Source organism: Petaurus breviceps, unplaced genomic scaffold (genome assembly GCF_028583685.1).
Source record: "Petaurus breviceps papuanus isolate PSGF00001 unplaced genomic scaffold, PetGlider_PUasm1.0 90417, whole genome shotgun sequence".
NCBI classification, from domain to species: domain Eukaryota; kingdom Metazoa; phylum Chordata; class Mammalia; order Diprotodontia; family Petauridae; genus Petaurus; species Petaurus breviceps.
Window position 1 is genome coordinate 3103150 of NW_027187245.1, and position 144179 is coordinate 3247328.

The following is a 144179-nucleotide window of genomic DNA, read 5'->3' on the forward strand; positions in this document are numbered from 1 at the left end:
ATAGTGATCAAATATTTTAAAATATTTAAGTTTCTCAAGTAGGTTAAACACACGCCCTCTGCAATCTTACTTATGTTATGAATTTGCTTAACATGCCCTTTCCTCAAAAAGACTACAAACACAAAGTATAGCACAGCCCAGACTGAATTATTTTTTAATTAGTACATTACATTTGGGAACTGGGTTTGCCCCCCCCCCAATTACTTTGTTTAAAAAGAAAACCTAATCCAATTATGTGTCAAGACTACTCTTCCAAGCATATCATCAGACTAAGAATATGCAACAGGTAACCTTTGGTTATTTTCCATTTGCATTTCAAACATCTCCTTTCAAGTTAATATTTCATTACATTGATCACTGTATTTTGGATGCTACCCTGCTTGGATGTCACCTCAGCAAGGATAAACAGGGAATGAATATGATTAGATGCACAGTAAGGCCTCATTCTGTCTAAATTTAGGCACATCACCAGTTGTCAAACTGAATTGACTACCAGGTCCATGTCAAAATTCTTTTTGATGCCAGATATCAAACAGTCACCTTAGAAGTTGAAGGAAGCCCCCCCTTTACCCTACTTCCTGCTGAGACTTGAGTAAATCTGATTTTTTCTTACTATCTATCAGACATAGAAATCATTGTTTTCTTGTTTAAAATCTCATATTATTGTTTTTGGTAGGGAAGTGGAAGGTTGAAAATGATATTTTGTAATACCTTTTAAATGATCTGGAAGTAATAAGCCTTTTTCCGATTTGTGTTTTATACTTTTAAGGAATTTGAATCAAATATTAACAAAAGACAAAGAACCGTGAACTTATAAATTTTGGAAGTCAAGATGTTCACAGTGGTGATAAGATTGGGGAAAGAAGATTCATAGGTTCACATCTAGTAGACCCAGTGTGAGGAATGCCTGGGAAGACCAAATATGCAAGGACTTCCAAAGGGTTGTTTCTGTCCCAGACCATGGGATCCCACAACCAGTGTTTTGGAGTATATGAGCACATTCCAGAAGGTCAAGATGCCTCATACCTTCAACGGTGATATAACACCAACTAAAACATTATTTGATTTTGGCTTTTTATGCTCTATACCTAACGCTGTGTCTGGCACTTAGTAAGCCATTTATACATGTCAGATAATTGAATGAATGAGATAAAATACTGCCCAAGCATCCCCTATGTTGTTGGAGGGCCAACATAGAGAAAGAGTTCTGCTCTCCTGGTGGTCTGTTTATTTCTCATCTATCAAAGAGTAATAGGCCCTTTCTGAAAGTGTTGCTCATAGACCCAGAAATTAACCCTACCCTGCTGAAAAGCAACATATTTATTTATAGTATTAGTGAATAAGCTTATAAATAGCACAAACACAGAATATGTGTGTCTGTATGCATATATGTATATATAGATATATAGATATGCCCATGTATATCTTTATTCAAGGTATCTCAAAGATATAACCTCTCAAAGGCATAAACCTCTCCCCCACCCTACCCCTATGATGAAAGCTACTCAAATCATTATGGGACATCTTGTTTACTATGCCAAATGAAACATTACAGAAGAATTTGTTCTTTAGAAATGACTCCACAATTAGAAACCTGCCTTTCCATGGATCAGTTTAGAATAAGTATTAATCTTTTAGAAAATAGATATAGATATTGAAACCTTTATTTTATATTATAATTATTTCCAGATTTGCCCACCTCCACCCCCATTGTAAGCAAATCCAGATGCCATAGCTACAGTGTCTGACAGTAAATGCAATATTCTGCCCCCATAATCTCCCACCTCTCTAAGGAAAGGAAGTAGATGAATTCCCTCATCTGATCTCAAATCAATATTATTCCTTTCCATTCTTATTTTGAAACATTTAGCATAAAAATTCCTATTGGTCAGTGCTCTCTCCCTGCACAAATGATATGGTGTAGCTAGAAAGGACCTCTTGCCCCAGGACAGGGAGACAAAGTTCCATCTAAATTTGTCCCTTTGATACTTCTACCTATAGTTAATGTTTCTATTCTCAACTTAAAACCATATTTACTGAGTGTACCACCGGTGATCATTACATTATTAAGACACTCAAGTCAAATGAGCTTAAATTGAAGCAACAGAGTGATATTCTCTGTTTCTTGAGATCTGGAATTGGGCCAACCCATCAGTGTTGACTTGGATAACACAACGTGATTAAAAATTTCCTTTTTTGATTGCTAGCTGTATTAGCAAGCACCCTAGCACACCCAGGATGGCCAGTTAACATAAGTTCTTTAGTCTGCTTTTAAAGGAAAGACTGCTCAAAAAGTGGTTAACAATTCTACTTTTAGTGATATTCACTAGTTCAGGAGAAAGGTTAATACCCTGAACATGGAGAAAATGCAAGCAGAGAAATTACCCCAAAGACCAACAGACAGGTCTCCAGCTGTCTGAACTTAGCAATATTGCTATACGATTTTCATACATCACTGGATTGAGGGAGCACAGACATCTAAGCAGTCAGGGAACTCTGAACATATGGCTACTCAGAGTCTTGACCAGGAAATCAAAAGATCTTTTTCATGAGCAAACCCCCAAAGAAAAATACTCAGCTACCAGAATATATAACAAAGACTTGGCATCTGATTGGCTGAGTGCCAAGGAACTTAAAAATCTTCCTGTCTCAGCACTTAATTGGAAATTCCCTGTAGCCCAGAGCCTGATTAGCTCTGAGTCAGCGATCTATGTACCTATTAATGGGCAGGGAAATCTTCAAAGTCTCTTAACATTACACTAGCTAAGGGTGAAATCATCCCAGTAACTCATAGGGCCTCAAGAGGAATCTCCATTCTTGAATTATATTGGCCAAGTTCTGATTGAAGACATGAGACTGTAATGGATTCCCATTTATTTCAATTAAAGTATTTATTAAGTGCCTACTGTATAGTAGACCCTTGGGATACAAAGTTGTTGCTGTATTTGTCCCTCTTCTCAAAGGAGCTTCCATTCTACTAAGGCAAATATGACATGTATAGAAATAAGACTGACAAGGTTGGTTGTGATAGAGGCAAGACAGATGTTGGGAAAAAATGTTGTGGGAAAATGTGAGGAGGGTGGAAACATTTCTCGATTACTCCCCTTCACTTGTTTCCTCTTTCAGCTACAGAGTGGGATACAAATAGAGAATGCTTCATAAGAGAGGTGACAACCAGCTTTGTCTTAAAAGATTTTACCAGGTTGGAGTAAGGGGCCCTGCCATGGGATTTGACCTGAGTCAATGCACAAAGGAGATAAATGACAGGAAAAGATCAGGCAACATCCTGATAATCCAGTTTGACTGTGATGTAGACTGTATAACAGGGCATAATATGAAATAAACCTTGAAAGAGTAAGCTGAAGCCAATTATAGGGGGCCTTAAATGTCAGATTATACTTTCTATTTAATACAAGAGGCAACAGGGATCTCCTAAAGGTTTTTGAGTCAGGGGAGTGAAAGGGGATTTTAGTATCTGTGGGAAGGATGTATTTAAAAGGAAAGGGACTCTAGGGAGGGAAATAAATTGGGAGACTTTTAAAATAGTCCATGACAAACATGATGAGAACTTAAAATAATGTGGTGACAGTTGAAGAAGAAAGAAGGAGGTGGATTAAGTAATAGCAAGTGATATTTGTATAGCACAATAAAGCTTGGGATGTGTTTTATATGTTGTTTTTTTTTTTTATCATTTTACAATGTTACTAGTCCCTGGGGATTACAAGCAAATAAAAGAGTCCTGCCCTCAAGGAGCTCATGTTTTAATAGGGGAAGACAACAGATAAAGAGGAACTAGAAGGGGGATGGTAGGATATGCATGATCCAGCATAGTTTGGAAATGTTCAAGGAAGTGGCATGATGGCCTAGTTTCAAGCAAGATAACATGCTATGTTAACTTTCAGAAAGCATGTTCCTAGAGCAAAATCAAGTTCCAGTAAGGAGAGGAAGAGGGTGGTCACAGTATAGGTGATGTAGTTTGGAAATGTCTGGGAAGAGGAATTGTAAAGACAGAATTGATAACTTTTAGTAAATGAATGAATGAAGAGTCAGAAGAAGAGTCAGAAATGAGCCCCAAATGTCAAGCCTGGGAGACTAAGATTTTGATATCCATTTTTCTGACTTTGTTTTAAAGTCTTAGCATAGGTAATAGATCATAAAACACTTTCCTGGGGGGGGGGGCGGAGCCAAGATGGTGGAGTAGAAGCACGACCTTCCCATAGCTCCGGCTTCTACCCCCCCCCCCAAATCCATGTAAAAAGGGGACTCTAAACGAACTTTGGAGCTGCAGAACCCACAAAATGACACAGAGAAGCTAACCTCCCACCGAGGACACCCCGGCAGGCCGGCAGAAATCCAGTGCAGCGCTCTGGGAGCCAAGCCCAGCCCCACGCTGAGGCTTTAGCCCTAGGGAGGGCCTGACCAGCCGCTGGCCAGAGGGGACCCCAGATCAGCAGCAGCTGTGGCCATTTCCAGAATTATCAACACAAAAATCTGAAGGACAAAGTGAGAGCCCAGTGCAGTCTGGACTTTGGGACCAGTAAGTGGGAGTACATGGCTTTTACCCCCAGGGCAAAAAGCCGCTGAGACACTGGCACAGCCGGCCAGCACCACGTGGCGGCTTCAGCTCTTGGCTTGCAGAGTGTAGGGGGACCAAGCACCAGTCTGAGGGGTAATCGCTCTTGCTTTAACCTGCTTGGATCTGGATTGCAGTCTAGGGTGGAGGTTTTGGGGTGTGTGTCCAGCTTGCTAGAGTGTGTGGAGACCTCAGAGAAGGCACCCATCTAACACCTCCGGCAGCTGAGAAAACCCCAGCATTTGGGATGAAAGCTCCCCTGTCTGGTGGCAGAGTCCTACTGTGGCAAAAAGCTCATAAGTCAAGTAATTGAGTGGCAAAATGAGCAGGCAAAGGAAACAAAGCAGACAGAAGATTCCAACAATACACTCCTATTTTGGGGACAAAAAGGAGCAAAGCATGGAACAGGAGGAAAACAGTGAAGTCAGAACTCCTGCACCAAAAGCTTCAAAGGATAATACAAGCTGGTTACAGGCCATAGAGGACCTTAAGAAGCAGATAAGAGAAGTAGAGGAAAAATTGGGAAGAGAAATGAGAACAATGCAAGAAAATTATGAAATGAGAGTCAACACCTGACTGAGGAAAATAATACCTTAAAAAATAGACTGACTCAAATGGCAAAGGAGGCTCAAAAAGGCAATGAGGAGAAGAATGCCTTAAAAAGCTGAATTTGCCATATGGAAAAAGAATCTCAAAAGCTCAATGAGGAGAATCATTGCTTCAGAATTAGATTGGAGCAAATGGAAGCTAATGACTTTATGAGAAATCAAGATGCTGTTAACCAGATCCAAACAAATGAAAGAATAGAAGGCAATGTGAAATATCTCATGGGAAAAACCACTGACCTGGAAAATAGATCCAGGAGAGATAATTTAAAAATTATTGGACTGCCTGAAAGCCATGACCAAAGTAAGAACCTAGAAATCATCCTCCAGGAAGTTCTCAAAGAAAACTGCCCTGATGTTTTAGTACCAGAGGGCAAAATGGAGGTTGAAAGAATCCATAGATCACCTGCTGAAAAAGATCCCCAAAAGAAAACTCCTAGGAATATTATAGCCAGGTTCCGGAATTCCCAGATTAAGGAGAGAATATTACAAGCAGCCAGGAAGAAACAATTTCAATATTGTGGAAACACAATCAGGATAACTGAAGATCTGGCAGCTTCTACACTGAAGGGATCGAAGGGCTTGGAATATGATATTCCGGAGGTCAAAGGAGCTGGGATTAAAACCAAGAGTCACCTACCCAGCAAAACTGAGTATCATGTTTTAGGGGAAAATATGGTCATTCAGTGGAATAGAGGACTTTCAAGCATTCTTGCTGAAAAAACCAGAGTTGAATAGAAAATTTGTCATTCAGATACAAGAAGCAAGAGAAGCATGAGAAGGTAAACAGGGAAAAGGAATTATAAGGAACTTATCAAAGTTGAACTATTAACATTCCTACATGGACAAACAATAATTGTAACTTATGAAACGTTTCTCAGTAGTTGAAGGGATTAGAAAAAAAATATATATATATATATTAGTCTATATATGACGGTATATGGGCATATGAATACATAAGTGAATGTGTGTATATATGTTTACAGGTATACATAGGTAGAGGGCACAGGGACAATTTAATAGGAAGGGATGATACTTAAAAGGTGAAATTAAGAGGTGAGAGAGGAATATAATGAGAGGAGATGGGGAGATACAGATTGGGGTAAACTATGTCATACAGAAGAGGCAAGGGAAAATGGTTACAATGGAGGGGAAGAATAGGAAGGCAAAAGGGAATGGGTCAACCTTATTCCCATTGAATTTGGCTTGAGGAGGGAGTGAAATACACACTAAATAGGGTATCACCCTCCAGGAGAATGGGGGGGAAGGGGATGAGAGGGGGGATGATAGAAGGGAGGGCAGGCTGGGGGGGAGGGAGGTTGGAAGCACTCACCTTTGAAAATAGATGGGATCAAAGTGAAGAGTAGAGCGAGTGGGAGGTGGGATGGTGTAATGTAATGCCAAAAGAAAGGCAACTTCCCAAGGCATAGGTGCTCTCTATTTTATTCAGTAACAAACCCAGAACAGAGAAGATCAAAACATGACATCATTCAAAATACAGCATTTACTAAGTGTGATTAAATAATCTCCAAGTACTACCCCACCCCAGGACCTTCCAATCATTCAATCAATTACAAAGTCCCTGTTCTAAATACTTCTCCACCCCAGGCTATACCTTAATTAAGTCCACCACAAAGCCCCTCTTCTCAAATGGAGATTAGTTTCCAAACATAAGTAAACTACATTCATTTGTTCAACCACAGAACACAAAAAGGTCAAAAGTTCCCCACCCCTGGATCACAATTGAATCTACCCCAGAGTTACATCAAGTTTAAACACAGCACTTAATACCCAAATGGAGCTCTTTTCTTCATCTTGACAGGAGGCAAGTTCTCAGCAATCTTAGTTCCTGGGGAGACAAGGCTTAGCAAGGCCACAAGATACATTGCCAGTCCCTTCATGAATTCATCCTCTGTCTGTAGAACAGTCCTAGAACCCCTGAACACATTAGCAAAGCCCTCTCCCAGGATTTCTGCAAACATACAACAAGAAAATCCTTCTTCAGGGCTTCTGAAGCAACAGAAAGGTTCCCAGACCCTTGCAACAACAGCACTGTCCTTCACCAGTGGACAGTATTCACTCTGTCTGCAGGACAGTCTCCAGACCCCTGCAACAACAGCACTGTCCTTCACCAGTGGACAGTATTCACTCTCTGTCTGCAGGACAGTCTCAGGGCTTCTTAGCGAACAGCCATGTTCCAGGACTTCTTCAACAAAAGGACTGTCTTTCACCAGTGGACAAATCTGGCAAAAGAACATCAAAACAGACAGACAAAGTACCAGCAAAACAGCCATGTCTCCTCAGTCCTTGGCAGCTCAGGGGGCAGGTCTCAAAAGTCCAGGGTAATTCAAAGCGGCCACCAGAAATTCTCTTAGTCTCTCTCTCTCCACGAGGTGCTGCTTCCAAAAAAGATCTTCCGCCTCTCTCTTGTCTCTCCAAATCTACGTCACCAGCTCCTCCCAGTTCAGGACTTTCTTTTCACATCAACAAGTCCATCCCACAGGTGGGATTAACAAACTCTGGGTTTTAACACAATCAATTTGAAAACCAAGCCAATACAGGGGAATCTTTAATTGCCATTACTATCACAGATGGGAGGGAGGGAAATATAGTCAGTCTTTTAAAATATATCTATTATTGTTTTGCATTAGCCACACATGTACAACCTATACTGAACTGCATATCTTCCCAGTAAGGGTGTGTGACAAGGAAGGAAGGGAATGAATCTGGAATTGAGAGTTTTGAAATCAAATATTCAAATATGTATATATATATATATATATATGTGTGTGTGTGTGTATGTATATATATATGTATATATACTATTATTAATACCATCTTAAATGTAATTGGGAAATGAGATGTGCAGGCACTGAGGCATAAAGATCCACTGGAAAAGTGGAAAGGGGTATGGGGGAAAATGTGGGAGAGAGTAGATTGGAGGAGGGGATATCCTGTGGGACTGCTATCTTGGGGCGGTGGGTGGAGGAGAAATGGGGAGAAAATTTGTAAATCAAAATCTGGCGCAAACGGATGATGTAAATCAGAAGTTAATAAAGCATTAAAAAAAAACCCCACTATCCTGGAAGAAGCTCTGGAAATAGTCATAACCTTACAGAAGAGGAAATTGAGGCTTATATAGGTCCACTGTCCAAGATTACCTAGAGGCAGGTTGGAAGTCCTATTTCTCAGATGTGTATTTGAAATCTGTTACTCAAAGGGACTATATTTATCACTGAAAGGAGAGCCCCACACAGCCAGTCCTGAAAAATTTTAACATTTCATTGTGGTAGTTGAATTTAGGCAGTTCTAGGAATGGCATGAGGCAGCTTTTTATTTCCACAATTCAGATGGGGAAGTAGAAGAAATTCCCAAATATGGCAGCATGAATGGGTTCTCTCCAACGTATCTAAAGAGACATGGTATCAATTTTTCCCAAAGGGAACTATTGGTTATCTCTTCTTGTAATGGAGAGAAATACAGTCTACTTCTGCTACTAACCAGCCCACTGACTAGGGTTCATGTGTCATAACTTATTGCCTTAGTGCTCCTGAAAACTTTGGGGATATGAATGACTGAAACCCTTACCAAAGTCCTTTGCAGGATGCAGTTGTCCAAGTAAAACTAGCTGTCAAAGAACTTGCCTGCTATTTCCAAAAGGGCCTTTTCAGGGAGTACAAAAACCTTGCTTCATTTTAAGAATATTTCACTGATCAATCCTGAAATATCCTTTATGGATTCAGACCTTTAAAGTGAGCATTGTTTTCAATTAAATTGTCCAATCAAAAGAATCATGTTGTTGCTGTTGCTTTCAAAGGTAATCTTTGAGATGCCATCCTTTGATCTATTACTTTTTTGTCATTGTAAACTTGGGTGTTACAGGATTTCCATTTTGCATTCCAAATGTTATGCACAAACCGGATTAGAACATATTAGAGAAGATGGCTTTGGAAATATCACAGCAGGCTGCTGGAGGAAGCTTAGCTATTAGAAAAACTGTCATTGGAAAGGGAAATGAAGAACATTGTATTATATTATGAAATAAAAATCCACAATTGCATTTAACTTGTACATCTGGAACAAGTTATATAATCCTATTCCCTTTTTTATACCCCAAACCCCAGATATTTAAGTCTACAGGGGCTAACATTTGATTTCATAATTTGGGGTGAGTTTTACATATAAATTGTGTTAATGTTGGGGAAATTCTGAGGACTGCTAAAATTTTGTTGTTGTTGAGTCGTTTTTTCAATCATGTCCAAGTATCTGTGACCCCATTTGGGGTTTTCTTGGCAAAGACACTAGAGTAGCTTGCCATTTCCTTCTGCAGCTCATTTTACAGATGAAGAAACTGAGGCAAATTGGGTGAAGTTACTTGCACAGGGTCACACAGCTAGTAAGCACCTGAGCCTAGGTTTGAACCCAGGAAAAGGAGTCTTCCTGACTCTAGGTCTGGCACTCTACTGTGTAACTAGCTGCCCCCTTGATGTTAAAAAAAATGAGATGAAAATGAGTAGTAGCATCATTACTTTGGATTCTTTCCGTCCAAGATCAAAGATCCCTAACTCTACTACAGAAATTTCACTATTGAAGTTCTTTGAGACATTGTACATACTGACAAGGGTCTCAGATTTGGAAGCAGAGGCCCTGAGTTTGCATGGCAGTTTATGGAAGGCTGCATATGGATACTTCAGGTAGGTTACTTTCTTAGATCCCCTGTTTGCTTCTATAAAAATGGGAATGATATTGACTTCCTTACCTCAAACTGTTGTTGTGAAGAACAATAAGCAATCAATATTAATATATCATGACCCCCAAGCAAGCCCAATGTGGAAGTTTTAGAGTGTTTCAGCGTTAAGACAATATGGTTCTCCCAAACAGTTACTTTCTGATTGATTTCATTCAAGATTGACAGCTCTCCTTGAGTATGGGGTTCCCAGTACAGATATATTTTTTATAGTGTAGAACAATGCTGTGGGTAAAATGCACCACACTGAAAGTAGTGATGTCTTTTTTTTCAGTAATAACAATAACAGTGTGAAGCATTGATATTTTAAGTCCATTTTTTTGCCTGATATAATAATTGCTTCAACCCCCTGCATGGCTTCAGCTGCAGGAAGATGTAGGTGCTTTGTACAGGAGCTCAGCCAGAAGGGACTTGCCAGGGCTTACGGGAAGTTGGAAGCTGCCAATGTGGTGATTGGAGAGGTGTTGAAAGCCCCCTTTCATCCTAAAATAGCTCCCCCACCAGCTTCCCATCTGCCTAACATTCCCACTATTACTCATTCCCTTAGTTTAAGACATTGAAGGCTCCTGCTCAAACAATTCTGAGACATAGTGGTAAGAATGCTGGACTGGAAATCAGAAAGCTGTGCCTTCCAGTACTGCCCCTGCCACTCATTAGATGTGTAAGCATGAACAAGTTGTTTACCTTCTCTAAATCTGTTTGCCCATCTGTAAAATGGAGATGATTATAGCACCTACCTCATAGGGTAGAAACAATTGTAGTGATATATGTAAAGAAGAAATGCAAACTATTAGCAACTAATGAATAAATTCAAAAGCATTTATTAAACCCTTATTGTGTGCCAGGGATTATGCTAAATGCTATAGATACATAGAAAAAGAAACATAGTCCTTGACCTCAGGGAGCTTCTATGCTAATAACGAGGGAGAACACATACAGGGGGAATGGTAGCTATGGAGGGGTACTATGGATTGGGAAGTCATAGCATGGCAAGTGGAGTCACAGAGCAATTAAGTGACCTGTCCTTTATGGGAAAGTAGTGTTGAATTGTTTATTATTCCACACCAGTTGTGGATTGTGAAGGATATGGAGACAGTGCAGCTTGCGAGGAAGACTGCCATGAGGCAGTGGCTAGCATGAGGAATGTGCTTTGGACTAGTTATGGGAAACTCTCACCATTCAGGAACAGCAGGCCCCCAAATGTAAAGATGTTGCCTTTAGCATTCTTTAACCCCTGAGGAAGAATTATGTGCTCTGATTAACTAGCATAGAGCAGGACCCTCAAGGAATGGGAACTAGTACAGGAAAATTTTGACTAGATATGGACAAAGGATGTACTAGAGATTAGGTCTGCCTGGGGAGGACAAAGGAAGAAAGTACATGAGATATCCTAGACTGGGGGGAGGGGAGTACACCATGAGAGTGCTGAGTACTTCAGGAGGGGTAAAAAAGTCTATCAAAGGAAGATAGAGGGCCCAGAGGACAGACTTCTGCTATTTACTATTTCCCTGACCTGTATCATGGTCAGGATGATGAATCATTTTAGTAGGTCCCTTTTCTTTCCCAGGATTCTATGCCTTGCACTGCCTTACTGCCCTTCTGCCTGTGTTAGGTTTGTAGCTGAGCCTACTTGGCTTACCCCTTCCCCTCTTTGGTTGGTTTTCTTCCTGCCTATTTATCCATATAGGTGAGAGGACAGAGTTTTCTCTTTACTTGGAAGATTCTTTGCAAAGGAACTTTTTTGTTGGATTGTAGAAAGAACCAAGATACTATATCACGTTAGTAAGAAATTTAGCTAGAAAATGACCAGAAACATCAAAGGAAATAAAATGATAAATTAAGGTGTCTGAATGCTAGTCATGGAATTGGTTTTCTGGTGTATACTCTGCCTACCTACAGCATCAGGAATAGTTGACGGAGATGGCAAAAGTCCCTGTGATGGAGGAGGGGATCCCAATAGGTTCAGCAGGAATTCTGATCTTATCTAAGACCAGAAAACCTGCAATATCGTCTGGAAAGAATTCAAGGTCTCAGGCTTAATTGGACTGAGAGTTGTAGAAGTTTATTGTTATGCTTCCATGAGAAGCAGGCAAGAGTCCTTTAGGGGACCTGCGAGTGAGAGGGGTACATGCTTTTACCTTTAAAGGGTAGGGCTGCCATTGTCAGGGCTGACCAGACTGGAGGGGCCTCAGTGCATAGACAAAGGTCAGAGCTGACCAAGAGGAGCATGTGAATAGATAGTTTCAATAAGATTTGGGCCAGGTCAAGGAGACAAAAGGCAAGGATAAAGGAGGGTGTGGGCCAGGGAGAAGAAATGAAGAGATTAAGTAAGAACAAAGGGGTCACGGGGTGTTTCCTAGGTGGAGTGTGGGATAGGGAGAAGGGGCAGAGCTCAAGGATGGGAAAGGACAAATTGCACTTACAACTGAACAGACTGGTTTTACAAGTTGGTTTCACAAATTGATCTAGACCCCAGGTACCCCATCACCTGGCCTGAAAAGGAAAAAAAAAACATCATTCATATTTTGTTAGGGTACTTGAATAAAATAAGAAGATAAATAAAATCACCAAGAAATAGTTCATTCAGTATTTCCATGGAGAGTATCTGCCCTGTGTTCACTCATAGCTCTAAAAAAATTCTCAAGTCTAACATTTTTTCCCAGTCACCTTTTCTTCGTGTTAATCTCAGGATAGATGAGGAAGAAATGTATATCTTTGCATAATTGAGTTTTTAAACCATCTAATGCTTCCTCCAAAGAGTAGAAACATGCTTTTAGGGAGATCATTTAGTTTGATTAATGAGAGAAAGAGAGAGAGAGAGAGAGAGAGAGAGAGAGAGAGAGAGAGAGAGAGAGAGAGAGAGATCTTCAGATTTCTTCTAAGGACAATAGTAGAAAAGCCCAAGGGAATTTCACTGAAAACTCATGACTCTTTCATTTTCACTAGAGATTGTGAACAGTTCTACAAACTCCCTTTCAATTATATACAAATATTCTTAGAAATCCATATAGCATCATTTTATCATATTGACTGTCTTGATTTATAATAAATATGAAAATGGTGTGGGCTACCATCTCTACCTGAACTGCATATTCTCACCGACCTTCTCTATTTTCATTGGTTTCGGAGTACATATTTTTTAAAACTAAGGATGGAAAGAAAAGGAGGCATCTGACAAGAGAAGAGGTTTTATTGAATGAAAATAATACTAGATCTGAAGTCCACGGAGGACTTGGTCCAGTTACTTCTAATAATCCTATTTTCCTTATATGTAAGCAAAAGAAGTCAGACTAGATAATATCTAAGGTCCCTTTCAAGTCTATCTCTATGATCCAATGAAGGGGACAGAATGAGTGACTATATATCTAAACCCAGATGCCATATTTTCTTAATCACCTAAGAGCCAAAAAACACCAAAAACAAAAAAAAATTAAAAAGTAGGAAAAACAACAACATTGCAACAAAGTAATGGAAAGGAAAGTATTCCTCAGATAGAAAGGTCCAGAAGGGAAAAAGAAACACAGAAAAACTAAAAAAATGAGTAGATTAAACAAAAACATTCTAATATAACGAAGAAATACTATTGGGTAAAAGAAAGCAGAGGATCTCCAGAAGATGAGAACATCAGGCTAATAATTAAAACCAGTCTTCAAGAACAAGAAGTAATCACAATGACTCTTAGACTAGTTGAAAGGCTTAATAAATATTGTTAAATGATGTAAAAACTCTTTAAAGAAGGAGTCAAGACAAATCAGACAATTGATGGTTTGAAACAGAAGAGGGGAATAAAGCTTTGCAACTCTGGGAAAGATAATGTAACAAAATATTGTCATGCAAAAATTAATAGAACAAATTCACCATAATTGAAAGGACAACTGAAATATTTATTAAGAAAAGCAACCTATCTCAAAAATAGAGCTCAAAAAGACAATCCATAATGAAGCAAGAATCCAGAGTTCCATAATTCAGGGAAATATTATATTAAAAATTTGCAGACATCTTGGAATTAAAGGACAAAGTACTTATTGAAAGGATTCATAGGGAGCTGGCAGAAAAAAAAAACACAAGTTTGTGTCAGACAGAAATTTAGTCTCCATACTTCACAGCTTTGGGGTCAAAACAAGTTTTTCAAGTTTCCAGGAAGAAGACAGGAATGCCAGCATGAGTCATGAAAGACTATTTATCAATGACAAGAAATTAATTAGAAAGGCTGGAATATACTTTTTAAAAGTTAATTAACTTATACCCAAGCTTATCTTGTAAGGTTGAGAATATTCCTACTGAGAAAAAAGGTGGAATTACAGCAGAATTAATGATTTCTGATCATTCCTATTGAGAGGACTAGAGATGGGCAACAATTTCAAAATGCAAACAGTGAACAAAAGAAATTTAATAAAGGTAATCAAGTCTATGTAGTAACTCCTTGTTCACATGCTGTGAGTAGGAGGTAAAATTATTGTTTTATAGGAGTCATATCATATCTCAAATTAATTGAGGGTAAAAGAGAGAAGAGCTGTAAATTTGGATGATTTGATAATCTAGTCCAACCCACACCGGAACAAAAATCACATTTACAACATACTCAGTGAGTTGTCATCCAGCTTTGAAATTCCTCTAGTTAAGAAATCTTACTGAGTCCTGAGGAGATTCATTTTACTTTTAAATAGCTTTAATTATTATGAAGATTTCTTTTTCTTGTGTTGAATCTAACTAAACTTACTTCTTTCAACTCTCACCCATTATTCCTGACTCTGCCCTCTGGAGACAAAAGACCAGATCCAATTCTTCTTCTACAAGTTAGATATCTAAATACTTGAAATTAGATGTCTCCACTCAAGTCCAAAATTCATTCAGGCTAAATAGCAAGAGTTTTTCGACTGGTTTTTACATCAAATGACCTCAAAACCCTTTATTATCTTGCTTGCCTTCCTCTAGATGCTTCCTACAATATGGTTGCCCAAATTAAATTTATAGTTGGACCAATGTGCAGAATGTAACATAGTTTTAACTGACCTGGCCATACACTCTGTGTTTCTCTGAAAGTAAAATAGTTTTGGCTGCCATCTCACTTAGCAGTAAGAGTAAAAGAAGGTTTTGGGAAAATAGAGCATGTCTTTACAATTCAGGATGGAGAAAAACATGAAAGAACCATCCTTTAATGTGATCAAAGGTATTTATGTAGGCCCCAAAGCTAGCATTATTTGTAAAGAAAACACAAAGTTAACTTTCATATAAGATCAGGATGGAGACATCAGAGCCACCATTATTTAGAATAGTCAGAGAGAAACTAGCGATAGCAATAAGAAAAAAAAGTGAAATTAAGGAAACATGCAGAGACGAAGGGAAGGTAAGCTGATCATTATCTGTTGACAGTAAGACAGTTTACTTAAAGAACCTTAGAACATTAGACCAAAAATTAATTGAAGCAATAAATAGCTTCAGTAAAATTGAATACAAAATATATGCACAAAATCCTCACCATTCCTATTTATTCTTTAAAAAAGTTATTATTTTATTTTCCCCAATTACATACAAAAACAATTTTAACACTCATTTTGTTTTACATTTTGAGTTCCAACTTCTCTCCTCCCTTTATTCTCTCCTTATCAGTCATGTTGTGAAAGAAAATAAAGACCCTCCCCCCCAAAAAAAGAAAAAGAAAATTCTTGAAAGGGTGCTTCGATCTTTATTCAGACTCCATAGGTTCTTTCTTTGGAGATGGATAGGATTTTTCATTACAAATTATTGGGAGTTGTCTTAGATCACTGTATTGATGCAGCTAATTAAATCATTCACACCTGATCATTGTACAATAATGCTATTACTATATATAATGTTCTGCTCATTTCACTTTTTATCAGTTCATGCAAGTCTTTCCAGGTTTTTCTCAGAGCATCCTACTCATCATTTCTTATAGCACAGAAGAATTCCATCACAATCCTATACCATAACTTGTTCAGTCATTCAGGCATCCCCTAATTTTCCAATTCTTTGTCACCATTAAAAGAGCTGTTATAAATATCTTTGTATGTATAAGGCCTTTTTCTGTTTGCTTTTTATCTCTTTGTGATACAGACATAATAGTGGTACTGCTGAGTCAAAGGCTATGCATGGTTGTATAGCCCCTTGGGCATAGTTCTGAATCAGTTCATAATTCTACCAATAGTGCATTAGTGTCTCAATTTTCCCATATACCCTCCAATATTGGTAAAAAAAAAATTAAAAAGTCAGGGTGGCTAGGTGACACAGTGAATAGAGCATTCGCCCTGGAGTCAGGAGGACCTGGGTACAGATCTGGCCTCAGACACTTAACACAAAAACTAGCTATGTGACCTTGGGCAAGTCACTTAACCCCAATTGCCCTCCCCAAAAAAGTTTTTGTTTTGGAAAATTATGGTTTGATCTCCATTCAGACTCCATAGGTTCTTTCTCTGGAAATGAATAAGATTTTTCATCATAAATCCTTTGGAATTGTCTTAGATCACTGTATTGATGTGGCTATTTAAATCATTTAGAGATCATTCAACTCATACCTATGTCCTACGTAAATTTTGCTATTATTTTTGTCTGGTTGTATAAATTATCCCACAGGTAATTTAATAAGTATAGCATAAAATCTAAAGCATTAAGAGTATTATAGATGCTATTTTTCCCTATATTGGCACAATTTAGCAAAGACAATAAATAAATAAATATTGTCTTTTCCTATTTTCTGTTAAAAATGTTTTGTCCCATTGATGTCTGGATAGGTTTACTCCCAGAATTGAATTTTAAGGTATTATTTTATTATTTACAAGGTAATATCTCTTTCTAAAACTTTCCTTTAAAAAAAAAAGAATAAACAGAGGCCTGAGTGCTCCCAAATTCCCCCCAAAACAATGTTGCGTAAAGCCTCACAATGAATGTTTGATTCAGTAAGAATTGATGTGAAAATTAGGATGCAGTTAAGAAGAAGTTGGTTTAGACTCATATTTAATACTGTATACCACAATGAATTCCAAATGAGCAAAGGATCATGGGAAAACCCAAATAATAAAACATTTAGAGGAGAATGAAAAGCTTTGTTTTTTACAACTATGAATATGAGAAGAATTATGTTATATGAGAATGCAAAAGAAAATACATAATTTAAATGATTAAGTTGAAAGGTTTTATGCAAATGGCATTACTGTATATTGAATTAGAAGAAAAGATACAATTGGGGAAAGACTTGTGTTAAATATCTCCAATAGAGGTCTTTATCCAGAATAAATTAAGAATTGGCATGAATATATATGGAGTTATAAAAACATTCTGCAATAGATAAGTAGTAGAAAAGATATAAGGAAAAAAATTTTGAAGAAATAAATCGAATGGAAAAAGGTATAAATTATTGAAAATCATTATTAAAGACAGAACTACATAATAAATAAATACCATATTATGGCACTGAAATTGGAAAACTGAGAAAAAGTCAGAAATTCAATGTTGAAGGGGCTGTTAGGGAAAAAGGCATTGAGGATACTGTCAAAGATGGTGACAAAAGAGGAAGTACTTCCTTCCAGAGACATGGTAAATTTAAGGTGCAAAATGAGACAGATTTTTTTTTCGGATATGAATACTGTTGTTCTGTCAGTCTATAAGCATTTAATAAGCACAAACAATGTGAGCATTCATTTCGCTTGTTTTTGTATATACATTATAGGGATTTTCTTTTTATTTTATTTTCATTTTTCAAATGCTTTATTAATTTATGATTTATATCATTCATTTCCACCAGATTTTGAGTAACAAATTTGGTCCCTGGTTTTCCCCTACCCACCACCCCAAAATAGCAGACCCACAGGATATCCCCTCCTCCAATCTGCTCTCTCCCATATCAACTTCTCCAGTAGGGAATGGTGGATCTCTATGCCCCAGTGCCTGTATATCTTATTTCCCAATTACATGTAAAATAGTATTAATAATAGTGTATATATATATATATATATATATATATTTGAATATTTGATTTTAAAAGTTTGAATCCCAGATTTATTCCCTTCTTCCCTTGTCACGTAGCCTTACTGCGAAGATAAGCAGTTCAGTATAGGTTGTACATGTGTGGCTAATGCAAAACAATAACATAGTAGATATGTTGTAAAAGACTGACTATATTTCCCTCCCTCCTATCCCACCTCCCACTTGCTCTATTCTCTATTTTGATCCCGTCCCTTTTCAAAAGTGGGTGCTTCCAACTTCCCTCCCCCCAGCCTGCCCTCCCTTCCTTCATCCCCCCTCTCATCCCCTTCCCCCCTACTCTCCTGTAGGGTGAGACACCCTATTTAGTGTGTATTTCATTCCCTCCCTGGGCCAAATTCAATGAGAATAACGTTGACCCATTACCTTTTGCCCTCCTGTTCTTCCCCTCCATTGTAACCATTTTCCCTTGCCTCTTCTGTATGAGATACTTTACCCCAATCGGTCTCTCCCCATCTCCTCTCATTATATTGCTCTCTCACCTCTTAATTTCATGTAAGTATCATCCCTTCCTATTAAATTGTCCCTGTGCCCTCTACCTATGTATACCTGTAAACACATTCACATATGTATTCATATGCTTGTATACCCTCCTATATAGACATATATGTATACATATATATGTGTATGTGTGTATATATATATATATATATTCCCTTCAACTATTTTCATACTGAGAAAAGTTTCATCAATTACAATTATTGTTTTTCCATGTAGGAATGTTAATAGTTCAACTTTGATAAGTTCCTTATGATTTCTTTTCCCTGTTTACCTCCTCATGCTTCTCTTGCTTCTTGTATCTGAATGTCAAATTTTCTATTCAACTCGGTTTTTTTCATCAAGAATGCTTGAAAGTCCTCTATTCCACTGAATGACCATATTTTCCTCTGAAACATGATACTCAGTTTTGCTGAGTAGGTGATTCTTGATTTTAATCCCAGCTCCTTTGACCTCCAGAATATCACATTCCAAGCCCTTCAATCCCTCAGTGTAGAAGCTGCCAGATCCTGGGTTATCCTGATTGTGTTTCCACAATATTGAAATTGTTTCTTCCTGGCTGCTTGTAATATTCTCTCCTTGATCTGGGAATCTCAGAACCTGGCTATAATATTTCTAGAAGTTTTCTTTTTGGGATATTTTTCAGGAGGTGATTGGTGGATTCTGTCCACCTCTATTTTGCCCTCTGGTTCTAAAACATCAGGGCAGTTTACCTTGAGGATTTCTTGGATGATGATTTCTAGGTCCTTTTTTTGATTATGGCTTTCAGGTGGTCTAATAAATTTTAAATTATCTCTCCTGGATCTATTTTCCAGGTCAGTGTTTTTTCCCATGATATATTTCACATTGCCTTCTATTCTTTCATTTTTTTGGATCTGTTTAACAGCATCTTAATTTCTCATAAATTCATTAGCTTCCATTTGCTCCAATCTCATTCTTAAGCAATGATTCTCCTCAGTGAGCACTTGAGATTCTTTTTCCATCTGGCAAATTCAACTTTTTAAGGCATTCTTCTCCTCATTGCCTTTTTTAGCCTCTTTTTTCCATTTGGGTTAGTCTATTTTTTAAGGTAGTATTTTCCTCAGGCTGTTGTACAATCTTCTACTGCTCCACAACGTATATGGAAATGTTCATTTTGTTAAATTCAGAAAAAAAAAGAAAGGGAAAGAAACAGGAGCACTAATTCATTCCTGGTGGAACTGTGAATTACTCCAACCATTCTGGAAAAAAAGTATGAAATTATACAGCAAAAGATGAGTAAATTACTCATATTATTTGACCCTACTAGTTTTATACCCTAAGGATGATAATGACATCATGGAAAGATATATGTACAAAGATATTCATAGCATGATTATTTGTAATAACAAAAAGCTGGAAGAAAAAGATTCATTATAAGACTAGAGAATGGGTGACCAAACTGGCATGTGTGAATGTGATATGCTAGAAGTTATGAATATGAAGAATTCACAGAAATATGCACAGACATATCAAATCTCTTTAAATCATGTTGTAAGCTGGGTTTGCATTTCTATTCCTGGTGGTAAAGGAGTATCTATTGAGTGTTTTTTGAGAAGTTGCTACTGCATGTAAACAAAAGGTACCAATCAATACTGGTAATTGGCTTCTCTGTAGGACTTTAAAGTTTGCAAAATGTTTTTTTTATCTCTAACTTTAAATCATACAATAATCTTCTGTGTTAGGTTTCCTCATTTTACAGATGGAGAAGAAAATTTGGAGAGTTTGTGAGTTGCCATGACCACACATCTAGGAAGGATTAATTAATTAACTAATTAATAAATATACATGTATTCAGTCCCTACTATGTGCCAACAACTACGCCAGGTATCAGGGATAGAAAGAAAAAAATAGTCGCTGCCACTGAGGATTTTACATTCATTTAGAAGCAAAATCTGAGCCCATGACTTCCTGACAGAACATCTAGTATACTACCCAAGTGCCATTCTGTGACCCAGAGAAAAAAATCACAATATTCAAAATTCTTAAAATAGAAAAACAAAAAACCACAACATAAATTGTAAAGATTTACAACTAAAAATCTTTATTTTTAAGTCTAGTCAAACTTTTCTTGGAGGGGGAAGGCTAAGTAATTGGGGTTAAGTGACTTGCCCAAGGTCACATAGCTAGTAAGTGTTAAGTGTCTGAGGCCAGATTTGAACTCAGGTTCTCCTGACTCCAGGGCCAGTGTTCTATTCACTGAGCCACCTAGCTGCCCCTAAATATATATTAATTAAAACATTAAGTATAGCAATGGATTTTTAATACCAGTGAGTTGCTATATCTCCCAAGTGCTGACATTTTTTAATTAAATGTTTTATTTTACAACTGAAATTCATAAGGATGGACAATGGGCAACTTCCTCTTGAATTTTTTGGAGGAGAGTTAAAGTTCTTCAAACAAATGCAAATGATGTGTCTTGGATATTATATTTATGGATATGCATATTTGTGTGTATTTATATATATATATATACACATACACATACATACATGTATATATGGGCATGGATGACAAAACTTTTCATTTTCCTCTAAATGTTTTATTTGTATTTTTTTTCATGATCCTTTGCTTATTTGAAATTAATTGTAGAGGGGCGGCCTGGTAGCACAGCGAGTAAGAGCACTGGCTCCAGTGTTGAGAAGACCTGGAGATCGAATCCTGGGCTCAGACACTTAGCACCCACCCAGAAACACCTGGCCGTGTAACCTTGAGCAAGTTACTTAACTCCAATTGCTTAGGGGCGGTGTAGCAGCAAGCACCCCAAGCATTCTCAGGGTTTGCTTCCACCACAGGTTCCTGGATCTACTTTGACAAAGGAAAGCAACTCAAAATGGGTTAACAAGCTTACTTTAATCAGTCAGACATATATCGTTTACCTCGTTCAGGGGAAAAAGTTCAGAACCCTGAACTTCAAAGTATACAGGCAGAATTATCAAGACAGAAACAGATCAAGTAGACAGATTTCCAAACTGTCCAACCATTACATCCATACCAAACAACATCTGGCTTTCAAAGGCGGGGGGCTCTGGACAACGGCTTTCCAGAGTTTCATCTTATCAAATCACAGAACATTTCTCAAAGTGAGCCCCAAAACAAAGCTTCACATCAGGGCTTATATAGCCTTCTCCTGGCTCAGAGAATGTAACAACCTTTTGGACCCACTGGCCAATCAAAAAGTATCTACTGAAAAACAAGCCTCCCACCCCAGGCTCCAGGTGCACTTTAGCCTAGGGGCGGGGAAGATCTTTAGAATTTACATTCTCATTACAGGTGGCCAGGTGGCTCAGTGAGTAAGAGCACCAGGCTCCAGTGTCAGGATGACCTGGATCAAATCCGGGCTCAGATACTCAGCACCACACTCAGAAATAACTGGCTGTGTAACCTTGAGCAAGTTACTTAACCCCAACTGCTTTAAAAAGAAAAAAGAAATTAATTGTGGTATATTGTTGTAAATGTGGGTCTAAACCATCTTCCTCTTATCTGTATTATAGTTTTTCCATCAATTCTTATTGAATCAAACATCCCTTGCTTGATAGTTTGTGTTCTTCAGTTTACCAAATACTAGATTGTTATACACATTTGTTTCTCGTCTTGCATGTTAACTCAATCATAATGTAGTTTTCTATTTCTATGTAGTACCAGATAGTTAGAGTAATTACTGTTTTTTAACTTCTTTGTGATAAACAGTATAGCATAGTGGAAAGAGCATTGGGTTTGGAATTGAGGAAGATCCAGAACTTTTTCAAAATTAGTTGTTTTGAATTGCTTCCGTTGTATCTGACATTTCGTCACCCAATTTGGGGTTTTCTTGGCAAAGTTACTTGACTGGCTTACATTTTCCTTCTCCAGCTCATTTTACACAAGAGAAAACTGAGGCAAACAGGGTTAAGTGACTTGCCTAGGATCACACAGCTAGGAGGTGTCTGAGATCGGATTTGAACTCAGGAAGATCAGTCTTCCTTACTCTAGGCCTAGAACTTTATCCACTGCAGCACCACCTAGCTGCTAGAAAGATAGTCACCCCCCCCCCAATTTCATTACATGGTCTTCTATTACTTGGACTAAGTTGGACTTGATGACCTATAAGATCACTTTCTTTTACTTGAACTCATACCAGCTAAAGGGGAGACAGGAGCGAGATCCCTAATACTCCTCACTCCACTGCTGTTTGGGCCCTCGGGACAGAACTAGGATTAGTGAGAGGAACTTGTAGGACAGATAAATTCAAATGATGACCTAAAGTGGTTTCATGTTAATGGCCAAAGGTAGTGTTGTTGCTTTTTAAGCCACAAAGATTTATTTAGCCTCCATTTACATACATAAGTCTCTGTGAGCTGTTGGAGATATGGATAGCTACATATCCACACCCATATACACATACTCAAATATCCCCAGCCATCAAGAATAGGAGTCCTGGGGGCAGAGCCAAGATGGTGGAGTAAAAGCAGGATCTTACTTGAGCCAGTCCACAATTACCTCAAATACATATAAAAATGACTCTAAAAAAATTTAGAGCTACAGAACGCACAAAATGACAGAATGAAATACTTCTCCAGCTGAGGACAGCTTGGCAGGCCAACAGGAAGGGTTTATGGCAACAGGCTGGGAGCAGAGCACAGTCCCACATGGGCCACACCAGCACAGACCAGCAGCACAGAGTGACAGTGGCAGACCTCAGGGGATAAAATCACTGGCAGCTGTGGCAGTTTCCAGACTTCTCAACCCACAAACTCCAAAAAGAAAGTAAAAGGTCAGTGGGGAAACTGTTGGAACTAGGTGAGAGGGAAGCCTGGTTCAGTGCCTGCCCCCTGGGCAGTGGAGGTGTTGGCTGTCTGAAGCTGCTGCCACGACAGCTGTTTCCAGAGCCCCAGGCCCACAGATGGTAGGGGGACCAAGCAAATGACAAGAGGGCGATTGCAGGAATATTTCTGCTGGTGGTGAGGCAGGATTATCTTGATTTGCTCTGCTTGGATCTGGGTCATCTTGGATAGCTGCCATGTTATAAGGAGCCCTGACATGGTAGAGCTTGTTGACGCTGTGGAGAGGCAGTCCTCCACACAGATCTGAGGCAGGTGCCTAGAAGATCTCACAACATCTGCACAAACCCCACAAATTTGGGACACAGCACTGTCCATTCTGCAAGCAGAGTTCTACCATGGCAAAGAGCTCAAAAGTCAAGTATTTGGTTGGCAAGATAAGAAAACAGAGGAAGAGAATCAGACTACAGAATCTTTTTTGGTGACCAACAGGATCAAAACATAGAATCAGAATAAGACAGCAAAGTTAAAACTCCTGCATCACATCCTCCAAGAAAAATATGAATTGGTTGTAGGTCATGGAGGAGCTCAAGAAGAATTTTGAAAATCAAGTAAGAGAAGTAGAGGAAAAATTGGGAAGAGAAATAAGAATGTTGCAAGAAAATCATGAAAAAAGTGAACAGCTTGTTAAAGGAGATCCAAAAAAATATTGAAGAAAATAACACCTTAAAAAGAAGATTAACTCAAATGGCAAAAGAGGTCCAAAAAGCCAGTGAGGAGAAGAATGATTTAGAAAGTAGAATTGACCCAATGGAAAAGGAACTTTAAAAGCTCACTGAAAAAAATAATTCCTTCAAAATTAGATTGGAGCAAATAGAAGCTAATGGCTTTATGAGAAATCAAGATACCATAAAACAGATACAAAAGAATGAAAAAATGGAAGGCAATGTGAAATATCTCATTGAAGAAACCACTGACCTGGAAAAATAGATCCAGGAGAGATCATTTAAAAATTATTGAACTAACTCAAAGTTATGATTTTAAAAAAGAGCCTAGACATAATCTTTCAAGAAATTATCAAGGAAAACTACCATGATATTCTAGAACCAGAGGATAAAATAGAAACTGAAAGAATCCACCAATTGACTCTTGAACGAAATCCCAAAAGAAAAACTCCTAGTAATATATTAGTCAAATTCCAGAGTCCCCAGGTCAAGGAGAAAATATTACAAGCAGCCAGAAAGAAACAATTTGAGTATTACAGAAATACAAACAGGATAACACAAGACCTAGCAGCTTCTACATCAAGGGATCAAAGGGCTTGGAATATTCCATTCCAGAGGTCAGAGGAGCTGGGATTAAAACCAAGAATCATCTACCCAGCAAAACTGAATATAATATTTCAGGAAATATATGGATGGATATTCAATGAAATAGAAGACTTTCAAGCATTCTTGATGAAAAGACCAGAGCTGAACAGCAAATTTGACTTTCAAATACAAGAAACAAGAAAAGTACAAAAAGGTAAACAGGAAAGAGAAATCATAAGGAACTTATTAAAGTTGAACTGTTTTTATCCTACATGGAAAGATGACATTTGTAACTTATGAGACTTTTATCAGGATAAGGATAGTTGAAGGTGAAGAGAATATATATATATGTGTGTGTGTGTGTGTGTGTGTATGTGTGTGTATGTATGTGTGTGTGTTTGTGTGTGTGTACTGGGTATATATGTGTGTATGTATATATTATATAAATGTATATTTGTATGTGTGTTCATGTATGCATAGACAGAGGTCACAGGGTCAGTTGAATATGAAGAGATGATATTTAAAAAATAAAATTGAGAGGTGAGAGAGGAATATATTGGGAGAAGGAGAAAGGGAGAGATAGAATAGGGTAAATTATCTCATATAAAAGAGGCAAGAGAAAGCAAATATAATGGAGGGGAAAAGCAGGGAGGTGAAAGGGAAGGAGTCAAACTTAGTCTCATTGGATTTGGCTTAAGGAGGGAATAACATACACACATAATTTGGTGTCTTACCCTACAGGAAAGTAGGAAGGAAGGGAATAAAGTGGGGGAGGGGGGAGATAGAGGGGAGGGCGGATTGGGGGAAGGGGTAATCAGAAGCAAACACTTTTGAACAGGGACAGGGTCAGAGGAGAAAATAGAATAAATGGGGGGTAGGATAGGATGGAGGGAAATATAGTTAGTCTTTCACAACATGAGTACTATGGAAATGTTTTGCATAACTGCACATGTATAACCTATATTGAATTACTTGTCTTCCCAGTGGGGGTAGATTAGGAGGGCAGAAGGGAGAGAATGTGGAACTCAAAGTTTTAAAAACAAATGTTAAAAAATTGTTGTTACATGCAACCAGGAAATAAGATATACAGCAATGGGGTATAGAAATCCATCTTGCCCTACAAGAAAGTAAGGGAGAAGATAGTAAGGAGGGGATTGAGGGGACATATGAACAGGCGGACTGGGTGATGGAGTAATCAGTATTCTTGCCATCTTGGGGTGGGGGTAGGGGAGAGATGGGAAAAATTTTGGAACTTAAAATGTTGTGGAAATGAATGTTGAAAATAAAAAATAAATAAATAAATTCTGGAAAAAAGAATAGGGTTCCTGGTCAAGAACAATTAGGCTTTTGGGGCTGGCATGTAGTGTGTGTGTGTGTGTGTGTGTGTGTGTGTGTGTGTGTGTGTGTGTGAGAGAGAGAGAGAGAGACAGAGAGACAGAGAGACAGAGAGACAGAGAGAGAGACAGAGAGAGACAGAGAGAGAGACAGAGACAGAGAGAGAGAGAGAGAGACAGAGACAGAGACAGAGACAGAGAGACAGAGAGAGACAGAGACAGAGACAGAGAGAGACAGAGAGAGAGAGACAGAGAGAGACAGAGAGAGAGAGAGACAGAGAGAGAGACAGAGAGAAGGGGAGAGTCTTGTGAAATAAGTCTGAAAAGTTAGGTTGCAGTGAAGAACATTAAATAATTAGCTGAGGAAATTGTGCCTTATTCTAGATGCAATTGGGAGCTACTGAAGTTTTGTATATAGGGGATGACATCTTAGACACACTTTCTCACATAAATAACTTCCATCCCTTGGACTTTTCTTCTGAGAAAAAATCCCTCCAATTGTTTGCTGATTTTTTTCTCTCCCAGATAAAACAAAAAGTCTCACTATGTGATCCTTGTTTCCTTACTGAAAAAAAATCTACCTTTCTCTGATATCAATGCACACTTGCTTGGCTGGGTTTTCAAATCTAAAATTGTGAATCTTTATTCTAGTTCCTTGAAATGGCTTCTAAATGAAAATTACTGAATCTCCTTCACCAGTACATGTGACCTCAAAGCTGACCTTCAAGAACTCTTTTTATAAAAATAGCAAATAGAACAGTGAATTGCAGGAATTATGTTTCTCTGAACTAATGAGTTTCCATGCCATGAAATGTATCATCCTTTGGATCTTGATAAGTAAGGGGAAAAGTGCTGGAAAGCAGTGTGCACAATTTTCTTTTAAGGTAGCTGCTTCCCTATGGTTGTGAAGGAGGGGGATGAGTTAATAAATGTGGTTGTTTCAAAAAGGTGGAACATTTCAAAAAATCCACCTGCACATCTGGAATAATAGCACTGAAATCTTCTGAATCCCTGATTTGGACTAGTATACATGGTGATTGTGAGGATCTTATGAAATCAGGTATATGGAAGTAACATGGAAAGAATAAAGCATCATATAACTAACAATAACAATATTATTATCATTCCTTATTTGGAGTACTGAAAGCTATTTATAGGCAATGTCTTAAGTCTCATGTTATTTTTCTAAAATGAACCCCAAACCTTAAATATAATAATTTATGTTCGGCTACATTGATCATTGTTCAGTATTGATCAAATTTGCAGGTAAAGTTTGTTTTCCCATTTGAAAGAAATATTTAATTAAATAATTAAAGATTTAATGATTAAAAATAATAATTTAATTTAATATTTAATAGTACCCGGGATATGGTAAACACTTAATAAATAGGTTTTTTTTAATTTCATAGGTAACATATAGAAATGACTATGTGCCAGGCATCGTGAAAAGCCCTTTACAATTATTATCTACTTTGATCCTCACAACATCTCTGGGAGGTAGGTATTATCCTTTTTTTTTTTTTACAGATGAGGACACTGAGGCAAAGAGGGGTTGAGTAAATTGTCCAGTGTCAAGCAGTTAATAATTATCTACAACCGTAGTCTCACTCCAGGTCTCCGTTCTCTATCCACTGAGCCACCTGGCTACACAGAAACATAATCAATTAAGTCAATATTGGCATAATTTAAAGGGATTATGGAAGTATTGCAGAAGGGTCAGAAGGTGAAGTTGGTGACAAAATCATGTCAGCTAAGAGTGCAAAGAGGACAGCTAATGGTGTGGGAAAGGAGGTCACAGCATGAATGGGCATAACCAGAGACCGGGAGAAAGATAGGACACATGGAATGGATTTAGCTTGACATTCGGAGCTGCAGTCCTCATTAGACTTTCTCATCTTTAGCACTGCCCTGAGACTAAAGAGGAGGTGGTTGGTCATGCGCAGTACTGTTGAGTATTCCAACACCTGTTCCTCAGTTTAGATCAACTGTTTCTTTTCAACAACTTGTGATATGTTAAGCTTGCCTGCAACTGTGACTCATTGATTACCTTAGGAGAATGGGAAGGTAGAAGCCCTCTGAGTATGAGTGTCATGAACACATGATATCTGATTCCATTACTTTGTTATTTACTTTGTTTCATGCTTTGACCAAATAGTTTGTGTGATTTCTGTATTCTAAGCATGTCTTGTAATAGAGTGACCATCTTATGGGAGCTCATGAGCTATGAATTTAAATAGCTCATTACCCTCAACTAGCACCTCAAATTAGGGAAGTATTAAGTGGTCCCAGAGCCATGGAGGGCCAGCTTCTACAATGTACATATATTTCTTTTTAGATATGAAAATCTATTTTCATATTTTTCTTTCTCAAGGGCATATATTTTGTACTTTGACTTATTTCTCTGTAAAGAAATCAAAACAAGCACACAAAAACCCTACAATTCGATTCTAATTGTTGATATGTAGGTGACTCAGCCCTGGCATTATTAAGATTTGGAAACCATATTGAGTATGTTATTTCTCTCCACAAGGATAACAACTTTTTCTGAATTATGTTTGATCTCAGTGGTTCACAGCATGTATTTGATATAGTTGACTCCCTCAAAACTCTGCCCATAACACCAATTGGCAAGAGAAAGTTGGTAAAACCTATTACATAAGATATGACAAAGGAATGACTAAATACAAGAATACATTCTATAGAACATACATATCACCATCCATATCAATTGGGGTTAGTTCTTCAGCATGGACCACCATTGAGTGTTGCCCTTTAGGAAAATACAGCATTTGGCATACTTGGGTTCTGTCCAGGTTTGTGAAATGTTGCTACTTTTGAAAGCTCAGGTTTGCAGTAGAGGATGATAGCCTGGTGTGTTGGAAAGTGGATGAGAGAGTAACAAAGTTAAAATGAACACAATAGAAGTAAATGAAACAGGTGTTTGGCAGTTGGACTAAGTAAACAAAGGCTTAATATGCCACTTATGTCAAAATTTATATTTATGAGTATCTACTGTACAGATAATCTTGTTCATTCAAACAATTAAAAATGAACATGGAATGGCTCCTAAAAAGTGAGAATCTTTCTAAGGTAAGGGCTCCAGGATTTTTTGTGTGTATAACACATACACACGTATACACATCCATGTATATGTAGAGAGAGTATACATTTATATATGTATATATTTCATATAAATGAACATGGGGGAGCAAATTTATCTCCAAAGAAAAGCATTATCAGGGGGCAGAGTCAAGATGGTGGAGTAAAGGCAGGGACTTGCCTATACTATGCCCCAAACCCATACAAATGCCTTTAAATAATGACTCTAAACAAATTCTAGAGCAGCATCACCTACAAAAAGATGGAGTGAAACATTTTTCCAGCCAAAGAAAAGCATTATCAGGGGGGAACAGTAAAGATGACAGTTAGAGTCAGTATTTTTTGCCCAGCTCATCCAGCATACCTTATCCACAACCACCTAGAAAATGTACCAGACCATGTTTTGATCCTGAATGCCAAGAAAAATAACAGTGTGTCATTTTTTCTATCCCAGGGAAGAGTTTTAGAAAGACATAGAGGTCTATAGACACAGGGGTAGATGCTGGGCGAGAGAGAGAGAGAGGTGACTGTAAGTAATCTGTAGGATTGGAAGCACCGTGGCAGAAAGAGATCCCAGGGGACCCCCACACCAGCATTGGGAACAGAAATGGGTGCTACATGGCAACTCTGTCCCCTGTGACCCAGTTCTTATTTACAATTCCAGGGTGTAGAGGTCCCAAGCAAGAGGGGCTCATGCTGTGTATAGAACAAGGAGCAAGTAATAATCAGGACAAGAGTTCAAGATCAAAGGGGAGTCAGCAGTTCAGTAGCTCTAAACCTGCAGAACTTCCCAGATGGTTAACAGTGATTGAGTCCAGTAGTAGTCTACTGAAACTCAACTATATACAATCCAACAAACCCAAACATGGATCAGAAACTTAGAGAGCTCTGATGAAGTGGGCAGTAAGCTGACTTTTCCCTGAATCATACTACCTGGAAAGCACCAAAAACTTGCAGACCCCCAGACTGGGCTATGAAAACAGCAGAAGGACATAAAAAGACAGAAGTTCAAGCCAGATATCCCCCACTCCCAGAAGTGATACGCTAATGCTAACACTAAGTCCAAAGTCAAGAAGCAGGCTGAAAAATGAACAAAAAAACCAACCCAATTATAAAGAGTTATTATGATGATAGGGAAGCTGAAGACACAAACTCAGAAGACAATGACTAGAAATCATCTATAAGCAAAGCCTCAAGGAAACATATAGATTGGGTAGAAGCCCAACAAGAATTTTTAGCATAATTGAAGAGATTTTTAAAAGATGTGTAAAATCTTTATAAAAAATAAATAAGAATGGAAGAGAAAAATGGGAAAAAATAAGAGTTATGCAAGAAAGTTATGAAAAAGGGTGGCTAGGTGGCACAGTGAGTAGAGTGCCAGTCCAGGAATCAGGAGGACCAGAGTTCGGATCCCGCCTCAGACACTTAAAACACACACACAAAGAACCTAGCCATGTGACCTTGGGCAAGTTACTTAACTCCAATTGCCCTCCAAAAAGCAAAAAGAAAAAAGAAAGTTATGAAAAGAGAATTAACAAAATTACTGAGAAAAAAACTCCTTAAAAATTAGAATTTGCCAAATGGAAGCTAATGATTTCATAAGATATCAAGAAATAATAAAGCAAAGTCAAACAACTGAAAAATAGAATAAAACAAATATTTTATCATAAAAACAACTAACTTGGAAAAACAGACTGAAGAGAGTTAATTTAAGAATTTAAGAAGCATTGGACTACCTAAAAACCATTATAAAGCAAAACTGCTCAGGTATCTTAGAACCTAAGGGAAAGTTGAAATAAAAAAAAAATCCACTGCTTATTTTCTGAAAAAAAAAAAAAAAAACAGTAAAATTGCCAGGAATATTCCAGACTCCCAGGTCAAGAAAATATTTCAGGGAGCCAGAAAGAAACAATTCAAATACCATGGAGTCACAGTCAAGGATCACACAAGGTTTAGCAGTTACCACATTAAAGAAGTAGAGGGCTGGGAATATGATATTTTAAATACAAAGGATCTAGGATTATAAGCAAGAACACAATATTCAGCAAAACTGAGTAAATCCTACAGGGGCATGTCATCATCATCATCATCATCATCATCATCATCCTCATCCTCATCTCTCATTCTATGTCTTATCAGTTACAAGACTACTACTGCTAAACTAATGCAATACTCTCCTAACTGGTCCCTATGCCTTTAGTGTTTTACCTCTCCAAATCATTCTGTACATCACTTTCTGAATAATTTTCCTAAAACAATACTTTTAATTTATCCTGGAAGGAGAAGAACAGTATCAATTACAATACCAAGGGATCAGGGGCCCTTCCTGGGTAAGGACCAGAGGGCAGACCAGGAGAGCAGTGACCACACCTCTTCCCAAATCACCACCTTGGAAGCAACAAAAACTTCAAAACCCCCAGAACTACCTTTTAAAACAGTAGTGTGAAAAAGCCTGAAGCTTGATAGAATGTCTCACATACCGCTCAAATACTTGAAGCAACCCTAAAGAAAACATTCAAATACCACAGGGCCAGAGTCAGGATCACATGTGATTTACCAGCTACCATGTTGGAGTAGAAGAATTAGAATATGATATTCTCAAAGGCAAAGTATCTGGGACTTCAACCAAGAATATCCTACCTAGCAAAACCAAGTATAATCCTTCAAGGGAAAAAATGAATGTTTAATGAAAAAGAGGACTTTCAAGTATTCTTAATGAAAAGACCACATGGAATAGAAAAGTTGTCTTTAGAATACAAGACTGAAGAGATCATAAAAAGAAATGCAAAACTTGGGAAGATGTATATGAACTCATGCAAAATGAAATGAGTAGAACCCGAAGGACATGGTACAGAGTAACAGCAATTTTTAAAGGATGATCAACTACGAAAGACTTCGTTCTTCTGATCAAGACAATGATCCAAGCCATTTTCAAAGGACCATTGATGAAAAGTGATATCTAACTCCAGAAAGAGAACTGATGAACCCTGAATGCAGATTGAAGTAACACATGCTTTTTACTTTATTTTTCCTGAATTTTGTCTGTGTTTTCTTTTGCAACGTGGCTAAAATGGAAAATATGTTTTGCATGACCACATATAATCTATATCAAATTGCTTGTGGTTTCATGGGGGAGGGGAGGTGTAAGAGGGAGGGAGAGAATTTGGAACTCAGAATTTTAAAAAAAATGAATGTTAACATTTTTACATGTAATTGGGAAATAATGAAATAAAAATATATTTTAAAATATATATCCTGGAGGAGGAATTAAACTACTCCTTGTACCCTCTTGCCACTTCATTTTTCTCTCTACCACCATCACTCAGAAATCTCTCCTCTTCTGAGGTTCACTCTATACAATTTTGCCATGCTATCTATAATTCTTTTTTTTTTTTAAAGCAATCGGGGTTAAGTAACTTGCTCAAGGTTACATGGCCAGTTATTATTTCTGGGTGTTGTGCTGAGTATCTGAGCCCAGATTTGATCCAGGTCATTCTGACACTGGAGCCAGTGCTCTTACTCGCTGAGTCACCTGGCCACCCCTAAGCAAGTGGGGTTAAGTAACTTCCTCAAGGTTACACGGCCAGGTGTTTCTGGGTGGGTGCTAAGTGTCTGAGCCCAGGATTCGATCTCCAGGTCATCCCAACACTGGAGCCGGTGCTCTTACTCGCTGTGCTACCTGGCCGCCCCCATGCTATCTATAATTCTAATGACTTATCTACTTACTCCCAGGACATTCTCCCCTTTTTTCCATGAGTTCAGTGCCTGGCTTGTGGTCTCCTCCACACCAGCTGCTATCCTCTTGTAATGGTACTTTCACACACATGTTGAAGTTTCCTCAAATCCTCTAACTCCCCACTTCCTCAAGCACCTCAGCTTCTATGATCTACTCTTCTGTTTCACCTCAGCTATGCACAAAGATGGTCATACATTTGATTTTGCCATCACCCACAAGCGTTCCATTTCTGTTCTGGCCAGATCTGACTCAGGCTGATTTGGTGTTTCAGGCTCAGGATTGGAATTAAATGACACACTTGAAGACCATCAAAGAAGTTCTTTTAGTGGTGGCATGAAAAGCCTATGTGTTAAAGATGTAGCATTGATTCAGTTGGGCACATTACCATAGTCTCACATTTGCCACAGTGGCCTTAGAAGCATGTGTCAAGACTGAGATGGTTCTCACTCTCACCTGCCAAACCTTATCATTTTAATCTCCACAGCATTTTCTTTATATTTCTTTTTCCACTCCCATAGCCAGCATCTAAGTTAAGACCTTCAAGCACATGTGTACAGACTTTAGCCTTCTAATTGGTCTCCCTGCCTCCACTCTCCTGGCTCCATTCTATCTCCTACTCTACCACCAAGGTGATTTTCTTACACTGCACATCTGACCATCTTCCCCCTCCCCAACACACAAATTGAGTGACGCCCTATAACCTCTAGGATCTAATATAAAACCCCTGTTTGGTACTTAAAATTCTTCTCAACTTGGCACCTTGCTGTCTTTCTAGTCTTACATATTACTGCCTCACTCTCCAATGCTGCATTTTCACTATGTTTGCCATTCTTCACAAATGATGCTCCAACTTCCATCTCTGTGACTTTTTACTGACTGCCCCCCTATACACACACATACACCCTCCTATGCAACTGAAACATTTTCTTTCTTACTTCTGACTTTTAGAATCTCTGACTTTCTCTAAGACTCTTTTTCAGAAAACCTTTCCCATTCCCCCACCAACTTCTGCTTTCTCCTCTAATGCTAACTTCCATCTACTTTGTATGTATTTATTCATGTAGCTCTTTCCCTCTACCATTATAATTTATGTTAACTTAGAGCAAGAATGAGTTTTACTTGTTTGGGGTTTTGTTTGTGTTTTTGGTATTTTACTTGTGTCATCCATGTAAACTCTTAAAATACTTATCCTAATTCCCACTTTCAGTGTCAGACCCTAGAGGAAGGACACATTTCTCCCTTAGGGATTCAGGGGTATTCCTGAAGGGTTGGGGGGGGTCATTCTCTAAATTCTCTAATGCTATTGACTTAATCCAATCAACAGAAATGGCATTAAATAAGTGGCATTACCATGTGCTTCATTGCTGCATCCTGAGGATCATGGAACCTTTCATTCTGACTTGCACCTGAAACCTTGTGTATGTGTTCTTTTCTCCATTAGAAAGTAAGCTCCTTGAGAACAGGGATTACCTTAGATTTCCCTTTATATTACCAGAGCTTAACACAATGCTTTGTACATTGTAAGCACTTCATAAATGTTTGATCCATTCATTCATGCCCTACCAGTATGATTCCTACTTCCTCAAGCTTCTCAGGTGGGAATAATTTAGGCAGACAGCCTTAAGGAGCTTCTTTAGGAAGGGGCATTTATTAAGGTAGAACAATAAGCATGTTTGATGTAAAACTCTTCCCCCACTCTTCAAGGTCTCTGACTCACTCTCTCACAAGTAAATGTGTATGTGTCTATATGGTTGTATATATGTGTGTATGTGCATGTGCATCTCACACCACATGGCACCTTCAGTTTTAATTAATAGATATTTGACTTGAATTCTATTATCATTTAGCATCATCTTCATTTCTTGCAGCTATTGTAGCATAATGACAGTAAGCTTACATATAAAATAAGAGTTGCATTGTTTTCAGTACAATTTAATAAGGAAAATTGGTTTTAGCTTTAAAAAATCATTGTATGTCCTTTTTTTCTTTTCTTCTTTTATAGGCACCCAGTTACATGCCCTTGGGAGTTGGTTTAGCTCTTTTAATGATGTTTGCCTTCCTTATTATGCTATTTGAGAGTTTAGCCGTCACTGACAGCATAGTTAGCACTCCTGATTGTGCTACAGCAGTGTGGCAGCAGAGGTCTTCTATAGAAAATGTCACATCCCAGTAGACTACCATAGTTAAGAATCTGTTAATAAACATCTGTTTATAGCTTCCTGTTAGCAGTTCGTAGTAGTATGTATTTATTTGGCCTTTTCCTTTCTATAATGAGCTCTACTATCATATTCTGCACAGAAATAGTTACATTTTCATATTGCTATATATTTTGTGTGTCTGACAAATTTGGCTACTTCTGTTTGTGATATATCTTGGAAAAATGGGGGGTGAGGTGGATGACCTGGTAGTCAGAAGATTTGGATTCTAGGTTTGGCTTAGCTATTAACTTGAATAAAAGTAAAGGAGAGCAAAAAACTCCAACAAAAGTTCATTTGTGAAAGAACTAATATCTACGAGCATTTTCCCCAATATAGAGTTGTCTCAGGCTTCTGCTTCTTCCTTTCAGTGACAAAGATTAGCTTTCTCTAAAAGGAGACTTAGTAGTCACTGGAACTGATTGATCTTGACTTCTCTGATATAGCTCTCTAGTTACCTAATCACGTAAAAAGTCTCAGCCACATGAAGTATGAAATAGGAGTCTCTCATACTTGGTGAGTCTTCGAGACCATACCAGTTGCCATACCCTGTCTTTACACCCTGTTGACCAGATGGTTCCATTGCTCAGGGGGCTCTTCCACCAAAGCTGATGATAACTGCCACTATCCTTGTTGCATATCCCATCTGTGTTAGAGCAAAGTAAAAATGTACTTTTCATTAACTGTGTAATGACTTTGGAGTGCATCATTTCTTCTCCAAATCAAAACTAAACTAAGAGTGTGCTAGCATTCTGCTTAGCTCTAACATTGGTCTTCTTAAGAAGTTAAGTTTCCCTTGATGAAAGAGAATCTACTAAATTTAGTAACAGATTTTTTTTAACTCAATTGTCTTAAACATCTGAGAACTACAGAAGAGATCTGGTTGTAATTTCTTTTTCTACTTTACTTTCTCAGATCAATTGATTGGAATGTCCTTGCTTTTGATGTCTCTCCTTTAATTAAACCACTTTCTAACATGAAAATATGGATCATTTGTATGCTTAGCTTTGATCCTGATATTTTGCTGAAGTTGTGTATTATGTTGACCTTTTGTTGATTCTCTTGGGTTTTCTAAATAAACCATCATCAAGTCCCCAAATAAAGATATTTTAACCTCAAAACTATACCCACTCTTTCACAATGTAAATCAAATAGGCTGGAGAGACCATGACCAAAAGGATAGGTTTTTAGAGGTAAACTTCCCAAACATTATGTAAACTTAAATTTATCCTCAAAGCAGCAAAGTGATAGTCAATATTTTCTATGACATCACCACTTAGTACACTACTTTTTCAGTGCTGAATGACTTTTAAGAGTTTATATTCCATTTCATAATTTCTGGAATAGATGTAATTGATGTAACAGCAACATGTCTCATTTAGAAATTATAATAATAATAGCTTATTATATAATGGGCCCCAAAATTCTTAGTGCAGTTTTAAGCGATTAAGGTATAAAGCTTTGGGGACACACTGTATAGTACTTTAAAGCTTACAGAACACTTTATATACATTGTCTCACTTGACCTTACAAGAATTCTGTGAGAGAAAGACTGAAGGTCGGGGCAGCTAGGTGGCGCAGTGAGTAGAGTGCCAGCCCTGGAGTCAGGAGGACCCCCAGATACTTAACACAAAAAAAACTGACTGTGTGACTTTGGGCAAGTTATTTAAGCCCAACTGCCCTCCAAAAAAAAAAGTAAAAAAAAAGACTGAAGATCTTATTAACCCTATTTTACAGATAAAGAAGCCAAAAACTCAGAGACATTAACTAACTTGCTCAGCAAGTCACTTGACCTCTTTCAGCCTTCCTTTCCTCATATGTAAAAAGGGGATGATAATGACACCTACCTGAAAGGGTTTTTGTAAGGACCAAATGAGAGAATACATATATAGCACTTTGTAAACCTTAAAGTACTACATAAATGGTGTTTTAATGTTATTATAATTATTACAAAGGTCATGTCAAAGGTGGTATTTGAATCTAAGTCTTTCCTAAATCTAAGTCCAGTGCATCTTTCTCTAGGTGTCCACATCTTCAAATTAAGCTCCTTGCTTAATTTCAAACAAATTTTCCTTTTTTTGTTTTTTTATTTGTTTTTTTAATTAATTTATTTTTTATATTTCAAAATTCATTTCCACAAGATTTTAAGTTACAAATTTTGTCCCCTTATCTCTCCTACCCCCACTCCAAGATGGCAAATATACTGAAAACCCTTTTCCCCAATCTGCCCTCTCTTATATCCCCTTCCCATCCTCCCTTACTTTCTTATAGGGCAAGATGGATTTCTATACGCCATTGCCTGTATATCTTGTTTCTCAGTTGCATGTAAAAACAATTTTTTTAACATTTGTTTTTAAAACTTTGAATTCCCCATTCTCTTAGTCCTTTCCTCTTCACCCACCCCCACTGAGAAGACAAGTAATTCAATATAGGTTAAACATGTGTAGTTATGCAAAACATTCCCATAATAGTAATATTGTGAAAAGCTAACTGTATTTCCCTCCTTCCTATCCCACCACCCATTTATTCTAATTTCTTCTTTGACCCTGTCCCTGTTCAAAAGTGTTTGCTTCTAACTACCCTCTCCCCCAAACTGCCCTCCCTTCTATCATCCCTCCTCTTATCCCTTTCTCCCTATTTTCCTGTTGGCTAATTGAGTGTGTATGTTATTCCCTCCTTTAGTCAAATACTCTTTCCCTCCATTGTAACAGCATTCTCTTGCCTCCTTTATGTGAGATATGTTACTCTATTCTCTCTCCATTTCTCCTCCCAATATATTCCTCTCTCACCTCTTAATTGTATTTTTAGATATAATTCCTTCATATTAAACTCATCCTGTGCTCTCTATTTATACATGTACATATACACATACACACATATATATGTATTTATTTATACATACATACACCCACATATACATACATATATACATATATATTCCCTTCAACTATCCTCATACTTAGGAAAGTCTCATGAGATGAAAATATAGTCTTTCCATGTAGGAATATAAATAGTACAACTTTAATAAGTTAATAAGTTCCTTATGATTTATTTTTCCTTTTTACCTTCTCATGCTTCTCTTGCTTCTTGTATTTGAAAGTCAAATTTTCTGTTCAGCTCTGGTCTTTTCATCAAGAATGCTTAAAAGTCCTCTATTTCATTGAATGACCATATTTTCCCCTGAAATATTATACTCAGTTTTTTCTGGGTAGATGATTCTTGGTTTTAATCCCAGCTCCTTGGACCTCTGGATTGTTGTATTCCAAGCCCTTTGTTCCCTTAGTGTAGAAGATGCTAGATCTTGTGTTATCCTGATTGTGTTTCCACAAGAGTAAAATTGTTTCTTCTAGACTGCTTGTAATATTTTCTCCTTGACCTGGGAACTGTGGAATTTGGCTGTAATATTCCTAGGAGTTTTCTTTTGGGGATCTTTTTCAAGAGGTGATCAATGAATTCATTCAATTTCTATTTTGCCCTCTGGTTGTAGAATTTCAGGGCAGTTTTCCTTGATAATTTCTTGAAAGATGATGTCTAGGATTTTTTTTTATCATGGCTTTCAGGGAGACCAATAATTTTTAAATGATCTCTCCTGGATCTATTTTCCAGGTCAGTGGTTTTTCCAATGAGGTATTTCATGTTGCCTTATAGTTTTTCATTCTTTTGTATCTGTTTTATAGTATTCTTGATTTCTCATTAAGGTGGTAGCTTCCATTTGCTCCGATCTAATTTTGAAGGAATTATTTTCTTCAGTGAATTTTTGAAATTCCTTTTCCATCTGGCTAAGTCAGCTTTTTAAGGCATCTTCTCCTCATTGGCTTTTTGTCCCTCTTTTGTCATTTGAATTAGTCTATTTCTTAAGGTGTTATTTTCTTCAGTATTTTTGGGGGTCTCCTTTAACAAGCTGTTGACTTGTTTTTCATGATTTTTTTTTGCATCATTCTCATTTCTCTCCCCATTTTTACTCTACTTCTCTTACTTGGTTTTCAAAATCCTTCTTGAGCTCCTCCATGGCCTGCCATCACCTCATATTTTTCTTGGAGGCTTTTGATGCAGGAGTTTGGACTTTACTGTCTTCTTCTGGTTCTATGTTTTGATCCTCTTTGTCAACAAAAAAAAAAACTGATTCTATAGTTTGATTGCTCTTCTTCAGTTTGCTCATCTTGCCAGTTAATTATTTGACTTTTGAGCTCTTTGCCATAGTAGAACTTTGCTTCCAGAGTGGAGAGGGCTGTGTGCCAAATTGCTGGAGTTTTAAGCAGTTTTTGTAACAACTTCTTCTAGTCACCTGCCTCAGAACTGTGAGGAGGGCTGCCTCTCCACAGCCTCAACAAGTTTTGCCATGTTAGTGTTCCTCACCGAAGGACCACCACCCAAGGCTGCGACCCAGATCTAAGCAGGGCATAGGAAGAGAATCCTGCCTCACCACCAGCAAAATGATTCCAGCAATTGCCCTCTGGCCAGCCACTTGCTACCCCCATGATTTGTGGGCCAGAAGTTCTGGAAGCAGCTGCCACAGTAGCAGCTGCAGAAGGCAGATATCTCTACCACCCTGGGGACAGGGGCAAGAACAAGTTCTTCTCTCACCCAGTTCTAACATTGTTCCCCCACTGACCTTTTACTTTCTTTTTGGTGTTTATGGGTTTAGAAGTCAGGAAACCGGTACTGCTGCCAGTGATTCATTCTCCTGAAATCTGCTCTGGCTATTTTGTGCCATTGGACTCTGCTCTGCTACCAGCTCAGTGTGATAGACCCTTCCTGTCAGCCTGCCAGGCTGCCTTCAGCAGGAGATTTGCTTCCCTCTGTCACTTTGTGGGTTCCGTAACTAAAATTTGTTTAGAGTCATTTTTTTACAGGTATTGGAGGTGGTTGGATCAGGAGTTCAAGTAAGTTCTTGCTTTTACAGCACCATCTTGACTCTACCCCCCCCTTTTTTTAAAGTAAAATTTAGTGAAGGGCCAACCATTACAATATAAATTCATTTCAAATTTTGTGGATAGAGGCACATTTCTCTATCAGACCACTTTCTACTTGAAATAAAAATGAACCTGAAAGTAATCACAATGACAATGACATTTTGCTCCCAGAAAGCAGTTTGCCCCTAGTATTCTCTCTGAACCTAGAACAATGAAGGTCTTGGCTCCTCTGCTGAGTCAGTTTGCTTGGCAGCTGCTGTGAACCTGAGGACAATGACCCTCCACTGATTTATTGGTGGGTGTGTGGTCTGTACATTGCTTCAGGTGTATACTAGCACCAGAGCTTTCAGAAATGAAACAAGAATTTATTTATTCATTAGGGTGGGCTGCTGTTTGCCTTGCAGCTGATACTGAACCTCTTTCCCCACAGACATGTCATAAGGTATTTGTCACGTCTTCAGCCAGATGCACTTAAGAAGAGAATGAACATGATACAGTGGGGATGCTTGAGTTTGTTATGTGAACTATAAGTTACTTAGTTTTTCTGTGCCTCAGATTCTCAGTTTCTTGAACAGGGATAATACTAGATCCTCCATACTAGAAAACCTGTATAGACATCCAATGGTAATCCCATACATTTACATAGAACTTGTAAGCTTCAAAGCATTTTCACTTTGTGAAGGCACAGAGCTTTGTATTTGAAATCAGGGAATCTTCGGGTCTAGCAAAAGTCATCATTTCTCTTGAGCCATGTTTTTCATCTGTAAAATAAGGGAATTGTACTCTGGTTTCCAAGGTCCCTTCTAGGTTGATAATCTGTAATCTTATCACATTCTTTGATTCTTATTATAGCTCTTTGAGGTAGGGAGCTGTATAAGTCTTATCAATCCCATTTTACAGGCAAGAAAATGGAATCTGAGAGGTTAAGTATATTATTATTCTTAACAACAACAATAATAAGTAGCACTTGTATAGTATGTTAGAGTTTTCAAAGTATTTTAAAACATATTGTCTCATTTGATCCTCACAACAACCATATGAGTTAGGTGCAATGATTATTCCCATTTTATGGATGGAAGAGGCAGACAGAGGTTAAGTGACTTGCTCAGTGTCACACAGGTAGTAAATGTCTGAAGCTGGAATTGAATTCAGATTTTCCTGACTCCAAGCCTAGCACTCTCTTTGCTGGGCCAACTGAGTACCCATATTACCCACAACTACACACCTAATGTAAAATAGCAGTATGACATACTGGCTGGGGTACTGTCTGCTTGCACATCTAAGAATGCCACTATCTCTGAACAAAATTATGAATGAACCACAGGGTAATGGAGAGATCCACTGTGGGTGCTAATAGGATACAGTATATTCCCAAGTATTACCTTCATTCATGGAGCTTTATAAGGGATATCAATGAGGGAATAGGAGGGTGACCAGTCATGTGGCAAGGACAAAGGATGATGCTTGGAGGATTTCGAGGAGAGATCATTTGCATCATGTCTAGGGGAAGAGAAGAGAGGGGATTGCAAAAAGAAAGCAGAAGAGGGGTGGTTAGGTGGTACAGTGAATAGAGCACTGGCCCTGGATTCAGGAGGACCTGAGTTCAAATCTCGCCTCAGACACTTAACACAAAAACTAGCTGTGTGACCTTGGGCAAGTCACTTAACCCCAATTGCCCTCCAAAAAGCAAAAAAAAAAAAAGCAGAAGGATCAGAGAATGTACGCAGGCTCCATGAAGCAAGTAGTGTTGGAGTAAGCCTTTAGGCCTGTAAGAGGCAGCAACATCAATAAGGAATGGCAAATATTGATGTAATTCTGCATTTCCTAGGTAGGATTTATACTTCAGTGTTTCAAGTGTAAAATACAAAGTTACCTAGATGTCATTGGGTAATTTTTTGAAGCATGTAGTTCCTCCTAAAGACATACTTTATATGTCTTTATGTGTGTAAATATCTGTAGATATATGTATGTATGTAGAAAACATGTATGCATACATATGCCATATACATTTCTATTCCATTTCTCCCTCCCTACTCTTACTATAGCAGTAGACTATGAAAGACATCTCCAGCAAATTCTTTTTTCTCTTTTATGAATAAGAAGCAATTTTCCTTGGAGGAAAAGAAGACTATTTCTTTGGAAGTCAAATACTACTTGCAGATTTTTCAATTATTTTAGGTAGTGCTTTTCTACCTAATTTTATTTAAACCTCTAACAATTAAAAAAACCCAAATTTACCCATTTACTCTCATAAGTAATCATCATTCATGAGAGTAAAAGACTGATTGACTATAGAAAGAAACAGAATAGGTTGATATTTATATATCATATATATATACATATATATGTACATATATATTGGTTGTTCATTTGTTTTAGTCCTGTCCAACTCTTTATGATCCCACTTGGGGCTTTCTTCAGCAAAGATATATAAATAATTACACTGATCTTGACATGTTTAGGCATTCTTTCCTGAATGTTTTATACACATGTATAATCATATAAATACATATATAGGTATGCATGTATCTGTGTATACAAACATACATAGAAAGTTAGGACTCCAGAGTTCTACAAAAAGACCAAGGTTTTTAAAATGAATTTATCGAATTCTACCTCTAAAACTAGAAATGACCTAAGGGATCATCCATTCCTCATTTGAGCCCCCCATATTACAAAGAAGGACAAGAAATCCCAGGGAGGTGGTTATATGACTTGCCTATGGCAATGCAACCAGCAAGTAGCAGGACCAGGAGTGGAAGTGAAATTATCAGAATAAGAACAAAAATAAAGAAATTGACAGGCAAAGGTTCTTTCTGCTGGCTGACAAATCAGACTCACCAGGAAGTGTTCCTAGTCTTTTTCAGCTTCAGTTGATCCATATTTCCTGCCCTCCCCCCAGACTCCCCCCAATCAGTTGACATTTCTCAAACTAAGTACTTTATAGGCAAAGAAAGGAGATAGGAATTATTTAAAGGCTAATAAACCATCCTGCCACAAGGGACTTTTCATACTAGTTTCTCTCCACAATAAGCAAGAAAACAAGCAATCCACCCCATGGAAATGCATTTCTAACCAACACTGTCCCTTAAGAATTAGTCTCAGTTTTCAGGAGGTGTCAGGTAGTTAAATATTAATATTGATTTATGAGGCTTTCAACAACCTGCAGGACCTACACAAGAGTTTGCAGTGCAGAAAAACAAAACTTTCCTAAATCTGCTGTGGGAAAACAGAGAGAAGAATGGTAAGGAAGACAATGCTAAGCAGCTTAGTATCTTTCATTGTTTTATATAAACAATGTGTCTCAAAAATCTTTAGTGCAGTTTTAAGTGATTAAAACCCAAAACTTCACTAAGATTTTGGGCTAATCTGTATTTTTTTTTCCTTCCCAAAGAAGGTAAGCTCCTTGAGGAGGAGGACAGTTTTGTTTTTGTTTTTGTATCTCATTCTAAGCTTAGCTTAGTGCCTGGTACATTATAGGTGTTTTTTTTATTTGCTTTTTGGAGGGCAATTGGGGTTAAGTGACTTGCCCAAGATCACAGAACTAGTTTTGTGTGTGTATGTGTGTTAAGTGTCTGAGGCTGGATTTGAACTCGAGTCCTCCTGACTCCAGGGCAGGTGCTCTATTTACTGCACCACCTAGCCTCCCAACATTATAGGTGTTTTCTATGTACTTTGGAGAGGAGGGTAAATTGTAAAGGGCTTACTCTACTTGATAGCATCTCACATATGTGGCCACAAAATTCCAGGCATCTGAGTGACATCAGCTGAGGAAGATGACCTTGGGAGAGAGTGCTAGGGGCCTTACACTCTGGAACCTTGAGGACCTGCATAGACTAGCTAAGATGAAACTGCCTGGCCTCATCTTTAGATCTTTTGGTTTATTTAGGTCATTTGGTGAGAGCTTTTCCTATTTATTGTACATGTCAAAGCCCCTCTCCATCATCTTCCATCATCTACCTTTGGTCTAGTTTCTGACAAACAGGTAGACGGACTGCTTGCCAGGAGCACCTCCTCTACTTGGACCCTCCAGACCGCCATCTCCTTCTAGAGTTTGCTTCCAATCTTCTGCTTCTCTAATTTTCAGTTTTTCATTCTCTCCTCATTCATAAGCTCCTTCCCCACTTCTTACAAACATCATAAAACCTCCAACAATGCTTAAAAAAACCCTTTCATTTGACTCTGCCATCTCTTCAAATTAACCTCCTTTATCTCTCTTCCCCATCCTAGCCAGTGCTGGAAAAAACTGTCGAGACACATTGCCTTCTCTTCTGTATCTCTCATCAAGGCAATAACTACTGCAAAGGAAGACATCTAAGGAAATGTTGAAATTTTCCAATTTGAAATGATGTCTACTCTAACTCCTTTTATTTCTTTTTGCTTTTTTTGTAGGGAAATTGGTGTTAAGTGATTTGCCCAAGGTCACGCGGCTAGTGAGTGTTAAGTGTCCGAGGCCAGGTTTGAACTCAGGTCCTCCTGACTCCAGGGCTGGTGCTCTATTCACTGGGCCACCTAGCCACCCCCTACTCTAACTCCTTTTAGACTATACAACCATACCTTGCCACCATCTCTTGAATGGCATCTTCTTGCCACCCTGTCCTTGTGTACCTTTCTCCCAAACTCACACAGGGGCAAGGGAAATATTTTCTCTCACATAGGTATGCTCCTTTCTTACAACTGCATTGATGGTCAGACTGTCCTATGCCGTGCCACTACCTCCTCCATCTTAAAGTCCATCCTCTGTGCTGCCTAGATCACCCCCCCCCCCCCCACACACATTATTATTGTTACAGGTAAAAGGATCCTAATAATGACTATGTTTCTCTCTTGTACCCCTGCGCTTTGGTTTCCAATCCCAACTAGATAATGGAAAATGGATTATACTCCTCCTTAGCCCTACCCCTTTCCCACACTTTCCTATTTGTTTTTCAGGGTATCACTTTCCTTTCATTCACCTTGGTTTGCAAGGTCCTAGTAATGTTTGACTCTTCAGTCTTCCTCATCATTCATAGAAAATCCATTGGCAACTCTTTTGAGTTCTACCTCCACAACTCCCATGATAACCTTCTCTCAATTCACTTAGCCATAATAGAAGTCCTTATCATCTCTTACCTAGACTAATTTAATAGCCTCCTAATCAGTGTCTCCAGATCTAGTCTTGTTCTCCAATCTATCCTCCACATAGAAGTCCAAATACTCTTTGGGAGTACGGCTTTGACCTTATCAATCCCCTACTCAAGAATCTTTCAGAGCTTATTATACTCCGGCTCATGGTTACCTTTGGAGACTCATTTCACTTTCACATTGCTCTCTTCATGTCCTCATTTCCATTTTGACTACTCTACTGTTTCTCAAACTTAACATTCCATTTGCTTCCTCTCACCCTTCACACTGGTTGGCACCTGTGTCTAGAATGCATTCCCTTCTCACTCTACTTCCTACACCGTTGCACTTGCTTCAAGAATTGCAAAGGTGTCCTTCCTGATTCCCCTTATCACTTGTACCCACTCTAACTCTTCAAATGATCTTATTTTTTCCTTATTTATCTATCTGTTGTGTCTGGTCCAGGACAGTTTAAGGCTGTTGTATGTTTTTGTCTTTCTATCCCCAGTACCTGGAGATATACCTGGCACATAATGCTTACCGGTTTGAATTTGTATCCCTCAAAGTATCTAGGACAGTTGATCACAGCAAATGCCAAATCAACACTGAATGAAAACAATCTAGCTAAATAATAAAACAATCTGAGGGGACATAGTGACTGAAGGGGTAGTATTGTCCCATGAATAAAGCACTGGGCTTGGAGCTAGAATCCATGGCTTTGAGTCTTGACTGCCCTGGGGCAAACTTTAGGATACTTATGTTACAGTGTATGTCTCATCAGTACACATCATGGCTTAACCATCCTGCTTCTGGAAATCAGTCATGTGATGGAAGGGCATGTGCAGAAATTTTGTTTCCTTTTGGGGGCCTGATTAATGACCAATAACTTTGAACTGATTGTTGAGCTGGAAATGAATATGCATACAAAAGGCTTCTTTTATTGGTGGTGCTTCAGGCAAGAATTGGTATGAATATATGGTTGGGGAGAAAGGTAACAGTGGTGGAATTGGCAACCACCAGAAGTTCAAGAGCTGGAGTCCACAGCAGTCCCTGCCAGTAGATGTAGCAGCTAAGCTTGGTGAGGATCCACGACCCAGTCTAACAACGAGGACACCATATCTAACATGCCATGGACTGAGTCATGTGTTAGCAATGCCACAATCAGAAGTTACCTCTGCAGAGGGAATGATTTGTAGAAGCCACCTGAAAGCTTGAGTTCACTTTACTAGGAACCAAATGGGTATGTAGAGGAGATTGTGTGCCCAGTTGGGAAAGGTTTGGTTATACATTTGTCTGTGCTATAATTCCTCAAAAAATTGATCTTAATTGATCAGTTGATATTGGGGGTCATTTGAATGATCAAACTGATATTGATGATAAATTACCCTGTCACATGACACTGAGGAGAACACACCAGATGGGGGCATTTAAGCACTAGTTTTATAGAATATCACAACCCCTTAGGGTTATCCCTAGAATCCTGAAGAAAGCAGTGGCTTTGCTCTGGTGATCCTACCTACTGGTCAGAGTAGGATTGAGAGAGTGAGCACAGAGCCTATGCACTCTTTAATTTACCAGTTATATGATGTTGGGAATAGTCACATAAATTCTCTGAGTATCAGTTTCTTCATTTGTAATATGGGGATAATAAGAGTTGTTCTGGGGGCGGCTAGGTGGCACAGTGAATAGAGCACTGGCTCTGGAGTCAGGAGGACCTGAGTTCAAATCCCATCTCAGACACTTAAGACTTACTAGCCATGTGACCTTGCGCCCATGTGACACTTAACCCCAATTACCCTGTCTTCCCCCCTCCAAAAAAGCAAAAAACAAAAACAAATGAAATAAAAAGAGTTGTCCTGCTTATCTCAGAGAATCATTTTGAAGTTCAATGTGACAATGTATGCAAATCAGTGTGGTATAATGGACTGCATGCAGAGCTAAGACTAGGGAAGACCTGAGTCCAAATCACACATCAGGTCCTTCCAAGCTGGATGACCATGAGCAAGTCACATAATCTCTCTGAGCTTCAGTTTCCTCATCTATAAGATAAGGATAATAGTACCTACCTCCCAGAATTGTTTTGACAATCAAATGAGATAATTTCCCTAAAGTACATTGCAAACTTTAAAATTCTACAGAAATATCAGCCAGTATTATGATTATAAACTACTTTGTAACCCTTAGATCAGTCTATAAATGCCAGTTATTCTATTTAGGAGATATTAATAGTCTCAGCTAATAATTCATATAACATATTTAAAGAATTAATTTGTTTGTTGGGAGAAGGAAAGAAACAGGCAAGCAATTAATATTGCCAATTGACTGCCACCAGTTCTTTAAAGTAAGAAGTCAACAGATAATGAAGATTTCAGTAGGAATACACTTGTGCTCCTTATGATCGCTATTACACAGAACATGAGACAATAAGCAAACATTTTGAGAGAACTTTAGACTAAATCTCTAAGATCTGCTAAAACTCTGAGGGTGGCTCATCTGTCATGATACAAAGGTCCCACCTCAGGGTGAGCATGATTTACCAGCATCTGCCTTCTCTACAGAAAACAGGAGAACATATTTATTGAGAATATAAAACAGGCAGAGGCTGTGCACGCTTCTTAAACAGGACACCCCTCTCAAATAGGCATGCAGCCTCCCCAAAATTGGAGAGTGGAACGTAATGAGCTCAGTTCTCTTTCTGATGGGGAGAGTTGTTTCCTTTCCAACTCCTTCCTCCGCTGAAGCTTGTATCAGTAGGATTAGCATGGAGGCACCCCCATAGCCAACTTGAATATGCAAGGCTTTCAGGAATCCTGTAAGGAACTAAGCCAATTGTCTTCCCTTGCCCATATGCGTAGCCATCAGAACTACATAGGAATCTTTACAATTTAAAAGTTCCCTGCTCTGTGAAGCTGTCTCTGATTCTTCCAACAAGCAATGTTGTTCCTTCCTTGAATCTTACATGGAATTTGGCTTGTACATCTCACCTTACTTTATTATATTTGTGTATATGCCCTTATAACAATCAAAACAAATGTTTATTTACTGTGCACAGAACTCTGCAGTACATTCTGGGAGAGATAGAAAGTTTAGATAAGACAAGAATTCCTGCCCTCATGGATGTTGCATTCTAGTAAGGGAATGTAGCTCACGCATAACTAAAGTACACAATAATACAGGAATAATAGCAGTATATAATAAGAGAGATCTGAGTGTCATTGCCAATGGGAATGTGGGAAGGGTCTGAGGGAGAGACATCAGAGATGTGCTTTAAAGGATGGCTATGACTTCAACAGGAAAAGAGGTTCAGGGAAGTGAGCACAGTTATGTCTCACATTTGTATATTACTCCCCAGTGTTTTTTTTCCATGTCTTCCCTTAAATTCAATATAAGGGGTTGACCCAGTGTGCTTGAGACCTTCCTCCATTTCTCCTGACATTATTATAACAGTGGAGGTTTTGCCACATGACCAGTCTATCTTCTCTTCTTATCATGTATTTCCCTGGTAACATCTTTTATTCCTGTTTTACGTTGGTTGTTGTTCAGTTGTATACAACTCTCTGTGACCCCATCTGGGGTTTTCTTGGCAAAGATACTTGATTGAGTTGCCATTTCCTTCTCCGGCTCATAATAAAGATGAGGAAACTGAGACAAACAAGGGTGAAGTAGCTTGCCCAGAATCACACTGCTAGTAAGTATCTGAGGCCAGATTTGAATTCAGAAAGCTGAGTCTCCATGCCTGATATTCTATCCCCTGTAGGGCCACCTAATTGCCCCCAGGAGGACAGACCTTATATAAAACAGTGAAAGTAAAAAGAGAAGGGCTAAGCATTGATTTTTTTTCCTTAAATCATTCATTGTATGAGTGTCTGGGTTCCTATGTAGATTGGGTAAAAAATTCATCGATGTCATGACATCGTCATGACAAAGAACTACTGATTCATGAATGGGAATGGCTGTGTCAGGGACTCAAGGGTCATATAGACATGCATCTGTCCAAACACTGAATATTTTTAGAAGATATACTCATGTGAAGAAATGCAGTAAATGTTGTCAACAGTCTTAGAATCAGATAAGGTTAGAGCTAGAAGTTACCAAAGAGATCACAAGGACCTTGGTGGTCCTCTAACCTTCTGTTTATAGATACAAACAGGCACAGAGAGGTTAATTCAGTTCCCTGAAGTTACACAGGCACTAAGTGGATGAGCTGGGTTATGAAACCAACTCCTCTGATTCCCAGTCTAAGGCCTTTTCCACCCTAGAAGAGATATTAATGATTGCCTGCTCCAACCCAGTTTTAGGGAGGAGGAAATAGAAGCCCAGAGAGCTGGCATTTGAACCCATTGCTCCTAACTCCCAATTTTTTGTTCTAACCATGACAGCAGGCTGTCATTCAGCATGTGACCTCTTTGTACACAGTAGGAGACATTTAGAATTAGTTGAAGAACTAGATATAAATTGGGGTCCTCAGTGTCACCATGGAGGGCAATCCTTGTCATTGAGTGCCTCAAATCCCAACTGCCTTTTTTTCCTGTTCTGTCCCAACATCTTTATCAGTAATTTGGTAGAAGGCAGGGACGCTGTGGAACTTGGAAAAAACAGGCAGCTAGTTACAGCCCTAGAAGGAAGCTGAAGATATTGACAGGCTAGAACATTGGATTGAAGGAGGTAGTGGCTTACACTTCTGGGCTGGAGTCAGAGGAGGGGGCTTCAAACCTCAGCTCTAGCACAACATCCAGCCAAGTTGCCTCTGTTTTCTTACCTGAAGGTTGACTAAAAATGTACTCAAAGGACTTCTGGCTTTCACTCTGTGATGAACCCATGAAGATGACTTAATGGGGATAAATCTTTGTTTGTTGGTTTTTAAATTATGCCCCCAAGATGAGAGGCATTGTTACAAGGCACTTTGTCTTTATTTTTAAACTTTTATTTCTGTTTTCAGTTCTAAGATTTCTTCCTCTCTGTACCCCCTTCTTTACCCACTGAGAAGAATACTATACTCATTATATAAGCACCTACATTGTTTTTTAAAAGAAAGACCTGGGAATTCCTTTAGTCTGTCCAGCTAATAATGTTCATAATAATAATAAGGACTGAAAAGTGTTTTAAGTTTTGCCAATCTCTTGTGTTGTTGTTTAGTTGTTTTTTTTTTCAGTTGTGCCCAACTCCTCATGCCCTCATTTGGGATCTTCTTGGCAAAGATCCTGGGGTGGTTGTCCATTTCCTTTTCCAGATCATTTTACAGATGAGGAACCTGAAGCAAGTAGGGTGAAGTGACTTGCACAAAGGCACACAGCTATTAAGTGCTCAAGGCTGAATTTGAATTCAGGTCTTCCTGACTCTCCCCAACTTAGAAAACAGCTAGGAGGCTTAGTGAAGAGTGCTGGCCTTAGAATCAGGAAGACTCATTTTCCTGAGTTCAAATCAGACCTCAGACACCTCCTAGCGGTACGACCTTGGACTATTCATTTAATCAGCCCAGTTGGCTTCAGTTTCCTCATATGTAAAATGAGCTGGAGAAGGAAAGGCAAACTGTACCTGTACTTGTGCTAAGAAAACCCTAAATGGGGTGAGGCCTGAAAAATGACCTAAAAACAACTTCCTGACTCCAGGCCCAGTACTCAGTCCGCATAACAACCCATGAGGAAAGCACTATTATTATCTCAATTTTACCTAGAAAGAAAAGTGAGTTCAGGGTCACCAGCTAGTGGATTTAAATTCCCAAATGTCTAACACCCTACCACCTATCTTCTTTGTGAGTGCCTCCCAGGCCACAAAGGTGATGGGAGGAGCCAGAATCCAAGAGTCCCAGTCTAGGAGAGTTAGGGGTTTAACTGGAACAGCAATGGACTAGAGTAGGTTCTTCTAGGTGGTAACCCATCCCCCAGGCTAGCTCCTCCTCACATTTGGGCCACACCCAGAGCCCCTCCTCTCGGAGCCTGAAGGAATGTGCGGGGCAGACCTGAGGGCCCAGCCGTGGGATGTGGAATCACTCCAATAACCACAGAATTACACCTGTCCTTTCTCTAGGGAAAGGCCCTGGGCTCAACCTGGGCGTGGGAAGTGCTAGCCTGTGTGGCTTCGTGAGGTGCCTTGGTGGAGGGAGGGAGGTCAGGGGGGTTGGAATGTGATTTGTAGTCTCTGATGCTGCTTCTCTAGGTGCAGACCCACCCCACCCCAGGAGGAGGTGGGGAGCCCTAGTGTAAGGCGTGTGTATTTCATCATTTCCCTGTGTTTATTTCATCCACGTGTGTATTTCATCTCTGTGCTGTCTTGTCTTCCGGTGTTTCTTTAGGGCTGGGAAGGTGGAGCTGCACCATTGTCACCCGCCCTTCTTTCAACCCGCTCAGCTAGAGGAGCCCTTAAGTACTTTTCAGAAAACCATTTCTGGGTCAAAGAAGATAAAGTTCTTCCATTCCCAAAGAACCTCCACCGTCTTCCACCCAGGTGACTATAGTAAGTTCATAATTTACCAAGGGGATACATAGTGAGTGGGAGAGAGTAAGTTGTGTTGGTGTACATCAGTTTAAGTTGGCATTATTTTTTAAAGGTATCTATTTCTCAATATATTTTTGTTTTTACATTAAATTTCCTAGTATAGCCTTTCTCTCTTTCCCCACTCCTGCCCAGCAAACCATCTTTTATCGCAAAGAAGAACACAAAGAAATAGGGGGAAAACAGTTTAGCAAAAGTAATCAATACGTGCACTCTGATTGTATATATAATATTTGACATCCATAGCTGCCCATCTCTGTGCTGTAGTGATTTTTCACATCCTTATTTAAGACTCGAGCTTGGCCTTTACATGCAAGATTGAGTTTTTATTTTCCTTTCAATTTATGTTGGTTTTGAGTATACTCTTTTTTTTCTGATTCTGCTTGTTTTATTCTGCATTAGTTCATATAACCATTTCCTGCTTTAAATTTGTCCTGTTTATTTCTTAATGCATGATAATGTTATTTTTCATCCATATACCACTATTTGTTTAACTATTCCCTACTAGGCACTAGCTGCCCCTGGAGAGGGACCATCTATTTCTAGAGCTCTGCTAATGTAAAAAGTGCTGCTATGAATGTTTTAGTCTATGTTGGGATCTTTTCTTTTTTTCTTTAATCTCCTTTAGGTACATGTCTACCAGTAGGATTAAAGGTTGTGTACATTTTGGTTCATTTTTAGCATAATTCCAAATTTTGCTTTGTAGAATGATTAGATATTCATAGCTTCACTGACATTTAGTCATTTAATCAAAAATCATTTATTGTGTGCTGTAATCTAGACACTATGCTGTGGACACACACAAAAGCCAAAATTGACTCCACCCTCAAGAAAATTACAGTTAAGAGAGGAAGACAAACTTGAAAATAACTAGGTACACTCAAGCTACATAGAAAGTAGTTGAAAAATAATCTCAGAGGCCAAGGCACTAGCAGCTGGGAGGGTGAGGCTAGAAAAGTTCCAGCAGGAGGTGGATTTCCTGAGTCTCAAAAGTGAGTGAGGGAAAAGAATATTTTCACCCTGAGTGACACTCCACACACACATACACACACATATGCACGCACGGACACATGCACACACATACTCATGCACACACACATACAAAGCACAGAGATAGCAGACAGCATGCACTGTGTGAGGAAGAGCTAGTAAACTCTTAGAGTACCAAGGGAAATAACATGTAAGAATACTGGAAAAGGAAAAAGGGGTCAGTTTGTGAAGAGCTTATATTTAAACTGGCAGGTAATAAGGAGCCACTGGAGTTTTTAGGGAAGGAGAGAAATGGCATGGTCAGCCTTATACTTTCAAAAAATGTCTTTGGCTGTTCAGTGGAGAATGGAGTGGAGTGGGAGAGGCTTGAGGTAAGGAGACCAATCAGAAGGCTGTTTTTTTAAGAATCTAGGTAAGAGGTGATGGAGACCTGAGCTAGGGTGTGGACATGTTAGTGGGGAGAAGAGAATGGATGTAAGAAATGTAGAAGAGGTAAAAAGGCCACATTTGGCAACTGATTGGGTCTGTGAGGAACTCAAGGATGACAATTTCTTTTATTAAGTTGATTAAGATATTTAATTCATGTTCTAGCAATTTGGATATTTTATAATTTTAGGTCATTTTAAATTTCTCTTAAATTCTCAGTTTTGCCAGCATATAATTAAATATGTTCTGATAAGCCTTTTAAAATATTCTGTTGATAGTTTGATTTTTCTCCCTTTTTAAAAATATAGATTAGCTAAAAATTTATCAAAAGCTTAGTTCTTTTCAAAAACAACTTTTGTTTTTATCACTTCTAAAGTCTGTATTTCTGTCTTATTCTATGAAATCTTTTAATATTTTTTTGTGTTTATTTTAAATGTTTGTTGAATTTTCTAGTTTTTAATATTACATCCTCAATCCATCCTCTCTTTCTGTCTCAGTAATGTGGGTTTTCAGAGAGAGACTTTTTTTTCCCTCTGAGGATTGTTATAGCTACATTCCTCATTCAGTTTGTTGTCTCATTCTTATCATTTTCTGTCACATAGTTGTTTTATGATTTGTTTTTTGACCCCCTCACTCAGGATGTCATTATTAAATCTTCATTCATGTCTGTATCTTTTACTTGTCAACAGTGTACTAAGAAAAATTTCTCTTCTTTTTGAATAAGTGTGAGAATATGAGAGCTTGACTCAGTGGCTAGAGTGCCCGTTTGAAAGTCAGGACTTGAGTTTCTCTTCCAGCTTTGCTGCCTGTTCAGCTTGTCACGAAACTTCCCTGGGTATCAGTTTCCTAATTGGTAAAGTTAGGAGATGAGACTAGATGACTTCTGAAATCCCTCCCAGATCTAGATCTGTGAGCAATAGTTAAGGGCAATACCATCTCCGAAGTGTGTCGTGTAAATTGTGTGTTTTGTACCATAATATAAATGCAGTGTATTTTGTAAATTCAAATATTTGTAGTACATCACCCACAAAATAGTGGTTACTTTAAAATACTGTTGCCTATTAGTGAAAAAAACCTTGTTTCAACCACAGAAGACAAATTTCAGGAAGATCTAACCACTTTTTTGAAATGTAGACAGATTTTTTTTTAATGAGAAGGGTGCTTACTCCTGTCTCCAGAACATTTCTTTCCTTCTGTTGTCTGAGCTCAACAGGAAATGGACTTAATTTGAAACCTTTTTTCTTTTCATCTGAACATCAAGACCACCAAAGAGAAAAAAAAAACTAAACTAAAATAAAATAAGTGGAAAGTCCAGAGGCCAGATGAATTCTCCATCCTTGGAGATAGTTGCAAAGAAAATCATCAATCATTTGTCCTCAGTGCTTTGTATATTCATTTGTCTAAAGCTAGGAAACTGGATCAGTTGATCTTTCCAGGTCTTTTCCAGACACATGCATCTATGATTTTCCAACATTAGTGGAAAGTAATGAATCAGGTTTCCATGTTACTTTCAAAAAGTTCACCTCCCTAAGAGGAAAAAAAAGAGTTTGAAGATGAGATATCAGTCATCCCCCTATGGAGTGATTTTTCTTTCCCAAATGAAAAATCAAGTTTTTAGAATAGTGATAGTATTTTTTTTGACTCTCATGAAATTTGGGGCAAAAAATTAACCACTTTTTTCCTTAGAGGGAATGAAATGGGGACTGTCTTTTTGTCTACCTGTCACTGGTCCTTGCTGATAGAAGTATTTGATTGTTAACTGAAAAATTAAATAGAGATGTTTTCAATGGTGATTCGGTTCTCAGCATTATTTAATTAAACTCACAATAATCCACCCCCAGATTTGGAGAACATTCAAAACAACACAATGTGACTGCTTTCAGTTGCTGCCGTGTCTTGCTGGGAATCTGGCTTGCCAGCATGTCATGTTGAGCAAAATTTTGAATGCAATAAAGTGAACTTTTACCAAACCAAGGGGAACACATACCGAAATGTTTAGCATTCCAGGAGTTGGTCTGTAACAGATGCTTTACAAAATTAAAGGTCTGGACACATTTCAAAATTCATCAAAACACTGTAAGCTTTTCACTAATTTTGAAGTTGGGCATTTCAAGATGCCAAGCCTCTGTCAATAAAATTACTTTAGTGCAAACATAAGAACTATGTTTTGTTTATCGCTGAGCAATGAAGATTAACAGATTTTTAATTAGCTTTCAAAACTTAAATTTGGTATTAGTTAATTGTTTCTTCTGGAAACAATTGTCTTTAGACTTTTCACAGTATACAAGAAAGAAAATGCATTCCTCCCCACCCTCTTAAATTGAAAGGAAAAAATGAGTTTTAATTGCATTTCATAATAAGAGAATCTATTTCTCCTGCAGCAAATCTTATAAAGCAAATGACTTAACAAGGCTTCGAGGACTGATTGGGGAAAAGCTTATTTGCTCCATCACTATTTACGTTATGTCTAACCACAGCTGTATTTTGCTCCCCGACACACAGTGATTATGCTCTCAGATAAGAACATTCCAATAATAAATGTGCAATAGACATAATTTGTGCCTGATTTGGGAATGATTAGGACCTTATTTTATGTTCAGTGTTTCTAGCAGGGAGTAATGGGAAGTGGGTTGGCACTCTTTTCTATAAGAATGTTGTCCCCAGGAGCTGTCACTTTGCAGAACGTTTGCATCATTAACCTCCCATCTTGGCAGGTGGTCTTTGACTTCCTGGGTTCGTCCTCCCTGAAGGATGAGTTCAGCCAAGTTTGAATCTTCCCAGTAATGATGGTGAGGGGGCATAACCTCCCTCTCCACTACCTTGGTGGGAGTTGCTAACAAGTAGGAAAATTACCTGACTGAGTTTCATTCTCTTTGCTCTAGCCCACCCTATAGCGAAGGTGCTAATGAGCAGTGAAAAACACAAAAAAGGCAGCAGCAAAAAGAATAGAAACTGGAAGCCTTAGTTTGGAATAATCTCTAAATTGGCCAGTCACTAGGGGGAGAGGGGAGGGGGACAGCAAGAATCAGCTGTCATTATTATAAACATACTTGGTACGCTGCATGGAGACTTAGACAAAATGAACTGCAAGAAATTTATCCAGGCTAATGTTGGTTTGATCATGGATATGAGAGGAGCCCTAAGCAAAAACCTGAAATTCAAATATGTGTGGAAAATGTCTTGTGTTGGATTATACCTTGGCATTGAAACTTGATTGTGTTGACTAAAACCTCACATAATGAAACCTTCAAATTTGCATTTGAATGGAATGAAATTGGATGAAAAGGATAAATTTTTAAAATCAGTAAATTGCATTCTTGGTTATGGCACAGAAATGGAGCTAGATTTGAAAGGGTCGCAGAGTTCAGTTGAGTTTTTGTCTAGGCATTGTCATCTTAATGTCTTTATTATACTCAAAAAGGTCTGTGACTTCATCAGTGTAGCTATTTCCTCCCATGACATAGATCCTGTATACATCTCATACATCTTTACCCATTAATTTTCTTTGCAGGCATTCCTAACTTAAATACATTGGATTCATTTAAAAAAAACTTCATTACAGTCATTTCAGAAAAGAAGGGGCTGTGCACAAATCTTGCCTTGAAAAAAGGAAAAAGAAAAACCAGCAAAGACATTTCATTTGACTATATATGTATCTTTCTACCCTAACAGTCCCCCATCTTTTTGCCTTGAGTTGGGATGTATGCTTTATTCTCTGTTCTCTAAAGCTGTCCTTTTGAAAAAACTATTCTTTTGGGAAAAAATTGGTTCTTCAAAATTTGGCTCCCCTTTAGTGATCCTCTCATGGATATAGTTGTTACTGTTCTATCAGTTCTCTTTGTTTTGCTCTCCCTCAGTTGGTACAAATCTTCCCATATTTCTCTGAATTCATGGAACCAGAGATTTAGAGGTAGAAGTGATGGGGTACCTGGGGTCTAGATCAATTTGTGAAACCAACTTGTAAAACCAGTCTGTTCAGTTGTGACTACAATTTGTCCTTTCCCACCCTTGAGCTCTGCCCCTTCCCCCTATCCCACACTCCGACTAGACAACACCCTGTGACCCCTTTGTTCTTACTTAATCTCTTCATTTCTTCCCGGGCCTGGCCCACACCCTCCTTTGTCCTTGCATTTTGTCTCCTTGGCCTGGCCCAAATCTTATCTAAACTATCTATTCACATGCTCCCCTTGGTCAGCTCTGACCTTTGTCTATGCACTGAGGCCCCTCCCGTCAGGTCAGCCCTGACAATGGCAGCCCTGCCCCTTAAAGGTAAAAGCATGTACCCCTCTCACTTGCAGGTCCCCTAAAGAACTCTTGCCTGCTTCTCATGGAAGCCTAACAATAAACTTCTACAACTCTCAGTCCAATTAAGCCTGAGACCTTGAATTCTTTCCAGATGATATTGCAGGTTTTCTGGTCTTATATGAGATCAGGGTTCCTGCTGAACCTATTGGGATCCTGTCCCTCATCAGAAGGACCTTAGAGGCTATCAAATTTATCTCCATAATTTTGTAGATAATTTTGTAGATGAAGAAACTAAGTCCAGACAAGTGTAGTGACTTGCCCAAGGTCACACTGGCATGAGTGGCAAAACTGGAATTTGAACCTAAGTCCTCTAGCTCCAAATTAATTTTTCCTACAGCACCACACAGACTTCATATTCCAAATATTGGTCACTTCCTATACTGCATAGTAGTTTTCTATTATACTCATGTACCTTTGATTTTTTTCCAGCCAGCCCCCAAATGACACGCATTGATTTTATTTGCAGTTTTTTTCTGCCACAAAGAATGTTTGTATGAATAGATTAGTGTATACCGACCCTTTCTTCCTTTCTTTGACTTCTTTAAGGTATATGCCTAATAGTGGAATCCCTAGGTCAAAAGTTACATTTAATATATAAATATACATGTATATATATATATATATATTATTTTTAAACATGTTTTCAAATGGTCTTTTATAGTTTGCAAATATTTTTTAAAACTTTGTATCTTTTGACTTCTTGGCTGCCAAGATCCAGTTCTGACTCTTCTGTAACTGGTCCTCTCCCACAATGGTCTATCCCTATGGAAAAAGCTTCTCTAACTTATAAGTACAAATCGGGCCTCTCTTGGGCACCATCTATGTTACCATCTCTCCCATTCAAGTGCAGTTCCTCTGTATTATTGCCTCACTGTCTGGAATAGCAATTAACTAATGGAAAAAAGAGATTTTGTTCCCCTTTTCCTGATTCATTTTTCCTCATTTCCCTAGCTTTTGCTATGTAGATGCCTTGCTTTATTCCTGTTCTCTTTATTTACTTTGTGTCTCTCTGATAGTATTTGAGTTTTTTTTCTTATATGAATTAAAAAAAACCAACCAACTAGCACAACTTAGACAACAACTATTCCCCCATCCCATAGTAAGGACCCCCCTTTTTTATACCAGGCCATATTAAAAAAATGTTTCTCAATATTTCATTGTTATTTGAAAGCATTTAATTTCCCTCACTTAAGCTAGTTTGAATGTTGAATTCCTTCTTACTTTTGGGTTCTTTTGATGTTCTGATTCAAATTCTTCCCTGAGGTCTAGCCAAGAAGAGATTGTGTGTATGGTTTCCTGGGACCCTGCTGAGGGGAATTTCTCTTAAAGTTCTGCAATTGTCTTTCTTCTCCACCCCCTCTTTCCTTCTACTATCTTTTACATACCTCCCTGGGTTCAGTCTTTGTAAACATTTGCTTTGCTTGACTTCCCCTCCTCTGCAGTTTTCTTCCCAGGCTTCCAAATTCCTTCCCAGTCAATCCCTTTTATTCTACTTGTGCCTTGGGGCTAGTCTGACTCAGGCTTTTATTTGCCCTAGATGGGTGTAGGTCTGGGACCTTGCCAAAAGGTTAACTCTAGAAGTCCACAGCTAAAACTGTGGGTTTTCATACCAGGGCTGAACCACATCAGAGTAGGCAGTACTTTTAGGGGAGAGAGTGTGTTGAACTATGTGATGGAGGAATGCCAGGGAGGGGAATTTGGAAGCCATGGCCTGGTCTTCAGTGATCTTTTCTGTAAATTACATTATGCTGCGTTCTTTCCATTTTCCTCTTGTCCTTGCTGATTTTCTGCACGAGGACTGAGGCCTTAATGTATTTAGAGTAGTGAGGGAAGAGCTACATCCTAGCTTGACTCTTATTCTGCAATCTTCCCAAGAGTTCCTGATGAGGGATTGCTCCCCCTAGGTTTAGCAGGAATTCTGATCTTATCTAAGGCCAGAAAACCTTCAATAGCGTCTGGAAAGAATTCAAGGTCTCAGGCTTAATTGGAGTGAGAGTTGTAGAAGTTTATTCTTACACTTCTATAAGAAGTGGGCAAGAGTCCTTTAGGGGACCTGCAAGTGAGAGGGGTACAGGCTTTTACTTTTAAAGGGTAGGGCTGCCATTGTCAGGGCTGACCAGATAAAAGGAAGGGACCTCAGTGCATAGATAAAGGTTAGAGCTGACTGAGAGGAACTTGTGACTTTAGTGCATAGACAGTTTAGATGAGATTTGGGCCAGACCGGAGGAGACATGAAGAGATTAAGTAAGAACAAAGGAGTCACAAGTTATTGCCTAGGCTGAGTGCAGATAGGGGGAAGGGGCAGGGTTTGAGGCTGGGAAAAGGATTTTACAGATTACAATTTTACAATACAAATTGCAGTTACAATAGTACAAACTGGGTTTACAAATTGATTTAGACCCCAGGTACCCCATCATTCCCATTCGTCATTTTCTCTTGACATTGTAAGGATACCAATGGAGTACGTAAACTGTTCATTCCTTATAATGTGGTTGGCATTGGTTTTTTCTCTCATACATTTTAATGACATCCTTGACTCTACTTCATAATTCCTTGTTTATAATGTGTTGTAAACTACTCTTGCCACCACCCAGAATTTTTCCACTGATTTCTGGGGAATAGTTCTTCTCCATGATCTTGGGACCATAGTGTTCCATGATTCCTATTCACCCAATAACCCCACTGCTCTAAATAGCAACTGGTGATGAGGGAAGGAAAATAAGCCACTAACATGTGCAGAATCTGTGAGCCCTTCTTTGTTTGACTAGCAGTTAGCCTAGGAAATAATTCTTTTCAAGCAGTTAATTCCTCTGGAAAGATTGAAAATTCACTTACTTCTAAAATGATCTGAGTCACCTTTCAAAAATCTCCATACCAAGGAGGACCATGTCCAAATCATATTTCTAATTACTCCTCAACAGGTGTCCCCTCCTCCCTAGTAACGCTAGATCCCTTTTTTTCCTTCAACTCTTTCCTAAGTATCACATGAGTCTCTGAAAGGACATGGCACATGTCCACCCCCTGTGTCACTAGTACAAGTATCCTGTATCTTGTACAGTGTTACTGTATCAGAGACAAAATCCACTGTTTTCCTGTCATCAGCATGCAGAGCAGAAACATGGGCAGGCAGGAGACAGGGTCAAGCCAGCCAATTTTGACAGGCATGAAGAGAGACAGGTAGTCTACATGGCTCATAGTAACAGGACAAGAGTAAGCAAAATCAAGTTCATGCTAGTTGAATTGCCACTATATAAGTAATTACATCAGAGTAACAGAACAGAACTAGGCAGGATCCAGTAATATATATGCATGTAAGGAAAACTCAAATTGGACTTGTCAGCACCAAGGAGAGCTCCTAGAAAGCTTACTGATGGAATTGTGCTCCATAAGGTCATTTATTCTATGTGGCCCAGGCCTTCTTTCCCTTCCAAAGGCAGGATAATAACAGTAGATGTCTCTAGTGTTTTTCAGTTTGCAAAATTCTTTACTCACAATGACTTTGTGAGTTATGGTTGGCATAAACATCATTGTCTCTATTTAGCAGATGAGGTAACCAAGTCTCTATCCCTTGAAAGATTAAACAAAAAGCAAGACAGCCCCTCCTAGGAAGGTGAAGGATCCTTCTTCCTTTCTCCATCTACACAGCAGATCTCCAGAGACGATGTTGGGATGAACCCCAGACCAACTCTCCTATTGACCCATCCAGCACATGTTACTTTTTGCTGTGCATGCTGTTGCATACCCCACCCTGCCAAGCACATACCTTGCTCCCTCACTAGACCTCTAGCTTTCTTTCTCTTGTTGTGGGAATAGCAGGCAAATCAATTCTAGTGCTGCCTTCAGAAGGGGCTGCCCTCTGTATGGCTCCACGAACAATCTCTCCTGTCATCATTGCCGACAACAACTCCCCCCATGGCCATCACTTCTCTGTATGTGTTGTCTCCTCCTCTTAGAATATAAACTCTTCAAGGGCAAAGACTCTTGCTTTTCTATGTGTATGGTAAGTAGCCTGTCACATAGATGGTTTATGAGTTCTTTTCATTTATTCACCATATATACCTTCTTCATTTGTGTTCCAAAGTAGAGCCAAATCCTCTAGGCTCGGGCCAGGATTTCAGTTCTCATAACTAGGATAACACTGTTTTGTACCATGCCCCCCTTTGCCTCTGTGCCCCTGCCCATGCTCCTACTCACAATGGTCGTTCATATCCTCAGTCTACTCCAGCAATCCCTATCCCACAGTCTCCCCTGATTCCAGCTGTGTTGATTTCTCTTTCCTCTGATCTATGACACTTAGAGTCCATACAGCACAGTTTGGCATTTCATGTTTTCTAATCACTAACCATGTTCCTAGGATCTCCCCATATTGCTGCTTCTTGCTTTGAAGGACTTTAGCCCACGTTTTGTCTTTTATGCCTCTCTCTGCAGTTCCATAGCAGCAGGGTACATGGCCTTCAGTAACTACCTCCAGTGAGTGATTAACTGGGTAATTCATTGTGTGGAAAAACCCAATAAATAAGAATGTATGAAGCTCCCACTATGTGCCTAGTGCCACACTGTGCCAGAAACTAGGGATACAGCAATGAAAGAAAACAAGCCTTACCCTCAGGGGCTTTCCATTCTAACAAGGGAAACAGTTTGTGTGTGTAAAGATCTAGACTGGGATAAAGGTTAGATGTCTGCCTTAATTGCCACAGGGATCTTTCTTTACCCATATAGGTTGGCCCCTTTTCTGCAGTTTATGATCTTAGAGATGTTCCTAAGACACTGATGAGTGAATTCACCAAATACATAACTTGTCACTTTGAGATTTTTCCTGTGCATTGAGTAGCATATAACAGTAAGTTCTGATTTGTTTATTGGTTATTAAAATAAAGATATTCATGCTGGGGAAAAATTGACTTGACAATCACCAACCTTTAAACACAGCCACTAAGCTTGAGAGACTAGAGAACAGTCAATCTCCCAGTAAAAGAAAAATGGATACATCTTCAAAGGGAGAGGGGGAGATTTAGATGGAGGGATTTTTTTTGGTGTGCTGAGCTTTTAAAATAGCTTTTCCATTCTTACTTTCACTCAAAATTCTAAAGATTTTGTAAAATCCATAACTTGACCAGACTGTCTCAGCTGGAATTGGACAGTTCTTCTTCTTGAATCATTTAAAGCTGAAGGCTCAAGTTGTCATATGTTGCTTTCCTCCCTCATTCTGACTTCTGTGTGTATGTATACTTTAAATTCCAATAGCAGCGTGCTATATATGAAATCTTTTTAAACTGTTTATTACTTTTCACTAGCTTACATTTCATGCCATTGTTTGTGAATGTAAATAGAAAAACAACCGCCTCCCTCATGAATTTTTTACACAAGTAATTTTCCAGGCAAGTGTGCTTCAATGCCCAAGTAACAGAACTGGCTAGACAAGGTTTGGACATAGCGCCTTTAAGTCCCCTGACCTCCATTTCTAATGATCCCTTCACGGAGTTGCCCTTTGCCTTGGATCCTCATTCATTCTTGCTTCTGTTGGTCCTGCTGAAAACCAACAGGGAGTCTAACAGCAGCTTGGCTATCATGTTTCAACAAGACAACTGTGCAGAGGGCAGGCTCATAACGATTGCTCCAAAGGTGCATTTGGAAAATGTAGACCCACTCCCGGTGAGGTTGGCATTCACACTAATATAATATAAAATCCAAATAAGACCCTGCAAATCCCATTTTTCCCCATGTTAATTCATGCTATCCACCTTCTCTTTTACTCTAGCATACACATTACTTTAATTGCACACCCAAAGCAACTAAGGCAGTAAGTCTAACTTCTATAATTCAATCAAGTTTTTGTCCTCTCCTGCCTGATCACTCCCCCCTCCCCCCCCCATCTTTTAGACACAGTGACCTTTTGTACCTGGGAAAGATTGCCTACAGATGGCTCTTCAGAGCCTTGTGACTTTACTATTTCTTTTTATTGAAACAGGGGTCACGACTCAGGAGCATAGGTTGTTTTTCATTGTGAGGTCATTAAGACCTTATTTTCAGCTTTCTTGAAGTTGTTGCTAAGCTGCTATAGATGCAGGCAAGTTCAGAATAGCTGGATCTGTCACTGTGCTCCAAGATCTTCTTAAAGTCCTCAAAGGCAATGCAGACAGCTGATTTCCCACTTGGTTATGTCTGTTAGCACCGAATCTAGGCCCAGAGAGGTTCCATTCTGGGTCACAAGAGTCATTGAGTAGCCTTTGTTTTCTCATTGGTTCTGGACCAGCTCTGTTGGAACAGTGTCTAGTAGGTGATAGTGGGGAAAGAGACAACAGGAAGGGTTTGGATAAGCTGGCCATGGCTTAGGTTTAGGTGGAATGAAGTTTTGCCTTCCAGTCTTCCCATATATAATGTGCAGCATTAGCTCCTATGGCTTGTGAGAAGATAGGTCCTGAGGAGCCTATGTAACATGGCCCTTCTTACTTTGAGGCCTTTTATGGTTCCCAATTGAGTCCCTCACTGCTTGTGAGCTAGGGCACAGAGTACATCAAAGAGGGGATCTGGGTAGTACTGGCACTTGTTATATAATCAGCCATAGAACCATATGTCTGGTATCTCAGGGCTGAGCTCAGCCCCCTATCACTGGTGGTGGGTGACAGACCCTGTCACTCAGGGGTTTTGGCCCATTCATCACTTTTAATGATGTGGTACTCCTCTGTTGCTGCTACCACCATTGTCCCATTGATGGGGTACCTGGGGTCTAGGTCAATTTGTGAAACCAACTTGTGAAACCAGTCTGTGAAATTGTAACTGCAATTTGTATTGTAAAATTGTTATCTGCAAAATTCCTTTCCCAACCTCCGACTCTGCCCCTTCCCCCTATCCGCACTAGGCCTAGGCAACACCTTGGGACTCCTTTGTTCTTACTTAACCCCTCCTGTCTCCTTGGCCTGGCCCAAATCTTATCTAAACTATCTCTTCACATGCTCCTCTTGGTCAGCTCTGACCTTTGTCTATGCACTGAGGCCTCTCCCAACAGGTGAGCTCTGACAATGGCAACCCTACCCTTTAAAGGTAAAAGCATGTACCCCTCTCACTCGCAGGTCCCCTAAAGGACTCTTGCCCGCTGTAATGGCGTAGTAATAAACTTTCTCAACTCTAACTCCAAGCAAGGCTGAGCTGAATTCTTTCCAGACACCCTTGCAGGTTTCCTGGTCTTGGATGAGATCAGGGTCCCTGCTGAACCTATCGGGATCCCGTCCCGCCATCACCATTGTCTCTTATTATTCTGCCTGGTAGTAAAAAAATGGAAACAGAATGGATGCCCATTGATTGGGGAGTAGTTGGACAAATTGAGGCCCATGAATGTGATGAAATACTATGCAATAAGACATGGGTGAAATGAAATAAATGGTGAACCAGGAAAATTTGCTTCACCTGATACAGATAATGGAAGCAGATGAGGAAAACAACATATACAATAAGTGCAGTGAGGTAAACATAATGATCATTAAAAGGAAGCAGGACTAAGGAATTGAAAAAGCAATAATGATTCCAGAGAACAAAGTATGCATCACAGCTCCCTGGAGCTGACTGGAGAGGCTGAGGATTAAGGCACAACAGAATATATGCCAGCCAATGTGGCCACTGCACTAATTACTTTTCTTTGTTTACAAGGGGTGGGGTTGGTAGATCTGGAGATTGGTGATAAGGAAGAAAAAGGCCCCAATAAAACTTTTCTTTTTTTTTTAAGGAACTTACTTTTGTTTGCTTGTTTGTTTTGGAGGGGGAGAAGGCAAGGCATTTGGTATTAAGTGACTTACTCAAGTGTCAAGTGTCTGAGGCTGGATTTGAACCCAGGTTCTCCTGACTCCAGGGCCTGTGCTCTCTTCACTGTACCACCTTGCTGCCCCTAAAGCATTTTTTAAAATCCGTCTGAGATCCATCTTCTTTCTTAATTGACAGGGAGCAATAGGAGGTGAAAACAGGCAGCAGCTTATAAGAAGGAGAAAAACAGACCTCTTATAGGCAGATAACTATTGTGACAGCTTTTTCAATTTATGAGATATTTAGATTTTAAGAATCCACGATTTCATTGATGTGGGCACAAGGTTTATTGTCCCTCAGGAAACAATTTCATGGGTAACAGAGGGGGGAACTGATACCCCCCCCCCAAATTATCCTAATCTGGTAGCCAGCAATAGGGTAATGACACCCTCCAAACTTAAGCTTGTCCTTAGACTTAAGATACATGATCATTCACTAAGTCTTCATTTTAAAGTTTTCTAACTTGAAATAGAAATCATGGTTACCTCCATAGCATGATGAAGAACTGGAGAGAATCTTTGGCAGAGGTGGCTGTTTGGGGGCGAAGGCAAAAAAACTAAGAGTGCACATCTGAAAGCAGAAATCCTAGATCCTAAGACACACTTTAAAAAGTCATTTCTCTACTCTATGCCCATTCTTCTTCCCTGCCACTTTCCTATTCATCTGCTACATAGTTTTGTTGGCTTCAATGGGACTTTTTTTTACTTTCATATCCAATTTGAGTCAGTTATGAATAGCCTTTGTTTTGCTTCATATCTTTTCATTCACTTAAAAAAAGTAAATACCATGTCAAGTCTGAAAAAAGTGGTCCTACTAAGACTTCTCCTGCTGCTATTTGCTTATAGTATATGTTGAAAGTATAGGTATTAACATGTGGTAAGCATACCTTGGGAAGTTACCTTTGCTTGGCATTACAACCTATTGCCCAGTGAATAGAGTACTGGGCTTGGAGTCAGAAAGACTTATCTTCGTGAGTTCAAATCCTGCCTCAGACACCAGCTATTTGACCCTGGGGAAGGCTCTTCACCCTGTTTGCCTCAGTTTCCTCATCTGTAAAATGAGCTGGAGAAGACAATGGCAAACCAATATCTTTGCCAAGAAAACCCCAAATGAGTCACCAACAGTCAGATACGACTGAAACAACTGAACAACAGATTGTTTTTTCTTATTGAAAATAATTGTGAATAAACTACCTACCTCAAGATCATAGGACTGCTAGCTCTGGAGCTGGAAGAGAGGAGGCAAGAGACAAGGTAATCCACCAGATGAAGGAATCAACAACCAGAGAGGGAGACTGGCTTGTCCAAGGTCACACAAGTAGCAAGTGCTAGAGGTATGATTTGAAGCTAGGTTTTCTGAGTCTAGAATCGATGTTCTTTCCACCATACCATGAATTGCATATTTGGAAAGACTCCAAGTGCATGTATATATGTATATGTACCTATAGGGATACAACACACGCATATGTGCATGCACACATGCACATGTGTGTATTTTCATATGTATTCATACACACATATATGTATATTTATTACCCCTTCATTGTTATGTATGTGAACATTAGACACACTGGGGCACAATTTTAACCCATACTTTATCACTACCTCATAACTGTTTCAGGACAAGCCATTTCATTCATTGCACTGACTTTTCTTTTCAAAAGTATTATTTAGCATGGGATTACATAAAACTACATCAGATTAACCACAGAAGCCTCAAATAGCATTTTGCTTCACTGATTAAAATTAAATTGTTATACCCACTGAGATGGACCAAGATATATCATCCCCCCCCCAAAAAAGACAACCCCTGCTATAATAGGTTTTGTTTTTAATGCATTTCATAGGCCAGAAGAGTTCCCTGATCAATAATCTGACATTCTGGATCAGATCTAGCTTCCCTAGCTTCTGCACGGAGGAAAAGGAACTGTTGGATTCTGCTTTTGATATGTTTTTGAAGATTGTTTCAACAAAGAAGAATGGGGACGCTGGCAGGACTTACCAAATGTGATTTGTAACACTTAGTGTTGGGCCCTGCATTTCCTGATAAGCAAGATGACTTAGTGTGTGGTGAAAGGTACTGTTAGGGGCTGTCTTTTCAGCTGTGACATGACATTCCACTTAGACTGTAGTATATCTCTCTTAATCGCCTAAATGGGACATGCCTTTTCTGTTGCTCAGAGACACGTCACCTGTTACCCAATTCTTGGCCTTGTGTCGAGTACTGCAGGAGATGCTTCCATTTGTCCATTCGATCATTCTATTCATTCTGACTTGGATTGGAGAAGTAAAGAATTGATCTGCATCCTACTGCTTTTACAATTGCTTTACCTGTTAGGAGGAAAGTATTTTTTAAAACAGTTTATTTTTTAATTATAATAAAGATAGTTTTCAACGTTCATTTTTTATAAAATTGTGAGTTTCAAAATTTCTCTCCCCTCCTTCCTTCCTTCCCCCTCCCCAAGATAGCAAGTAATCTGTTACAGGTACACATGTGAAATCCCATTAAACATATTTCCACAAGTCATGTTGTAAAAGAAGAAACAGAACACAAGGGGAAAACCACAAAGAAAAAAACAACAAAAAAGAGAAAATAGTATGCTTTGGTCTGCATTCAGATTCCATAATTTTTTTTCTTTTTTTTTTTTTTTTGCTTTTTGGAGGGGGGAAGACAGGGCAATTAGGGTTAAGTGACTTACCCAAGGTCACACAGCTAGTTTTGTGTTAAGTGTCTGAGACTGAATTTGAACTCAGGTCCTCCTGGCTCCAGAGCCAATGCTCTATTCACTGTGCCACCTAACCGCCCCTCCATAGTTCTTTCTCTGGATGTGGATAGCATTTTCCATCATGAGTCTTTTGGAATTGTCTTGGATCATTGTAGTGTTCAGAGGAGGAGGGAAGTATTATTTACCTATATTCTTTTATCCAGGGAAAATTTCAATTAAAAAAAAATCACATAATTTTTGTCCCCCCCCCAGCCAAATTCCTTAGAAAGCGTAACCTTCAAATGATGTCTCTGTATCCACATTTTGTACTTCAATTTTTCTTAGCTGACAGTTACATCTAAGGAGAATAGTTTCTAATGCTGATGCATGTAAATGTTCTCAGTTGAACATTGATTTCCGTTGTGAGAAACTTCATTAGTTGGTTGATACTTCAGGGGTTCTGTCGGTGTTAATGGTGCTTCTTAAACTTTTTCCACTCCCAAACTCTTCAGTACCTCTTAAACAGAGGCACTACCAGTTAACATGGCAAAATGTGGAATTGTAGATGAGCCAAAAAGTAAATGTACACATGCCTAGTTTATTAAGAAACTTGCTATTATAGATTGTGTGAATCGGTAGACTCATTCAATAGACAGGCTCACTTCACAGAATTTCCAGCTCCCCAAAGCCTTGCCTTCTAGCAATTATGTCTCACTTCCTTGACTCCCCATACCCCTGTCCAATTCCAGCTACATTTTAAAAAGAACATTTTATTGATGCTTTTTGCTTTTATTACATTTGTTCTCAATTGACCCTCTTGCTCTAGAAACTATTTTCAAATAAACACTCATTGATTCTGGAAAGAGCATGTCAATTGACTTCACTGTTGTTTTGTTTGGTGTCTTTTTGTCTTCCTATATCAGAATGCCATTTCCTGGCTACCACATGCCTATATGTGTTATTTCCCCTTGTTACAATGGTATCCCTTCAAGGGCAGAGGTTGGCGCACATGTGTCTTTGTTATACCTAGGGCTTTATGTGATTGTGGGCATGTAGTAAGCACTCAATAAATTTTTTCCACTAATTCACATACTCATTTTGTTTTTGATCTCCTAAGCAGTATTCTTCAAAGTGGGATGTCTGGTCAGAGGGTATGGACAACTTAATTTCAAATTGTTTTCCATAATAGAACCAATTCATAAATCCACCACCGGCATTTAACAGCTTGTCTGCCAGGACAATAACTCTAGAGAGGAAGAAAAAAGGATGGGAGGAGAGAACTGAAGACAAGGTCATGCCCTGAGACATCCATAGTGACCCCTGATGCACAAAAAAAAATATCATATCAATAGCCTTTTTTTCCACAGCTTCTCCGGCACTGACTACCTCCATCTTTTATCATCCTTGTAACAAGCAGAATGGTGTGCTGTATAAATAGTCAACCTCTGATTCAGAAAGATGTAGTTTCAAGTATTACCTTTGATGTGTAGTGGTATATGATAATAAGCAAGTCACTTGATGTGTCAACACCATTAGCCAACCCTCTAAGATTATAAATGGTTGAAGAGTTGTTGATCTGCTTTTATAGAGGGAATTTCCTCACCAGTAATTTTCTATAACTGAGAAATCACAGATTTGGACTCCTCCCCAAATTATCTTTGAATATGTTTTATTGGTTTGAAATGAAACCTCAGTGTCATTTCATTTTATATTTCTCCTTTTATTAGTGATTTGGAACATTTTACAAATTTACATTAGTTTATATGTCTCATTTTTAAAGCTATATTTCCTATCTTTTGCCTACTAATCTTTGAAAGAATGCTTCTTGCTCCTGTATCTGTGTCGATTTCTTATATATCTTAGATAAGAGAGATATTGGATGCAAAGTTTTCCCCTCACTTGACAATTTCATATTTTAACTGCATTGATTTTGTTCATGCAAAAGTTTTAAAAATTTATTTGCTTGAAAGAGTCTGTTTTACCTTTTATGATGACTTCTATCCTTTATTTGGTTAAGAATTCTCCCAGCTGTAGTTCTGAAAAAGACCTTTTTGCATTCTCATCTTCAATATAACCTCTTATATTCAGCCCATGTGTCCATTTGGAACATACTTTGTTGTATTGTACAAGGTATCAGTCTGTCTAAAGCTAATTTTTTCAAGCTGCTTCCCAGTTTTCCCAGTAGGTTTGGTTAAAAAGTCATCATTTCACAGTGTTTGCTTCTAGTATATCCACTGATATAGTTGTCAAATTTAAAACTGAACTCTAAATAGTTTGATGATTATTTCTTTATGCTATAGTTTGAGATCTTGTAATGATATACTCACTCCCCCCACTTTGGTTTTTTTTTTACTTCATATCTCTGCAGATTCACAGCTCTATGCTCTTCCAAATGAGTTCTTATTCTTTTATTATATAAAGAAATTCCGGGACGGCCAGGTGGCTCAACGAGTAAGAGTACCGGCTCCAGTGTCGGGATGACCTGGATAAAATCCGGGCTCAGATACTCAGCACCACACCCAGAAATAATAACTGGCTGTGTAACCTTGAGCAAGTTACTTAACCCCAATTGCTTTAAAAAAAAAAGAAATTCCATGTGGTTAGAAAAATGTGAACTCTATGAATTGCTTTAGGTCACGTTATTGTTTTTTTATTATTTTGGCATAGATTTAGGATGAAAAAAAGAATGGTTTATCTAAGTCTTTATTTTGCCTTCCTATTCTTCCCCTCCATTGTAACCATTTTCCCTTGCCTCTTCCGTATGAGATAGTTGCCCCATTCTGTCTCTCCCCATCTCCTCTCAATATATTCCTCTCACCTCTTAATTTCACCTTTTAAGTATCATCCCTTCCTGTTAAATTGGTCCCGTGCCCTCTATCTATGTATACCTGTAAACATATATACACACATTCACATATGTATTCATATGCCCGCATACCCTCATAAAGATATATATATATATATATATATATATATATATATATATATATATATAATATATTTCTAAACCCTTCTTTAAGTCTTTATTTTGCTAAAACATTTTGTAATTATGCTGTTATGAATTGTCTATGTCTTGGGAGGATAACACCCATGTACTTTATTCATTGTGTGCTTATTCTTAATGGAATTTCTTTAACATTTCTTCCTGGGATTTCCAGTTTCTGTACAATAGCTCTGATTTTTTGTTTACTTTGAATCCTGTCACTTTACTGAATTTGTTAATTCTTAATTTTCTTTTCTGTTTCTCTGAGATTAAAGTAAATAATCATGCAATCTGTAAATAAGCATGATTTTGTATTTTCTATGCTTAGGTTGATACCTTTTAATTTTCTTGATTTACTGGCATTGTTAGCATTTTTACTATTTTGTTCAATAATATTGAGGATAGGGAGTGTTCTTGGTTTATCCCTATATGTATTGCAAAAGCTTCCAGTATCTCTCTGTGGCAAATCATGCTTTGTCTTGGTTAACCATGATGTAGGTTAGCCACGTTGCCTCTCTGAAAGTGGTGATACCAAGTCATTTGTATAATCTAGCATGAAATACCCTTAACTACTTGTTCCCTGGTTGTGCTGTAATATTTCTTGTAGCGTTTTGACTTGTGTTTGGAACTAAACTAAACTTGGGTTTGGAATGTTGGCCCTGCAGTCCCCTTCACTGTCTCAGCTGAGAACCTTGCTTTATATCTATCTAGAAAAAGTGAGGTCATTTGTTGAAAGCTCCATCTTCTCCCCTGCTCTTCATTTCATATGACTCATATTCCTTCCTCCACCATCTCCTCCATCACATTTATCTTACATGAAGAGATGACTTTTCTCCTTGCCAAGGCAGATACATCTAACTGGGTGATGCATGTAATGGCGCATCCTTTCTTCTCCAGAAGATCGTCCCCTCTATTATGCCCACTCTGTCATTTACTTCCTTTCTCTTCCTATGTACAGGCCAAGTACTTTCCTGCTATTTATAAACATAACCACTTCCCCCCCCATACTCAAACAAAATTCTTGCTTGATTCTCTGCTACCTGTTATCTTTTATCTCTTTTGTGACTAAACTCCTTGAGGAGGTCATCTGCATTCAATTCCTCCACTTCCTTTCCTTCACTCTTTGCTTAACTTCCTAGAGTATGGCTTGTGCAAATACTTCTTTTCAATTTCCTTTGTTGTATCTTCATCTAGGTCATGCCTACAATTCATAGGTATGCCACAGAGCTCTTGTCCGGGACCCTCTTCTCTTTTCCCTATATTAAGTTTTGCTTGGTGATCTCATCAGTTCCCATCTGTATGTTGATGATTCACATATCCATTTATCCTGTTTTAATCTCTCGTCTAATCTTCAGATTCACACCACCAACTGCATGTTGGACATCTTGAAATTGATTGCCATAGACATTTTAAACTCTTGATGTTCAAAACTGAAATCATCTTTTCTCAAAAAATGTCCCCTGCTTCCAAATTGACTGGGCCCCTCTTTTCATTTTCATGCTGTTTTCACTTCCTTCTACGCCAATGTCTAGTGGACTAGGGTCTTGTTTTTCATGTTGCCAAGATGATGGTACTCACACGTGTTTTCGTATAGCTAGGAAAATACAGTGGCAATTGCTGCTGTTTAAGTTCCTGGGAAATGATTTTTTAAAATTTATTTTAAAATTTATTTTTTGGTAAGCAAAAATCCATCTTCTCTCCTTCCAAGCTCTCCCCCTCCTCCATTGAGAAAGCAAGAAAAATGAAATCCCTGTTGTGTGTATACACACACACACACATTGTTAAGCAAAACAAATCCCCACATTTACAATGTCTAAAAAGAAGTCTCACTTGGCAATCTGAGTTTATCATTTCTTCATTAGGAGGTGAGTAGCACTTTTCACCACTAGTTCTTTGGATTTGTGATTGGTCATTATATTGATCAGTGTTCTTAATCCTTAAAATTATTTATCTTTACAAAATTTTTGTTTCATAAATTGTTCTGCTGGTTCTACTCATTTCACTCTGCATCAATTTCTTTTTTTTTGCTTTTTTGGAGGGCAATTTTGGTTAAGTGACTTGCCCAAAGTCACAAGGCTAGTATTTGTGTTAAGTGTCTGAGGCCAGATTGGAACTCAGGTCCTCCTGACTCCAGGGCCGTACTCTATTTACTGTGTCACCTAGCCACCCCCTGCATCATTTTTTTTCCAAATGCTTTATTAACTTCTGATTTACATCATTCATTTCCTCCATATTTTGAGTTACAAATTTTCTCCCTGTTTTTCCCCTACCCACTGCCCCAAAATAGCGGTCCTACAGGATATCCCCTCCTCCAATCTGCTCTCCCCCATATTTTCTCCCATACCCCTTTAGACTTTTCCAGTGGATCTCTATGACCCAGTGCTGTATATCTTATTTCCCAATTACATGTAAAATAGTATTAATAATAGTATATATATTTGAATATTTGATTTTAAAAATTTGAATCCCAGATTCATTTCCTTCCTCCCTTGTCACCCAGCCTTACTGGGAAGATAAGCAGTTCAGTATAGGTTGTACATGTGTGGCTAATGCAAAACAATAACATAGTAGATATATTGTAAAAGACTGACTATATTTCCTTCCCTCCTATCCCACCTCCCACTTGTTCTATTCTCTACTCTGATCCCGTGCCTTTTCAAAAGTGGGTGCTTCCAACTTCCCTCCCCCCCAGCCTGCCCTCCCTTCCATCATTCCCGCTCTGATCCCCTTTCCCCCCTACTCTCCTGGAGGGTGAGATACCCTATTTAGTGTGTATTTCATTCCCTCCTCAAAAGCCAAATTCAATGGGAATAAGGTTGACACATTCCCTTTTGCCTTCCTATTCTTCCCCTCCATTGTAACCATTTTCCCTTGCCTCTTCTATATGAGATATTTTACCCCATTCTGTCTCTCCCCATCTCCTCTCATATTCCTGTCTCACCTTTTAATTTCACCTTTTAAGTATCATCCCTTCCTGTTAAATTGGTCCTGTGCCCTCTATCTATGTATACCTGTAAACATATATACACATTTACGAATATATTTATATGCCCCTATACCCTCATATATAGACATATATTCCCTTCAACTACTGAGAAAAGTTTAATTTTTACAATTATTGTTTTTTGCATGTAGGAATGTTAATAGTTTAACTTTGATAAGTTCCTTATGATTTCTTTTCCCTGTTTACCTTCTCATGCTTCTCTTGCTTCTTGTATCTGAATGTCAACTTTTCTATTCAACTTTGGTTTTTTCATCAAGAATGCTTGAAAGTTCTCTATTCCACTGAATGACCATATTTTCCCCTGAAGCATGATACTCAGTTTTGCTGGGTAGGTGACTTTTGGTTTTAATCCCAGCTTCTTTGACCTCCATAATATCATATTCCAAGCCCTTGAAACTCTCAGTGTAGAAGCTGCAGATCCTGGGTTATACTGATTGAGTTTCCATAATATTCAAATTGTTTCTTCCTGGCTGCTTGTAATATTCTCTCCTTGATCTGGCAATTCTGGAACCTGGCTATAATATTCCTAGGAGTTTTCTTTTTGGGATCTTTTTCAGGAGGTGATCGGTGGATTCTTTCAACCTCTATTTTGCCCTCTGGTACTAAAACATTAGGCAGTTTTCTTTGAGAACTTCCTGGAGGATGATTTCTTAGGTTCTTAATTTGATCAAGACTTTCACTTAGTCCAATAATTTTTAAATTATCTCTCCTGAATCTATTTTCCAGGTCAGTCATGTTTCCCATGAGATATTTCACATTGCCTTCTGTTCTTTCATTTGTTTGGATCTGTTTAACAGCATCTTGATTTCTCATAAGGTCATTAGCTTCCATTTGTTCCAATCTAATTCTAAAGCAATGATTCTCCTCTTTGAGCTTTTGAGATTCTTTTTCCATCTGGCAAATTTGGCTTTTTTAAGGCATTCTTCTCCTTATTGCCTTTTTGAGCCTCTTTTGCCATTTGAGTTAGTCCATTTTTTAAGGTGGGATTTTCCTCATTCAGGCTGTTGACTCTCATTTTGCAGTTTTCTTGCATTGTTCTCATTTCTCTTCCCAATTTTTCCTCCACTTCTCTCATCTGCTTCTTAAGGTCCTCTATGGCCTGTAACCAGATCGTAATTTTCTTTGAAGCTTTTGGTACAGGAGTTTTGACTTCACTGTCTTCGTCCTGTTCCATGCTTTGATGCTTTTTGTCCCCAAAATAGGAGTGTAACGTTGGAATCTTTTGTCTGCTTTGTTTCCTTTGCCTGGTCATGTCACCCCTCAGTCACTTGACCCCTGGGCTTTTTGCCACAGTAGGACTCTGCCACCAGACAGGGGAGCTTTCATCCCAAACGCTGGGGTTTTCTCAGCTGCCGGAGGTGTTAGATGGGTACCCTCTCTGAGGTCTCCACATGCTCTGGTAAGCTGCACACACACCCCAGGACCTCCACCCTTGACTGCAATCCAGATCCAAGAAGGTTAAAGCAAGAGCGATTACCCCTTAGACTGGTGTTTGGTTCCCCTACACTCTGCAGGCCAGGAACTGTAGCTGCCATGTGGCGCTGGCTGGCTGTACCTGGCTGGCTGGCTGTACCTGACATCTCAGCAGCTTCTATCCCCAGGGTCAAAAGCCACGCACTCCCACTTACTGGATCCCAAAGTCCAGACTGCACTGACCTCTCACTTTGTCCTTGCATCTATGTGTTGATAAATCTGGAACCGGTCACAGCTGCTACTGATCTGGAGTCCCTCCAGCTGTTAGCTGGCCAGGCCCGCCCTGGGGCTAAAGCCTTGGCATGCAGTTGGGCTCGGCTCCCAGAACACTGGGCTGGCCGATTCCTGCCAGGCTGTCCTCAGCTGGAGGTTAACTTCTCTGTGTCATTTTGTGGGTTCTGCAGCTCCAAACTTTGTTTAGAGTCCCCTTTTTACATGGATTGGGGAAGGTGGAAGCCGGAGCAGCGGGGAGGTCCTGCTCCTACTCTACCATCTTGACTCCACCCCCCGTAATGTGTTACTTTCAACAAGATCCTTGGCTTGGCTCAGAATCTGTTCAAAGGTAGATGAAGATTATGTGATGGCTGCTGATGAATGAACTTCAAATTAGCACATAAACTCTTACTTGAAAGCATGTTTTTGAGATCCAAACCTATGTTGCACAATGGAAGCTAGACATACAATCCAAAAAGAGATTGATCTTTTTTTTCAAATTCAAGTTAGAAATATAAAAGGTATCATATGCATGCCCAATGGGGGAGGACACACTTCAGGTCCCATAACCTCTAGGGATTGGAACAGGCTATGTGAATATATCCAACCTGATCAATTTCATTAGCACACTATGCTAGATAACTCAGTATAAATTGGTAAGATTCCATTGGAGTCCTAGAATAGAGCCTTTCCACAGCATTGAGATCACTCCTATTAAAGTAAATCTCCAATGGATTGTGCAGTAGATAGGAAACAGCTAGATTCCCAAGCAGTTCTGAGACTTTGACCATCAGTGGGCCTCATCTCCAAGAGGGACCTTAAAGCTCTTCCCCAACCAATACAACACAATTGTTCCTGGCTGAAAAGCCACAGATGTCAACAGATGACTTTGTTGGGAAGTCAAAAGATATACCACTCTTTCTAGGGACTCTGACTCTGTCCCTGAAGGACTTGGGTCAGCTACAAATGTCCATAGCCCTTTCAGAGAATGCTGGCACATGCTAATCAAAGGACAGGAATCTTGTACCACTTATTTTTTTCTTGTATTCTTTTTTTTAGTATTTGTTTTCTTGTATTCTCAGTGTCTAGCAGAAGACCTGGCTTGTGGGATGTGCTCAATAACTGATTGTTTGGTATCTTAGTTTAGAAAGGTTAAGGGGTCCCAAATTCTGCCTGAGGGCCAGGTTTGTTACATTTTACTCTTCTCACTGGGTTCTTTGGTACTCTTAATTGGGCCTAGTCTCTATTGTGTTGACACTAGTACCCCCCTGTTTTTCTCCCCAAGATAGTGCAGGATCTTCTTCACCTCAGCTCCATTTAGCCACTTAACTCTTAATAGGTTTTAGAAAAGTATATTCACTACAAAGATATAGTGAGAAAAAAACATAGAAGGTTAGGATCACAATTTAGATAACTCCCTATATACAGTGCCGGCTGGGCATACATCTGTATACCCTGTTGGACTGGCAAACACATGTGGCATCGAATCCCAGGGTCAGTGTGGCCCAAGTACCTGGATTTGGGGCCTCTACCAGCTTGCCTAGAACTGAAAAGGACAAATAAAAGATGAAAACTTCAGATCACATGAGGTCAGGGGGCATAAAAGGGAAAGGGGGGGGGGTGAGGTAGCCCTTCCCTAACACTTAGTTCAGGTGCCTGTACTTCAAGTGAACATAACCTAAGTCCCCCTGGCCTCTGCTAGGAAGAGAGAACAACTGCCCCAACCTGGTGCAGCCCATTCTGATTACTACACGGCCATGGGAAAGAGGCTGCTCCCATAGAATAGGGGAGTGTAGCATCTTCTCCCAAATGCACTACCCTCTATCTCCCACATGGGTGCCCCCATCTTAAGTGATCCAAGCATTTCCCAAAGCATGAATACATTCAGTTGTGCTCATAAGATCCACAGATAGTAATCATGATGCTGCCATCATATCATTACCCCACCCCTAAATATGCACTATATGGAACAAGAGAATATGCCCCACAGCCCCAATTGTTCTCACCTACCTTACTGCAGCCCCTAAACACACAATCTGGAAATATGCTAGCCAAATGCAGAGTGAACCATGCATGTTGACTGACTGGAGGCCCAGTTGTATTTTTATTACCTGCAATGGAGTCATAAAGTGAATCCCAATTCCTGGAGTGGGTACACCACATTTGGCTGAAGCTCAGTAATTTGTCTCTCCCTGGAGTTTTCTCGGGGTCCCTTTCCTAGTTGAGTTTTCATGGCTGCTTTTGGAAATCCATCATGAAAGAAGGGAAAGGATGTGAGGACACAGACCTCAACATAGACTTTTTTAACTGTCTTGAATGAGTTACCTGGCTCTCCCTGAGCTGCCTAGAGTGTCATGTAAAGGCAGACGTTATTTCTAACTTTCTATTATTATTGTTTCATGCTTGAATTCACACATGTCAAAGTTCTTCAGCATCATGGTGATAAATACAGGAAGAAGAGAGAGCATAGCTTGCTCCTCAGTGTAAAATACTGACACTAACTAAGATGCCTGCTCTTGCTGGGTTTGTGTTCAGACTCAGAAGAAATAGCGTATGTGTGCATTTCTGCATATGCCCCTTTGTGGAAGAGGCAGAGCCTGCATGGGAGCCCCTTTGCTGCCAACATCTTAAGTGCATCACTTCCTTCTAGAAACTGGCTAAGTGCAAAGAAAGACTGGTTTATCCAGAAGGCTCAGTTTTCTATTTGAAAATTGGGCCCATTTATGATGAGGTGTGCATTTACATGTGAATTTACTTGGTTGGTCTGTATTCTTTTTTTTCCTCTTAACTTTTTCTCCAATAGAATGTAAGATCTTTGAGGGTAGGAATGATTTTTCATTTTTGTTTTTGTAACCCCAGTGTCTAGTACAGTTACTTGGTTCACAGTAGGAGCTTATAAAATTGAATAGGACTAAATTATGTAAGGAACATTCACTAATATCCATGGAAAATTTCAGAAATGTTACCTTTTGAATACTAATGCTGGGTTCTCATCCCCTCTGATCCATTCTGTGCACGACTACCAGATAAAAATTCCTAAAGCTCTATTCTAACTATCATTACCCTACTCAAAAATTTTCCATAAATGATTTGCTAATCATTATCTAAGAAAATTTTAACTTCTTAGTCTAGTATTCGAGGCCCTTCATTATCTGACTCTAAAATCTCATCCTAACTTCCTACTGCTAGTATGCATAATCCCTTTGCTCTGAGACAAACTGGTCTCCTCTATGTCATCTCATGTGTCTGGTCTTCCTCACCTTTATGCTTTTGCTCATGATATTCCTTTTGTCTAGGGTGCCTTTCCCACTCGTCACCTCTCCAGCCTATTCAAATCACCTGTCAACATGCTATTCAAATCTTCTGTCTTCCATGAAGCTGTTTACTGTTTACATCAGTCAGAAGTGCCCCGTCCATCTCCTGAACTCCTAGAGCACTTCTGACTTCTACCACTCATTGCCACGGACCATACACTCCCTTGTGTTATAGATTATTTATGTGTGCAGCATTGCCCCAATTAGTTCTGAGCCTTTCAAAAGCAGGGAGCATAGGCTTCCCTCGAACCTTGCATTCCCCACCTCACCTAACACCATCCCTTGTACATAAACCTTGAACAAATATTTGAATGAGCAGAGCATGCTCACAGTCCTGGATTTTCAGAAAGACTTTAGAAAATCATTTTTCCTGTAGCTCCAGATGTCCTTGAGTGTCCTTAAAAGTTGAATATCTTTAGTGTGCATGATAGTTGTAAAGATTGGCTCATAATGCTGTAGGTTTCTTTCAAAACCATTGTATGGCTTCATTTTCCCTTTTGAACTCAGGAGGATGCACTGATGTGCTTCCCATTCCTTTCTCCTCACTACCCCCCATGTTGGTCTCCTTTGGATACAGGGCTAAAACAAAGTTTCTTCTCAGCTGAATCTAGGGAACCAGGAATCTGCCACCCGAATGCTTCCCACTGGGTGGCCTCAAGCAGCAACAAACAAAAAGCCTTTGCTAACTCAGAAGCACTTGAAAAGGGAAGCAGGGAAAATTTGCTTAGTCCAGGGGAAAACAGAAGAACCAGAGAGTACCCTCGAAATACAGAGGCAGTGTGTACTTAGCACTCTAGACTTAGATTTGGAAGGGACCTTGGAGATCCTTTAGGTCAATGCCCTCATTTTATGGATAAAGAAACTGAGTTACAGAGAGGCAAAGTCATTTGCCTAAAGTTTCACAGTAAACAAATGGCAGAGCCTGAGAGCTGTCCCTGGTACTGAAAGGTTCTCCCTCTTCTCAGCTTCCTAGCTTCCCTGATTTCTTCCATAAGAAGCCTGTCCTAATCCTCCTTAATTTTCATACCTTCACTCTGAGACTACTCCCAGTTTTTCCTTTATGTCCTGTCCCTTTCGTACATAGCTGTACAACCTTTATTCTACATGCTCTGTTTCTTGTTTATACAGTGGACTTGTTTGTGTGTTCTGTCCGCTATTATTCCATCAGCTCCCTGAGATCAGTGACTGTCTTTTGTTTTTCTTTATGTCCCTAGTGCCTACCACAGTGCCTGGCACATTGTGGGCATTTAAATGCTAGTTGATTGATTAAATTTCTACTTAACCACCTCCCTTGCCCACTTGACTGTATTTTTACCTTGTTGTGTCTCCAGTGCTTAGCACAATGCCTGACACATGTTAGGAGGTTAATAAATGCTTGTTGACCCACCAGCCCATCCCTATAGGACTATGCACCTATAGACCACATGTGCCTATACATCAAGGTTGGCATCTAATGGCAACTTATAAACAGTATCTCCTCCCTACTAGATCCCCAGAGTTCATAACTAGGATAATTGTTCCTTAAAATTGCTACATAGTATATCACACACACACACACACACACACACACACACACAGAGTGAATGTCACCATGAGGTAGTGGATAGAGCCAACCTGTAAGTCAGAATAAATTGGATTCAAATCCCATCTTAGTAATACACAACCTGTGTGATCCTGTGTGATTCCCTTAACCTTTCAGTACTCCCAGCAGTTCTCGAAGACTATACAAGTTGCTCCTCTGTTTTGGTAGAGGGATCTACATCTCATTGGGAGCTCCCTTCTCAGATGAAATCACAATTCCAAATAAAAAGAAAGATCTCTTCCTCTCTCACTTTGTATATGTGTGTAGGTCTAGCTATAGATAGATAGAGCTTTAGGTATGATTGTCGTTTTGTCTATAGAAGTATCTATATATTTACTTAGGATAATAAACAGCCTTGAATAGTAGACTAAGAAGTTAGAATCTTCTCTTAGATTCCATATATACATACGTATGCATATCTCTATGCACACACCCTTGACGATAAAGAAAAAGATTCCCATCAAGGTTTTTTCATTGCCTTTATAAAACAGGGTAGACCATTCCCTTGGAAATGATTCCCCATTTTCTTAACCAGAAGCTTGCCTGACCAAATTCAGTCATTTAAATTGAAATGTAGGTCAGAGTTAATGAAAATTGTCCTTGTCCTGATTAGGCCCAGGTGCAGTCGACCAGGTAAAAAATATGTGGGATGTGTCTCTGTAGCTCAAACAAGATTGAAATAGTTCCCTTGGGAATTTGAGCAAGAATGTTGGAGAGTGTCTAAACCACTTGGGTAAATTAAGTTCCTAAGGTCCACAAAGCCCCAGAATACAGATCTGACCAAAGGAAAACATCATTAGACTTTTGCTTCACAGGAATGAATAAATTAAGATCATCATTAAATGACAGTCTAAGGGATTTCATTGTGGCAATTGTATCAGAATAGAAGCTCCAGTTATGAGGCTGTGGGGACTTGAAGAGAGGAAGAGCTGGGATCATTTATCCTTTATGACCCTCAATTTCTTTATCTGAAAAACAGTGATGCTAACAGCACTTATCTCATAGGTTTTGAGGTTCAAAGATATAATCCATATCAAGCATAGAGACAGCAAGTCGCATGGTGAACTTGGGGTCCGAAAGAAGACCTGGCTTCAGAAACTTCTTGGCTCTTGGAGTTTGGGCCAAGTCACTTAGCCATCATTCTGCCTTGGTTTTCTTATTTGTAAAATAGGGATAAAACACGCATCTGCCACCCAGGGTTGTTGTAAAGATCAAATGAGATGGCATTTCTAAAACCTCAGGAACATAATTGTTGCTTTCCAAATCATTGTCCAAATTGTTCCCAAGCACTTGGCACACTTTAAAGCATTTCATCAGTGCCACTAATAAGTAGTAGTGGGTGTTTGAACTGAACTGAGAATGTGGTGTTTCTGCCTTATCGATTATAAACTACTCCAAATGAGCCAACTCTTGGTACTTGAAGGATCAACTGTTCTACTTATTTTTTGACTCAGTATTCAAACATTTTCCCTTTCATTTTGTTCTTTCATAACTAAAGTTTGAGTTTCTTTTTCTTGGATCCATAAAGTATACATCATGATGAATTCTAATCGTGGCTTGTGCTCTCTTAGAAGCTGTATGAATTTATAATTTCTGTATGATCTTCTCGAGCTTTTCTCCCCCTGCTGAATAACCCTACTCCTAAGCATCCCAGGAAACAAGACTTCTCTTTGCATATCTTTTTTTGTATTATGTACATGTGCCATAAGGGATTTGCTAAATACCAGGGTGCCTATAACACAACCCCTCCAAAGGGAATGCCTGACTTCCTTAACTCTCCATAAAGTGTTAGCCCAAATAAAACCTTTTTCAAAGTATGAAAAGCATCTTTGAAAGATTAGTTGGATGATATTGTGAAAGGAAGGAAACAACCTGGTGATTTAGCTGAATTAAGTTAAAAAATATATCAGTAAAAGATTAGCATCCCAGGTAATAGCAGAACTCCTATAAGCAGTGCACGGTCAAAATAACACTGCTTATTTGCATGCTATGTAAAAATTTACATTCATCTATTTCAGGGATTCTGAAACATTCTTGATAGTATATCAAAGAACAAGGATCTGTGCTTTAGGCTGACATCTCAGGGGTATGTGTGTTATATTTGTGTTAGTTTTTTTTTAATATTATCTCAGTCTTATTAATGACTTGTTTTTATATCACATTCATTTGTGAATATATCTCTCCTCTCCCCCATCCAGTGAGGGATATTTGTTACAACAAATATTTTTAAAAGAAGGATGGTAAAAAGGAGTTCAGCAAAAGTAAAGAGTGAGTTCAGTTTCTGACAGTACTATTCAATAAGATTTTCTTAAGATTCAGCAACCTCTATGTGTCAGGTGTTTGCACCTACTTGAAAGATGCTTACATTCTAATATAGGAGATTCTATGGGCATATGTAAAGTGCATGCAATAGAGGCAGCTAGGTGGCACAGTGAATAGAGCACTGGTCCTGGAGTCAGGGAGACCTGAGTTCAAATCTAGCCTCAGACACATAACACTTACTAGCTATGTGACCTTGGTCAAGTCATTTTACCCCAATTGCCCTGCCTTCCCCCTTCAAAAAAAATCCAAAAATCATGCATGCAATGGTATATACAAAACACATTTAATATAGTAGGCTGAGAAGACTTAGAATGGAAGGTGCTGGCAACTGGGGATGGAGACATGGTAGGGGTGAGGGAAGGCTTCCAGTAGTAGGAACTTGAGCTGAATCTTACCGGAAACCAGAGATTTCAAGACAGTGTGATGTATAGGTGAGGATACTATGGAACAGAGTCCCAGGTGTTTGAAAAATCCAGTAGGTCAACTTAAGATGCCTAGAGGGCAATCATGAGCCAAATAGAGAAGTTGTTGATATTTTTTTCCTAGAATTAATAAGAGCTACTAGAGATTACTGAGTGGAGTAGGTGACCTGTTCAGCTTGGCAATTTCTGAAAAAAAAATCATTTTGGTACCTCTGGAGGATTGACTGAAATGAGGAGGGCCTTGAGGCACAATGACCAATGAGGGAGCTCTCATAGTCATCTAGGTAAAGGGTGATGTCATGTTTGTGTGGATGCAGAGAAAGGACTGTATGCAAGTGATGTTGTATAGATACAAATGACAAAAATACATCAAATTACTGGATTGAGGAGATAAGAATAACGTGGAGTTTCAGAGACTAGCTAACTGAAGGATTCTGATGCCTTCAAGTGTAATAGGGAAGTTTGGAAGAAGGGTGGGATTTTTCTTAGGGGAGATATGAATTATGTTTGGGATATTTTGAGTCTTGATGCAACAAAGACACTCAATTTGAAGTATCCTAAGGTGTAATATTCCATATCCATTGCTATAATTCTTCATTGAGGAGAGAGAGCTGGTTTTTTCACAACTCTTCTCATAATCAAACTTGATCATTGTAATAACCTAACTCAGCATCCAGTTGAGATTTATTTGATTGAATATCTGTTTACATTGCATTTACATACATAAGTATGTAGTTTTCTTGGTTCAGCTTATTAATTCTCTCTCAGTTCATGTAAGTCTTGCCATGCTTTTTTGAGTTCTTCATATTTGTTTTTTGAGAGAGACTTAATGGGAACATGGTAATTGTTTTCTAATATTTGGAGGGGTTGTCACGTGGAATAAGGAATAGACTTTGCTTGCCTCTCAAGGTCAGCACTAGGAGCGATGGAAGAGCCAAATTTACAGAGGTGAAATTTTCCACCTGACCATCCCTGGTTCCTGTGAACTCTCTATGGAAATTGACGATGCATTCCATTAACCTCATCTCCAAAGATGCCTTTTCTCCTTCATTTCATCCACAAACCAGGCTCTCAGACATTAGACCTTGGTGTGGCCTTAACAAAACTCAAGTTTGAGACACCTCCAGAATCCAGAGGTCTTTTCTTCTCTCAGATTGCAACCTGAAATTCATAACTATTTTATTGATTTCACTTAAATATTTGTTGTGTCTACTCTGTGTGAGGTGCTGTGCTAGGTACTTGGGATACAAAGATAGAAACAGAAAGCAAGCCCTTCCCTTGAGGAGCTTAAAGTCTACTGTAAGGCACAATAAGTAAAAAAAAAGAAAGCTAAGTATGATAATTGGAGGAAGAGATCTAGAAAGGTTTCTTTGGTTGGCTCAGCCCTTCAGGAAGACAAAGGTTCTAAGAGATAGAGGCAGGGGTGGTATTCAATGGTACAGAGGTAGATTATGGAGTCCCAGATTTGGAGAGCGTCATGTTGGTCTGTTTGACAAGAATGGGGTTAAATTCAGGGGAATGATTTATTTTTAAAAAAATATTTTAATTCTTTTGATGTACAAAAAAAGTATTTCCATATCCATAGAACAGAAAAAAGGATTGTATATAAAACCATGAATCTCTATGTCATACTACTTTAATATATATATATATATATATATATATATATATATAACAAATTCCACATATTTTCAAAACTATCTTGCTTCTCTATTATTCCTTGTTTTGTTCTGTGGATTTTAAAAAGAAATGTTTTAATAGCCCACTTTTATCAGTAATGTTCCTTTTCTCCAACCTGCTTTAAAAAAAATGTATTAAATAAGCACAATCATGCAAAATGGCCACCTAATAGCCAAGTTCAAAAATTATCTCTCTCTGCACCTTGTGGGGATCAACTCTTTTTAGGAAGTGTGCCTGTGATTCACCACAAGTCTTCTAGAGATATGGTTGGTTATTCCCAAAGCAGAGTTCTGAAACCTTTCAAAGTTGTTTTTCATTATAAGGTGGCCCTTCTTGTAGAAATTGTTCCCCTGGTTCTGCTTATTTCATTCAACATTAATTTGAACTACCCAGGATTCTGTATAAGCATCTCTTTGACCATTTCTTACAGCACAGTAGCATTCTGTTACATTCATATACCATGAATTGTTCATTCCACCCCCCATTTTCTGGTTGCCTTCTTAGATTCTAGAAGTTGATGTTGTCTTTTCTTCCCCTTTTCAAACCCACAGGGTGGATGTGGGAGAAGTTATAGAGATGGGATAGTCAGGTTTTGGTATGTGTTTAGACGTGTGCAATGAGGGAAAAAGAAGAGTCAGAAATGATTGTGCAGCTGCAAACCTAAATAATTGTAAAGATAGTGGTGTCCTCAGCAGAAATAAGGAAGTTTGGAAAGAAGGCTAGGTATAGGTGAAAAGATAATGAGCTCCATTTTGCACGTTAGGTTTTAAATGCCTTTAGGAGATACAATTATCTGTGTCAAATAGGCAGATGTATGGCACTGAAGAAACAGGAGAGAGATTAGGGCTGCATATGTAGGCTGGAGAGTCATGCCTCAAGATGATAACTGAACCCACTCAAAGTGATGAGAATAGCAAGAGAGTGTGGAGAGAGAAGAGAAGGGGGCTCAGAGTAGGGTCATAGAGGACACGGATCTTGAGACTAAAAAAGACAAATGAGAAAGAATGGGCAGACATTTATGAGGAAAGCCAGAAGCAAGTAGTGTCAGGGAGGCCAGAGGATCCAAAAGGAGATGGGAGTCAGCCATGTCAAAAACTGTAGAGAGGTCAAGGAGGATAAGAATTGTGAAAAGGCCATGAGTGAAAAGATAGTGGGGGACCTTGGAGAGAGCATTTGTAATTGAGTGGTAGGGTCAGAAGTCAGCTTGCGAGGTGTTGAAAAGGGAGCTGGGGGTAGAGGTGAGAGTAAGGAAACAGAGCTAACAAGTATAGACAGCTTCTTGATGAGTTTTGCAGTGGAACGAAAGGAGGCTATGAGACAGTAGGTGAGAGTTGTGGTGGGGTTAAGTAAAGGTTTGTTAAGGATAGGGGAAACCAGGACATGTTTGTATCAGTGAGAAGGCAGGCAGTGGACAAAGAGAGACTGAAAATGAAGGAAAAGAAAAGTTAGAAGAGTCAAGTTTCTGGAAGAGATGGAAAGAATTGAAAACTTGACCTTGGCAGGGATAGAGGTCACCTCTTCATCAGACATTGGTGAAAGGGCCAAAGGAAATGGGAGACAATGTAGAGGGGAGGAGAAGAGAGAGCTCATGACCGGCTACTTATCAGTGAAAAAGAAGGCCAAGTCCTCTAATTGGAGGGCATAAAGTTCACTGCTGTAGGTTTGCTTGTAGAGTCAAGGTGTGGAGGATTATAATGGCCTTTCTATCAAGGAAGGGAAAAAGGATAGTTTGCCAAAGATGAGGGCCTAATTGAGATAAGGTGACATAAATTTGTAGTGGTTCTCATTTGCATTCTTGTGTGACTTCTTGTTTGGCAAATTGTGAATAGTTATAATTCAACGAGGAAAGAAATTACAACACAGTAATATTATAATCATGTACCACAATGTGTTTAGCAATTCCCCAGTTGATGGGCATATAATTTGTTTCCTATTCTTAGCTATCTGAAAAAGTGCTTCCATAAATATTTTGGAATATATGGGGAAGTTTTTCTTATCAATGGCTTCCTTGGGGTAGACACTTATTAATGTAATTTCTAGATCAAAGGACGTGGACATTTTAGTCCCTTTATTTGCATCATTCAAAATTGTTTTTCAAAATGATTATACCATTTTATACCTCCTCCAACCACCTATTGGTGTGCTTATTTTCTGACAGCCCCTATATCTTTGACTATTGTTATTTTGGTTGAGTTTTTGCCAATTTCCGGAGTATAAGGTAAAATCTTAGGGTTGTGATAATTTGCATTCATTTCTCTTATTATTAGTGATTTGGAGCACTATTTTATATGGTTGTGAATACTTTTCAATCATTATTTTGAGAACTGATTGTTCATACTCTTTGAGGACTTATCTATTGGGAAGTGGTATATATTTTATGTGTTTGGGGGGGGGGGATACATCTTGTAGACCTAAAATATCAGAGAAATTTGATACTAAAATATTTTCCCTTTTGACTACTTCCAGTTTTATCCTTGGGGCATTTGTTTTGTGTGTGCAAGAGCTCTTCATTTGCAAGTAATCATAGTTATCTATTTTATCTTTTGTAATTACCTCTATCTCTTGTTTGATTAAGAATACATATCCTACCCATAGCTGTAAGAGGTATATGACAACCTGTTGCTCTTCTAATTAATTTTTTGATATTATCTTTAATAGTAAGGTCATGTATCCATTTAGAATATACTGTGGAATATGGTATCTGGTGTCAGTTTAACACTTATTTTTGCTAGACTGCTTTCCAAGTTTTCCCAGCGGTTTTTAAAAAACATAAAATATGGAGGTTTTTTTGTAGATAATTTATGTTTTTCACTTTATGAAACACTGCATTATTGAATTCTGTTGTTTTTAACTCTTCCTTGTCTCATCTGTTCCCTTGATTTAGTTCTATTTTTTAACCAATATCAGATGATCTTCATGACTTCTGCTTTATAAAATAGAGTTCTAGAAGTGCTATTGTTCTTGGTTATTTTCATAATTTCCTTTGAGATTCTAGATTTTTTTTTTCCAAATGATTTTTGTTATTTTGTCAAGATCTATAAATTTCCCCCATGGTAACTTGATATAGGATTAAAAGTTTAAATTAACTTTGGCATTATTGCCATTTTTATTATATTGACACAGCCTAGCCATGAACCCTATTACTCCAGCTATTTAAGTTTGTGGGTTTTTTTTAAAACAAATTCTTTAAGTAGTACTTTGTAATTGAATCTACACAAACTTTTTGTGTACTCCTTGGTAGGTTCATTCCCAGGTATTTTATGCATTTTGCTATTATTTGGAATGGAATTTTTCTTTCCATTATTGTTTGTTGGATTTTCTTATATAGAAATGTTATTGATTTTTTTCTTTTTTTTAAAGCAATTGGGGTTAAGTAACTTGCTCAAGGTTACACGGCCAGTTATTTCTGGGTATGGTGCTAAGTATCTGAGCCTGGATTTGATCCCAGGTCATCCCTACACTGGGGCCAGTGCCCTTACTCACTGAGCCACCTGGCCGCCTCAATGTTATTGATTTTTGAGGTTTTATTTTCTAGCATGCAACTTTACTATTAATTGTCCCAGTTGGTATATTTGCCCAGGATTTTCTTAGTATACCATCATGTTTTCTGTAAATAAGGATAGCACCTTTTACCTATCTTTATGCCTATAATTTTTTTCTCTTGTCTAGTTGCTGTTGCTATCATTTCTAGAAGTATGTGAAATAGCATTTGGGAGCATCATTCCTTTACTCTTATATGTATTTGTTAGAAAAGGTTCTAGTATAACCCTGTTACATATGAGGCTTTTTGCTTTAGATAGATGCTTTTTTTGCTATAAAAAGGTCCCTTTGGGCTTATACTTTGTAGGGTTTTTAGCATAAAAGAGTATTTGTACTTTCTCTAAGATTTTTTTTCTATGTCTGTTGATATGATCATGTGGTTTTGGATGTTTTGGTTTTTAATGGTTATGTTGATTGCATTCCTAACATTGAACTTGTGGGTATAAATCCTACTTGGTCATAGGGAATGATTTCTTGGATAAAGAGTGTTTGATAGATTTTTTTTGAAAAAATTTAATTCAATTTTCATTAATGGTATTGGTTCATAGTTTATTTTATGTGTTTCTTATGTCCCTGGTTTAGAAAGTCAAACAATATTTGTCTCATAAATGGATATTTTTAGTATTGCAAAATAAATTTGTTGTATAGATTTTTTTTCTGTTGGTTCTGCTTACTTCCCTCTTTGACACTTCATACTACACAGGATTCCCTGAAATTGTCACTTTCACCACCTAACTATGTTACAATATTCAAATACATTCATATATCACAAATTCCTCAACCCTTTCCCAGTTGTCTAAGAGGAAATCAGAGGCAACCCTTTAGATTTTAGCTCTTGGATTTTTCCTGTTCCCTTTTAACTACCTGTTCACCACCCAGAGATTTGTTTTTTCTTGCAACAGTTTCCTGTTCCAGCATTATCTGCCATCTTCATTATTCCCATCCCTGTCTGTTTCCCTTTGAATTTGATGAATTGCTATGCCAGTCAATGAATATAACTTTATTAAGTGCCTACTATTTGCCAGGAACTCTGCTAAGTGCAGAGGATTCAAAAAGAGACAAAAGTCTATTGCTGCCCTCAAGCAGTTCACAATCTAATAGGGGAGACAACAAGTAAATATATACAAAGCAAGCTGTGTGTGTGTGTGTGTGTGTGTGTGTGTGTGTGTGCATGATAAATAGGAAATAATTAACAGAGAGGAGGTACTAGAATTAAGAGGTGGAATAAAGCTTCCTTTAAAAGGTAGGCTTTTAATTGGGACTTTAAGGAAGCCAGGAAAGAAGATGAGGAGGGAAAGCTTTCCAGTCATGGGGGACAGCCTGAGAAAATGCCTGGAGCCAAGAGATGGAGTGTCTTGTTTGCGGAACAGCAAGAAGCCTGGCATCACTGGATCAGTGAATATGGGGACAGGGGATAAAATTAAGAAGGATGGAAAGATAGAAGGAGGCTAGGTTATAAAGGGCCTTGAATGCTAAGCAGAGAATTTTGTATTTGATCCTGGAAGCATTAGGGAGTCACTGGAATTTCTTGAACGGAAGGGAGGGTGACATGTTTAGACCTGGGCTTTTGGAAAATGCTTTTGGGAAAGATCTGCTTGCAAATCCATCTGGAACCTCAAACTCCATATATCTAAGAGTGAATTTATTTTCTTCTTTTAAACTTGTTTTTGATTTTGACTAAATGATCTCAGACTGTGGTAATACCTTTTACCCAATAGCCCGGTTTCAAAGCCTTTAATGACTTAGGGCTCTTGCTTCACCCCACAATACTCTACATGAGGTCTAATGAGAACACAGTGTACTAGATGAACTATTCCGTGCCTCCCTTTTCCTGGAACTGATGTTATTTTTGTTTCTTTCTGATTCAGGCCCCCATACTGCTGGCCCACATTAATCTTGTAATCTGCTCAAACACCTGGATTTTTTTCTTCAGAACAATTGATGTCTATTTGTACCTCCTTCTCCTTATACTTGCATAGTTGATGTTTTTTTGTATTCAATTATAATACTACATTTATCCATATTGAATTTAACCTTAATGGATTCAGCCCAAAGCTCTATCATGTAAATATTCTTTTGGATCTTGATTCTGTCATCCATGATTATCCCTGTCTCCCTGCTTTGTGTCATCTGCCTGTTTGATGAGCACGACACCATTGACTTTATCCATGTACTTGATAAAACTGTTCTGCTGCACAAGACCAAACACAGATCCCTGTGGTGCTCTGCCAGCGACCTCATGCCATGCTGACATTGAACTATCGACTACTTTTTCAATCTGGCCATCTAACCACTTCTGACTCCCTATGGCTGTGTTCTTGTCTAATTTCTACCTCTTTATCTTCTCCACAAAAAAATAGTATGGAGTACTTTATCAAAAGTTGTGCTAACACCTAGATAAGCCCATATCCACAGCATTTCCCTCACTTAATAGTTTGGTAATCCTGTCATTAAGAGACATATGGTTGATATGGCCTGACCTACCTGTTCTTGCTAAAGCCATGTTGAGTCTTTGCCATCATCTAAGAAGCAACATGGCATAGTAGTCCCTTATAGTAGGAACAGGGCAAGCCTCTGAGTCAGAGAGCCCTGCTTTCATACCCTGTCTCTGACACATATGGTCTCAGTGACCCAAAGCAAGTTTCGCTAACCTCCCGGGACCCCATGGAGCTCTCCGTGTGGCCAACCGCTGTTGTTAGAGGGGCATTTCTTACTAGGACATCACTGTACCATGAAGTCAGGAAACTCACTTAAATACAAATATATGTACATATTCAGGTAGTCTCTTTCTAAAACTGTAATTCATCTCATAATTTCTTTTTTTTTAATTATAACTTTGACAAACATCAGCAAACATAAACATATCCTCATACCAAAAATTTTTTTAAAAAAAGTGTTTGTATGATGAAATCATTAAACTTATTTGGAGCTTTTTTGAGTTTGTATTCAATCAAATCCTAAACATCATGGCATAACAGATCGAGAGCTGACTTGGATCTAGGAAGAACTGTTTTCAGGTTCTAGCTCTGATAATAGCATAATGCTGAGTCTGGACAAATCCATTAACTTCATTGCTGTAGCCCGGAGGTGGCATTCTGGCCTGCAGTGTTCTCTTGTGGTCCAAGTCAGATTAAAAAGTAATTGAGAAATATTTAGCACATTAAATAAAATACAAAAGAATATAGATAATGTTAATATGTGATATTCTGAGTCAGTATGTGACTGGCAGGGATCCTCATGTGCAGCTTTGCCCTTCCCCCACTTCCACCCTCCTACTTTCTATTTCAGTTTGACACTGCTATTTTGACCAACACGCTGGAATTAAAAGTAACAAAGAAGGTGCTCAACTACATTTGGAGGGTTTCCTCCTGAATTTCCTTCTGGTTGCCCTCTCATAATTTCTTGTACATTTGAAAAAATGTTAGAAATCATCTAATACAATTTCCTCATTATATAGTTGAGTAAACTGAAGTGTCTTGCCCCAAGTTGCACAGTGGTATACTTGAGACTTGTAGCTGGGTTATCTGATTCCTAGACTGCAGCCCTACTAAGTTGGCCATGGCTCTTTATCCTCAGGACCTAGAATGCTAAGACAGTGTAATTCAAGTGAAATTCTTTGTATCTTGTTTCATTGATAATGGTAAGTATAACTAAAGCCTATTTTCTTTCATTAAGTTGTGACGTAACTGATGGAAAGTACATTGTTGGCTGAGTTCTGAAATGATATTTTAAAGAACAACTCCGCATACAGCAAATGTCCCCTTCTCTGGGGAAGGGACAGAATCAATTTCTCAAGAAAGAGTGGCAGATGATAAAGCATTATGTTCTCTCCATGTTGTGCAGAAATCTGCTTTTTTAAAAAGACAACTGTTTGCCTCAGTTTCCTTCTCTGGGAAATGAAGTAATACCACTCTCACTGGCTTTCAGCTGTTGTGAGGAAAATGCATTAAGTCCCTAAATCGCTCTAAAATGTGAGCAGCTGTTATGATTCTGATGCAATTACTTGCCACAAATTAATTTTCTATATAAATATATGTTAAGGACTCCAGGTTTTCTATGGTTGTTCTATTTCTCAGGTCTTAGACTTTATCTGCAGTTTTCTTTTTTTTTTTTTTTTGTTTTGTCCTTCCATGTTATTTCCATTATCTTGGCACAGATGAAGAAAGGTATATAATCACCATTCATCTGCACATCAGAGTGTGCTTTAAAGCCATAGGAAGTTGTTTCCTTCTTCCCTTTCCTGCTATACAGCTATTATCAGCCCAGGGTTCCCACTAAAATGAGTAGATAACATCATGTGACTGCCAAATAGGCATTTGAATATGTGTCCTGTGCTGATGAGAAATGTAGAGGAATGAAATGATTGCTCCAAGATCCGTGGGGCATGTCCAAGGTTTAACTCCCAGAAGACTGATTTTATGTCTCCTTTCCTATAGCCTCTTAGATCACACACTGCCTTTTTCCTTCCTACGCCACAGCAATACCAACATGGCTAAATCCTAAGGGTTATTGTCTTTCCCCAATTAGCAGATTTGGAATACTATCATTTTCCAGTCTAAGAGAAAGTAAGAGTCACAATCAGCTGACTTTGGGAGGAAAAAGAAACCTTCTTTTTATATATTTCCCCCTGAAGACTGGGACTGAAATTATAGTACACAAGAATTGGGCTGGAAGTGGGTGAGAATGTTATGACATTCGATTCCACAAAGTAGCAAACAAAAGAGAGTTTAGATTGGGCTAGTGAAATTGAGCAGCAAAGAAGTCAAGAAGTGCCCTGGTGATTCACCTAGAAGTGGAATTTCCTTTTAGAGCCGAGACGTTGGGTTTTGGGAGTTGTGTTGAAGCCAGTAGACAAAGGCAGGGTAGCTGAACAGGAGAAGTGGGGCAGAGAATCAGCCTTGCAGTTGGCCTCCACTTTTTTTCTGGCTTGGCCCCCAGGATCACTATCCAGGGTACTGTCTGCACATAGCTCCTTTGCTATTATACTAAGTGAAATCCTTTGAATGTTTTGAAGGAACAAAGACCAATGACTAACATGGTGATAGATTGAAATGCTTCTTCTAACTCCAAGCCAATTTTGAACCTGGGTTTTGGAACCTGAGCCTAGCATGAGATGTTGAACTAAAAAGACCCCCAAAAAATATATCTGTGGCCTTCTCTAGTCATGACTAGCTGGAGTTATTGTTGCGAAAGTACCCTAATGTTGACCTGTGGGGTTACTTATCAGTCAGCAAGCATTTTTTAAGCATCCACGCTTTGCTAGGTACTGGGAAAATAAAGACATGAATGAAATAGTCTCTTACTTCAAGAGTTCATGTTCTACCACAAGAGACGTGTTGTACATGTGTAGGAATCTACAAAATCAATACAAATGTGTTTTTTGGGGGGGGTGCTAGCAGCTGGGGGATTCCAGAAAGGCTTCAGATAGAAGCTAGAGATTGAACTCTGTCCTGAAGAAAGATCAGGGATTCCACAAAGCAGAGGTGATGGGGGATATTTGATACTAGAAGTAATAGGGAGACTATTTCTGTAGTCCAAGTGAGAAGTGATGGGTGCCTGGTCTGGAAGAATTGATTCTATGTTGGAGAGAGGGACCCCAGGGTATAGGTACTGTGGAGTTGGAAACAAGATTTGACCCCTGCTTGGATATGTGAGTAGAGTAGAGGAGCCTGAGTAACTAGAACGATGTTGGTGTCCTTAACTGAAAGGAAGTTTGGAAAAAGAAGATAATGAGCTTGGCTTTGGACATCATGAGTTCGAGAGGTTTACTCTGTATCCACTCAGAGATGTCCTACTGATGATGGGTGATATGAGGCTGGAATGCACTCAAGAGGCTCAGGAGGATGGGGGGGCTAAATGGCACTACAGGCAGAGGGGAGAGGAAGGAAGACTTGAGCTGAAATCCTCCCATAGACACTCAGCAATGTAACCTCAGGCAAGTAGCAGGACTTCCCTTAGCCTCGATTCCTCACATGTCCAATGAGGATAATAAAAGCACCGTTGTCTGAATCGAATATGATAACACATAACAGAAACCTTGCACAAATACTGCATAAATTTGACAACAACAATATGTATTAATATTTTAATTTTAGTATAATCAATTTACCATTTAATTTCTATCATATTCATTGGTGTCTTTGTATCCCTAGCATCTATTAAAGTGTGAGGTGCATAGCAGATGCCTTAAAAATGCTGATTGACAATAATAATTATGACTAGAATTATTACATGGATCTGGAAGTCAGCTCACATAGGGTAATTAAACCATCTGTACTGATGTATATCAGAGGCAGATATTTTCCCCTTTGGTCACATAGCAACCAAGACCTACAGATAACAGTGAACATTAGCAACAGCAGTAGAGAGGCCCAGCAACAATAGAGGCATCCAGTACAGACCAATGGCAGAGAGAACAGGATATCAGAGGGTTCTCCAGCTTAACCCTAGAAGCCAATTTCCAAGTGACCTCACCAGTGGATGTCTTAGTCTCTGCAGTATTGAAGGGGTGAGTTTCCCAAGACATGAATATTCCTTGGCCGTGGATATTCACTAAACCCGTGCTTCAGTATGGGTGTTGCCTATGGGTGTCTTCTCTCTCTCCGGGTAGTGAATCACTTCATCCTTCTGAGCACTCAATAAATCTCTCCTTATTTAATGAGCTTTCCTTAATTCAGCATCTTTTTCTTTGAACAGATATCTCCTTTCATTATCTGGTGAAACACAGTGTACAAGTTTTGTTTTTGAGTAGATACTGACCCCTTTTTCCTCTCCATGTGTGCCACCATCCTGTAGTAGCCCATGGGGAATTCAACCCTGAAGGGAGTCTTAAGGTCTAATACAATTCCATGAATCTCTGGGAGACCCTGACACCTCTCCCTGTAGTCTTTTCCATATTCCTGTCATCAGTGGTGTGAACCCTATCCAGTTACTGAGCTTTGGACCAGGAGAGGTCTTTTGTAGGTTTTTTAGGCAAAGTCTGCTCTAGAAGTAACAGGTCTGCTTTGCAGAATTGCTGAGGTTGGTGATTGCTTGGCTAAGTTGGGAAGTAGCAGTATAATTCCAAGGAAAAACGTTGGATTTGGAGGCCTCACACTTGAATTTCATCTTGGGCTCTGCTATAAGATCTGTGTGATCTTGGGCCAGTCACAAGCTCTCTAAGACTCTGGTACCTCATCTATAAAATGGGGATAATACCGGGTATCCCTTTCTCTAATAGTTGACATTAGGACCAAATGAGGTAACACATGTGGAAGTTAGTTGTGAGTGTGATGTACTGTTTCCATCAGAGCTTTTTGTGCTTGTACTCACTCCCTTGGTCTACCCCATCCCTGGAATGCTGATGCTGTCTTCTTTTTTTTTCCCCCATCTCCCCTATTAGAATCCTACTAGGCCAGGGCTGGGTTACCTGTACCCTCGAGGACACATGTGACCCTCTAGGTCCTCAAGTGCAGTCCTTTGACTGAATTCAGTTTCACTCAAAGGGCTGCACTTGAGGACAGGTTCCCCACCTCTGATCTAGTCCTAGTTCAAATTCCTTTTCTTCCAAGAAATTCTCCCTGATTCCTCCCATCCTCAGACCTTACCTATCTATAGTTCTGCTTTTAGCCTCTGTATCTTTCTTTCATATGAATGCTTTGTGGAGGGGGGAAGGCAGGGCAATTGGGGTTAAATGACTTGCCCAAGGTCACATGGCTAGTAAGTGTTAAGTGTCTGAGGCCAGATTTGAACTCCGGTCCCCCTGACTCCAGGGTCAGTGATCTATTCACTAGGCCACCTAGGTGCCCCTTTAATTTTTTTTTTTAGTTTACTTATTTATTTTTAGTTTTCAACATTCATTTCCACAAGATTTTGAGTTCCAAATTTTCTCTCCATCTCTCCCCTGCCCCCACCCCAAGATGGCAAGCCTATTGAATACCCCTTCCCCCAATCTACCTTCTCTTATATCTCCACCCAACCCTCCTTACTTCCTTGTAGGGCAAGATGTATTTCTATACCTTATCGCCTGTGTATATTATTTGCAGGTTGCATGTAAAAACAAATTTTTTGACATTGACAAAGTTTTTAAAACTTTGAGTTCCATATTGTCTCACCCACCCCCACTGGGAAGACAAGCAATTCAATATAGGTTATACATGTGCAAAACATTCTCATAGTTAGTAATATTGTGAAATACTAACTATATTTCCCTCCATCTTATCCCACCCCCCATTTATTCTAATTTCTCCTTTGACCCTGTCCCTTTTCAAAAGTGTTTGCTTCAACTTACCCTCTCCTCCAATCTTCCCTTCCTTCTATTATTTCCCCTCTTATCCCCTTCTCCTTTACTTCCCTTCCCTGTAGGGAAAAATACCCAGTTAAGGATGTATGTTATTCCCTCCTTTAGCCAAATCCAATGAGAGTAAGTTTGACTCATTCCCTTTCACCTTCCTGCTCTTCCCCTCCATTGTAACAGCTTTCTCTTGTCTCTTTTATATGAGATAATTTACACTATTCTATCTTTCCCTTTCTCCCAATATATTCCTCTCTCACTTCTTAATTTTCTTTTTTAGATATCATCCCTTCATATTCAACTCACCCTGTGCCCTCTGTCTGTGTATGCATGTATACACACACACACACACATATATATACTCACATGTGCCCACCTATACATATGTGTATGTGTGTGTGTGTGTATATATACACACACACACACACACACACACACACATACATATATTTCCTTCAAATATCCTCATCCTGAGAAAAGTCTTATGAGTTACAAATAGCATCTTTCCAGGTAGGATGTAAACAGTTCAATTTTAAAAAGTTGATGATTTCTTATGATTTCTCTTTCCTGTTTACCTTTTCATGCTTTCCTTGTTTCTAGTATTTGAAAGTCAAATGTTTTGTTCACCTCTGGTCTTTTCATCAAGAATGCTTAAAAGTCCTCTACTTCACTGAATGCCCATTTTTTCCCCTGAAGTATTATTCTCAGTTTTGCTGGGTAGGTGATTCTATTCTTGGTTATAATCTTAGCTCCTTTGACTTCCAGAATATCATATTCCAAGTTCTTAGATTGATTAATGTAGAAGTTGCTAGATCTTGTGTTGTCCTGATTATGTTTCCACAATACTCAAATTGTTTCTTCCTGACTGCTTGTAATAATTTCTCCTTGACCTGGGAACTCTGGAATTTGCTTATAATATTCTTAGGAGTTTTATTTTTGGGATCTTTTTCAAGGGACACTAGGTGAATTCTTCCAATTTCTATTTTGCCCTCTGGTTCTAGAATATCAGGGTAGTTTTCCTTGATAATCTCTTGAAAGATAATGTCTAGGCTCTTTTTTGGATCATGACTTTCAGGTAGTCCAATAATTTTAAAATGATCTCTCCTGGATCTATTTTCCAGGTCAGTGGTTTTTCCAATGAGATATTTCACATTGCCTTCTATTTTTTCATTTCTTTTTTTTATCAGTTTTATAGTAGCTTGATTTCTTATAAAGTCATTAGCTTCCATTTGCTCCAATCTAATTTTGAAAGAATTATTTTCTTCAGTGAGCTTTTGAACTTCCTTTTCCATCTGGCCAAATCTGCTTTTAAGGCATTCTTCTCATTGGCCTTTTGGGCCTCTTTTGCCATTTGAGTTACTCTACTTTTTAAGGTGTTATTTTCATCAGTATTTTTGGGGTCTCCTTTAGCAGGCTGTTGACTCGTTTTTCATTATTTTCTGGCATCATTCTCATTTCTCTTCCCAATTTTTCCTCTACTTCTTTTATTTGATTTTCAAAATCCTTCTTGAGCCTCTCCATGCCCTGCGACCAATTCATATTTTTCTTGGAGGCTTTTGTTGCAGGAGTTTTGACTTTGTTGTATTCTTCTGGTTCTATGTTTTGATCCCCTTTGTCACCAAAACATTTCTATATTTTGATGTTTCTTTTTCTATTTGCTCATCTTGCCAACCAATGACTTGACTTTTGAACTCTGCTTCCAGAGTGGAGAGTGCTGTGTTCCAAATTTTGGGGGTTTTGTGCAGATGTTGTCAGAGCTTCTTCTAGGCACTTTCCTCAGAACTGTGAGAAGGACTGCCTCTCCACAATATCAACAAGCTCTGCCACACTAGCACTACTCACCCCAGGACTACCACCCAAGACCACTACCCAGACCCAAGGAGGGCAAAGCAAGAGAATCCTGCCTTAGGCCCAGCAAAGAGAGTCCTGCAATTACCCTCTGGAAAGTCACTTCCCCCCCTCCCCCATGATCTGTAGGCCTAGAGCTCAGGTGGCAGCCCTGCTGCAGGAGTTGCATACACAGCCACCTCCACCACCCCAGGGGTGAGATCTGGACCCTGTTCTTCTGTTTCCCAGGATCAACAGAGTTCCCCCACTGACCTTTTATTTTCTCTTTGGTGTTTATGGGTTGAGAAGTCTTGAAACTGCCACAGCTGCCAGTGATTTGATCCCCTGAGGTCTGTCCTTGCCTGTCTGTGCCGCAGATCTGTGCCAGCACAGCCCACGCGGGAGTGTGTTCTGCTCCCACCCCAGTGTGATAGACCCTTTCTGTTGACCTGCCAAGCTGCCTTCAGCGGGAGATTTGTTTCTCTCTGTCACTTTGTGGGTTCTGTAGCAATAAAATTTGTTTAGAGTTATTTTTTACAGGTAGCGCAGGTGGTTGGAGCATGAGCTCAAGCAAGTTCCTGCTTTTTCTTTGCTATCTTGGCTCCACCCCAGTCTGCATCTTTCTTGTATTTATATCACTGAGTATTATGCACTGAGATTATTCTATACTTATAGTATATTTGTATATGTGTTGTATCCACCCCATGCTCTCTGTATGGACATTCTCAGTGAGGACAGGAGTTGGCCTTTATCAGTCTTCGCATCTCCTTCAATTGCTTTGCCCTGGATCTTGCACATAGTAGGTACTATGCTTATTGAGAGAATGAATGAATACAGAAGCTATGGTAATTTCTAATTCAGTCAACTAAGATTCAAAATAAATATTGCCACCTGCCCTGTTTTGTTTGGTGCATACCTTACCCCAGAATGCTATGTGGATTTTGGCTATCCATTTCCAAGAAATCACATCACTAAACTTTTTTTTTTCTAGAAGAAATTTTACTTATATATTCTGCTATTTCTCTGTGAGTGAAATAGTCTAATTTTATTAAGAATGTTCTGAAAAACCTCAATGCCAAGGATACACAGAAATGCATTTCCATGGTAACACAGGTCAGAGAATGGGTCCTTTATTCCTTTGTCACTTCTTCAGGGATTAAAAAAAGGAAGAGAATGGTTTCTTTTGCTTTCATATGTGTCTTTGGTACCTTGGAACAAATTTTGCTTTAATAAGAAGCTTTGCACATTCCTTGGCCTGTTTTCCAATTCACTATGAACCACATTAGAGAAGGACAGTTTTTACCTGGAGCAGGATTTTTGCTTTTGATATGTTTTGGTGGCCTTGAAGGCTGGTGGTGGTCATTGGTGGTGTGGAGAGCAGGGGTCTATTGTTTAGGCCTTTACCCATCCATGGTCAGCATGATGAAATGAGTCACTTGCAGTTTTTGCTCTTAATGGAATTTCTCATTTTCTTGACTGTCCATCTCACACCCAGATCCTATCTGTTGCTTCTTCCCAATGTGGACATTCCTCCACTTACCAAATTGTGCTGCTGCTGCTTGAGGACTGGCCTTTGGGATTTTCATTTTGAATGGCATTGTCTACCCTGACTAGTTCCGGGATTGCCCACAAGTCATTGCTGTATGGCAGCCTATGTCACCAGTGGCAGGAAGGCTTTCAGATGCTCTGGCACATTGTTTTCTCTTCTGATGCTAACTATCTCAGGGATCTTTGTAGAGTGACTTCAATTTCCTCTGCTTGACAGACCTTATCTTATCAGCAGCTTAAAACATGTTTACAAATACAATACAATCACTGTGGCTCTGCTTCAAATGTTAGGATATTCTGTAAGCCATTGATCTTTATTACAGATTTGCAGAGTGTTTCTAAATATGCCAGTAATTACACATCTGGGCTGTCACCAACAGCCACTCTTCAGCAATCTCTCTTTTTCCATGTTGAGTAATTTATTGGAGCTCTGTATGAAAATGTATTCTAAAGTGTAAGGCTGACTTGTTAAGGCATTTTAATGATTTTTATCTGCTCTACCATAATTCTAGAAAACTGCACTTCATGCCTCATGAAATGGTATATGGAAATACTTCCTAAAGAGTTCCCAAATGAACTGTTTTCTTGTTCCCTAGGTACCCAATGTTCCTGATTTTGCATAGCCAGTACCTTAGTGCATGCTGAATAGCTCAATCTGTATTAAATGTAGATTAAATTAGCAGCTAATTAGATGTTCTTTGTTCTTAACTGTATTAATCTACCCATTAAGTGCCCCTTGGAGAATTATTTATTTCTTTTTATAGACACACATCTCTCTTACTTCTTCTCTCTCAGTATAGTTGCACATGGAACATTTACCTACATATATTTTCCAGTGTCAGATTTTTTTTCCCTTGGGGTAGCCTGATCAAATTCCCACAATGCCAACATGATGATAAGAGCACCAGATTTTGATGGTGGGGTATGGTCCTTTCCCTCATTTATTCCCTATCTTGTATTGAGCCATCATCTTTTCCCAAGTTGTTAAATGTTGTCTCCCTTCTAAAATGACTTTGTATAACTCTCAATTGAAGGAACTCTGAGTCGTGGACTAGAAGGCTGGTATCACCATCATGATAACCTTACATTTTGACTAAGTGATCATAGACAAGCTACTCAGTCTTTCACTGCCAAAATATCAGAGTTGCCTAATTTTTTAGATATAGGGGATTTTGCACAAATGAAATCACAGGTACAATATAAGGTCTAGTCATTGTTGTTGACATATCAAAAATGTACTTATCTCTGTAAATGTTAAGTCAATTTCAGTAGAATATAATTGTCCTGAGGACAGGGCCCTCTTTTGGTCATTCTAGCCCCAGTGCCTAGCACAATGCCATGCACATAGTAGTCATTTCATAAATGTTGGTTATCTTGAGTTCTGAGACTTTCTCCGTCAGGGTCCCTTGAAAGTCTAGGCACATGTCTTACCCAGGAGCATGTCTGCCTAGCTGGAGGCCAAAAGCCATCAACAAGTCAGACTGAAAGAAGGAATGCATTAGCACAATAAGGCATCTTCTTGGGCCAGAATACTTTTTTGGATGATTCCGTCAATCAGTGGTGTTCTTGGCAGAGAGGAAGTGATAGGAAGTGTGCAAGCCTGCTCAGCTTTAGTTCTGTAGGGATGTTTTTCTCTATGGTTGCTCATAGCCAGAGTCTCACTGTTGATTGGAAATCCCTAAGATGGTGGAGGCTTCTTTTTTTTGGAGGAGGGAAGGCAGGGCAATTGGGGTTAAGTGACTTACCCAAGGTCACACAGCTAGAAAGTGTTAAGTGTCTGAGACTGGATTTGAACTCAGGTACTCCTGACTCCAGGGCCAGTGCTGTGTTCACTGAACCACCAAGCTGCCCCACGGAGGCTTCTTTTAAAATAGAATCATTCTCATTCATCCTGTTGTTACCAGTAGGAAGCAAAAGGCAGCTAGATGGCACCATGGATAGAATGTCAGGTGTGGAGGTTGAGAGTCCTATGTTCAAATGCAGCCTCAGACTCACTAGCTGTGGAACCCTGAGCAAGTCACTTAACCTTGTTTGCCTCAGTTTCTCCATCTGTAATCTCCCAGGGTCAGGTGAGGATAAAATGATATCATGATTTAGAATACAGCACAGTGCTTGGAATGCAGTATTTGCTTTCTAAATGTTAGCAATTATTATTTTTGTTGTTATAATTGTTATTATTATTCTGTAATGTACAAACCCTATAGCCCTGTTTCTCAGGTGTCAGATGTTACGTTCTTTTGGGGTGAGGCTGCTTTTCCCCAAGTCACAGTATTCATGTTCATCTTCCTCCATGCTTGGTTCTCTCTTGGCTCCATTTTCTAACAGTTATTGTTTCTGTCCCCTTCTCTCTTCCCTTTTTTCTCTTAGAACAAGAGTTCAGAAAGTTGCCTTGCTGTCATTCCTTCCTGGTTATACCTTCTTCCTTCCACATTAGGCCACTCCTGAAGCTGCTTCTAAAAGCTCAAAAGAGTCACCACTTAACTGCTCCTGGGTACTTCTCCAGGAATAAAGGAAGCAGGATGGAATTATACACACACGTGTGTCGATATGTATATGTACATATGTATTGTGTATGTACATAAATACATGCTATAGCATGTGTTTCAAAAATCACAGTGCTTTGCAAAATCAAGCACACACACATGCAAAAAAATACAGCACTTATGGGGAAAATGAGTTTAAGGATACAAGACTGCAAAACTTCACCTTTGTTGTCAAAGATAGGGAAGTAATTATCAAATAATATGGTATAGATTTATATATATTCAATGTTTAAGAAATAAAGAGTAATAATAAATAACAGTGCTGTCCAAGGCCTCATCCTGGGTTCCCAAGGCCCTGACTAGCAAAAGCAAAGATTAGAGTAGTTGCAGTGGGACAGAAATCTTGGATAACCAACTTGCCTTTCCCTCAGTGGTATTTCTTAGCTCTCTTTAAGGGAGCAACATTGATCATTCCCATGAACGTTCCTTTGGGATAAAGGCAGAGATTAGCTGTCTTCTTCAAGATAGTCACCAATACCTATAGAAACCAAGTTATGCCTGATGGACCAGGTTGTTCCTCCAATACTAGAAGAGCCCTTCCCCACTCCATACTTTTTTCCTTGGAGAAGTCAAGTGGTTGGCTTGGACAGTGTTTTGAGATCTATGCATGGTGCCGGCATCGTTACGTTTTCTAAGGACATATTTAAATTCAGCAGGTATTCTACTTTTGTTGTACTCTTAAGAAAACCTATTTTGTGATTTAATCTCTGTGTGCTTTAAATGCTTTAAACTTTACTTACAGCTGTAAATCTTTATAAATTTAATAGCAGCAAAACCTCCACACAGCACCTTTGTCTCTCTGGAGACTTGAAGACATTAACATTTAATGGCTGAAAACCGAAATTCACCTGTATAGGAATTCTGAATTCTATTAAGGAAAGGTATAGAGTCCATTAAAGTACAATCACTTTCGGAAGCCATATTAATGGAAATTTAAAACTTTAATGCAGAGACTGCATTTCAGTTTCAAAACTTTATTAATGGGGTTCAGTGAAACAATTGTTTCCAGAAGATCTTAGGTTTCAGAGAAACCTTATGCCTTTGTTATTGGTCTTTTATTCAAAATCTGTCACTTGTAGTTGCTGCAAAGCAATAGATTTATTTGAAAATACAAATTGATTTAATAAAATCCTAGATGTTTAGTGCAAGCAGATAAGGGGCTAGGTTTTCTCTTCTGAGAAAAGGGTGAGAGCCTAGAAACAGAGCTTTATGTTTTCAGAGCATGTGAAACGTTCTAAATCAGGGACAGAAGTGTTTAGACTTTGACTTTCAGGATATTTGACTAGTCCAGATTTTCAACTTACTGTCAATAAAGATGGTAAAAATGCTACATTTACTTTCATAATGAGCTATTTTAATAGAATTCAGACTTTTTTTCTGTAATAAGTACTTTTTAATGGCAGGAAGTTTGCTAGCTAGCAAGTTGTATTGCCCTGGCCCCTTTGAGGTTAATAGGGTACTAAGCTGATTCATCCTTTCTTAAAATAATTGAGTACTATTGTTAGGGATCATTTAATTTGGGCAACAGGCATAAGATAAAAGGCAGGAGAAGGCTCCAGTGCCTCAATACCTAATGAGGAAATGATTATTATATTTTATCTTAATATTATTCTCTTTGGGGGGCAGTTTCTTAAACAAAAAAATGTGCCTGAGATAGATGGGAGTTAATCATTTTACAAAGTGGGAAGATGTCAGTAGGATTTACACGGACTTATTTGGTTTACTGCAGGAATTGGTTTTGGTTGCTTTTTTTTTTCTTAGATCATTGTATACATCTCATGAATAAACTATTAGTTTAAGATCTACTTTAGTAGCAATTAGCTGCAGCACATAACTATATTTTGAGAGCAGGGGCAAAGTGGGCATTAACACTACCCATTTGGGGTAGGCATTCTGCTATTTTGCTTAAAATATACTGTAGATAGTAAGTCACAGAAATCAGACTGAACAATGAACAGTCAGAGTGGAACAATATAATTACCTACCTAAGGGTCAAGTTAAATTAAGGAAGCTGTATCTTCCATAATGAAAGTCTGAAGAACCATTAAAGAAGCTGAGTTTGCTCAGCTCTGAAATGAAAACTTTTCCTTTTGTTTTGTTCCAAATCTTATATTCTCTTTTGTTTGTAGTAGCTGACATTTATAGAGCTGCCGTTCACTTTTCAAACTGCTTTCACATTGGCTCTTTGCTTTTTGTCCTCACACCTACTATAATGGGGTAGGTGTTATCATCCCTAGATTGCAGATGTGATAGCCAAAGCCCAGAAAGGTTAAGTAAACCTTCTGGAGGTAATCATAACAATAACAACAGCAGCAGCTAACATTTATGTAGCACTTGTTTCTGTCCCCTTCTCTCTTCCCTTTTTTCTCCTAGAGCAAGAGTTCAGAAAGTTGCCTTGCCATCATTCCTTCCTGGGTATACCTTCTTCCTTCCACATTAGGCTACTCCTGAAGCTCCTTCTAAAAGCTCAAAAGAGTCACCACTTAACAACTGCTCCTGGGTACTTCTCTCTAGAAATAAAGGAAGAAATGCCAGGCATTCTGGTAAGTGCTATGCAAGGATTATCTTATTAAAGCTTTCAGCAACCCTGCAAGGTAGGTGCTATTATTATCCCCATTTCACAGATGAGGAAATTGAAGCAAACAGGAGTTAATTTACTTGCCCAGGTCATACAACTAGTGTCTGAGGCTGAATTTGAACTCAGGTCTTCCTAACTCCAGGCCTTGTGCTCTAACCACTGTGCCACCAGGTACTCCGTGTTTTTTTAGTTATAGGTCTGATATAGAACCCTGATTTCTTGACTCCCAACCCCTAAACAGTTTCTTGTACATATCTCCTGCACCTCTTTTGGAGATTCAATTAGATATTTCTCACATTTGTAGCTAGGGTAGGGGGTCTGTGACTTTGCAGCCCTACATCACCAATTTTTCCACCTAGAAAAATCAGCCCCTTCTCAGAAAATTGGGATCATGCCTGCATTAGACACTTCACTAAAATAAAGTCACTGTCCTATGGATTCTTAGTTACAGAGACAATATACACATAAAACCAAATTATCTGGGAACCTTCAGATTTAGAACTGGTAGGGGAACCTAAGAGGTCATCTAGTTGAATATGCTCATTATTTTAAAGAAATTAACTATGTCCAGTGAGGTCAAATGACTTGCCTCACATGACCCAAGTAATAAGTGGCAGAACTAGGATTTGAACCCAAGTCCTCTGACTCAAGAACTCTTGCCTTTCCACTCTACCGTGATACCACTGACCATGTTCTCTTGTTAACTGTACTCACTGATGAGTCCTTGACAAAATAGATGGGCTCTATTCAAGAGACAATTAGTAGCATTTGAAATGCTGAATATTAAAAGTGAGCCCAAACTGAATCAGTCCAAATGCAAATAAATATGGAAAGCATCATAGCCTAAGTAGTTCAGCAAGCAGTGCAAGAATCTCAAGGCCTAGGGTCCCAATAAGGCCTCCCTTTCCAGAAGCACCAAAAGACATTTAAAATCAGCCCTGGGCAAATGGAAAGTGGTTCCAGAAACAAGCATTAGAAGATTGCAGAGCTCCTTTCTTAATTAAGCAATTCTGGTATGTATTCCATTCCTGCTTACATGAAGCATGGAGGAGTGATCACATCCTTTTAAATTCCTCAATGATGTGCATTGGAAGCAGCAAAAATAAGGGGGTGGGCACAGAAATCAAGACTGGTAAGGAGAAGAATGACCCTTCTTTGGGAGAAATTTCATGGACCAGGTTTGAGAAGAGAGTGATTGATCTGACCTCCTTAAAAATTATAAATTGCTCTAATGATAATTTTATTCAGCTGAAGATAAGAGGAACCAACAAGGGGAAAATTCATATTCTGGAATTTATTTTCATCAATAATAATAGTCATAATCATGCATAGCTAGCATCATACTTGAAGTTTTGCAAAGTACGTTACATCATATATCTCATTTTATCCTCATGACAACTCTGTAAGGTAGGTGGTAGTTATCCCAATTTTACATGTGAGGAAACTGAGCCAGAGATAGTTGTTTGCCCAGGATCATACAGCTGAAACAGGTCTGTGGCCAAATTGGAAATAGATCTTCCCAAGTCTACTTAACCACCTAGCTGTCTACAGTGGTAAGGAAAAACTAATGTAGAAATGATGGGGGTCATGGGAGAAATTGACCACTCCATCTAAGAATTTGTGATAGAGGAAAATAAAGCTCCATTTGGGGAATTCAAATTTCAGCAGGTTCAGGGAAAGGATCACTAGTATCCAATGGAACAAAACTTCTTCCTGTCATTCTAAGTTTCCCCAGGATGTATAAGAAGTTCAATTAAATTCAGGAAAAGGTTATAAAGTACCTATTATGTTAAAACAGAGACCAAAGCCAAGAAGTCCCTATTCTCTAGGAGGTCCTAATTTATCAGAACAAGGACTTAGTCCTGTAAATCAGTGGTTCCCCATCTCCCCTGCCATAAACATCTCTCATGCATATGGAATACAAAGTCTTTGGGAAAGTGAAGACTGACAGCTACAGAGAGGAAGGGGCCTGGAAAGTCCTGGTGGAGGAGGAAGTACCTGAACTGATCTGTGAGAGAAAGAGCAGAGACACCAGACTGTGCAGAGACCTGGAGGAGGCCAGGTTGGTTGGAATGGACAGAGAATTGGAAGTTGAAGCAATACCCATTAGTTGGGAAATGGCTAAAGAAGCTGTGGGATGTAATTGTGATGGAATACTATAACATATAGTATAGTATATATAATACAATATATGTGTTATAAGAAATGATGAGCAGGATGATTTCAGAAAAACCTGGCAAGACTTACATGAACTGATGCAAAGTGAAGTAGATAGAACCTGGAAAATGTTGTATACAATAACAACAATATTGTACGATGAAGAATTGTGAATGACTTAGCTATTCTCTGCAATACAATGATCCAAGACAATGCCAAAGGACTAATGATGTAACATGCTTATCTGCTTTCAGACAAAGAATTGATATTATTTGAATACAGACTGAGGCATTGAATTTTTCACTTTCTTTTTTTTAATTTGAGTCATCTTGTACAAAATTACTAATATGGAAATGTTTTGCATGGTTGCAAAAAAAAAGAAAAGGAAAAAAAAGGAAAGCTGGATGCAAATGAGTGAGATCTTTGAAGGACAGGCCGTTGCAGTTAAATTTGATGAGAAAAATAGTAGAGAACCACTGTAGCTTCTTGAGCAGGAGCATAGCTTGCTTGGTAAGATCCATGCTTTAGGCATATTCCTTTAGCAGCTGTATGGACAACAAAACATATGGGAGAAGCTTAAATAAGAGAGACCATTTGGGCTTTGATGTTAGTCTATGTGAGACGTGATGAGAGCCTGAAGTGGATGGTGTCTTTATGAGTGGAGAGAAAAGAATGATATCAGAAATGTTTGTCAACTAATTAAATATTAGTTCAGGGGGAGGGGGAGAATGCATAGTTGAGGATGATTCTGGGGTTGCAAATTAGGCGATTGGTAGACTGGTGCAGAGATGGGGAAGTTAGGGAATAGACAACAAGTTCCATTTTGAGTATGTTTAGTTTGAGATGCCTGTGGCACATCTAGGTAGAGATGTAGCAAGCAGACAATTTGTAACTGGAGAGTGGAGCTCAGGAGGGACAAGACAACTGTATATGTCAATTTGGAATTCATTTGCATAGAGATAACAATTGAAATTGAAATCTTGGTAAGCCATGAGATAAACAGGACAGAAAGAGGTTATAGAGAAAGAAAGGGGGAAAGGGCATAGCTTTAGGATATACCCGTGCTTAGGGATGAAGACATGGATGGTGATCTCTCAGAGCAGAATGAGAAGTGATCAGACAGGTTGGAGAAGTGGATTGGGAGAGAGAAATATCATGAAAGCCAAGTAAAGGAATAGTCATCCTGAAAGTGTGGATGGTCGTGTCAAAAGCTGTGGAAAGGTCACAGAGCTTGTGAACTGGGGAAGGGCCATTGAGTTGGGCAGTTTAACAGTCATTGATAATTTTTTAGACAACAATTTCAGTTGAGTGGATCAAACCTCATTATTATGAGTTTGAAAAATGAATGAAGATAGAGAAGTGGAAGCAGCAAGTATAGACAGCTCCTTCTAGGAGCTTGGTTGTGAAAGGGAGAAAAAATATAAGTTAATAGCTTGAGGATCTAGTGGGGTCAAGTCAAGAAGGCTTTTGAAAAAAAATGTTTTAAAATATAGAGAAGACCTGGGAATTTTTATAGCCAGGAAGCAAATGGCCAGTGCATAAGAAGAGACTGAAAATACAGAAAGAGTGGGAGATGATTGGTAAAAAAAAAACCAAAAAACACTAGCTGAAATGGGAGGGTTTGGAATCCCATAGGAAATGTTCTGTTCACTTTTAGGTGCTACACTTTGCAAGGACAAATCTTGAAAAGCTAAAAAGGGCCTAAAAGAGGGTATCCAGTTTGGTGAAGGACTTCAAGACTGTGCCACATGGTTGAAGGAAGTAGAGATATTTGCTCTAGATAGAAGACATGGAGGGGATCTGCTAGCTGCCTTTCAGGTGTTAAAGGGTTGCGTTGGGGAGGGGTTAATCTAGCTTTGTTTGGCCCCAAGAGCAGAACTTGCTGGATTTTTCAGGGGCTAGATTTAAGATGTATGTAAGGACATATTTTCTAACAATTGTATGGAACTCAAAATGACATTAGGCTGCCTTGGGAGGTAATGGGTCCCTGTCTGCAACTCTGGCAAAGACTACTTGTCTGAGTGTGTTATAGAGGGCCTTCGGTTTGTGTGTGGGTTGTTCAGATAGCCTTTAAAGTCTTGTCCGACTCAGATGACTCTTTGGTTGACATTCCTCTTTATCACCAAGAGAGCTACATGGCCAGTGATATTATGTGATTTTGAGTATTCTTTGTGCTGAGCGGGGAGAGTTGAGGAAACCTCTATCTGAGAAGATGATTTTGATATGACCAAAGGCCGTACATGCCTATTAAGTAGCTGACCTGCCATTCATAGGATCTCTAGCTTCAAATTTGTTTGTCTTTCCACTACATTAATATTAACCTGCTTAAGTAAATGAGCATGCAGGTTGTGAGGGGGGAGGTTGGGGGGGGAAGGCAGCCTCTTTTGAGCATCTCATTAAACAACTAAGGAGAAAGGAAGATTTGAACTGGGTTTTGAAGGCAGGATTTTGAGGTTGGCAGGTGGAGGATATGGGGAGGGCATTCCAGGAAGGATGGATCACACCATTGCACTGCACAGGTACACAATCAAGAAAGGTAGGAAGCATTTGGGGTTATAGTAAGTGTATCCTAGAGTTTGCTTGGGGCAGAGGGTTTGTATACAGAAACCATGGGAGATAAGGCTGGAACCCGAATATATGGGGTTCCCTGTGAGGGCTCTTGAACCTCAGGGTTGGATGTGAGACTTTGACCTGTAGGAGGAGAAAACATTTTGTGTAGGTGTTACTTTATACAACTGCTGTTTGGGGGAGATGCCTCCTCAAAACTCCTTTTCAGATGCTTCATTGGGATGTGGAGGTCGTGGTAGGCTACAGAGATTTTGACTGTACTCTTAGCTACACACTGCTTGCTGTGTGTCCACAAGCCTAACTAAATGTGGAGGATTTATTAGCTACAGACTGGCCCTATGAGCTGACAAAGACAAAATAACCCATAGTTTTCAACTACCCCTTGGCTTTTGCTGTGCTCAAGCCATAATGGTAGAAAATGGGGCAAGGTGTGTTAGGCTATTTTTTTTTTTCATTTAAAAATTAAAAATAAAGAACGTAGGACAGGAGATATCAGGATTACCTAGTAATAATAAATGCTAACTGTACGCTTGGTACTCTAAACATGAGATCTTTGTTCAGTAACCATTGAATGAACATTCAGTTCATTTCATTCGGAAAGGCATATGTTAATCTCCTACTGTATCAGGTACTCTGTTGGGTCCTAGGGATGACAAGACCGAAATGAACCAGTCCCTTGCTCTCCCATAATTTACATTTTGCGGATGGAAAGAAAATAATATGTGTGCTGCTGAGTCAATCCATGTTAATTTGGGAAGGAAGTAGAGGGGAACCCAAACACCTAGGAGATCTGGTAGGTGGGGACTTTGATGGGATCTAGTGATTCCAAAAGGCCACATTCCTGGAGAAATGGAATCATTATAACATTGACTTAGAGGAAGACCTCCAGTATGTTGGTTGGCTGATCTGTGGAGGATTTAGGGGAAGACATGGGCCACAGTGGCACAGGATGAGAAAACACAGATTGGTTTTGACCTGTACTGTTGGGAAAGAATTCTCAGATTGATGATTTCATTCATTCATTGGTTTATTGAAGCATAAATTGTCTCTAAAGATCTTGGAGAACTTATGACCACCAGAATTTAATCAGCAAGTCATCAATTAGGGTCAGTGCTTTCAATATGCCTACTGAATTTCAAATCACTCTCACAGTTTATTTCCTCCTCCCAAACAATTCACTTGGGTAGGTAGGGCAGATGGGGAATCTGAGGCTTAGTTTTAACAACATAGTCAGTGACAGAGTTGAGACTGGAACCCAGGCCTGCTGATTTCCAGTCGAGGATCTATCTTGGTTTTTTGCTTAAATGCCCCTGTGGTAAAGAGTTTATTGTTTTCTTATGTTAGCTGGCAAAGAAAATTTAATTTTAAAATTGGAATATATGATAAATAGCAGAAATGTTTATCTGGAAAATACGTCTTGTTGTCTCTTGGGGGTCAAAACAAGCCAATATGCTTGACTAATTCACATTCCTGACAGCAGAAAAACAAATGAAAAGCAGTAAGTGTTAATCACTAGAAAGCCCTGATTCCTCTCCTGCTCAGCTCTCACCCTGACCCTCCTTTCTTTCCTTCAGAGTGGAAGTGTTTTCACTATGTCCTGCCATCTCCCTAGTACTGCAGAGTGAAATAGAACACTTGGAGACTGGCAGGATCTGAAAGGTCTCATTCTTCATCATCTTCCCTGAATGGCTAGAGAAGAAACATAGCATAACAGGTTCTTTTGTGTATTAATAACTTTAGAAACATATCTTTATGCAATGTTTGAACTACAAAAGACCAACCCCCACATTTCACAGATGAAAAAAACTGAGGTCCAAAGTTTTGATTGAAATGCCCAAGGTCACCTAGCTAGCTGGAAGAATGCTAGAACTCAGATATCCTGACACAGTTTAATGCTTTTCCTTAAACTTTCCTGCATCTTTTTTGGTTTTGTCTGTGTAGGGAGTTCAAGTGAATTTCCTGATCAGCTTGATGAGTCTTTCCTGGACAAGCTTTTGACACTAGTCACGGTCTGGATGTTTCTGCAAGATCAATTGGTTGGTTCTCTCACTGTGGTTGAACTGTTCACCTTGGAGAGAAAATGACCCTCAGTTACTCCAAAAAGGGGAACCCTTTTCTCTTTTCTTTTTCCTCTGAAAGGATCTTGGAGGGTGATGGGGTTTTACTCCCTCACATAAACCATCCCTGGCTGCTTTGGAAGCATCCCTGATGCTTCATCTACTTATTCATTTGGCCAAGTCCTCCCAATATGAGAGCTTCTTGGTCGAAGAGATTGCAGAAGCTTGGGCAGTGGTCAGTAGTGGGAATTGCTGTAGCAGTAATGGCCAAGGCAGACATGTTCATGCGACCTTCACCTCATCTTATCTAACCATCCTCCCAGGCCCTCTTACTGTCTGCCTGCTTCCCCTACATCTGGAGCAACACCCCCTTGCTAGAATTGCACACCTGGTTTTCCCAGAATCTGTGCCCCAAGACCTGGGTAAGCTAACCCAGTCATTTTGGGAGATCCCACCCGTGAGCCAAGATAACTGACTCAACTTTATAAACTAGCTCCCTTAGCTGACTCTCTACTGTCTTGCCCTATATGCCAGACTATGCTTCAGCTTTTAAGATATTTGTGGCCCCAGGGCTTAACACAGTGCTTGGCACATAGTAAGCACTAACTAAATATTCATTTATTCATGTGATTTCCTACTTTGCCTGAGGGGAGACTCCCTAGGAAATGTGGAATTGTGGATCCTGGCCATAGTGAGACAGTGGTGTAATTTCTGAACCACATAGCAATTGTAGTATAGTCAGTTGGTGGGAGTTAACCCAAGCGCATGAACTCATAGATCTGGCTTTCTGGCAAGAAAAGTAGAATTTCCTAAGCCACTCACCTCTTGGTGAGATCATACAATGAGTTTCCCAGTGCTGGGATGAGCAGTAACAAGGAAATAATTAACGGGCATTTGTTAAGTTCCTACTGTATACCAGGCAGTAAAAAAGAATAAAATAATCCTTATTTAAAGATCTTACATTCTTAGGGGGAGAGACATCATATACTTGGGGTGTGTGTGTGTATGTGTGTGTGTGAGTGTGTAAAATAATCCAAGGTAGTTAAAAATAAGAGAAGGTGGGAATATAGGAGCAGGAGAAGGGGTCAAAAATGTTTCAAGTAGAAAGTACTCCATTTTTCATTCATTTATCCAAACAATGGAGGCATTGTGTGGTAGGGAGTAGAATTGTGCACTTGGAGTTAGGAAGATCTAGGTTTAAATCTTGTGTCAGATATGTATGAACTGTATGACCTTGGGTAAGTCACAGTTTCTTACTCTATAACATGGAGATAACACCTATAGTACTTAAATTCCAGGATTGTTGGGAAATTCTTTGGTTGTGTGCCAAGACATTTGCCAATCTTCAAAGCTTATTTAAGTGCCATTTATGATCCCAGTAGCTGGTCAGTTTCCATTGTTATTGTCAAATCCCTATTTCTAGCATAGATCCTGACATATTGTAAGAAATGCTTAAATACTTGTTGTATTAGATTGAATGGAGCCAAACATTTACTGCTATGTGCTGAACATCCTGATAGTGTGGGGGATAAAATGATGAATGCCAGGGTTCCTGCCTGAAGGAGGTTGTAGTCTAGGACTAATGAGACATCCATGTGAATCATCATAATATGAGTCATATGGCAGGGGCCAAAGAGAGGCACATAGGAAGTGCTAAGGGAGACAGAGGGGCACACGATAGACCAGAATGCCAGGGTGAATGCTGGCTTTTCTTCCAATATTCCAAGATTGCCAGCAGCCTTTTAATAACTACATTATTCCCTTTTCTTTATATCTATTCTATAGAAACACAGCAATGGTTTTGAGATTCTCTCTGTCTCTCTCTGTCTCTCTGTCTCTGTCTCTTTCTGTCTCTCTCTGTCTCTCTCTCCCCCTCCCTCCCTCTCCTCTCCCTCTCTCTATCTCTGTCTCTCTTCTCTCCTCTCTCTCTCTCCTCTATTTTTCTCTCTTTCTTTCCCTCTCCTCTCCCCCTCTCTCTCTGTCTCTCTGTCTCTGTCTCTCCCTCCTTCTCTCCTCTGTCTGTCTCTCTCTGTCTCTCTGTATCTGTCTCTCTGTCTCTCCCTCTCTCTCTTCCTCTCTCCCTCTGTCTCTCTCTGTCTCTCTGTCTCTCTCTCTCCCTCTCTCCCTCTCTCTCTGTCAGTGTGGCCCCTTCTCTTCATCCTCCTCCTCCCCACCTATTCTCCTCTTTGCCCTTCACCCATCTGTCAGTAACTTAACTGAACTAGTCTGATACAGTTTAAAGTATGTTGGATTTAAGAGCAAAGGACCTGAGTTCAAAGCCTGCCCTATCACTCCCTTTGTGACCTTGAACAAATCACTTAACCTTTCTGGGACTTAGTTTCCCTATCTGTAGAATGAGGAGGTTGGATATGCCATCTGCTAAAATCCCTTTCAGCTTTAAATCTGTGCTCCCATCTCAGTTTTCACTTCCTAGCATCCTGATGTCCTTCCTTTTCCTCAGCTTTGAGGTCAGCCACACAAAATGTGCAGTTCCTGTATCGATATGCTCACCATTTCTGATCCTTCCTTTGCAAAAGCTGGAGTACCCAGAGAACCTGCTGGTTAGTGTCTCCTGGCTGATTTCTCCTGATAATGTCTAACAATATTGGCTAAGAAAAGGTGAGCAGGTAGGCTCCTCTTTGTGCCTAAAACTTGCTCGAGGCATCAGATTGATACTCCTTTTCTCTGACAAAAGTCATCTGGCATTAAATGAAGGGGAAAAAAAGAGTAGACAGTAGGGGAAAAAGAGAAACAAAAAAATTTTGTAGCAGCAAAAGCATTTCATAGAATAAAGGACTCCCCCAAAGATAAAAGCACATGAGGAGACTGAATCAGGGGGTATATAATTCCTTCTGTATTCATTGAACTTTCTGTCATGATAATGGAGGCTCCAAATAAAACATTTGTGTGCATATGTATCATAAATTACATTGATTTTTATATAAGGCTTTTTTTTCAAGTAATGTCAAATAGCTGTATAAGCAGATAGTAACTTAACCCACCCACACATCTGAGACCATATCGGCTCCATTATATTTTAACAGATTCATCTTAAGTAGAAGTTTAAAACTTGATCAATGTACAGGGTTACCTCTCCTTGTGTGGTATTAGAATTACTTGTGTTTCAAAACTCATTAACTGCCTATTTCTAAAGCCCAAGAACAAGGCTTAAATATTCAACAGTTGTCCATAAGCTTTTGTCAGCACACATTTTCCTCTTCTGCAATTGGCACAGAACATTTAAATAAGTTTTTCATTCTTGAGCATTCCTAAATACATATTTGTACCCTTCAAGAACATAGTTATTTTCTGGCTCACTGCTTGCTATTGAAGTGGAAGCTAGTGATCAAATTGGGGTTTAGTGTTCAACAATTTAGTACCTCAAGTGTCCTAAAGGGGCTTTTTTCTATTTTTTCTTTCTTTGACTTGAGTGCTGGGAAGGCTTTAGTGCTATTGCAGCAAACACTGTTCATTAGGATTGAAACTAATAGGCACTTTATTTATATTCGTCTATGGAAATTTTGTTAAGTATAAAAATTGTGGTATTAAATTGCTTTACTATATACTTTTATCTTAACTGTCCCCATTTAAAGAGCTGACATCTGATAGAATCCATTGGAAATGACTTTCTTTTAGGAGAGGGAATACAGTTTTACTAAGCAAACCATTTCCTATGGAGAAAGAAGAAAAATATTATCCTGAAGGAACTGAAATCTCTTTTGCTGAGTTCCATCTTTAAAATTTTGTAAATTTAATGTTTTGGGGAAAATGGAGAAACAAATTTTGTTTTGGAGAAATGGAAAGGCAAAAATATTTTATTGTGTGGATATAGGAGAGACCCCGGCAAGACCCCCCTCTCACGTGCCCTTCTATCTCATATAGCTAAGTAAAACTCAATGAAGGAGTGGGAGAAATCTTACTTTAAAGCCTCCACTCCATTCTGGAGGAATGGAAGCAGTCATCTGAGGGAGAAACTCAGTGCAAGAGCTGGCATTTTTCTGTAGCAGGAGTGCCTGAGTTGCAGAATACATCATCCACTTCAATGATATCCAGCCCTTCTTGTGAACAGCTTCAGAAGAAGGCCTTCCCTCTCTGGAGCGGGTGGAGGATGAGCAAGCAGCTGAAGCAATGGTTAGTCAAGAGCCCTGAAAGTACATAACACAAGTGGCCCATGAGATTTTCACTTGAAAAAAGGAAATGGATTTTAGATGCGGTGTTGATTGGTATCTGGATGAGATACCCTAGGAAATGACTCTGAAAACATGGATGGGGATGTGGGAGTAGTGGATGAGGTATAACGTGAGTGAGGTGGATGAATGAAGATCTTAGAAAATGATCTTCCCATTCCTTAGAGGAAAGAGGAAATAATGGCCCAGTGCACCGATTACTGGGAAAATGAGTCAAGAGGTCTGGATCATCAAAAACTTGAGGCTATTTACTGAAAGCTCCCTCTTTTCTCCTCCTCTTCATCACACATCATTCAGAAATCCTCACCACTAAACTGAAGTTGCTGTTTTCCTAGTTACCAACTCTCTTAATTGCCATTAACCTTGGATGTCTCTGTCTTGGACCCTCTTCTCGCAGTAGTCTATACTCTGTTGGTTGCTAATCTCATAAACTCTTATTAGCTCAGTCATTATCTAGATTCCCAGATCTCTGTATATAGCCCTAATCTCTCCCTTGAGTTCCCATCTTACATTACTAATTGCCTTTGGGATATCATGAATCAGATGTCTCATAGACACCTCATATGCAACACGTGCAAAACAAGACTCATTATCTTTTTCCTCAAACCCTCCCTTCCCAACGTTCCTATTACTGTTAATACCACCTCCATTCTCTGAGTCACACAGACTCACAGCCCCATTGTCATCTTCAGTTCTTCAGGTTTCCCCTAAATATCCAATCTGTCGTCAAGTCTAGTTGTTTCTACCTTTGCACCATTTTTCAGATATGTCTCTGCCCCTCCAACACAGTCCAGTGTTTTTCTTTTAAGATTATCTTCCATTTGCTCTATGTCTATGTTGTACATACACTTTATGTGCATCTTGTCCTTTTCATTAGAATGTAAGCTCCTTGGTGGCAGGAACCATGGTTTTTTGTTTGTATTAGTCTTTCTCTTTATCCCCTGTGCTTCACACACTACCTGGAACATGCAGATGCATTAGTTAAATGCTTGCTGACTGACTCATTAGGATTCTACTTCTGTCTGCTATTTTCTCACTATGTGGTACCTCACTTTCCCCATGTTTAAAATAAGGGTGTTGGCCTAGATGATCTCTCAGGTTTTTTACATACCTAATGTTCTGGGAAAGGAAAAGTCCTGGATTGGAAAGACCAGTAACAGATATTCAGATGTTTTGCCCCAGGAAAGGAAAGATGCCATTTTCTTTTAATCCCTACATAGCATTAAATTAGTCCATCTTTAGCCAATTAGGACTTGTAGCAAAATGTTAACCAGAGTTCATCCACTTGTAAATTGTGTTATGTCTTGCTAACTTTTCTTCAACACTGTGATCAGACTTCCATTAGGCATATCCTCACACCCTGGAGAAAAGTCTACAGAGAAGTCTATATTGAAGTCCAGCTTCCAAAATCTCTCCCACAGCCCATGACTACATGACATTTTTTCTACTGCGTTAGCCACACAAGCTTTCAGATAGATGTTTTCTGTAGTTTCATCCATATGTTGAGAAAGGTGTTTTTTCCTATTTACTACTTAATATCTGCTTTGTCTACAAAACTGAATCTGAAATCCATTTGTTGGCAACTGGAATATGTGTAGTCCCTAAGATAAAAACCATGCCAGAAAAATGGCCTTACTTATAAGTTGAATTGCGTGAGGATTAACTCTGGTTCTTTTGGTTGCTCCAACAATTCTCTTATAATAGCAACTGAAAATGCACCATTCATCACTCATTTGACAGTTCCTATTCTAGCCAATGTCATGGCAACAAATCCTTCTTGATCAACATTTGGGGAATTTGGAAGCCAGTCTTATCTGGATGGACACTTCTAATGTTGCCTAGAAGATTTTGGAATTGTTTTCTTAATCATTTTGGTCCTCACTCAATTTCTCACAAAATTATGCAGATAGTCCTCATTTGTGTGTTCTATGTCATAAAAAGTCAAAGCTTTTTATTTTTGCTTCAGTCCCTTCCTAATTTGCATACCATTGGAGAACATCATTTGCCCAACTGTGTCAGAGTGGGGAAAGGGAGAAATGGCATCTAGAAACCTTTTTAAGCAGGATTACATAGTGCTTCCAAATGGATAGAAGTAGTTTCCTCAATAACATCTGGAGCCTAAATCTTAGAATGACCTGAGGTGAGTGAGAAAAATCGAACGACATTTGGTGAAGGTGGGGTGTGGGAAGGGTGGGTAGGTAACTATATTTAGGAATGGCAGGCCAAAGAATGTTTACATCTGCTTCTATACAGGGTTGAGATTGGATGGTAGAGGAAAAACAGAACTCTTCACCCTTTAAAAGGACAGAATGCAAATAACTAATACGGAGCTCATACCCACGAAGAGTAAGAAGATACTAAGAGAATACTGAGTTACTTGGTATGTTCAAGTAGCCAGATCCTAATGAACTATATACCAGAGAACTGAAAAAAATAATGAAGACAGTGACTGCTGAAGTAATTGGAAAAGATCATGGAGAATGGGACTTGTGCCATATGATCGGAGACAGGCAAAGACTGATCCAATAGTTTTTTTTGAAAATTATTGGGTGGTGAGCTTGTCTTGAACTCCTGTTGCAGTTCTAAAAGTTATTGGAAAAGCAACGATTACTGACTATCTAGACCAAGGCTTCTTAGTTTTTTTTTTCCACTTACGACTCTTCCAGTGCTTCTTAAACTACCCAGTTTAAGAAGTACTGACTAGACAAGGTAGTGAGGATCCCAAAGAATAATTGCGGGGTCATTAAAAAATGTCTTGCTATTAAGGCCAACCATTCTGGAAATTGATTTGAAATTGTTCTAAGAAACTGACCATACAAAGAAGTATCCATACTCTTTAATCCCGAGATCCCACTGCTATGTACATAAGCCAGTGAGGTCAAAGGCAGAAAGAGGAGTCCTGGTCCAGAGCCACTGTGTGCTACTCCCCTAGATCTGCCTGTAAAGACCGTGGTCCAGGTGACACCTCTTTTCAGCCAACACACTGTTAGAGGCCAAGGACCAGGATTCTAAGTTGGAGCTTTATTGTCATAATCCAATCCATGAATTGACTTTTTCTGAGTTCAGGATGAGTGGTGAACCCCAGTGTGTGGCTTCTCCTAGTTGGTGTTCAGCATGCTTTGATAGAGATTCCCCCCACCCCACCCCACACCACCCCCATCCAGAGCTTGATCAACTTTTACCAGGCAACATTTAGACTGTATTTGTCCTCTCAGTGTGTGACTATCTGCACATTCTTTGGCAGCTGCTTCTCTTGTCCTAGGCAGTATGCCCAAGGCCAATCTGCTAGGCCTCCCTCAGTCTTCAAGATGGATAATAGCACATGAGTCAGTCACTTAGGTATTTTCTATAAAATGCAACGTTATTAAAATAATATGAAATACTAGCTACTTTCATACATATTTTAAGGAAAGACATATATTTACTTCAAGTATACACTTTCTTTAAAATATAACTTTATTAAAATAGCATAGTTAATTTCATACATATTTTAAGGAAAGTTATATATATGTAGAGAGCAAAATGTATAGAAATGCAGTTGTAAGTTCAAATTAAGTGTCTTACTAAACACCAATTAATCATAGTTGAGTTCTTTTTTTCTCTTTGACATTCAAGAGAAGCAATATGCAGGAGATAGAGAGCTGGCCTCGGAGCCAGAAAAACTGAGTTTGAGGTTTGCCTCAGATCTATATTTTGTCTGCTTTAGCAGCTGTCGCTTTAGGAAGTCACATGACCTCTGGGTGTTCTGGACAGCTATCTACGACAAGGATTCTTACCTTGGGAAGTGGGGTCTATGAATCTGGGTTTTTAGATCTTTTGATGACAGTGTTTTGATAGAAGTGGTTTCCTTTGTAAACCTTTGTATTTTATCTTATGCATTTAAAACAGGATTCTGACAAGGGGCCTTTAGGCCTCATAGTCCTGCCAGATTGGTCCATAACACAAACAGGGTGAAGATCATCTGCCCTAAGACTATCAGCTGCAGAGAAGGTGCAGGACTGTATTGGTAGAGTTTCCTCATTCAGGAGTTCCATATGCTACTAAAATCACCCATCTAACCCCATCCCTTATTTTATATAGAAACCTTGAGGCTGTTCATTGCAAATAAACTAGCATTTTCACCAGGCCTACCATATGCAGGGCACTATCCTAGACACTTAGAATGTAATTTTTCCTAAATGTCATAATCTTTTTTTCAGTCCTCATCTTTCTTGACTTACCTGATGCATCTGGTACTACAGATCACCCTATTCTCCTGGATCCTTGAAGGGACGTCAGAGTTCAATGACTCCAATTTATTCATTTTACAGATGAAGAAACTGAGGCCCAGGGAGAGGAAGTGACTTGTCTGCCATAATATATCTAGTAAGTGCATAAGGCCTAAATTTGACTCGTGTCTTCCTAAGTCTGTGTTCAGCATTCTGATCATTTTACCACAGGCCTTATCCTGTTCACAGCTTTCAACATGGTCCTTGTTTCTGCCTACCTGGCCAATAGCTTTGGTACAAAAGGCTTTTAAGCACCTTAATACTTATCAGAGAAAAGGTATCTTCTAATTTAGTTATCTCTGGACCATTCTAACCATGTGTCTGGTGTCTCTGAGGGATAGTTTTGCTTTTTGTTCACTTTTTCTTTCCTAATCAAGATTGGAAAACCAGAGAAACTGTGGCTTTGAATGGCATATTCTCATAATTGAAATCTATGTCTTGGTCGTTTTTCTTATCAGGAGAGCATTCCTTTGGCAACCATTAATCACTACTAAATCAATTCCCACTCTCTCCTGATAGAAATCTCCTTATTAGATCATCTTGTCTATGTCATATGATAACCTACTAACTTTCAGAATGTTTGGGATGATAGTATGGATCCAACTATGCATGTGGGTCCACTACTCATCTTGATAATGTTAAGTGGACAGACTTTTGTCATGAAGGTAAACCATTGTGAGTCAAAAATAACTTGCCTTATGAAGGAAGAATACATCTACTACCCTTCAAATCTGACATACCTTGGAGTGTCAAAGATAAAATGAGAATTCCCTTCAACTCCTAAGAGAACAGAAATGAGCAGGCCTAAATCTTAGCAAGAAAGAATGTGCATAGACACATGGGAACTGAATAGAATGGAAGTGTTAAAAATAGAAGCCTTTTGATTTGTTATCTTGATTTTACCTTTCTTTTGTTTATACAGAAGGACCTCTGTTTTTGATTTCCCTTCTCCATTGGACCAACAGGAGAGCTAAAGCTCTGACTCTGTTTCCCCTTCCCTGTTTTTCTTCTTTCTTCAAGTGTAACCATAAGGAGCCTCATGGGTATCTTTGTGACCAGTATACAGAGCAGCTACCAATACAAACATAAAGTAGGGTAGTGGCTATGTGAAAGGAGAGGAGAGGATGGATACAAGAAATATGGGAGATAATAGAATGAAGATGCTTTGGCAGCTGGTAAGAGAGGGCAAAATCAAACATAAGTGACTAGAATGAAAGAAATCAGTAATTTTGAAGAAGTGATTGGTTTGTGGTAGGGGATGCAGTGACTTCAGTTTTAGACATTTTGTGTTGAAAGTGTATAGGAGATGCCCAGGTAGAGCTGTTTAACAGGCATTCAGTGATGGAGGCCTAAGCTTTGGAGGGAGATGAGGAGTAGGAATGTAGATATGGGAATCAACTGTACAGAGATAAGTGATCTCTTGGGAGCTGACAGAATGATCAGTATAAAGGGCATAGAAAGAGATAGGCTTGGTGGCACTTGGGTTTAATGGGCATAGATATGGATACAGATGCCTCAAAATCCATTGGAGGAGACTCAAAATGAGCTGAAAGATGGATTATATGAAAACCAGCAGAGAGCAATGGTATGTGCTCTAACAGCTGTCAGTTTCCTGGGTGAAAAAAGTCTACTGGTCCATGGTGGATCTGGGGATGTTGGCAGTCTGGTTCAAAGACAGTTGGTAACAGTCAGATAATGGGTAAGAGGGTGATAGCATCAGGCCATCTTTAGTAACTCGCCCCTCCCTCCCCATTTGTAAGGGTCTATGCTAGCTGCCTTTGAGGATTCGAAAAGTTGTCATATGAAGTGGATAGTACTTGCTCTGTTGAAACCCCATAGTTCAGAACTCTGAGAGTCTGTGAACTGGACGCAGAGGGTGAAAATTATAGAAAGAAATGAAAGTATGATGTAAGGAAGAGATATCAAAAAGTAGTCTGGACTACTTCAAGGAGCCATGGGCTCTCCTACACTGGAGGGGGAAAGGTTGCATGCTCACTTAGAGGGGATGATATGGAAGGGAGGTGTGGGTGAGACTAGCTGGATTCTGGGGTCCTATCCCACTCAGAGATTCTCAGGTCTTTTGCTTTTTAAAGATACTTTGCCTTTTCCCTTATAGAATATTTTAAAACATTTGAATAGAACAGATGAATATAGTCTGAGGCAATTTGGAGGACAAAAGGTTGAGATTCTACTTAGTCACATGGAAAAATCTGTTGGTCTCATTCTCCCGTTGCTGTTATAATCAGGGCTCTCCAGTTTACCCAGTATCATTGCAAGTCACCCCTTGGCAATCCCTTGGAATATAAATATTTCTGATCTTATGCTGAATGTATATTCAAAGAGCCAATTTTGCAATCTCATCATGGGTTAAATGAACCACCAGCATTGACCCATGTTACTGGGCTTGGTGTGGATAGCTAATTCAATTTAAAGCCTTAGGTTTTCAATGTCTCATCTCTTTTTCCTGTCAAGATGGTGATATTAAACCAAATGCTCATAGACTTCAGGACCTCATGGTTAATGCACCTTCCAGAAGAAGCAGTGCAGTGTAGTAGGCCGAGTGCCAGGTCTGGCAGCAGGGGATTCCGCTCTAACACTTTGCTATTAATCTTGAGAAATTCACTTAAAGTTGCTGAATCCCCTTTTGAAACCTGTAAAATGAGGGTAATGATACTTTTTAGGTTGTTGTTAGGGTCAAATGAAGTTAATCTGTATAAAAAAAATCTTTGTAAACCTGAATATGCTATAAAAATAGCTATTGTAATTTCTATCAGTATAATGTTCTGGGAGCCCCCTCATCCCAAATGTATATAGTGTGAAACTTCAGGGGTAGGGAACCTGCAGGCTTGAGGTCATATGTGGCCCTCCAGGTCTCAAGTGCAGCCCTTTGAATCCAAACTTCACAGAACAATTCCCCTTAATAAAAGGATTTCTTCTATGAAACTAGGACTCAGTCAAAAGGCTGCACCAGAGGACCTAGAAGGCCATATGTGGTCTTGAGGATGTAGGTTCCCCACCCATGGCACTCTGAGTAATTCATGTTCTCCTCCCCCCTATCTAAATCTCTTCATTTAAAAATGAAGAGTCCTGGGGTGGCCAGGTAGCACAGCGAGTAAGAGCACTGGTTCCAGTGTCAGGATGACCCGGGGAATTGAATCCCGGGCTCAGACACTTAGCACCCACCCAGAAACACCTGGCTGTGTAACCTTGAGGAAGTTACTTAACCCCAATTGCTTAGGGGTGGCCAGATGGCTTAGCAAGTAAGAGCACCGGCTCCAGTGTCGGGATGACCTGGGGATCAAATCCGGGCTCAGATACTTAGCACCACACCCAGAAATAACTGGCCGTGTAACCTTGAGCAAGTTACCTAACCCCGAGTGCTTTAAAAAAAATGAAGAGTTCTAGTGTGTTTGAAGTAGCTTCCTTCACTTCTGACTCCCCCAAGGAGTTTAGTTTCATTTTGAAAGAGCAGTATTTTGACTTTTCTTACTCTTCAGTCTGCGACTGAGAGAAATCCCATTTTCTTCTTTCCCAATATTAGGGTCCTAGTCCATCCTACAAGCCTCCAAATGAAGGTCCTTTAATTTCTTTAAGGATTTGACTTGACTCTGGTATAGGTTGATCATAGTGGGAGTTTGGAACCATGGCTGCCCTGAGCATTATGTAATGGAAAGCCAGCTAATGTCCTTGTCTCCTTAATTTTGTAAGAAGGTGTAGCCAGTTGTGGGAAGCACTCTGTGTTTCCTTTTTGTTAATGCAGTCTTTTCTTGTGGGATGTTTTGTCACATTCAAGTTAAACTTAATGTGAATGGTCCCTACTAGCTTATTTTTACCCCTCCCCCCACCATATTTCTTCTCTGTCTTGATTTTTCCTCAGTTGCTAAGACTTAGAAGAATGTGGCTATTTTTAATCCTTCTTTACAACCTGACTAATATTTAATGTGAAGGTACTTGTAGATCCTACACTTGATTGCATGCCACCATTGGGGGGGGGGGGCGAGGGGAGGAGAGGGGAGAACAGGGAGGAGGAGAAAATTTGAAACTCAAGGGATTGTGGAACTGAATGTTATAAAGTAAAAGTAAATAAATACATTTTTTTTAATGAGAGAAAAGAATATGGCTATTTTTCACAGTAAATTCTGAGTAGATGAAGTGAGCAAAGTCCATTAAGCATCTACCTATTCCTGTGTCAAGGACAGTGACAGCATGGTGTGGCAGAGAGAGTGCTGAACAGCTGGTTGAAACTGGCCATTCTAAATAAAAACCAAAATGACAGTCAAAACCCATGAGAAAAATAAAAAAAAAACTATTTTATCTATTTTTTAATTATTTTTTTATTAATTTATAAAAAAAGAGTAAAAAAGTTCCTTGTAATTCTCATTTTAAAAGAAATCATTTTGGAGTTCTTAGTTCACTAATGTTTTAAAACCCAAGCTTTTCTTTTGTGTGTTTGGGTTTTTTTTAATCCCTCACATATGTATACATCAAAACTCAAAAAGGGCATTTTTACATAAAGTGACAGCTGTTTATTTAAATTACCCCAGCCTCCATGTATTACCCTTCTATCTGACAGACATATGCTCAAGTATTACATTAGAAATAAATGCACATATTGTTTGCCATACTGTAGTAACAAGGCACAGGGCCACACCAGTTGCCCAGACAGTTGTGATATCTTTCTGGATGGATTTAGCAAGATTTGTTCTTTTTATTTCCCTTTTTTCCCTAAAGATCAAATCAGTAGTGCATTATGTTTGAATAGACATTTTGATGAAATGTATTTAAGATAGCGCTCTAAAGAATTATATGAATAGAAGGCTAATTCATCATATAACAATTGGTTAAAAAAACTTATTACAAAATCTAGACATTGCTACAGTGAATGTTAAGTTTTCCTTAGGAAGATATATGTTGTAGAAATGTAAGTTTAATATATGCTCTGTATTACTGAAGAGATTATAGTTTAATTCATAGAATCATCAAGCCAGAAAGTATCTACTGAGTCTCTACCATGTGCTGGGCTCTATATTTAGGCACTGTGACTATGAAGATCATGCTTAAGCAAGGAGTTTGCCATCTACAAGAGGAGACAGCATGTCCATAAGTGAGTACATATATAAAATAAATCCACGATAATGGTGTGGGGGGGCCACTGGGAGCTGGAATAATTAGGAAAATAATTGTTTTGGAAGAGTTTTAAAGGCAACAAGGGTTTTCCAGAGGTGAAGGTGAAGTGGAAGGGCATCATAGGGATGGGGACAGCTCCTAAGCACAAAAGCTTGGAGATAGTAGATGGAGTGTTATGTAGGAGAAATAGCCAGAAGGGGGCAGTATTATGGAATATGAGAGACTCACAGTGGCGAACCAATCATTTTCTTAATGACATCTGAACAAGTGGTTGTCCAGTTTCTGTTTGGAGCCATCTAGTTAGAGGCAACCAAGTCTTTTCCCAAAGTAGTGCATTTTACTTTTGGACAGCTCTCATAGTTAGTTCCTTCACTCAAACCTAAATCTGCCTCTACTATTTACCTCCATTCCTCCTGCTTCCACCATCTGATGACAAGCCAGTTAAGTCTGATCTCTCTTCCATATGACATTCCTTTAATTAACCTGAGGACATCAAGCATGCCATCACATCCTTTCCCCAAATCCTCTTTTTCCCTTAATTCCTTCAACTGATCCGTATATTGGATTATCTCTTTGACTCATCAGCTGGTTGCCCTCTTTAGAATGAGAGCCAGCTTGCCATAGTCATTCCATAAATGTGCTGCTAGGCCTGAACACAGTACTCCAAATGTAGCTTGTCTAGGGAAGGGCATTATGGAAAGAGTACCTCTCTCTTTCTGGATGCTCCAACCCTCTTTATTGAACCTAGCATAGAACGAAGGTTTGACTCATATTGCGCTTGGGTTCCACTGAAACTGACAGACCCAACCGTTTTTTTCATCACTCATTCCTTCCCCTTTCCCTGGAAAAGGGAGGCAGTGGGAGCTGCATGGGAGTGAGGATTAAACTTGCTTAGACCCTCCATTCTTAGCCCTGGGACCCTGCTGCTATCCTTTTAACCACCCTGTGCTTCAGTTTCCTCATCAGTGGGGAAGAAAAAAAAATCATTCCCTAGCTGTCTCTCAGGGCTCTGGATAAGAAACTTCTTTGCTAAAAATAAAGAGCTATTGAAATGTTCTCATCAGTGTTTATCTTCCTCCTCCTCCTCCTCCTCCTCATTGATATCATAATTGTTATCTGAGTTGTCATTAGGTGATTCCATTTAAAAATATACCTTAGAAAAAGGTTTTTTTTTATTATTTTCTTTTGGAAAAAGGATATGTGTCTCTTTCAGTTTGATAGAGTATTTAAATGACGTGTCATCTCAGGTTAAGTAGCCTGCTCTCTAGTTAATCAAGACTGAGCACACCCTCACAAATTTGAAGCACTTATTTCTTTGAGAAATCTATTTCAGCCAGCCTATTTAGAAATGTATTTCTAGAACTCAGATACATGTTTCCCCTTTAAGTTCTCTGAAAAACTGCTTATGGAATTGTTCTCATGACTGCTTTGTTTTTCTATCACTTCTCCCCTCCTATACTAAGCCAATAATCCTATGTAATAAAGATTAACAGAAGATAAAAACAGCTTAGCAAAACAAGCCTATATATCAGAGCTGTAGGACAGGGTATGTATTACTCACACCAATAGTCCCATGCCTTTGCAATGAAGTTAGGGAGGTCCCTTCTCATATATTTTTGGGGGTCATTATTATTATGCAGAATTCAGTTTCTTTTCCTGTTTATATTGTTGTCTATATTATTTTCCTCCTTCAACTTAATTTATGTCATTTAATCTTTGCTTCAATTCACATGCATTAAGCACCTGCTTCGTGCCAAGTCCTGTGCTATATGTGCTGAGGATACAAATGTAGAAGATTGTCTCTGTGCTTGAGTAACTCACAATCTAATTGGGGGAGACAATATACAAATAACGATGTGCGAGCAAAGTATTGCAGGATACAGTGGTCGAAATTACCAAAAGGAATGCACTAGAGTGCAGAAGGCCTAGGAAGGGCTGCCTGAAGTCAGTTGGAGGACGTGTGAGACTTGCAGGAACCTGGGAGCTGGAGACAATGAGGGAGAGTGTTCCAGACGTGAGGAACAGCCACAGTATGTGGCCAGATTTGTGAGATGGAGCTGTATGCTCAAGGAACAGAACAGAAGCAAGTGTTACTGGATTAAAGAGTATGTGTGTGGGGGTCCAGGTTATAAAGTCAGTCAGCAAACATTTATTAAATGCCTGTTATATGTCAGGCATTGTACTGAGACAGAAAAAGTCCCTGCCCTCAAGGAGCTTACTTACAGTCTAATGGGGGAAGACAAAAAGGAAGCAGAGAAGGGGCTAGGGGGACATCACCTGGCAAAGGGACATGACGGAGCAGTCTAGAGGAGTGCAGATAGGTAGGAAATGAGGGCCTTTGAATGTCAAAGGATTTTATATTTGTTCCTGGAGGTGATAAGGAAGCACTGAAGTTTACTAAGTAGAGGAGTAACAGGGTAAGATCTGTGCTGTAGGAAGATCGCTTGGACAGTTGATAGTTTAAGTCTTCTCCAAAGTAATTTTCATTGTGGTTTTTTTTCTGATAGAGTAATAATATGTTAGATCCATGTAGCATGATTTATTTAGATAGTCTCTAATTGCTAGTCATCTACTTTTTTTTTTAAAAACTAGCTCTTTGTTACCACAAAATTACTTCTATGGATATTTTGATGTACATGGGACCTTTCACTTTGGGTATAGCTGCCTTGGGGGATATGCCTTGTAGCCAGATATTTGGGTCAAAGAGTTAGTTGCTTTTATTTAGCATAATTTTAAATTGTTGAATCAATTCTGATCTCTAGCAACTATGAATGAATGTATCTGTCTTGCTACAGCCTTTTTCTCCCCAACACCAGCAATTTCTGTCTTTTGTTAATTTTGCCAGTTTTCTGGGCCTCTGGTAAAACCTCAGAGCTGTTGAATGCCTAATTCTATGAAAGAAGAAACAGGTTAAGAACCAAGAGACAGAAGCCTTTGTTTACCATCAGCTAGCTTTGTTACCTTGCAGTACTGTCGTGGTGGATCTTCTTGCTTTCATTCTCTCCTCCCTCTAACCCATCTCACATATTACTGTCAAATCAATCAGTCTTATACATGCCTTGTGGTATCATTCACCCTTGTGACTTATTTCATTGACCAGAGCACTTTTACCTAGCCAATATGTTTTCAAATATGTGTACTGTCTCTTGTTAGACTATAAGCTTCTCAACATCAGGGGATAGCTTACTTTTGTATTTATGTGCTCATCACTTACCACAGTGTCCAGCACATAGGAATGACATAAGAAATGCTTCATTCATTTGTTCTTTCCACTCACAAAATGTATTCAATACCTGGGTGTTGACTAACAAGACACATCAATGCCATCCTCTCCTGATTGGTGTGAGTTCATCAGATTTAGCTGGCTCCAGACTTACCATGGTTTATTCTGCCTGTCTTCATGTCATTTCATCATGTGTGCTTCTTCCATTTTCCTCATCTTACTTGAAGAACAGTGATGAAGTCACCAGTGCCATTTTTAGAAAGGACATGAAAATTGACTGCCCTATGACTTACCTGCCCTATGACTCCTCAGACCAAACCATCCCCCTGTGGTCATTACTTCTCTGTATATACTTTTCCCTCTATTAGAATGAAGGCTCCCTGAGGAACTCTCTTGCTTTTTTGTGTTTGTATTTCCAGTTCCCAGCACAGTGCATGCATGTGGCAAGTGCTTAATACAATGCTTTTCGATTCATTAATTCAAATATAATTACAGAATGATTTTCAGAAAAATACAAGGAACCCTAAATAACTATACAGAGATCCACTGTTACTGGTTAGGCTATACCAATCGAATAAAAATAATGATATTGCCCAAATTAAACTATAGCTTTAGTATTATTAATCTAATTACCAAGGGAATATTTTATAGAATTAGACAAAATAATAATTAAATTCCTATGGAAGAACAAAAGGTCATGAATATTTAAGACAATAATGAAAATGAGTAGGAATGAAGTGGTTCTGGCAACCCATGAGACTAATGGCAACTTAAAATGTAATTTTATACAAATTTGTTTTAAATTGGATCCAAATCAAATTTTATTACAAAGCAGTAATTACCAAAGATGTCTGATACATGCTAGAAATAGAAAAGTAGATCAGGGGAGAGGATTAAATAACCAGTCAATCATTTGGCAAAACCAAGAAAGAAAATTCTAGAGGGAGGGATTCTTGATTTAGCGAGACTAATGAAAAATGGAAAATTTTTGTTTGGAAGGTTGAGGTCAGCAACCTACCCTAGAAAACATAGAAATCCTAGAAGATATTATGAGAAACAAGACAATTCAGTTGAAATTTATTAAAAAAATTCCCATAAACCAAATCTACATAATCACAGCTAGTGAAAGATTGTGGGGAAATAGTCGCATCAATCTCTCTGATAAATGTGTCATGTCCAGAGTCAATCCAATCAAATATTTCAGAAGGAATGGGGATCAGTGAACATGTATCAAAGCTCATATGGGTATGTGAAACCCACCTTTTCAATTATACATAATTTTTTTCCTTATCAGTTGTTTTGGAACTACTTTGCTTTCCATAAATTAAAAAAAAAAAGACTATAGGAAGTAAGAGTTGGAGTGTTCCTGAAACATTATGGTATCTATTCAGGCTTCTGTGAGGCATCACAAAGTGTTTCTTTTTGTCTTCTTTTGCCCCACCCAGAGTTTCCTCAGAATATGGGACATGCCTAGGTCTTTAGTGTTTTGGTTCAAAAAGGCAGAGCACCTGTACAGTCTCTCAAGGTAAACACATTTGCTAGGTAGAATATACCTTTTTTTTTCCCTCCATAGACAATGTAACACTACAGAATTAAATTAGCTTCTAAATGCTAGTCTCTTCTTGAGTTTCTGGTAAGTTAACCCTCCCCCCCCACTTCCATCCACTATTCCATAAAATAATTCTCTTAATGGGAAGTCAAGCCGAAAATCCATGGGAAGTTTCATTGATGCCAAGAAATACAGCTCTTGGAAGTCTATTTATTTAACTGGATTTCTACAAATGCAAATATTCCCTTTCCTCTGCATCATGTGTGTTCCTTCAAAATGCTTCATATATTGAGTGATACAGAATATTTCTTGAGCTCTTACACAAAGAAAATGTCAACCTTCAGTGCTTTGACAGTTGTTAAAAGGTTCATGCCAGCTATGTCCTTGACAGCACCTTCTGAACTCCTTCATCTTTCACTTGGGCTGGTGACTGAGGTCATGGGATTCTAATATCCTCCCTCAATCCCCACAGTGCAACAGAAAGAGAAATGAGCCAGAATCTAAATCCCTGAGTTTGAATGCCAGCTTGGACACTCAGTAGTTGTGTAAAGTTGCTTATTTCCCTTTCCCCTCTCAACCTTTTTCCTAAGATATAAGATGGGGGTTTTTGATTAGATCCTTTTCAGGTTCTTTTCCAGTTATTATATTTGGAGTATTCTAGCTTGCTTCCCACTTCTTATTGGGGGGGGATAGTTGAAACATAAGGAGCCATCTCTTCCTTAAGGCTAAGCTTCTTGTTTTCTGGATTACATCTTCCATGGGCCAAGGCTGTACTTAGCTACCTTATTTCATTTTGGTCTAGGAGTGATAATTTCATCCAGGTGGAGGAATCTTGCCATGGAAACTCTTGTTGCCAATGTACATCAATAAGTCATCTATAATATACTCTCTTAAAGAGCTGCCCAGGGGACTTAGAGTTAAGGTGACTTACCCTTGGCTATGTGGCTGTTATGTACCTAAGGGATAAGTTGAACCCAGGTCTTTCAGACTACAAAGCAGGCTGTGCATTGGCTATGCCTTAGTAATGTGTTGTAATTAAGTATTTTAGATCAAATCCTCTCTTTTGTCACTGGCTTGGATCGAAGTTGTAGATGGAGAGGGAAGGTAAATAGATATGGGAAACATCAACAAAAGAAGTGAAAGCAAGAATTGACATAATATGGGTAATTCGTTTCCAGATAATCCAGGGTTAACTTGAAGTTCTGTTCCAGTGATCAGATAATAAGAAGTCTTGGCCTTCAGTCTTCGCAGAGAGCTATGTCAGAACTACTTTCTAAAGTTTGAAAAATCTATTACATGCCACAAATGTTGAGAATTGTGTACTCTCACAAGTAATTTCATAACTTTCCTCAACTCTTAGAAGCAATGTGTTATACTCTAGACCTTATTTTATCCAGTGGAAATGCATTTAACCAATGCCATTTTTCATTGGTAAAATAATTAGGAAAATGTCACTTTTCAAGAAAGATGAATCTTATAAGTTCAAAATAATTTAAACTAATTCTGATTTATGCCATGAAAATGATCGGATAAAGTAGAGATTAAATGTGCTGCTACCTTAGTGTACAACAGCTAAGTAGATCCATCTATATATACCACCATTAATTTGATTCCAGTATCTTTTCGTGATCATGAATAACCTACAAGCTTTAAACTGCATTTAAGTGTGAGCTGGTATCTCTGTAATAACAAAGCCAACCTATTAGTGCACATTTAACATGTGCCCCATGAAACAATCTCAAAATGAATGTCTTTCTTGGTATTTCACGCACACAATAAATGAAGATAATGCCAACTTAAAATATAATTCTATACAAATTGGTTTTAAATTTGATGCAAATTGAAATGTAACTTCAACCAGGATGTCAGAAATTCACAGAATCTTGTTCGTGCTTTGGAAAGACAATAATGCCATTTCTTCAAAAGAACTTTGCAGTAGTATTGTCTGATCAAAGTAACTGCTCACTTTATTGCCCTTAAATTTTCTTTTCCTGTGTATGGGATTTGTAGTTTTGTTTCTTTCTGGAAAGCAGAGCTTCCTCCCAACCTAAAAGTTGTTCTCTCATGAAACCTGAAAAATAATCCATTCCTTACAGACCCCAATCAAATACAACATTCTGAAATCAATTTAGTGTGGACCACTGGTAGCTTGATCTTTGTGAACACCCTGAGAGCACAGCCCAAATGTTGGGGGTCCTCTGCAATTTACTTACAGTGAGTGTGACTCTGGGCTTATGGGGAAAACCAAGAAAGAACATGGATCACAATATTTTTCCCCTTTGCCAGTGGGAAGTTGTGACAGGTTATCTTGTCACATGGGGTTTTGTGACTGGACTATTAGTCCTGGCATTCAGCTGGAGACCTTAATGGAAAAGCCAGAGCATCCTTGCCTCAGTCTAAATCCTCTTCTCTGTCTTATGTCACTTTGTCTTGGATTTATGTTCCATGGACTTGTGTTCCAACATGAAGCATATATTCATACTTGGTTAGTTTGCATCAGCTTTACTGAAGGATCCACAGAGATCAAAAGAAGTTAGCAGTCTCTATATGGCCCAAACTTTGAATAGTTCCCTACTTGTTAAGTCTCACATGGTAAGCTCTGAACACCCAGGATGTGACAGCTCCTCTGGGCATTTGCAGTAAACAAACTGAGCCTTAAGTTAGAGGTGAAGGAAAGAAAGAAAGAAAAGAGGGAGGGAGAGAAAGAGCACAGAGATGGAGGGAGGAAGGAAGCAGGAAAGGGAGACAGGGAAAGATAAAAGCATTTATTGAATATCTGTTATGTGCCAGGCACTTTTCAATTTTATATCATTTGATCCTGATAACAACCCGGGAAAGCAATGCCCTTTTTATTCCAATTTTATACATGAGGAAACTGAGAAACAGAGAGGTTAAATGCATTGCCCAATGTCACCCAACTGTTAATTATTTGAGGCTGAATTTGAACTCAGGTTTTTGCTGACTCCAGACCAAGTCTTCTATTCACTGTTCTACCTGGCTGCCACTTCCTTTGCCACATGCATGGCTTAAATGGGATCTCTAGGTAAAAGATCAGGCAATAAGAAATTTTACCTTGAACTCAGCTCAGATGGTATTAATCTTTCATAATATTTTCTTCATCCTGGGGTCAAGAACAGGGTACTTTCCCAGGGCAGAGGTGATAGATGCATGCAAGGAAGCTCCAGTAGCAATCTGGAAGCCTAGACCTACTTGTAAAATAGAGCTCTAGAATTGAATGCTGAGATATGAGAAATATACTTTATCAGATTCAACTGGCCCAGAATCTTGGATCATAAGTGCAGTTTGAAGGGGCCTTGTGACAGCTGATCTAGGCCCATTATTTTACAGAGAAAGATACTAAGGGTGGGGTGAATTGCCCAAAGTCATACAAATTATTAGTTGCAGAGTTAGAATTATAACCCAGGTACATAGAGTGAGTATGGAAAAAAGTAAAGCCAGAGTGCAGGAGATGACCTGGGACAAAAGGCTTGAATTGAGTCATCAGTGTTCACAATAAAGGCCAAAACAGATTTGATGTGAATGAAAGAAGTATTACATGCAGTCAGAGAGTGGAATATAAAACTTTTGGTTCTGGAAAGTAGCATAATTCCAGGAATACTAAGGCATTACCTTTGAGGAAGCTGGATGAGTCAGGAAGAGCTGAGTTCAAATTTAGCTTCAGGCACTGACTAGTCACTAGACACTGAGAAAGTCATTTAACCCTGTTTGTTAGTTTCCTTAACTATAGAAAGGGCATAATAACAACAATTATCTTGGAGGAGTGGTTGTGAGGATCTAATGAGATAATATTTGGAAATTGTTTGGCATAATGCCTAGCAGTAGGTGTTTTATAAATGCTTATTCTCTCCTCTTCAACATGTCAGGTTTTGGCTGGATCATAGTATAAAAACGAACCTTAGGTGTTGAAGTTGAATTGTGCAAGTGAATTGTTTGAGTTATCAGTATTGGTGTCTCAGGATGATTGGAGAAGGTGGTTTGGAGAGAGAGTGAGCCCGATACTAAGTCATTGTAAAAGTCAGTGATCAAGGGTCAGGGTGATAATAACAAGAATGGTGTAAGTATACTATAAATGGTTTTTATTGACCTCAAAAGAAGAAAAGTATTTTCATCTTCTCCTTTTTCCCACTTCCTAGCAGTCAGATCCCTTAGATGAACATGAAGATGTCCTATGGTGCAGGCAACACAAAATATCCCAGTTCCAGAGGGCATTCCAGAGGAGAAATGGGGAAACATTATAGAATGAGAATATCAAAGAATCTTGACAGGATCCAGTGGTAGGTCAATCTGGTGGGCTGAAGTTTAATGGGACTAAATGTGTGGCGTCTTCTATTATACCAGGTTAAAAAAATAACTTTACTAGTACAAGAGAGGCATACCTCTTGTTCATCTAAGAAAGAAGTCTAGGGGCTTCATTGTACTGCAAGCTTAATATAAATTGGTAGTATAATATAGTAGATTAAAAAAGGCTGTCTTAAGGGAGTTAATGAGGTCCAGTTCTCTTCCCTGATTAGGTCACATTTGTAGTAATATGTTTAGTTCTCAGTAACACATTTTAGGAAGGATATTGATATGCTGTATGGAAAAGGACCTCCAGATCATGTCCCATGAAGATCAGATGAAGCAACTTGGTTTGTTTTAAAGAGAAGACTTAGAGGGAGCTGTGACAACTGTTGACAAGTATTTCTGCTTGACCCCACAGGGTTCAGCCAAGAACAATGGATGAAAGCTGAAGGGAGGAATAGTTACATCACATGAAAGAAAATAAAAATCCCTTTAATAATGAAACTTGCTCCAAAGTGAATGGCTTGCTTCTAAGTATAGTGAGGTGGCTTTCTCTGGACATCTTCATGTGGAAGCTAGATGTACACCTTTCAGCAATGTAGATAGGGTTCCTGTTCAGGATTTAGTTAAAGTAAATGGCCTCTGAGATCCTCTGATTCTATGAGGGGAATGGAATGGAGAGATTCTCATATTTTTGCTAAACTTGTACTTTCATTAACCACCCATTGGGTTTCCCACATTATCTGGCAACATTTAGTTAAGATGCAGCCCCAGAAAACAAAATGGAATCCTATTATCCTTGGACCAACTCCAGACACTTTCTTCATACTTGCACAACTGACATTTCAGATATATGAAATGAAAATCTCTATTAGATAGTCATATTTGATTAGAGCTCAGTGTTTGATTAGAGCTTAACCAAGGATTACTTTTGTGAAGTTCAAGTTGAGTTGGAATTGTGCTTTTTTCATTAACAGAAAGTTTTAGCCCTGAAGAAATTGACCGTGTTCAGTTTCATTAATACAGCTTACTTGAATTTGTTCTACATTGTAATGAAAAAGTAGAACAGCATTATGCACCACAACAATAAGCATAATGAGAATGAAAAGCGAACGATTTTCTAATCTTTCCAGTATTGGAAAGATCCCGTGAGATTATCAACCCCAATTCTCCAGCGTATTTGTGATCTCAATAAATGTATACTTCTCCCAGTGAGGTAGATCGGAGGTATCAAACTCCCAGCTGGCAAAACGCCTGAGTGCTGCTGGAATTAAAATATATCAGAATGATTAAAATGTACTTGGGAGCTGTGGCAGCAGCAGCGGGCATAGGTGCGGGGCTGGACAGGCGCGGGGCAGAGCGGCGCAGGGTGGGGCTTACACCACAGCCTGTGTCCTCACTGGCCGCCATGCAACTGGAGCTGATCACCCCCTTCCAGCTCTGCTTTAACCCTGAGCTCATCTTCCAGCACTTCCATTTAGGGAGACTAATCACCAATTTCCTGTTCCTTGGACCAGTTGGATTCAATTTTTTATTTAATATGATGTTCCTATACTACCGTCACTGCAAAATGCTCGAAGAAGGCTCTTTCCAAGGCTGGACAGCAGATGATGTATTTTTGCTCCCTTTTGGGGGACTCTTAATGACTCTTTTCGGTTTGTTACTGAGCCTAGTTTTCTTGGGGCAGGCCTTCACTATCATGCTAGTCTATGTGTGGTTCGCATGAACTTCTTTGGCCTTCTCAACTTCCAGGCTCCATTTTTGCCCTGGGTCCTCATGAGCTCCTTGTTACTGGGCAGCCCCATCATTGTGGCCCTCACATTTTTTCTTGGAAAATGTATTTCCCAATCAGCAAGGGGAAACAAGACTTCTGAAAACACCTGCTATTTTGAAGGCAATTTTTGATATGCCCGATGATGATCCCAACTACAACCCCTTGTGACCAGGAGCCTTCCATGGGGTGAAGGCCAGTGCCTTGGAGGCTAGGAGGGCAGTGCCGAGTGCGAAATCCCCCTGGGAAGGAAGGACTCCAAGGAGATTTCCTCTGGGAGGCTTTTACTCTTTGTTTCAGACAAAACAGTGGACACACTTGGTGGCTTTCCAGTTTTTTAATCCAGAAGCACTTTATGCAATGGCACATTTGTGGTAAATCCTGGAGACCTCTCCAGCAGCCTGCCCGTGTTTCATCACTTGACCATTACTTACACTGGTACTGAATGTGTAACCTATTGGAGCCAAAAACACAGAAGAGACGCTCGCTGCCTGCTCTGTACAAAGGATGTGCTCACCTGGGAGAGAAAGCACGAAGCAGGACTCTCTCCCCCTCTGTTCTTTGGTACACGGATACTTCAGAGTGGACAAATAAAACTCAGTTCTTTCTCTCTCTCAAAAAAAAGGAAAAAATGTAATTGGAAAATGCTTAACAAAATAAATAAAAATATAACAAAATGTTAATAATGTTAATTTGTGGTTTTCTTAGTCAGTATGTAGCTCACAGGGATTTGAGTTTGATACCACCAAGGTTACAACCCCTGAAGCTGTTGTCTGGGTCCTCCAGAAATCTTCCCCATGAGGTAGACAGTATATGTATTCTCACTTTGCTATGTATTGGTACTGATGCCAAATCAATGCCCACTAAAATTCATCTGCTACTACCATTTTTTTTCAATACTGCTTGACCAGGAGGGCCTTTGTAAGCAAATAACTCCAGTCCTGAGATCAAATGCTTCAAATGCAGCCTCCTACCATCTCCTCAGTCTGTTTTGATCTCTCTCTGTCTCCTATCATTCATAGAGCACCTGCAGCTCTAGCCCTTCAGTGAGGCCTTTATCATCTCTAAAATGGAAGTACTAAGATACACTTTCCTTTGCTTGCCAATGATATCAATATTTTTGTGTATGGAGCGATCCGTGCTTTTGTTCAGTGTTTCTTCTGTAGTGTTCACTCACATTGGGATTGCTTGTCATTAAACTGAGAACTCTTAGAGGGATGAAGCTTTATAGGCAGTTGCCTTCCATCAAGCCATATAAGGTTAACCATATCATAGACTCAGAGCCGAGGCAGGAAAGGTATGATCCCAAAACACCAAGGACACTGAAAGTTGAGAAGGGAAAGTGAAATGACATGGCCCAAGTGCAACTGCACTAGGTGCAAATCCCACCTCTCATACTCACTGTGTGGCCATGAGCAAGTCACATAACCTTGCTAAATCTCATTCTTCATCATTAAAGGGAGATAGCTGTTCCCTGGGGCTTGCTTTCCAGATCACAGAGTCCTTTTGGCTGAGACTGCTAGCCCTGGAAGGGTTCCAGATATGGTCACCTGAACGCAGCTCACCCTCTGTGGAGTGCTCCATCTCCTCACTAGCAGCCTTGTCTACCATATAGCCACCCCTTCCATTTTTGCAATTTCCCTTCATCTGTTGCCTTCTCTCATCAGAAAGTATGTTCCTGGAAAACAGATACCATCTTGTTTCCTTAGCTCCATATCCCCAGAACATAGTCCATTATCCATCTGTGTAAAAATGGGGAGAATAGGAGTAGTCCTTGCCTCACAGAATTGTTGGGAGGTTCAAATGAAGTAATGCCTGTAAAACATGTCACGGATTTTAAAGTCTCATATATGTCAGTAGTTGTCATTGTCATTTTCTTTCATTTATTTTTAGTTTATGTAACTTAGACATGAAGTGAGTGGCCTGACTCTTAGTTTCCATGGCCAGACCCTGGGAGAATCATGGCTCCTCTTTAACCGTATGTCCCAAACACCGTCTCCACTCTCCATATGGGGCAAACTGTTCAGGGACTATTCTTTCTTTCCTCCCAGTGGAGGACAAGAATAGGGTTTGGGATTTTGGGTTTCTTGCCTTTACCGGTATCTAACACATAGTAAGATGTCAATAAATGTTTTTTTAAGTAGTGATACTTTTCAGTGACTGTCTTAGGAGTTCTCCTGCTCAAGAAGCTTTATTGATTCCCTGTTGCTTCTGAGAGATTATAAACTCTTCTGTTTAGAAATTAAAACCTTTCACAATCTGGAGCCAATCTCTTGTTATATATTTATTTTACTTTATACCACTTCATGCACCCTATGTTCCAACTAAACTGGCCAGCTTTGTGCTCCTCTATCACAAAATTCCTTCCCTTCATGTTTTTGCACATGCTGTGTTCTATTCTTCTAATGCTTTCCTTTCTTACTTCTGCCTCTTGGAATCCCTAGCTTGGAATCTCTTCTCTTCAATATTTAGCTCAAGGGCCACCTTCTATGGGAGATGTTACCAGGGTCTCCCAGTGTTTCCTGTTCCCTCTCCCTCGGATAATTCTGTATTTACTCTGTATGTGTTTATTTTTAGTTTTTTTTCCCTTATCTCTGTGTATGTGGCTTCCTCTCCACAAAAGGTGAGCTTCTTGAGGAGAAGACCAGTTATATTTTTGTCTTTGTGTTCTGGGGATTTGTGATGTGAGAATCATGGAGCACTATAGTCCCAGAGGAATTAAAGGTAAGCATGTATGAGAGCATCTGTGACACATAAAAACTAAGCAATAGAGAGAGGAGTAAGGAATGTCATTACAGAAGTGTATGTTTCAAAAAGACTACAGACTGGTAATGTGGCAATAGCAAGACATACAAAATGCAGCCGTGTATTCTGTTGGTGTCTTTGCAGTGTTGAAGGAACACGAGCAAGACCCATGAAATGCTAGGTGGGTTCCCCAATGATGAACTTAGGAGAGGACATGAGCAGGACTTGGTAATCCAAGTTAGTAGAGATTCTTTTGCTGCATGAAAGATAAAAGGGAACATCGACATCGATGCTATCATAGAACCCTTGGACTATTGTCTCAGAGTAGGATATAGTAGCTTATAAATGCATATTTAATTTAGTGACAATAAAGATCAAATTTCTTATGATAACTAAACTCTATTGGTGTAACCCTGGTTTATGATAATGTCTCTTCCTTTTCTAGCCAATATGTTTTACACAGGGCTGCTGACCACCTCTCTATCACCTGCCAAACTTGTCACCTTTCTCTGAGCTGGCTTCTTGGCTGGCTTCCCTCAATGAGGAAGAGGACCTAATTCCCATGACTAACTGATGAAACAAGGTCATATTGTCACATTAAACACTTGATAATGGCATCATGTACTTAGCAGATCAGCTCCTTGTGTTGACTAACTTTGCTAAGGCTTGTGTGTGTGTTCATGTGGATGTGTTTGTGTGTTTCTCTTATCTACTTCATGTTCAGAAAACAGCAGACTTAACAATTGGGACAAGAGTTAGAAGTTTGCAGAGACACCACCTGCTGATAGCAGTGTCAATATTTGCTAAAAGTCTATGATATCTTTGATATAGTCTTGCAAAATGGCAACTAGAAAGTTAGAAATGGGCCCAGAGATGTAAGATTAATCATTGTTGATGTTTGATTTTCAAATGCTGGGACAGATGAATTCATGTTGGCCTCACTCAACTGGCCAGAGAGCCAGCATAGTCAAGCAAAAGTGGGCCAGCCTCAAAATCAAACATCATCATTTCAATTATTATCATCATTATTGCTGTCATTTCTTCAGTGCTGTAAGGTTTGCAGAGTGCCTTACAAATATCATCTCATTTAATTCTTATAACAACCATGGTTGGTTGCTTTTATTATTCCCATTTTGCTGTTGAAGTAACTGAGGCTGAGAGGTTAAGTGACTTGCCTTGAAAGAGCCCTGCATCTTATATCTGAATATCTGAAGTAGGATTTGAATTCAGGTCTTCCTGATTCCACTGCCCCATGTAGCTTCCTTTAAGACTTAGGTTCTAGTGTCAGCTCCTTTATTTACGATCTCTGTGACCTTAAAGAAGTCATTCCTCTCTGGTTTTGTTTTCTTTATCTGTATAATAAAAGGCTTACACAAGAGGATGCCTCCAGTCTTCCCTTTTGCTCTAATAATTAAGCTTATGAGAATGTAAAATTTTTGGCGGCAGCTTAGTATTGTGGAAAGTGTGTTGGGCTGATATGCAGGAGAGACCATGTTCTAATTCTTCTAGCTCTGTGACTTTGGGCAAGTCACTGAACTTCCTCACCAGTAAAATGGGCATAATAGTAATAGCTGCAGCATCTTCATCCCATAGTATTTGTTAGGGTCAAGTGAGAGCTCTTGGTATTACCTTAAAGCAGTACAGAAATATCAGCCTTGAGTCATAGGTCTTCTGATAAACACATATCAGTTTATTGAATGAGATCATTGTATTTCTTTTTTTTTAAATTTTTTAAAAATATTTTTTAAGCAATCGGGGTTAAGTAACTTGCTCAAGGTTACACGGCCAGTTATTTCTGGGTGTGGTGCTGAGTGTCTGAGCCCGGGATTCGATCTCCAGGTCGTCCCAACACTGGAGCCGTTACTCTTACTCGCTGAGCCACCTGGCCGCCCCTAAGCAATTGGGGTTAAGTAACTTGCTCAAGGTTACACGGCCAGGTGTTTCTGGGTGGGTGCTAAGTGTCTGAGCCCGGGATTCGATCTCCAGGTCTTCTCAACACTGGAGCTGGTGCTCTTACTTGCTGTGCTACCTGGCCGCCCCCTGATCATTGTATTTCTTATGTAATGACCGGCAAAGTTTGGTGGTGAGAAATCCAAGTTTCCTATTGACTTACATTATACAGAGACAGGGAGTGTTGAAGCAGGAGTGCTCAACTTGGAGCCCAGTCTTTCCTCCTGTCATTTCTTAGCTCTGTCCCCTTGGACTAATTACCCACAAGAACATTTTCACTACCTCCCTAGTTTGAACTGCGAGCATCACAAATGAGATAATACATGGAAAGTTCTTTTTTTATCCATAGAGAACTATGTAAATGTAAACTTACAGGGTAAATGTAAACTTACTATGTAAATGTAAGGTCTGCAGGAAAATCTGACTCCATGCAGAATGCCTATCATGCAGACTGTATGCAGCTGGGAAGACTACCTCCAGAGCTGATCCATCGCCATGTAATTCTTGAATAGTATGGGAAATTGGCAATGAGCTGGGCTCAGGATTGAACTCAAGATAGAAAAGGTCTTTGATCACTTGCAACTTTGTTTTCCTGTTTTTTTTTTTTAATGAATGCAAAGCTTCCTCTTTAACAAAGGCCCATCTTTTAACATCAGAATACTTTTGGTGGAGTTTTATGGCTATTTCTGACCTTGGAACCCTTCAGTCTATGAAGAACTGAAGTCTACGGTTAGCCGAAGGGTACCGGGGGCAGTCCAGGGTGCTTGGGAGCAGGCTTCAGTATGCTATGAACAAGGAACCGACTTATCAGCCAGCATTTATGATGTGCCAGGCACTCTGCAGAGGACTAGGTATACAAACACAAATGTTAAACACTTCCCATTCTCAAAGTTCTTATATTTTAATGGGGTAAGACATGATAATAATAATAAAGTGCTATTACAGCAATATTCTAATGCTTTACTATTTACAAAGCACTTTATAAATATTATTTCATTTAATACTTACAACAATTCTATGAGGTAGGATCTGTTATTATCTTTATTTTATAGATAAGGAAAATTGAGCCTGAGATGCTATTAGGGAATTTCCCAGGGTCAGAGAGCTGTTAATTGTGTTAGTGCTTATATCAATATCATTGATGTAGTAGCTTAAAACCAGACTAAGGTTTTCAGGATGCCTTGTATTTGCAAGAAATAGAGAAATCAGATACAAAGGATCCCTGGCAAGCAAGGAGCTGGAGGTGAGAGTAGGGAGGAACTAGGCAAAGAGCTTCTACAAAATATGGCATTTGAATTAAGTCTCTAAAGAAGCTAGTGATTTCATGAAGCCTAGCTGTGGAACCAAGTGTAACTTAATTGAGATGTTATAAAGATGTTGTCAAAGAAATGCTTCATTGAATAAAGAAGTAAGGTCAGGCACAGAGTGAGAATGACGGGTAAAGGATGGGTAGCCTGAAGACACCATTGCTGTACTTTCAAATAAAAGCAATGAGACACACACAGACTGGCACACACCCACATCTGTTGGAACTCTGTATTGTGAACTCATAGGAGCATACTGGTGATAGTTGTGCAAGCATGAATAGGTTGATATTTACACAATTGGAGGGCATTTTAAAAAGTAGTAAACATTTCAGTGCTTTCTTTGTGTCAGGCACTCCACTAAGCCTCAAGGATCGAGTGAAAGGCCAAGAAGAAAGGTCTTTCCCTCAAGAAGCTCCCACTCTAAGAGGAAGGCCATGTGCAAAATGTGTATGTGCAAGATATATACATGGTAGGTGGAAGGCAGTCTGAAAGGAAAAGCCTTTCAAGTTGAGGTGACTAGAAAGGACCTCCTGATGGGATATGATCTGAAACTTGGAAGAAACAGAGGAAACTAAAAGCATTTTGGGAATGGATGTCAGCTTATGGCACAATAGCACAGAAATGGGAGATGGAGTATTAAATTGATTCACAGAATGTGTGGAGATGGGGGGTGTCAAGTTTAAGTTTGCAAAAGTAGGAAGTGGATAAGTGATGAAAAGCTTTAAATGACAAAGTTTCATTTGAGCCCTGGAGGTAATGAGGACCATTGGAGTTTATTGAATGGGGGACAGGGGGAATGTGATTTTAGGGAAGAAAATTATTGGCTAGTGAGAGTGGAGGATAAATTAGAGTGGGGATATACTTTAAGAAAGGAGCCTGATTACAGTAGTACACGTGAGAAGTGGGACTGTAGTTCTAGGAGTAGAGAAAAAGGGGGATATATGAAAGATGTGAAGGCAGAAGCACCAAAATTTGGCAACCTGTTGAATATGTGAGGTGAGAGTGAGGATTTAAGGGTGACACTGAGGTTGTAAGCTTGAGTAAATTGGAAAATGGTGATTCCCCTAACAGTAAGATGGAGGTCAGGAAGAAGAGAAAGTTTGGGGCGAAAATTATGCATCAATTCTGTTTTAAACATGTTGAATTTGACATGTCTATGGAACTCAGATATCCAAAAGGCAATGAGTTGGTGATGGAAGATAGCAGATAGACATTCAGGCTGGAGATCTAGATGAAAGAATCATCTGCATAGAAATTAAAATTGAACTCATGGAACCTGATGAGATCACCAAATGAGATGGTATGAAAGAAAAGCGAGCCTAGGAGGGAGCCCTGAGGGATCCATTCAGTTTGTGGTCAAGAAATGAAGAACCAGCAAAAGAGACTGGGAAGGAGCCATCCAGAGGAGGAGAATCAGGAGAGTGCACCATCACAGAAAACTTAGTGGAAAGAGACAGTTCAGAAGTATATGATCAGTACTTTCAAAGGTAGCAGAGAAGTTGAAAAATATGAGGACTGAGAAAAGGCCATTGGATTTTGGCAATTAGAACATCACCTGTAACTTCAGAGAGGGTAATTTCAGTTGGATAATTAAATAAGAAGCCAGATTGCAGAGAGTTTAGAAGAGAGAAAGAGGAGAGGAAACGGAGATACCTCCTGTTGACATTTTCTCAAGGAATTTAGCCATGAAGGGGACAATAGATATAGAAAAAAAATGTGGTAGAGATGATAAGATCAAGTGAGGTTTTATGTTTAAGAATTAGAGACATAGTTGTGTTGTAAGCATCAGAGAAGAAGTCAATGCATAGGGAAAGATTGATGATGAGAGAAAGTGGGGGAAAAGTTGAGAAAGGATGACATCAGTGGCACAAGGAGACTGGAGTGAAAGAGGAGATAGTGGGGGAAGATGTAAGAAGGAAAAGGAGAAAGGGAACAAGGAGTGACCTTGGCAAATGGTTTCAATTTTTCCATTGAATTATGAGGCAAGTCCCTTGACTGAAAAACTATTTGGAGAGAGTATTAAGGGGACCTTGGGGGAAAAGAAATTTTGGAGCAGCCACTTTGGGG

At 39.2% G+C, this 144179-nt stretch overlaps 1 pseudogene; it reads left to right on the top strand.

Moving 5' to 3' along the window:
• Positions 1-135434: 135434 nt before the first annotated feature.
• Positions 135435-136330, top strand: LOC138177486 (derlin-2 pseudogene; annotated as a pseudogene).
• The last annotated feature ends 7849 nt before the right edge of the window (positions 136331-144179 follow it).